This window comes from Peromyscus leucopus, chromosome 14 (assembly GCF_004664715.2).
Source record: "Peromyscus leucopus breed LL Stock chromosome 14, UCI_PerLeu_2.1, whole genome shotgun sequence".
Classification (NCBI taxonomy): Eukaryota; Metazoa; Chordata; class Mammalia; order Rodentia; family Cricetidae; genus Peromyscus; species Peromyscus leucopus.
The window spans coordinates 17745511-17889689 of NC_051075.1; positions in this window are offsets into that span (position 1 = coordinate 17745511).

Here is a 144179-nt window from a genome sequence, read left to right on the forward strand (position 1 = left end):
ATTCTACATAAGAAAGTGATCTTTAAAAAGTAATGTCTAAATTCTACAACAGCTTCCATATTTTCTGAACAAAACAATTAATTATTTTAGTCATTGGCCAAACATTCAAATGTTTTACACTAGGTACAAAAGCATGAAAAATGTATTTTCTATACTAATATTATAAATGTTAGGCATGTAATGAATGGGAAATCATGTGCTTTGGCAGAAAAGAATGTTTCTATCAAAAGTCAAAGGATTTAGGTAATATATATTGTGACTATTAGACTTTCACATTCTTGCTCCACTGGTATAAAATTTCCTAACAAGAAGATGTTACCTGGTACAGTTTCCTTTCCAAACATTACTGTTAAAAGGAAAATATTTAGAGAACATCCATCCAAATTTGATCCTGATAAAAGAATGATGCCTAACAAATTCAGAACCTTTGCATTTCCCTGTTGTTCATCTAGCAGATACACTGAAATATGCAATGAAAAAGAATTGTAATGCTGGGGGATGTCTTTCTGTATGCTGTGAATATATGTTGTTCCCATTGGTTCATAAAGAAGCTGCTTTGGCCTATGGTGAGTCAGGTTATAACCAAGCAGGAAATCCAAGAGAGAGAGAGAGGAGGTAGAAAAAGAGAGACATGAGAGATATCAGCCTACTGCCCCAAGGAGCAACATGCAGCAGACTGGTAAGCCACAGAACCCATAGCAAAACATAGATTAATAGAAATGGGTTAATTTAAGATATAAGAGCTAACTAACAAGAGGCCTGACATAGGCCATACATTTTGTAAATAAAATAAACCTCTTTGTGTTTACTTTGGACTAAGTGGCTGTGGAACTCAGGAAGGAGAGATTCATCTGGACTGCAGGGCCGGACAGGACCAGAGAAATCTTCTAGCTATAAAGTTTGTTTGTGCTGGGCAGTGGTGGTGCACATCTTTAATCCCAGCACTTAGGAGGCAGAGCCAGGCAGATCTCTGTGAGTTCGAGGCCAGCCTGGTCTACAGAGTGAGTTCCAGGACAGGCTCCAAAGCTACAGAGAAACCCTGTCTCGAAAAACAAAACCAACAAACAAACAAAGAAAAGTTTGTTTGTGAAAGAATTTTACCCATCCTTTATCTATGATGAAATAACCACCCCTTACTCTCCAGAGGCAGTGCCATTTGCACATTGCTTTAAAAATAATAGGATGAATTTTGAGTCAAAAACATAGAAGCTAAAATTTGTTGCCATTATTAAGCATTCTAGAAAAAGACTAAGAACCATCTCAAAGCTCATCAGTAAAGAGCTAATTGAATGAATTATGAAATTCCACACATATTTTGTAACTGTCAGAAGATATTAGATATATTTCTAGTTAACTGAAATAGATTCTCCCAAGACATTAAAGTGAAAAAATTCAACACAGAAGCAAATGTGTGTAGTACACTAGGACTATGCTATCCTTCAATTAAGAAACTGGGGAGTCTGAAGGCAAGGGGATCAGGAGTTCAAGGCCAATCTACCTGGGCTACATTAGACTTAGTCAGAAAGTAATCAAATTATGTAGCTCAATATATTAAACATTGAAAGTGAGTCTGACACAGAGAGGAAAGAATAAGAACAAGTATTTCGAGATAATTATGAAGGTGAAGTGATTCCTCCTTCTCATCTTCTTCCCCACCACCTCTTCTACCTGCTCCTTCTTTTCCTTAAAGAGAAAATATCTTAGTATATAACTAGAGCCCAGGCTACCGTAGAACTCACAGTCCTTCTGAATGAGTCTCACAACTATTGGGATTGCAAGCATCACCAAACTCTGTGACTGTTTTAGTTTTAGTAAGATTTCATTGACATACATGCTAAATTTGAATTTGAAATTTACAAATGTTTTGACATTTGTAAAATAATTACATATATTTAAAATGTTTGAGGTCTAGAAATATCTACATACATGCCCAAAATGAAACACATGAAATGAATTAATGAATTTATTATGTGTTGTAGCCAGGTCAGAAAAGGGGAGATGGTGGTATAATGGTAAAAATTTTAGAGGTTAAAACCACTTCAAGTCCTTTCTTCTTTTAATAATTGTAATTTAGTGCTGATATTTATATTATACCAGAGCTGTGAATAACAATGCCATGAGGAAAAGAGCTTTAGATATAAGAAAAATAATACTGAAAATATTCAAAGAATGCAATCAAACATATAATACAAGTCTAAACTAAAAGTAGGTACAAAACGTGACATCTTTTAAGTTTACCTAATTTCTAATCAACTAAAACAAATGAATAAAAAATGACTACTGGAGACAGTATGGTAGCATATACTTCCAATCCTACTACTTGGAAAGTAGAGTTAGGAGAATCATTTCAAAACCATGTTTGAAACAAAGTAAGTTTTCAACAAATTGGATACATGAGGCCCTCCGACAAAACAGAAGAAAGAGAGGGAGGAGACAGGAGGAAGAAGGGAAGGAATAATGTGACAAAGAGATGCGGGAAGTAAGGAACTGTGACAACTGATATCAGAGATGATACCACTTTTCCAGTTCGTTTTCCAATTCCAGGCCCACTCAGGGGATCCAGCACTTCCTAGAGGAAATGGATGCTTTCCTGTCAGTAGCAGGAATCTTCAGATGAACTTGACCTCTTTCTACACCAGATACCAAGCCCCTTATCAAAGTTTAGTGTGTTTGTGAAGTGGGTGCCTTCAATAAAACTTGCCAAGGCATAATTAGAGCAATGTAGGAATGGCAAAGACAGGACAATCATGCACTTTAATCTATGAATGGGTATGATTGAGTCTATGAGTTTACAAAAATACTTTCATACTTTAATTAAACAATTCCTTGTTTTAAAATTGATAAACTGTTAAATGGGAACAAACGATATTATAATATATTTATAACTCCCGAAATTTTCATCAAAAACAAGTAGAGAAAATTGCTGCTCATAGAAGAAACATGTCACAATATCATATCAGTTGACGTTTCAATAGATTATGTTCAATTTCTAAGACTTGATAGATCTGTCTAGGTAATGGATATTCAGCTATATATACTGTTCCCTATAGTAAACAGTAGGGACAGATAGAGAAAATAGTTCCCTTCTTATTATTTACCACACTTTCCTTCAGTGAGTAGAGGAAAAGAACTTGAGTTAATTCTAAGGAAGTTGGGAAAAAATGTTAAAACTTTTTATAGTATAATATTATATTTATATTAAAATTCAATCATTGAAGCTGACAAAATGGCTCAGCCCATCAAGAACTTTCCACACATGCATGACAACCTGGGACTTGAAGAAAGATGAAAAGAGACTACATAAAGTCACCCTCTGACACCCAAGATGGGGTGTGGCATAAGTGGCCACATATACACATCATGCGCACGCATGCGTGCACACACACACACACACACACACACACACACACACACACACACTAATAATAAAAATAATTTGAAATTTGAGGTGTCATTTTAATGTACTATGTTCTGATACTACAAATTATAGTGAAATATTTTTCTTTCTCCTTTTATATTTTGAGAATTTCATACATGAGTATTGTGTTTACATCATTTTTACAACTTCCTCTCCTCGTCCAACTCCTCCCTTCCTCCCTCAGTCCCTCTCATACTTATGAACTCTTTCTCTCTCTGCATGAATATATATTCAGTAATACATACATGTATACACTCAGTAATATTTATATATGTATACATATATCTCCTACAAAGTCTACCAAATGTTGTTCATATGACCACAAATTTATGGATAATCCCTTTTTGAAATGGCTGAGATCTACATGAACAACCTGGACATGAGTGGGAGTAATGAAGGGCAAGGGTCGAGGGAAAGAGAGCCTGTGGGAGCGTGAGATTCCCAGCTGGATCAAGAACAGAGAGGGAGAACAGGGAATGGGAGACCATGGTAAATGAAGACCATATGAGAAGGGGAAGAAACAGTGCTAGAGAGGACAACAGAAATTCACAAAGATACCCCCATAATAGACTGCTGGCAATGGTCGAGAGACAGCTGGAACTGACCTACTCTGGTGAAGGGATGGCTAAACACCCTGGTAGTCGTGCCAGAAACCCCATCCAAGGACTGATGAATCTGGATGCAGAGATCCACGGATAGGCCCCTGGTGGAGCACTGGGAGTCCAGTTAGCGAGAAAGAGGAGGGTTTATATGAGCAAGAATTGTTGAAACCAAGGTTGGATGAAGCACAGAGACAAATAGCCAAATGAGTGGAAACACATGAACTATGAACCAAAGGCTGAGGGGCCCCCAACTAGATTAGGCCCTCTGAATAGGTGAGACAGTTGATTGGCTTGATCTGTTTGGGAGGCATCTAGGCAATGGTACCAGGTCCTGGGCTCATTGCATGAGTTAGCTGTTTGAAACCTGGGACTTATACAGGGACGCTTGGCTCAATCTGGGAGGAGGGGACTGGACCTGCCTGGACTGAGTCTACCAGATTGATCTCAGTCCTCGGGGGAGGCTTTGTCCTGGAGGAGGTGAGAATGGGAGGTGGGGTGGGGGGAGTGGGAAAGGGGCAGGAGGGGGGAGAACAAGGGAATCTGTGGCTGATATGTAGAACTGAATGGTATTGTAAAATGAAATAAAAGGAAAAAAAGAAAATGAATAACCTATAAGGGTTATTTCTTTTTATCATGGACAACACTTACTCTTCTAGCTTAAGGGAAACTCTGTGAGTGTGAGTCCACCTCATCACTCTCTTATCCTGAGTGACAAATAATGGGTACAACTACAGTTATTATTACATGGTCCTGAAATAAATCCAATTCTGTCCAACTTGAGGCACAGAATATAATTTGGCTTATTTTTGTCTTATTGTTGCTGTAAAGTGAGAATAATAATTTCTGATATAAAGGAATTGTTTTTTTCTTTGCAATCGTTCTTAATGTTAGCATATGTTTATATTTTACTTTGGTGATGGATGCACAGTAAATGGCCGTTCATGAATTCTGTTACCCAGCTCAAGATCTGTCATCACTGTACACACACACACACACACACACACACACACACACACACACACACATGGAGATGTGAAGAATGAGAGGTGCAGCTTTTCAGATGATGCTTAAGTTTAAATAGGAAGAATTTATTCATCTAATGCTAACTATATTTCAGTCCTGCTGCATGCTTAAGCAGGGTGGGGGATAGAGAGCAGCATGTGCACAATAGCGCTGTTGTTTGAGACTGTTCCAACTCTTTATTGCTGTCTTTTCATTTGCACATTTGTGTTATTTGCACATCTGGTGCCATTGACATTTATGAAGTGACCTCCTTTTCCCTTCTTCCACATACATACACCCACTGCAGGAGTTGAACAATCATACATACAGTGAATGCAGACTTTTATAGTTAATGTACCATCCTTTATGAGAATATGCTTACATAATGATAGAGGGCTGAGGCATGTAATCTATAATTAATACAAAGTGACTGTCATGTAGGGGAAAATGGTTCTTTCTGCAAAAAAAAAAAAAAAGTATAAGTGCAGTCATGGAAACGGCTATAGCTCTTTGATTGTAATTTTTCAACCTCACTAGGGGTCTGCAGCTAGCTATTAAAGTGCTAGTGGTCTCTAGTGGAGTAGTCTCCGATCCAATTAAACTTTCACAAGTCTATCCAGGAGACACACTTCAGGTTGTCAATGACGTTGTGGGATACCACTGTGCTCCATTAAATAGTGTCAAACACCTGCATTTCTAATAGAACATAATGCTGTGGGATGCATTTTGCATATATAATTTGATCAGAGAATATCTTCTTTGCCTGATTTGAAGAATTACAATCACCAAATATACAAACATATTTGTAAATAAATTATATAAGATTATTTAATTTCTGGTGTTTTTCAGAACTCTATCACTTGAAAGATTTTTCTCCCATGGAAAAGAAAGGCTTGTGCATAAGTCAGTAACAAACAAATGATAAATATATGGAACCATAAATAAAGTAAATACATAGAAGTTAATTTCAATGAACAAAGTGTTTGACTTTATATTCCAATATTTTGGAAAAGTTTTTAAATCTAGGAAAGAAACACAATGTTGGTATCCAAATTCATAGTGATTTTGTGTATTATAGCCCTCTTTCATTATGTGACAACCTACAAAAGTGGGCCAAGTTATGAGTGTGTAAAATAAAATGATTCTGAAATACCCAAATATTGTGTGATCTTTTTCTGAGCTATTAACTATATATTTCTTGTATAAAAGTTTTACGTTCCATTACTCTCACTGTGATAGTTTTAGTTACCATCTTGAAATAATCTACAACTACCTGGTCTAGATCTGATTAGCCTGTGGGAAGATTAGTGAGGGTTTTGGTTTTTTGTTTGTTTGTTTGTTTGTTTGTTTGTTTTTTGGTTGCATTAACTGATGTGGGAATATCCAGTACACTAGAGATGACACCATTGTCATTGTGTAAGAGTAGAGTGAGTTCTTCACAAAGGAACAATCCACATCAGACTCACACTTTTAGAACAGCATCCTTTTCCTAATAATCGCAACTGGCTCCATCATAAAGATTATTGTACTGTAATGCAACCCAGCTTCTGGAACCACAGACATTCTCACTAGTGAGAAAACAGAATCAGTAGGACAATTCTAAGAGAAAAAACTCTTTTGTTCAGACTTAGCCTTACTCTATTACACAGCCTTTAGTGTCTTCAAGCAAAAATTATCTTTTTTTATTTAATTTTTTTCCTTTTACATACCAACCACTATTCCCACTTCCTCCCCTTCTCCCAACTCCCACCTCCTCTCCACACATATGCCCCATTCACTTCTCTTAGAGGGTAAGGCCTCCCTTGGGTAGTCAACACAGGATGGCATTCCAAGTTGGGATAGGACTAACCCCCCACCCCGGTCCCTACATCAAGCCTGAGTGAGTAAGCCATCCCACTATAGGGAATGGGCTCTAAAAAACCAGTTCATGCACCCAGGATAGGTCCTGATCCCATTGCTAAAGCCCCACAAAGAGATTAAGCCACACAACTGTCACCCACATTCAGCTGGGGAGCCTGCATGAATGTCAGTATAAAAGGCAATAAAGAAATCACAAACTGAGGGAATTCTAGAAGACAAAAGCTCTCTTTGAGGAACCAAAAAAAGAATGCTCAAATGCAGGGAAACTATATATCATGTCTGTATAACTATAAAGCACAAAAATGAAAATTACAAATCTATCTCCCTATTAAACAAGGTGAATAAATTATCAAAAAGTACTTACAAACAAATTCAAGATCATAAAAATATCTCATTTTTCATGGCCAAGATAGCTATATTCCAGTGATGTAGGGATGGTTCAACACGTGCTAATCAATAAATGTAATTAATCACATAAATGAACTCAAAGACAGAAATCACGTCAATAAACCTAAAAAAATAAAAAAGACAGAACAGACACAACAAAAACACCTTTGACAAAAATTCAACAGTCTTTCATGATAAAATTCATTGAGTGTTTAGAGATGAAGATATCACACCTCAAAGTATATAAAAGTCATCTACAATAAAACTATAACCAACACCTTTTTAAATGGAGAAAAATATCAAGTTTCCCACAAAGTTCAAGAAAAAGATGAGTGTGACACTCACTCATTCCATTTCTATTCAATATAAAGTGTGAAGTCCTAGCTAGAACAATGTGAGAGAAAGAAATACAAGGAATGTGTTGAGGGAAATAAGAAGTCAAAATATCACTTTTTGCATATAATATGATCCTGTACATAACAGACCCCAAAGATTCTATTTGAAAAGTTCTGATAAATGCTTTCAGCAAAGTGAAAGTACACCAAATCAACACACCAAAACCAATAGAATTTCTACACTGACAATAAACATACTGAAAAATAAATTAAGAAAACAAAATTCCACTCACCCTAGTCACAAAAATAAAATGCCTGAGAATGCACTTACCAAGGAATAATGCTGTTCATAGTGTAGAGCTTGCCAAGGAAATGAGCAAACTCTTAAAACTTTCAGATATTCTAGAGAAAATCTGAGGAAAACACTGCGATACGGAAAGAACAACTTTATCCATGAGTTAGAAAATTTAATCTTGTATCACTGGCCATACTACAAAAAGCAATCTGCAGATTCAATGTAATAAAAATAAAAATTCCAGGGTCATTCTTCTCAAACAAAGAAAAAAATAATCCAAAGTTTTATACAGAGACACAAAAGATCAAGAACATATAAATAATTCGGAACAATAAGAGTACTGCATGAGGTATCAACATACCTAATTTCTAAATATGCTATATAACCATATCAATAAAAACAGCAAGTTACTGACTCAGGAAAATGGGTAATTATAGTTGTATGGACTTGTATCTGGAATCAACTGAGAGGCAGAAACAGATAATGGATAAGACAACTGTTATATAGAATATATATATATATATATATATATATAATATTGTATATATGTATATATATATAGTATATATGTATATATATAGAATGTTACTTAGATGTAGAAAATTGAAATAATAAATCTACATGTAAATAAAAGGAACTAGAGAAATGTGTCGAGTGTAGTAACACACAGTTAGAACCCAATTATTTTTATGGCTGTTTCTATATTCTGTGACTGGATTATAAATATCACACCATCCTATTTCATTAGTTATGAACTTGATACTCCTGTTAACCTTGTTGGTCCATGTTAACCTAGTATTGTTATTAACATATTTATCATAGTAGTAGTTTGAATATAAGAATTTTCTTCTGGGCTTATGCTTAGAACACAAAGTCTTCAGCTACTGGTCCTATTTAAGGAAACATTAGGATATAGGATATAGCTAGAAAAAGTTGGTCACTATCCTCATAAGACAGACCCTTGAATAACTTTTCCCTGGGTCCTTTTCCCCTCTGTTTTCTCTGATTATTATTTACAGTGAGATGAATCAGCCTCTCTGTCACATGCTCCCACCTCCATTATATTCTGACCAAGTGTGTACAAAAAAGCAAGATAGGCCAGGCAGTGGTGGTACACACCTTTAATCCCAGCACTCAGGAGGCAGAGCCAGGCAGATCTCTGTGAATTCGAGGCCAGCCTGGTCTATAGAATAAGATCAAACTACACAGAGAAACCCTGTCTTGAAAAAAACCAACAAAACAAAACAAAAAAAACCAAGATAGACTAGAACTGTGAGCTAAAATAGTTGCTTATGCTAGACATTTCATCATAACAAGCAGAAAACTAACATGTTCCATCTGTAAAGAAGGATTCAGAATCCCAGATGCCTGGATGCAGCACACTTTTCTGGGATGTCTATGTACCACAAGAGGTATCAGTCTTATAGAATCAAGTATTCACTATAAGATTCTGTAAGATAGTTGCTTAAAGATCCTCTGTGATGACTATACTTAGACATCAACTTGACTACATCTGGAATAAACTAAAATCCAAGCGTTGGGTACACCTGTGAAGAATTTTTCTTGATTATATTATTAGAAGTGGGAATACTTCTAATCCCAAATCTGGATCTCTTGAAGCGGGAAGATCCACTTTAATCTATGTCACATTATCCAGAGACAGCATATATAAAGGAAATGGAAGAAGGTAGTGCTCTCTTTTTTGCCTGCTTGTCCTCACTCTAAGTGGCATGTTCTTTCCTCCACAGACATTAGAGCCTACTTCTTTGGGATTGCAATGTGTACTGAAGACCAGCAGAAACATCCAGTCTCATGGGTGAAATAATTGCTATATTCTTGACTGTTCTATCAGGAGATAGTCATTGTTGGTATAGTCTGACCATAACCTGGAAGCCACCCTAATAAATCTTGTGTGTGTGTGTATGCATATATATGTGCATATATGCATATAGATGATTGATATGCACTTGAAAAGAGTTAGTATCTCTTGGGTATATGCCCAGGAGTGGTATAGCTGGATCTTGGGGGAGATTCATTCCCAATTTTCTAAGAAAGCGCCATATTGATTTCCAAAGTGGTTGTACAAGCTTGCATTCCCACCAGCAGTGGAGGAGAAATGCTCAGTCATACCACAAGAGCACTTGCTCATCTATGTTCATATCAGCATTGTTTGTAATAGCCAAAACCTGGAAACAACCTAGATGCCCTTCAACTGAAGAATGGATAAATAAATTGTGGCACATATACACAATGGAATACTACTCAGCAGAGAAAAAACAATGACATCATGAGGTTTGCAGGCAAATGGATGGATCTAGAAAAAATCATCCTGAGTGAGGTAACCCAGACTCAGAAAGACAAATATGGTATGTACTCACTCATAGGAAGATGCTAGATGTGGAACAAGGATGACTGGACTGCTACTCACATCACATCACCAGTGAGGCTACCTGGAAAACGGGACCCCAAGAAAGACACGGAGAAATGGATGAGATCTACATGAACAGCCTGGACATGAGTGGGACCAATGAAGGGCAAGGGTCGAGGGAAAGAGAGCGGGAGATCCTAGCTGGATCAAGAAAAGAGAGAGAGAACAAGGAATTGGAGACCATGGTAAATGAAGACCACATGAGAAGGGGAGGAAGCAGAGAGCTAGGGAGGCCCACGGAGATCCACAAAGATACCCCCACAAAAGACTGCTGGCAATGGTCGAGAGATGGCCAGGACTGACCTACTCTGGTGATGGGATGGCCAAACACCCTGATAGTTGTGCCATAAACCCCATCCAAGGACTGAGGAACCTGGATGCAGACATCCATGACTGGGCCCCTGGTGGAGCGCTGGGAGTCTAATTAGTGAGAAAGAGGAGGGTTTATATGAGCGAGAATTGTTGAAGCCAAGGTTGGATAAAGCACAGGGACAAATAGCCAAATGAGTGGAAACACATGAACTATGAACCAAAGGCTGAGGAGCCCCCAACTGGATCAGGCCCTCTGAATAGGTGAGACAGTTGATTGGCTTGATCTGTTTGGGAGGCAGCTGTGCATTGGTGCCGGGTCCTGGCTCATTGCATGAGTTGGCTGTTTGAATCCTGGGACTTATGCAGGGACACTTGGCTTGGTCTGGGAGGGGGGACTGGACCTGCCTGGACTGAGTCTATCAGGTCGATCCGGTCCTCGGGGAGACCTTGATCTGGAGGAGGTGGGAATGGGGGTTGGGCTGGGGGGAGGGGGAGGGGGCGGGGGGGGAGCATGGGAATCTGTGGCTATTATGTGGAACTGAATGGTGTTGTAAAATAATAAATAAATAAATAAATAAATAAATAAATAAATAAATAAATAAATAGAAAAGAGATAGTATCTTCATCAAATTGTGCTGCTCAAACTGAATGGCATCATTTAAAAGAATCCAAATAGTTTCTTACTAATCACCCTGCATAAAACTCAAGTCCAAGTGCATCAAAGACCTCAACATAAAACCAGATAAACTGAACCTGATAGAATAGAAAATAGGAAATAGCCTTGAACTTACTGGCACAGGAAAAGATCTTCTGTATAGAACCCCATTATCATAGATACTAAGATCAACAATTAATAAATGTCACCTCATGAAACTGAGAAGTCTCTAAAGGGCAAAGGACACTGTATTTTTGACAAAGCATCAGCCTACAGAATGAGAAAAGAGTTTTGTCAACTACACATCTAATAGGAGACTAATATTTAAAGTACTTAAAAAACTCAACAAACTAGATATCAAGAAAACAAACAACCCAATTATAAAGGGGAGCACGGATCTGAACTGAATTCTCAATAGATGAAAGTTAAATGTCTGAGAAACCCTTAAAGAAATGTAGAATGTTCCCTAGCCACCATGGAAATACAAATCAAAGCTACTTTAAGATTTCATCTTACACCTGTCAGAAAGACAAAGATCAACAAAATAAGTGATAGACCATGCTTGTGAGGATGTGAAGTAAGAGGAACTCTCCTTCACTGCTGGTGGGAGTGCAAACCTGTATAGCCACTATGGAAATCAGTGTGGTGGTGTAGTGGGTAGCTGTTCCAGGTTTGACCTGGAAATACTACCCCCATTGAGGCTTCTGGTAATTGTCATGTCTATGAGGCTGGCCCGAGACAGGAACTCTTAAGATCTGAGATCCAGATGTGCTGGCTCTATTGGTTCTTGGATCCTGGACACTGGAGGTAGACCGAGGAGAGTTCTCCAGAGAACACATCTGAACTGCACTACACCTTTTCTGGACCGTGTAACCTATCCCTTTACTTGTAAGTTACTCCACAAAATAAACCTCCCTTTTAACTACATAGAGTTGCCTTAATACTTCCACCAACAGTGCACCAACACAACCCTGCTCCATTTCTCTTTTAAATGGGTTCAATCTTGTGTAGCCCAGGGTGGCCTTGAACTCCTGGTCTTCCTGCTTCCTCCCAAGTGCTGGGATTAAAGGTGTATGCCACCACTGCCTGGCCTCTATGGTTAACTAGTGGCTAGCTCCACCCTCTGATCTCCTGGCAAATCTCTTTGTCAGAACACAAACAGAATATCACACAACACCTGGGCCCAAAAGTTACAAAATATTCCATAATTTCTCCTCTATCAGATGCAGAGCATAAGGAAATATGCTAATGTCTTTGATCATCTTAAAGCTGAGTATTGTGCAGTGTGAGAGCTGATGATTGAATATCATAATATTTTTTTGTTATTGCTTTTTGTTTGTTTGTTTGTTTGTTTTTTAAGACAGGGTTTCTCTCTGTAGCTTTGTCCTAGCACTCACTCTGTAGCTCAGGCTCGCTCAAACTCAAAGAGATCCACCTGCCTCTGCCTCCTGAGTGCTGTGAAAAAATGTGTGCACCACCACCACCGGCTGAATATCATTTTTTTTTTTAAATGTAGCTCTACACTATGACTAGCACCATTTCTTGAAATACTATAATTTCTCTAATGTAAATTGCTGGTCTCATTGTCCATAGTCAGGTGAGTTTAAGAGTTTGAGCTTATAAGTGCATCCTCAGTTCTACTACAATAATCCATGCCTCAGTTTTCATGGGAGCCCTATTCTGCTTTTATTACTGTAATGCTGTACTATAATTTGAAATCCAGGATAGTGATATGCCAAAAAGATTTTTTTGCTTTGTTTTTTTTGTTTTTCAAGACAGGGTTTCTCTATGTAGCTTTGCGCCTTTCCTGGAACTTGCTTTGTAGACCAGACTGGCCTCGAACTCATAGAGATCCGCCTGACTCTGCCTCCCGAGTGCTGGGATTAAAGACCTGCACCACCACCGCCCGGCTTCACCAAAAAGATTTTTATTGCTCAATATTGTTTGAGTTATCCTAGGTCTTTTGTGTTTCCAAATTAAATTTATTTTATTTTATTTTTTTTAGTTCATGTAAAGAATTAGGTTTGGAGTTTTTAATGGGAATTACATTGATTCTTTTGATTGCTTTTGGTTGGATCACCATTTTCACAATATTAATCCTACCAATCCATGAGCATGGGAGATATTTCCATCTTCTGATGTACCTGCATTTTCATTTCTTTTTTTAAATGTATTGATATTTATATTGCACAAGTCCTTGACTTTTTTCTTTAGATATATCCAAGACTTTTCTAAAGGGATTATGGATAGCTGTTTATTTCTTCATTTATTTCTCATACCTCTGTCATTTGTATGAGAGATAGATGCTAATTTGATTTGTCAATTTTATATGCATTTTAGCTTTATTTTATCTATGTATTTTAGCTTTACTTTGCTAAATGTGTTTATTAGCTACAAGAATTTTCTTGTAGAATTTTTAGGAACTCTTATTTAAAGATTCATATCATGTGGAAACAAGGATCCTTTGACTCCTTCTTTTCACATATGTATTCCCTTCATCTCATGCATTAATTGTATTGTTTTGTCTAAAGCATTAAGTATTCAATTTGAAGCATGTTGAAGAGTGAGCAACCTTGTCTTCTTCCTGATTTTAATTGGAATTGCTTTAATGGAGTTTTTCTCAGTTTATCAAGATGTTGGTACTGAGATTTTTGTTTATTTCCCTTAGAGTTTGAGATATGCCCCTGAATTCTGTGATTCTCCAGAACTTTTATCATAAAGTGATGTTGAATTTTGTCACAGATTTGTTCCCCATTTAATGATATGGTCCTATAGTTTCTTTCCTTGAAAACATTTATGTGGGGACCTGGGAGGGACACTTAAGGACAGAGAAAACAGTTGTATAACGTGTGAATTAGGATTATGTGGAGGAATAACTACACTAAATATTTGCAAAATGGTATATAGAAATTTATTGCTGTATAACATTCCCAAAATATGTAATGTGTGTTTGTAAAAATAGCTTAGTGGATTTACCCTATAATTGAAGGACAATAGCCTTACTAGACATCACAAGCTAACAAATAGTATGTACCTGCTCTATGAAGTATGAATTACTCCAGGTACTATTGATAGGGCCAAGGACCTAGATAGTATTATATATTCATTAGGGCTTAAGACCTATTCTTGTTCCCGATTTTAGTGTAAAGGCTTAGAGTTTTTCTCAGTTTAACAAGATGTTGGTTCTGCTAGAAGTATATAGCATTAAGTGACTCCTGATGACTTATTACTATGCCTATAAATCATTGCATTTCTCTTAACCCTAACTAGAGAAGCTTCTTCTTGCAGTAGTTGGTAATTATCACAAATGCCCTCAGCTAGTCAACTGGCAGAGAAGAAGAGACTGTAGAGTTCTCTGCACTTGATGGGACATACATATCACTTTCAAATTTCAGTCAGCTTCTCTGAAGATGGGGGAATGGGGAGGGTTATAAGAGCCGTAGGTAGAGAATGGTTTTAAGAAAACATTGTTTTCAAGACACAACAGGAAAATTATGCATATGAATTAACAGAAATTGTCACATAGTGCACAAGACTTGCTCAAGCTCAAGCTAAATGAAATCCCAGCAAGGAGCAAGAAAGGTGGGCAAGGTTTATAGCCCATACCTGAGAAGTTATCAACATTTGATAGCTTCTGGGAGAGAAATGTGTCCTTTTGTAAAGATATGGAAGAAAACTCAAAGTTGAGTGTATGGATAGTCGAAGGCCGAGAAGTTAGGCATGAAGGAGTTGAGAAGTTGGTGAATATGATAAAAATACATTGTATGAAAATTTCAGAAATTAAATAAAAATATTATTTTAATGTATCACAGGCAGGAATGTCTTACTTCTATTGGTGTTATTAGCCTGTGAAGTCTCATAGACGCCAAATATTATACACTGTTGCCAATGCTCATTTTTACCCTCCATAACTTTGTTATAAGTTCATATTTCTGAAGACACCACATACTTTCATCATCGAACATCGAGAAATCAAGCTAATACTGACCTAGACAATTCATCCTTATTGGCTAGCTTCTGTTGTATTAAAGGTGCTATGGATGCTACCAGATGAGAAAAACAATCACTACTTTTCTCCCTGATGAAAAAGTGTGAGCTACAATAAAGACTGATCAGGCAAGACATGCCCATAATGACAGGAATATTATGGTATCAAACAGTCATTTTCTGATTGGATTTAAGGCCTGATCCACAGGATGAAATCCGTACCCAGTACCTTATCAGGGCCAAGAATCTTTGGCTAGTTAGGTGATAGGCCAGTGGGGCAACCTTATATTATTGTTCTGATAAATAACATAATATTAAACTAACTCCTAATGGTTTATCATTATACCCATGGGTTATCACATCTCTCAATTCTCATCAGAAAAGCTTCTTTTTGATTAACAAAAAGATGGAGATTAACACAGAAGCCAAAATTGGTAAAGGTGCAGAAAATAAAAGACTGGGAAATGTTTAGTTCTAAATGAAACATTGTATTATACTCCTCTTCCTAAGGCTCAAGGATCAGAGTCAAAGCTATTCAATAATTAAAGCAAAATAGTGTTTTCTGGATGCATTAGGTAAGTTTCACCTCATGAACTCAGCAGTTAGTATGTACAAAACATGTGCAAGCTCAAGCCAGACAAATTCTCAGCATGAAAAAATAGTATATAAAAAAAGACAGCTATGGAGCAAAGCTTCTGGGAAAGGAAAAGTCAGTTTCCTTTAAGAGTACGGTCGATGATAAGTCAATTGTGAATGAGTGTAGGACTTTGCATCCAATAGTATTGTGTTCAACACAAATTGTATTTTATGAGGAGAGACAGGAAGAGGAAGAGAAAGAAAGAGAGATTAGACACATAATTGGGTGGGGAGAGAAACAGGTGTGGATTTGGGAAGGAGTTAAAATAAGAGGAGAGGGGTTAAATATGATCAAAATACACTGTATGAAATTTTCAAAGAATGAATAAAATAAATATTTAATGTTGCAATTTATTTCCCATATATATTAAGCATTCTTTCTATGTCCTAAAATAATCTTGCACACATGCTCATCCATTTGGCTTTATACACATGGCTAGGAGTCTCACTCTTCTTAAAGTAGATGCGAGACAGGCCCGGCAGCTGAGACAAGCAGACGCAGGTAGGCCTGTGGCGGCGGCCCGTGGAGGCGGCCCGTGGAGGCAGACGGGCCAGCAGCGACAGCCAACAGGGCTATTCAGGCCCGGCGGCAGCCGGCAGAGACATTCAGGCCCAGCGGCAGCCCACAGAGGTAGACGGGCCCAGCGGCGGCCCGCTGAGGTAAACGGGCCCGGCGGCAGCGGCCGACAGGGACATTCAGGCCCAGCGGCAGCCGGCAGAGACATTCAAGCCCAGTGGCGGCCCACAGAGGTAGACAGGCCCGGCGGCGGCGGCGGAGACAAACAGACGCAGGTAGGCCTGCGGCGGTGGCCCGCAGAGATAAACGGGCCCAGCAGCAGCCCGCTGAGGTAGACATGCCCAGCTGTGGCAGCCGACAGGGCTATTCAGGCCCGTTCAGGCCCAGCGGGGGCCCACAGGGGTAGACAGGCCTGGCGGTTGAGACAAGCAGACGCAGGTAGGCCTGTGGCAGCGGCCCGTGGAGGTAGACGGGCCCAGCGGCGGCAGCCGACAGGGATATTCAGACCTGGCAGCAGCCAGCAGAGACATTCAGGCCCAGCGGCAGCCCACAGAGGTAGACAGGCCCAGCGGCGGCCCGCTGAGGTAAACGGGCCCGGCAGCAGCGGCCGACAGGGACATTCAGTCCCGGCGGCAGCGGCCGACAGGGACATTCAATCCCGGCTGCAGCCGGCAGAGACATTCAGGCCCGGTGGCAGCCCCAAGAGGCAGACAGACCCAGCGGCAGCTGACAGGGACATACAGGCCCGGCAGCGGACCGCAGAGGTAGACAGGCCCAGGGATGGAGACAAGCAGACGCAGCTGGGAACAGGGACGCCCCTATCCCCAGCATCTGGGGAAGAAGCTATCTCCGTGGGTCAGAACCAGAACGAATCTGAACACTCCTTCTGAGGACAACCCAGGGCCCAGCTGCTGATCCTGTGAAACCCAACAACTTGGAGGTGTTGGTGAGACTACCCTGCTCAGCTGAAACCCATCTGGGAGAGGATTCAGATGCCTACAGTTTAAAGTCTGAAGAAACAAGATCAGCTGAGGAGTTGACAAATGAACAAAACGTGACCTGGGAACACAGAAGAAGGCGCTACCCAGACACCAAACCAGATCACCAGAATCATAAGTATATAATTCACCAATCAAAATCAGCTGCCCTGAAGAAATAGCCAATAGCACCAATTTAACCAAGAACCACTACTAAACCAAGACTAAAAATTAGAACAAGAGAGGCACTCTCAGACACAGATACCACCTGCACCGCACAGAGGAAGAGATGAGTAGACGCCAGTGCAAAAATACAGGCAACAACATACAGACCTATATGGCAACATCAGAACCTAGTGATTCTACACCTGCAAGACCTAAACATACCATGACAGAAGAAACAGAAGAGATCAACCCTAAAAATGACTTTAAGAAGATGATAGAGGCCCTTAAAGAAGAAATAAAACATTCCCTCAATGAGGAAATAAAAACTTTCCTTAAAGAGGAAATGAAAAACTACCTTAAAGAGGAAATAAAAACTTTCCTTAAAGAGGAAATAAAAAACTCCCTTAAAGAGGAAATAAAAACTTCAATTAAAGAGGAAATGAAAAACTCCATTACAGAGGAAATAAAAAACTCCCTTAAAGAAATGGAAGAAAAAATGAACAAAAAATGGGAAGAAATCAAATCAAGCCAAGAAAAAGCAATTAAACAGATGAAAGAAACATTCCAAGATCTGAAAAATGAATTTGAGACAATAAAGAAAACACATGCTGAGGGAATGCTGGAAATAGAAATCCTGACTAAACGAACAGGAACTACAGAAACAAGCATAACCAACCGATTGCAAGAGATGGAACAGAGAATCTCTGATGCTGAAGACACGATAGAGAAAATAGATTCTTCAGTCAAAGAAAACAATAAAGACAAAAAAGTCCTAACACAAAACGTCCAGGAAATTTGGGACACCATGAAAAGACCAAACCTAAGAATAATAGGGATAGAAGAAGGAGAAGAATACCAACTCAAAGGCACAGAAAATATATTCAACAAAATCATAGAAGAAAACTTTCCTAACCTAAAGAAAGAAATACCTATGAAGATACAAGAAGCTTACAGAACACCAAATAGGCTGGATCCAAAAAAAAAAGTCCCCTCGCCACATAATAATCAAAACACTAAAAACACAGAATAAAGAAAAAATATTAAGAGCTGCAAAAGAAAAGGACCAAGTAACATATAAAGGCAAACCCATCAGAATAACACCAGACTACTCAATAGAGACTATGAAAGCTAGAAGATCATGGACAAATCTCATGCAGACACTAAGAGACCACGGATGTCAACCCAGACTATTATACCCAGCAAAACTCTCAATCACCATAGGCGGAGTAAACAAAATATTCCAGGATAAAACCAGATTTAATCAATACCTGTCTACAAACCCAGCCCTACAGAAAGCACTAGAAGGGAAAATTCAACCCAAAGAAGTTAAACACATCCATGAAAAATCAAGCAATAGATAATCCTACACCAACATACACCACAGAAGGACAACACAACATAACCAAAAAAATAACAGGAATTAACAATCACTGGTCATTAATATCCATCAATATCAATGGTCTCAACTCACCTATAAAAAGACACAGGCTAACAGAATGGATAAGAAAACAGGACCCATCCATATGCTGCATACAAGAAACACACCTTAACTCCAAAGACAGACACTACCTCCGAGTAAAGGGCTGGGAAAAGGTTTTCCAAGCAAATGGACCTAAGAAACAAGCTGGTGTAGCTATCCTAATATCTAATAAAATAGACTTCAAACTAAAATCAATCAAAAGAGACCAGGATGGACATTACATATTCATCACAGGGAAAAATCCACCAAGATGAAGTCTCGATTCTAAACATTTATGCTCCAAATACAAAAGCACCCACATTCATAAAAGAAACACTACTAAAATTTAAAACGCACATCAAACCCCACACATTAGTACTGGGAGATTTAAACACACCACTCTCACCAAAAGATAGATCTACCAGACTGAAACTTAACAAAGAAATAAAGGACCTAACAGATGTTATGACTCAAATGGACCTAATAGATATTTACAGAATATTCCATCCTAACACAAAAGAATATACCTTCTTCTCAGCACCCCATGGAACCTTCTCAAAAATTGACCACATGCTTGGACACAAAACAAATCTCAACAGATACAAAAAAATTTGGAATAACCTCCTGTATCTTATCAGACCACCATGCCTTAAAGTTAGAACTCAATAACAACAAAAATTATAGAAAACCCACAAACTCATGGAAACTGAATAATGCCCACCTGAAACATCAATGGGTCAAGGAAGAAATAAAAACAGAAATTAAAGAGTTCCTAGAATTCAATGAAAATGAAAGTACAACATACCCAAACTTATGGGACACTATGAAAGCAGTGCTAAGAGGAAAATTCATAGCTCTAAATGCACACATAAAGAAGATGGAGCAATCCCATACCAATGAATTAACAGCACAACTGAAAGCTCTAGAACAAAAAGAAACAAACTCACCCAGGAGAAATAGACGCCAGGAAATAATCAAATTGAGGGCTGAAATCAACGAAATAGAAAACAAGAGAACAATACAAAAAAATCAATGAAACAAAGAGTTGGTTCTTTGAAAAAATCAACAAGATAGACAAACCACTAGCCAAATTAACCAAAAGGCAAAGAGAGAGCACCCAAATTCACAAAATCAGAAATGAAAAGGGAGACATAACAACAGACAATGAGGAAATCCAGAGAATCATCAGATCATACTTCAAAAACCTGTACTCCACAAAAATGGAAAACCAGGAAGAAATGGACAATTTTCTGGATAAATACCACATACCAAAATTAAATCAAGACCAGATAAACCATTTAAATAGACCAATAACCCCTAAAGAAATAGAAACAGTCATCAAAAGTCTCCCAACCAAAAAAAAGCCCAGGACCAGATGGTTTCAGTGCAGAATTCTACCAGACTTTCAAAGAAGAACTAATACCAATCCTCTTCAAAGTGTTCCACACAATAGAAACAGAAGGAACACTACCAAACTCTTTTTATGAGGCTACAATTACCCTGATACCCAAACCACACAAAGATGCAACAAAGAAAGAGAACTACAGACCAATCTCCCTCATGAACATTGATGCAAAAATACTCAACAAAATATTGGCAAACCGAATCCAAGAATACATCAAAACAATCATCCATCACGACCAAGTAGGATTCATCCCAGGGATGCAAGGGTGGTTCAACATACGGAAATCAGTCAATGTAATACACCATATAAACAAACTGAAAGAAAAAAACCACATGATCATCTCCTTAGATGCTGAAAAAGCCTTTGACAAAATCCAACACCCCTTCATGATAAAGGTCTTAGAAAGATTAGGAATACAAGGAACATTTTTAAACATAGTAAAAGCAATTTATAGCAAGCCAACAGCAAACATCAAATTAAATGGAGAGAAACTCAAAGCGATACCACTAAATTCAGGAACAAGACAAGGCTGTCCACTCTCCCCATATTTATTCAATATAGTACTAGAAGTTCTAGCTAGAGCAATAAGACAACAAAAGGAGATCAAAGGGATACAAATTGGCAAGGAAGAAGTCAAACTTTCACTATTTGCAGATGATATGATAGTATACATAAGTGACCCAAAAAACTCTACCAGGGAACTTCTACAGCTGATAAACTCCTTCAGTAAAGTGGCAGGATACAAGATCAACTCAAAAAAATCAGTAGCCCTCCTATACACAAATGATAAAAGGGCTGAGAAAGAAGTCAGAGAAACATCACCCTTTACAATAGCCACAAATAATATAAAATACCTTGGGATAACACTAACTAAACAAGTGAAAGACCTTTTTGACAAGAACTTTAAATCTCTAAAGAAAGAAATTGAAGAAGATATCAGAAAATGGAAGGATCTCCCATGCTCATGGATAGGTAGGATTAACATAGTAAAAATGGCAATCTTACCAAAAGCAATCTACAGATTCAATGCAATCCCCATCAAAATCCCAACACAATTCTTCACAGACTTGGAAAGAAAAATACTCAACTTTATATGGAAAAACAAAAGACCCAGGATAGCTAAAAGAATCCTATATGATAAAGCAACCCTTGGAGGCATCACCATCCTTGACTCAAACTCTACTATAGAGCTATAGTAATAAAAACAGCTTGGTACTGGTATAAAAACCGACATACAGACCAATGGAATCGAATTGAAGACCCTGACATTAATCCATGCACATATGAACACCTGGTTTTTGACAAAGGAGCCAAAACTATACAATGGAACAAAGAAAGTATCTTCAACAAATGGTGCTGGCATAACTGGATGTCAATATGTAAAAGATTACAAATAGATCCATATCTGTCACCATGCACAAAACTCAAGTCCAAGTGGATCAAAGACCTAAACATAAATCCAGTTACACTAAACTTAATAGAAAAGAAAATAGGAAGCACTCTTGAACGCATTGGCACCGGAGACCATTTCCTAAATAAAACACCGACAGCACAGACCCTGAGCACAACCATTAATAAATGGGACCTCTCGAAACTGAGAAGCTTTTGCAGGGCAAAAGACACAGTCAATAAGACAAAAAGACAGCCAACAGATTGGGAAAAGATCTTCACCAACCCCACATCTGACAGAGGATTGATCTCCACAATATATAAAGAACTCAAGAAACTAGACATCAAAGCACTGAACAGTCCAATTAAAAAATGGGCTAAAGAGCTAAACAGAGAATTCACAAAACAAGAACTACAAATGGCTGAAAGACATTTAAAGAAATGCTCAACATCCTTAATCATCAGAGAAATGCAAATCAAAACGACTCTGAGATACCACCTTACACCTGTTAGAATGGCTACGATCAAAAACACCAATGACAACCAATGTTGGAGAGGATGTGGAGCAAAGGGAACACTCCTCCACTGTTGGTGGGAATGTAAACTTGTACAACCACTGTGGAAATCAGTATGGTGGTTTCTCAGAAAATTAGGAATCGAACTACCTCAAGACCCAGCCATCCCACTCTTGGGCATCTACCCAAGGAATGCTGATTTATACCATAAAGATACATGCTCAGCTATGTTCATAGCAGCACTATTTGTAATAGCCAGAACCTGGAAACAACCTAGATGCCCATCAACGGAAGAATGGATGAAAAAAATGTGGTACATATACACAATGGAGTACTACTCAGCAGAGAAAAACAATGAAAGCATGAAATTTGCAGGCAAATGGATGGAACTAGAAAAAATCATCCTGAGTGAGGTAACCCAAACCCAGAAAGACAGTTATGGTATGTACTCACTCATTGGTGGATTCTAGATATAAAATAAAGAACAATCAGACCACAACCCATAGAACCATAGAGGCTATATATATATAGCATGGAGGTCCCTAGGACGACTGTGGCATATAATAAATTTCAGTTTTACTCAATTATTGAAAAAAAATAGCCAAATGAATGGAAACACATGAACTATGAACCAAAGGCTGAGGGGCCCCCAGCTGGATCAGGCCCTCTGAATAGGTGAGACAGTTGATTGGCTTGATCAGTTTGGGAGGCATCTAGGCAGTGGGACCAAGTCCTGTGCTCATTGCATGAGTTGGCTGTCTGAAACCTGGAACTTATGCAGGGACACTTGGCTTAGTCTGGGAGGAAGGGACTGGACCTCCCTGGACTGAGTCTACCAAGTTGATCACAGTCCTCGGGGGAGGACTTGTCCTGGAGGAGGTGGGAATGGAGGGTGGGCTGGGGGTAAGGGGAGGGCGTGGGAGGGGGAGAATAGGGGAACCCATGGCTGATATGTAAAACTGAATGATATTGTAAAATAAAAAATATATATCACACACACACACAAAAAAGTAGATGCTGAAGAACTAGCCACTCACCATTGATAAGTATCCTGTTGATGTTTATGTTGGTTCTGCCAGAGAAGTATCTATTTATCCACTACATTTTATTATTTTTATGTAAAGTGTCCCGTTCTACCTTCTGTCAATTATCTTTACTTAAATAGCTATATTTATTCATTAAACAGAAATGTGGAAATCTTTCAAAGATTTCTTGAAAGCCTCTATCAATCATTTGATACAGCTATCTCTTTACATGAAAAATTTCATCTAGTAAAAAAAATATCATTAACTCTGCTATTCTTTTCTGATTGTATCCTTGTTCCTTACAGGAAGATAGAATTCCCATCTGTCATAATTCTTAATATAGAATCTACTAACAAGAATGCACTGGATTTAGGTGGTAATTTAATTTGTTTTTCAAGCAACTCCATGATGAAGTATGTGATGATAAGAGAAAAGGAACCCCTCTTCAAAGCTTGTAAATGTCACTGTATCAGGAAATAAAACAGGGCCTGACCAATCAGACTGCAGCAAACTAAAGGACTTCTGTACAGCAAAGAAAACAATAAGAGTGGAAGTACGACCTTCACATTGTGAGAAAACCTTTGCCAGCTGTTTGCCTGCCCAAGTACTGTATGAAGAATATATAAAAAATCAAGAAATTAATAGAAAATGCACAAATAATTCAACCAATACTTATTTAAACTGAACAGGCACATCTCATAAAGTAAGTACAAATGGCCTAGCAATCCATGAACCCAGGTCAATCCTAAAGGAAAACCTAAACTACACTGAGATTCTTTTCACCGTAGCCATAATGTGTATCATCAGGAAAAAGAAACAAACAAATGGTAGGGCAAGGATGATGATGGGTTGAGCCGTGACCCTATTTACTCTTGTTGGAGTGCTGTTCAATACAGTAGCCATAGACATGGTTGTCGATTTTCTGTAAGTATTATGTGATACAGTTATGCTATTCCTGTATAGACTCAGAAGAATCTAAGTCAGTATACAATATAGATTTCTAAATATTCATATTTATTACGACACAAGGGTTCACAAAAAGAAGGTTGGCAATCAGCCTATATTTCCATCAATGAACTGATGGATAATCCAACAATGAATATACACACAATGAAAAATTATTCAGACATAAAGAACAAAGTAAAGTTGTTTTCAAGAAAATGTCTGGAGCCAATTGGGCAAGCAGATTATGTTATGCAAATCAGTATTCTTTCAAAATAATGACAACATATTTTCCTTTCACATGCAGAATATATTTAAATATATATATTTGTGACATGAAAGTAAAAATGGGACTATGGGTTGGAAGGAAGGGATTGAGAAACAAAGAGGATAAGGAAAAAAGAGAACAAAGATAAAGACAAATTCTGCTTCTTTTCTCTCATAGGCAAAATATAGACTTAGCTACATGTGTGTACATGTACATTATATATACTTAATATATATGAGTTTGTGCATGTGCGTATATATGTGTGTGGATCTGTAACATTTATGTGCTCATATATATATTCATATAATTATGCGTATATGTGTGTGTATGTGTATGTGTATGTGTGTGTGTTGTTTATAGTTAAAACAAAAAAGATTAAGGGTCTATTTGGAAACACTGAAAGTTGGAAGTGGAAAAGGGTGATGGTGTAAGTCAGATGTAACTAAAGTGCAATGATATATGTGCATCAAATGTCACAATGTCACAGAAAACTTTATTACATTTTCTGCTAATTAAAACATTAATAAAATATAGAAGTGGGATGGGAAGTGAATAATAAGCAATGGAGAGTCATGGATGGGTATCTAAGTATTTTTGATATGTTCATGCAATTCCAAAATGACACCTATCACTTTGTGTAATCAGTATATAGTCATGTTCACAAATACATCCCATCTCATCCTGCTTAGAACTAATATAATAAAAAGAGAATGAAGAACCTATATCCAGTGTAAGTAGGCTATAAGTCAGTGCATCCAGTATGGAAATCAGATAGAAGTTCACATAAGACATAAGTATACATCCACATGACCCACCTGTACATCTCCTGGATATACATACACTCAAAAGAAATGAAGTAAGTACACAAAGGGATACATGCAAACCATGTTTATTATAAGTCTTTTTATGATAAATAAAATATAAAAATAGCACACATGTCTAACAACTCATGAATGGACATGGAATGTTGTTTAGCCACATATGAACAAAATTGTGACACTTAAAGAAAACAATGGAAGCTAGACAATGGTGGCACATGCCTTTAATCCCAGCACGCGGGAGGCAGAGCCAGGTGGATCTCTATGAGTTCGAGGCCAGCCTGGTCTACAGAGTGAGATCCAGGACAGGCACCAAAACTACATGGAGAAATCTTGCCTCAAACAAACCAACAAAAAATGGAAAGAAAAAGAAAGTTAAAGAAAAATAAAAAGAAAATGATGGGGCCTGGAAGACATATTTATGACAAATTATGAAGTTTGTCCAAGCTTGAAATTGAAGAAAAAAAAACTTCTGTGCCTTGTGTACCAGCTGTACAGATTGGTGTGCTATAGCCTGATGTACATCTTGCTGCTTAAATAAATTATTGACATTGAGCACAGCACTTAAAACTTTTAATAGTGTTGTTAATTAGGCCACATAAGATGTAGTAACCTAGTTATCTAGTCAGTAGCACCCTGTCTAATACAGCAACTGTTTTAAAGGTTACTTGTGTACAACTAGGATTCTTCCTTACCAGATTATTTACTAATAAATAAGTCAAGACTTTAGTATATTATTATAGTAATGTGTTTCCCTGAGTATAAGTTTACTCTACTTTTTAAAATCACTATAGGACTTGTGTATGGCATTTGGAGTCAAAGCAGAAGTCTGCCCTAGTAGGAGAGCTCCCTGAATTTTTACCTCTCTGTGATCTGGCTTGTAGGCTATTACTATATTAAAATAATATTTCACATCACCAGTATGGTGTATAAGACAACTCATTTCAGTGTGTGCTGCCTCTGTCTCTTTGCCCATCTAACCAGTAGAGTACAAATGCGGTGTGGCTCCTAATCCAGTGAGCTTTTGTCTTGGAATAACCATTTTAGCAATGAGATGGCTGTCACTGCTCACTTTTAGTGTTTTAAACATTAATGTTTTCTGTGATTTAACAAATAATATTTAAAGGTGAAGTTAACAGAAAACTTCCAGCTCTGCTCAGCAAAATTTATTTCAAAGTGATTTTAAATTTTATAAGAGGAAAAAATGAATGTTTTTCTAAATTAACTTGAAAAAACTCATATTCCCATTTTCTTTTTTGTCTTTACTATTGTATGTATATTTATTATTATATTTCTATTATTTAAAATAATTTTTAAATTTAAATATATTTTATTATATTCTACCCCTTCTCCAATTTTTCCTGATCCTCGCCTCCTCCCTACCACCCAACTTTAAGTTCTTTCTCAAAAACAAACCAAAAATCCAACACAACAACAAATCCCCCAAAACCTAGAAAACAAAATACAACAACACGAAAAAGAAAAACAAAACAAACAAACTGAAAGCAAATAAAAGTAGGCAAAATCTGTGGCATTGATTGTTTATTGATCAACTACTCCAGAGCATGAGACCTGACGTAGAGTCTCATTCCATTGGAGAAACTGATTGTCCCTCTCCCAGACGTACAAACGGCACTTTAGATGGTAACCTTTAAACTAGAGGCTAAGTTTCCTTTCTTTCTTTCTTTCTTTCTTCCTTCCTTCCTTCCTTTCTTTCTTTCTTTCTTTCTTTCTTTCTTTCTTTCTTTCTTCCTTTCTTTCTTTCTTTCATTCATTCTTCTCTTAAAAATATAAAAAAAAAAATAAAATATGAGAAAATAAAATAACAGAAACAAAAACTATCACGTTAGACAAGACAAACCAACAGAAGGAAAAGAGAAGGCACAAGAATCAGACCTGTTAGGTCACACACTCAGTAGTCATATAAAACCACTAAACTGGAATCCATAACATGAACACAAAAGACCTGGTACAGCCCTGTGCAGGCCCTCTGCAGGCTGCTTTAGTCTATAAATACGCATGAATATTCCTAATGTTGATTTAGAGAACCTTATTTTTTGATGCCCTCCATTTTTCTCTGGCTCTAATAGCTTTTCTGTCTCTCTGACACAGGATTCCATGTTGGAGGGATTTGATAGAGACTTCCCATTTAGGATTGAGTGTTCCAAGGTCTCTCACTCTCTATATAATATGTGCCTGTGGGTTTCTATATTTGTTCCCATCTGCTGCAGGAGGAAGCTTTCTCTAATGATGGTTGAACAAAACAGTTGTCTATAAATATAGCAGAATTTCATTAACAGTCACTTCATCTCTACATTTTTTTTTCACATCAGTATTATTTGGTTTTGCCCCAGGTCCCTGAGCTATCTAATCTCAGGTCCTTAGTCACAAAGTTGTGTTGCATATGGGTTCCATCTCATGGAGAGGGCCTTAAGTCAGATCAATTGTTGGTTGATTACTCTCACACCTTTGTGCCACCTTTGCCCAAGCATAACTTGCAGGTGGGTCACCATTGTAGATCAAAGATTTGTGGCTGGCTTGGTGTTTACATTTATCTTTTGACAGGAGGCAGAGTATCTTCCTCTACTAGGACACTGGAACACTGAGGTGAAGACTCTGTAGGGAACAGCCTGACACTTCCATGTACAATGAGTTGTATAGGTATTGTCTTCAGCAATACAACAATGTCATTTTGTGGGGAGACACCTATTTTTATTGTCTTGTCAACCACCTGGTTTCTTTAGGGATTCCCATGGTGCTCTTTTGGCTAACAACTCAATTAGATGTAACCCAAGCCTAGTATGGACATTTCATTTGGTGAAAGGAGATGGCCAGTTTGGACTGTGTCTCCACCATTATTTGGTGATTTTATTTAGATCACCTTTATATGTATATATTTTAGGAAGTTTCTACTGCATTAGGTTCCCATACTACTCTTCAAATTCCCATTAATTTTAGCTGTCTCTCACCATATTTCTTCCTATAACCCCATCTCCTCTCTTTCCCCCTTGATCTTCTCATTCCAGACCCTCTTCATCTGCCAATAAATATTTATTCTATTTCTTTTTCCTAATGAGATCTCTGTTCCCTCCAGGCCCTTACTCAAATCCCACCTTTTGTGATTCTATGGACTGTAGCTGTATTGTCACTGATTGACCAGTTAATATTCACATATAAGAATATACACACCTTATTTGTCTTTCTGGGTTTGGGATAACTCACCAAGGATGATTTATGCTACCTATTATTCATCCTACCACAAAGATACTCGCTCAACCATTACTGCTCTTTTCATAATAGCCATAAATTGGAAACAATTTAAGTGTCCTTCAATAAAAGAATGAAGAAAATATGGCATAATGGAGTTTACACAATGGAGTATTACTCAGCCATTAAAGAAAATGACATCCCATGTTTGTCTTTCTGAGTCTGGGTTACCTCACTCAGAATGATATTTTCTAGTTCCATCCATTTGCCTGCAAATTTTGTAATGTCATTGTTTTTTACAGTTGAGTAATATTCCATTGTGTATATGTACCACATTTTCTTTATCCATTCTTCAGTTAAGGGGCATCTAGGTTGTTTCCAAGTTCTGCCTATTAGGAATAATGCTGCTATGAACATAGTTGAGCATGTGTCCTTGTGGTATGATTGAGCATCCCTTGGGTTTATGCCCAACAGTGGTATCATTGGGTCTTAAGGTAGATTGACTCCCAATTTACTGAGAAGTCACTGTACTGATTTCCAAAGTGGCTGTACAAGTTTTTACTCCCACCAACAGTTAAGGAGTGTTCCCCTTGCTCCTCTCCAACAAAAGCTGTCAGCAGTGTTTTTGATCTTAGCCATTATGACAGGTTTAAGATGATATCTCAGAGTCATTTTGATTTGCATTTACCCAATAACTAAGGATGTTGAGCAAGTCCTTAAATGCTTTTCGGCACTAGATGTAAAGCAAAAGATAATCAGACTACAACCCACAGCTCCAGAGAAGCTAAAAAATAAGGAGGACCCTAAGAGGGATGCATGGATTGCCTTGGAAAAGAGAAGCAGATGAGATCCCATGAGTAAACTGGGGATGACAAGGGGGCAATAGAGAGGAAGGGATGGGAGATGAGAACATGAGGCAATGAAATAGTCAGGTTGGGGGAGGGACAGAGTGGGAGAGCAGTGAAAGACATATATTGATAGAGGGAGATGTTATGGGGTTAGGGAGAAACCTAGTGCTAAGGAAAGTCTCAGGAATCCACAAAGGTGGCCCTAGATTAGACTACTAACAATAGTGGAGAGGGTGCCTGAACTGGCTGACTCCAGTAATCAGATTGGTGAATATCCTGTCATTATAGAGCCTTCATCCAATAATGGATGGAAGCAGATGTAGAGATCCACAGCCAAGCACCTGTCTGAGCTCTGGTAGCCCTGTCAAAGAGAGGGAAGAGGTATTATGTGAGCAAGAGGCATCAAGATAATAATGAGGAAATCTACAGAGACAACTGAAACAAGCTCGTAAGAACTCACAAACTTTAGACCAACAGCTATGAAACCTGCATATGACCAGACTTGGCCCTCTGCATACAGAAGACAGTTGTTTAGCTTGGTCTATTTGAGGGACCATTGGTAGTGGGATCAGAATCTATCCCTGGTGCTTGAGTTGGCTTTCCGGAGCCCATTCACTGTGATTGGATGCGTTGCTCAACCTTGATGCAGTGGGGAGGGCTTGGTCCTGCCTCAACTGAATGTGCCAGGATTTGCTGAATTCCCATGGGAGGCCCTACCCTTTTGGAGGAGGGGATGGGAGATGGGCCTTGTAGGGGGAAGGCTGGGGGGCAGTGGGAGGAAGAATGAGAAGGGGATGTGTTGTTGGTATGTAAAGTGAATAAAAAAATTTTTTTAAATAAATTTAAAAAAATAGAAAAAAGAAAATGACATCATGAAATTTGTGGATAAATGGATGAACTAGAAAAAAATCATACATTTTTTCTTTAATGTTATCTTTATAATTTTCAAATCAACAGACTTTAATTTAACAATATTTTTACACAGTAATGTATAAGGGACTAAAAGATTGGCCATATGTAGATGAATTTCTAAATGGTCTTATTAAATAAAAAACATGGAGCCACATATAGGGGTGAAAGCCTTAGCAGATCAGGGAAATAGCGAAAGCCACCAGCCAATCTTACCTCACCAACTCTGAAGCTTCCAAATGCAGCAACTATCTTATAATGTCTTTCAAACTTATATACTTAACACCTCTTAGTGAGTTTCTTTTTTGAATTTCTTGTCAAGGAAAACTGTAACTACAACTATCTAATCTTCAACTCCCTCAGAGACCCAAGAAGGAAATAATATTACCTATTAAAACAGGAAGTGCAAACAAGCAACTTCCAAAAAATGTGAGTTATGACAGAAACAGCCAGCTGCCTGGACAGTCACCTGAGGTTTCTCTGCAACATTGGGACATCGTCTTCAGCCTACAGGCTTAGTGTATCTGACAGACTCATTTGTGAAAACAAATGTACACAAGGCCTACAGCTTGACCCCACATTCGGTGCAAAGATTCCATTTACCAGATAAACTTGAATTCTGCCAGTGCCTGTCATGATTTAGGATTTTAAATTCTGGAAATTGCTGGTATTTTTGGAATTCAGCTTCCCATTTTTCTCTGCTTGTGGATGGCTTCATCTCCTTTATTAAATGCCAGTCTACCATTGAGAGGTCAGACTCTGTCAGCCTAGTTACTCTTTCAAGAATAACTGTTTCAATTGCTGTTCCACTGCACACCAGAAGCCATCAGTCCACTGCCTGCTTAGCTGCCTTCAAGGAAAGGGCATTGTACCTTTTCCAGATTGCAAAGCCACTTCAGCGATGGTGTCATATTGTCCTGGCCTCAGACCCCTGTTGCCAAAGCTGCAACCACACTTGTCTTGGCAAGGATTGGCAGTCCCCCTTTGTTGTTGTTTTGTGTATTGTGTCCTGCTTGTCCATTTTGACAGCATACTGTCAGCCGTCGCTGTGAGGGCACTTTTTTTACCCAGTGGCTAACTTTTGCCACAGCCATACCCTCTCTCTTGCCCACACACAATTCTGCTACCATCCTTTATTAGTGCAATATGCTTGCCATGGTAAGGAACCTTACCAGACAGTGCCATATCTCTATAATCCTTAGCTGGCACTAGGATGTACTTTATGTGTTTCATGTTCTCCAGAGCTCTGGCATAGAAAGTCTCTAAATCCCAGTACTCAAGTGCAGCACCAAACCAAGTTCCTTTGGATGCACTTCTCTTACTTCTCTCAATTTGTCTCTGTGGAACTGTAACCAGCAAAGCTGACTGTTCTAGTGTCAGAGATTCGGCCTTTGTATAAAATGTCATAGAGTTGAAGTCAAACAGCACATAGTCCCTCAGGATAGCCCATTTCACTGGAAGGCATCATTTCATATAAAGACAGTTTATTTTTTCTACTCACAGAAAAAAAGTTCTTGTCTAATCATGCACCATGAACTCTTACTCTTCATCCATTAAGAAACATATTGGTGGCTTACAAGTTCTAGAGTTTACCATTAAATTTGCTACAAGTGTTTGTGTGTAGGTTTTTGTGTGGCTATTAATTAATTTCTGATCACTGGTTTGGATTTGTCTTTATAAAAATATTCAACTCAGACAAGTGCTGATTGCTATCATAATATTTATTAAATAAACATGGTCAGCTCCCCCAACAGAGTATAATTCAAAAAACTAAGTAAATAATTCATATTGCTCCATAATTTGTGTGATGGCTTAGTTGATGACTTTAGGTCTTATGATATAATTTCATTTCTCTCTCCAGCTATTATCATGACAGAATAAAAACTGGATTTCTTTTTGGGGGTAGGGGCAAGATGTGATGAGATGTTTTGGATAGAGTCTAATTTGAAATGAACCATCGCTCAAAGCCCCTTTAATACCATCCTTCTTTCTGTTGGTAAATCATTACTGAAACAAGGTATAAATGCATGATCGAGTGTGCTTTCAAGTATCTTATTTCATAGATAAGGATCTATTCATTGAAGCCACTCATTCTGGATTCATACATTTTATAAAGTAGCATATCAGGAAAATTAAGTCAGCCTCAGACAACTGTTGAAGTAGTAGACTATTCAAATGTTAGAATTATTCCTGATAAAGAGCTTAAAATATGAGATCATCTTCATTTTTCATATTAAGATAATTATATACTGCATTTGTGGCTTTGGTAAACATAGCTGTAATTACCCCTGGCATTGTGTTGCTTACTGTCTCTCCCCCCCCACTTATTAAAGCTATTTATTTACAACAAATGCTTGGTATGCAAACATTAGTCTGCTGTTAACAAAAGTGAAGCCCAAATTTGTAATTAGCTCCAGCTGTACATGCTGCTTCCTTTATTCTAAAGTCTTCTATCATCATGAAGCTGTTTAGTTCATTTTATTCTTTGTGAGAACCAATCTCAGATATCCAATAAAGGCCTCATTCTCCATATGCTGAATTTAAGCCAACTATTACATGTCCTAATTGGAATGAAAAGTGCAGTAGTAGGAATAGCTGTGTTAAAGGGTGTGGAGGGAGGGAGAGCCACTGGGAGAGTTGGCATGCTTTGGATTGGATATGTGTAAAATACATCTGTTAATAATTTAATCACAAATTGAAAGTGTTTTGCCTGAATTATATATCATTAAATGCTAGTAAATAGAAATCAAGGACATCTCTTACATCATAAAATTAAAACACAGCACAGCCTCATGATTTTCAGTGTCTGGTAACTTTTGTTTTCTAACCCAATGTCGAGTAAAATGTAAAATGGCTTGTGCCCTGTGACTTTGGATAGTTTGTTTACCTCCTATATCTTGTGTTTAGCATTTGTACAAAGGAGCTAATGTTGGCAGTTCTTTCCATGAATTCTAGTGAGGGTGACATGAGTTGAAGAACCATCCGCTCTAAGTGCTCTGTGAGGGAGAGCCATTATTATCAAGTCAGAACACGTTAGTAGGTGGAAATCTATCCTACCCATTGATATTCTGGTTATAGGATAAAGAAGTGATGAAGTATGCTTGAAAACCATCAAAAAGATGAGAAAAATGAGAAATATTGGGCAACAGATAAAGACACTTGATACTTTGTCAGATTATCTTTTTTTATATGGATAAATCATTTAGAAAGAAAAATGTTCTGTTACTGTTCTTTATAATTTTAATAGAGTACTAGACTTAAAAAATGTAACTGGGGGCCTGGATACATGTCTCAGTGATTTAGGGTACTTACTATTCTTCCAAAGGACCAAATAGTTCAATTCCCAGAACTCACAACATACAGTTCAAAAGCACCTGTAACTCCAGCTCTGGGAAAATGAATATACTCTTCTGGCCTCTGTGAACACTGCTTTTCCAAAATATAAAAATAAATAAATAAATAAATAATAACATAAATCTTTTAAGTATACACTTTTTAATTCCAAAAAAGTGTTTTTTTGTCTTATGGATAAAAATTATGTAACTTGAAATACTGTAAAAAAAAAACCATATATTTGGTGAGAACACTCTTTTCCAATATACAAAAATAAATAAATAATAAAATAAATCTTTTAAATATACACTTTTTAATTCCAAAAAAGTATTTTTTTGTCTTATGGATAAGAATTATGTAACTTGAAATACTGTAAAAAACATATATTTGGTGAGAACACTCTTTTCCAATATACAAAATTAATAAATAATAAAATAAATCTTTTAAATATACACTTTTTAATTCCAAAAAAGTTTTTTTGTTTTATTGATAAGAATTATGTAACTTGAAATACTGTAAAATAACATATATTTGTTGAGAACAAAACAATCAAAAATTGTAATGTTTGGTTTTTTGCTTGTTTTTTTGTGACAGAATTTCTATGTATAACAGGTCTAGCTGTACTGGAACTTACTCTGTAGAACAGGCTGGCCTTGGAATCATGGATATCTGCCTGCCTCTCTCTGCCTCCTAAGAGCTGGGACTAAAGACATGAGCCATGTGTAGCAGAGAATAAAAAGATAGACACACAGCCACCCTGTTAGTCAGTCCTCTTCAATAGTACTACACACACACACACACACACACACACACACACACACACACACACACCACACCACACAGTATATATATACTGCCTTAGGGTTTCTATTGCTGTGAAGAGACCCCATGACCGCAGCAATTCTTATAAGAAAAATATTTAGTTGAGATGGCTAGCTTACTGTTCAGAAGTTCAGTGGTTCAGCCAATTATCATGGTGGGGAGCATGGTGGCACACAGGCAGATATGGTGATGGAGAAGTAGCCTTGTGTCCTATGTCTAGCAGGCAACAGGAAGTCAAATGAAGCACAGGGCAGTATCCTGAGCATAAGAAATTACAAAGCATGCCCCAACAGTGACACACTTCTTTTAAGATGCCATACCTCCTCCAACAAAGCCAAACCTCCTAATAGTACCACTTTCTATGAGCTTAGTGGGGTCAATTACATTCAAACTACTACATTCCACACTCTGGCCCTCATAAGCTTCTAACAATATCATAATGCAAAATGCATTTAGTCCAACTTCAAAAGTCCCCATAGTCTACCACAGTCTCAACAATGTTTTAAAGTTCAAAGTAGCTTCTGAGATTCACACAATCTTGGAACTGTAATTACCTATAAAATCAAAGCAAAAAAGATCACATATTTTCAACATATAATGGCACAGAATTTTCATTACCACTCCAAATGTAGGGAAGAGCGCATAGTAAAGAAATACTGGACCAAAGCAAAACTAAAAACCAGCTGGGTAACTTCTGAAGTCTGCATCTCCATATCTGATGTCAAAAAGTTCTTCAGATCTCCAATTCTGCTCAGCTTTGTTGACTGCAAGACAGCTCATTCTTTTGGGCTGGTTCCACTCACTATTAGCAGCTCTCATGCAGATATCCTATGGCTCTGGCAGCTCTAACATCTTGGGGTCTCCAAGGCAATAGAGGCTTCAACTTCACAGCTTCATGAAATGGTCTCTCTTGCCTTCAAGAGAGGGCACTCCTGACACATGCCTGGCCTCAGCAGCTTTCCTTAGGCATAGAGGCAAATTCCATAAACTGTTTCTTCTGTCCTTAACTCTAAAGCCACAACTACATGGCCAAAGCTTCCAAGTTCTATTGCTTGCCAGGGCTGAAACATGGTCCCCATTACTCAATTACATCTTCACCAACTTTTTTTTATCATTATCTTTACTGCCTAGGCTTGGCTGTCTTTGAACTTGCTCTGTATTGTTTTCTGTGTTTCTATTTTATTGATGGAAGCCCCCAGTTTTATTATTCCCTGCATCTACTCCTCTTGGTTTCGTTTGCTTCATTTTGTTCTAGAGCTCTCAAGTGTGTTGTTAAGTTGCTAATATGGGATGTCTCCAAATTTTTTATGTAGGTGCTAAGTGCTTTCTATTGTTGGTATCCAGCTTTAATTCATAGTGTTTTGATAGAATGCAGGAACTCATTTCAATTTTCTTGTATCTACTGAGATTTGCTTTGTGTCCAATTATGTATTCAATTTTGCGAAGTTTCATGAAGAGCAAAAGAAGAAGGTATATTCTTTTGTGTATGAGTAAAATGTTCTGTAAATATTGGTTAGGTCCATTTAATTTATAACATCTGTTAGTTCCAGCATTTCTCTGCTTAATTTTTGTCTGGATGATCTGCCCCTTGGTAAGAGTGAGATATTATAGTCTCCCACTATCAGTGTGAGGATCGATATATGATTTACCCTTGCAGAAGTATTTCTCTTGCAAACTTAAATATCCTTGTGTTAGGAACATACATGTTAACGATTGCAATGTCATCTTGGTGGATATTTCCTTTCTTGATTATTTAGTGTCCTTCTCTATCTCTTTTGGTTAGTTTTGTTGTGAACTCTATTTTCTTAGATATTAAAATTGCTACACCAGCTTGCTTTTTAGGTCTACTTGCTCAGAACATCTTTTTCCAACTTTTTGCCCTAAGGTAATGTCTACCCTTGATATTCAGGTATGTTTCTTAGATGCAGCAGAAGGATGGATTCTGTTTTTGCAATCATTCTATAACTCTGTGTCTTTTTATTGGAGAATTTAAACCATTGATAATAAGAGCTATAAATGAGCAATGATTGTTGATTCTGGTCTTTTGTTGCTGTTGGTAGTAGTGTTTGTGTGTCAGTGTGTGTGTGTGTGTGTGTGTGTGTGTGTGTGTGTGTGTGTGTGTGTGTGTGTATTTCCCTTCTTTTGATTTTACTGATGTGAGATTATCTATTTCCTGTGTTTTCTTTGATGTCATTAATCTCCTTAGGTTGGAGTTTTCCTTCTAGCACCTTCATAAAGCTGGATTTGTAGATATAGTTTAAATTTTACTTTATCATGAAATAACTTATTTTCTCCCTCTATGATGATTGAAAGTTTTGCTGGGTTTAGTATTCTGTATTGGAATCCATGGTCCTGTGCAGTCTGCAACACATTTGTTTGGGCACTTCTAGCTTTCAGAGTCTCCATTGAGAAGGCAAGTGTAATTCTAATTAGGTCTGCTTTTATACAATACTTGGCCATTTTCCCTTTCAGCTTTTAATGTTCTTTCTTTGTTCTATAGGTTTATTATTTTCTGGTTCATTGTATTTGGTGTTCTGTGTATTTTTTAAATATTTTTAAAGGTCTCTCCTTCTTAAGGTTAGGCAAATTTTCTTCTGACTTTGTTGAAAATATTTTTTTTTGTTCCTTTGATCTGGGTTTCTTCTCCTTCCTCTATACCTATTATTCTTATTCATTTTTCTATACATTGATCTGCTTCAAAACCTCAGAAAACTCAAAAATAGCTGATATTATTAATTTCACAAGTACTAATCCATATAAGCTCAGAAAATTCTGAGCATAAGTAAAATTGAGCTACTCTATATGGGAACTGCTGTTTCTGAGATAAATCCATTTGGCATTTGATAGATGAATTCAATGCAATACTCAACATTCAGAAGAATGACAGAATGACAAATATATATTTAAGAAAATCACCCCAAAAGATTAACCTAAAAAGATCAGTAGCTAGAATCTCAACTTCATGATGGCATTTGTTGTAGATTAAAAGACATATTACAGAAATGAACTTCACACTAAATTAATATTCTTGATTTTTGGTTTTATGAGACAGGGTTTCTCTATGTAGCCTTGGCTGTCCTGAAACTTGCTCTATAGACCAAGTTCCACTACCTTCACAAATTGTGCCACTTGCTGGACCCAAGTGTTCAAGCACAGGAACTTAACAGAGATTAGCTTGCCTCTGTCTCCTGAGTACTGGGATTAAAAGTGTATGCCACCACCATAGCACAAATATTTCTGAAGCAAATGTATATATAAATATAAAAAAATTACATAGTTTACAGGCCAAAACCTATAGTATATCATGTCAAGACAAATAATTTGAGGAAATTATGCCATTATTTTCTTTGTCTCCAAATTACAAATTTACCCAGACAGCAAAAAAAAAAAAAAAAAAAAAAAAAATGAAATCTACAGTTTCAATCACATTAGTAAATATTAAAATTAAATAGTATATGTATTTTCAAAAACATTTATAAAAGAATTTTAAGAATTAAGTAATTAGAATATGTGATGTGCATTGATTAGCCTCTAGCTAGTACTATTTTGAGATGGTGGTGCATGTTTATAGGGAGGGTTGTAGTGAGTAGAACAAAAGATGGACAATAATTAGAAAGGAGTGTAGCTTTGAATCCTTCTTACAACAAATAATTTCCAATTGTACAAAAAACACACATAATAGTAAATCTTATGTGGTTATGAAATGTATTTCAGAGATTTGTAGCTTCATTGTACAATATCCTTCCTAAGTTCCTGTGCTTGAATACTTGGGTCCAGCTAGTGGCACAATTTGTGAAGGTAGTGGAACATTTAAAAGGTGGAGCCTGGGGACTGGAGAGATGGTTCAGCAGTTAAAATGTGTTTTGATCTTACAAGTACCTAGGTTCAGTTCCCAGCACACAGGTCTTCTCACCGTCATCTGTAACTCAGGACCCAATAGCACGCTGTGTGAGCACACATTCATGCAACCAGGCTCACATGCATAAATAAATAAATAGATAGATAGATAGATAGATAGATAGATAGATAGATAAGTAAATAAATAAATAAGTAAATAAATAAGTAAATAAATAAATAAATAAAGTTAAATATTAAAACTAATAAAAGAAATGAAGCATCACCAGAATAGGCCACTGAGGCCAGGTCTTGAGAGCTTCTAATTGGCCGTACTTTCTGTTCAGGGCACCATACTTTTTCTGTCTGATCCCGTGTCTTCCCTACCACAATGGAATGATCTTCTTCGACGCACGTAGGACCAAACTATCCTCTCCTAGCTTGCTTCTCATTTATTTGGCAAAACAACAATGAAAGTAACTAATGCACAGGCTATTAATAATGTGTTCAACCCAAACTTAAACCAGCCATCATAAAGGCAAAGGTAGATTGAGTCAGTTATTCAAATATAAGAATTTTTTAAGTGTCAAAATCTGAGAGTTTCATTGCCTTCTGGGGTCTTCTTTGATATTCTGAATTCAGATAGCAGTTGGCCATTGAAATTGAAGTCTCTGTGGTGACAGTGAATCCATTAGCTTGCTGACAATGTTAAGAAGTGACAAACATGGTTCCTTAAGGTGAAATTACTTTCAACCTTACTCTATGCTTTTGCAAACAACACTTTGACACCCACATCTGAAAGAAAGGTCATTGCTTTCCATTGGAAATGATTAGCCTTTGAATCAAAGAAAAGGAACAGTTGCATTTATAATGCGTTTAACCCTATAAAATCCTAGACTTTACTTTCCTCAAAATAAGTGTGGACTGTCCACTTACAGGGGCATTTTCAGACAACTTGCAAGATTCCAGGGCTTCTACATCTTGACAGTTATCTGACAGTTTCTAACTTATTTCTCTGAGTGCACCTCTTTAAAAATCACACTTTGCTTCTATCTTGAACCACATATGAGCTCACTCTTTATTGTAGGGCTTGGACCAACCTCCTACTTTGGTAATACCCTGGCCAATTGGGCAACATTCTTCCTAGCTACATTCTTCGCTCTCTCTGTGCCCTTGACACCCTCAAACTTGTTTTGCGCCCTTGTCCCTGCCACTTAAGGAAGCCATTACTTTCTCTGATGTAAAAGTTATATAAGGGCTTGAAGGATGAATACTGATCTTTCTTTATTGCTATCCATAATTTTATTCATATTCTGGAATACTGGGTTTAAATTTTCTTCGGCATTTATCTTAACAAATTAGTTTTCCTTTGTATGAGATTACTCATTTTTAACCCTACCGTTTGTCAGCAGTTTTGCTTTTACATTCACTAATTATTAGGAAATATTTTAAATAGTAGCATTCACGTTTTGTGTGTGTGTGTGTGTGTGTGTGTGTGTGTGTGTGTTTGCATGTATGTGTTGTCATAAATAATTGTTTCTGTGTTGCCACCACAGAGCTATTATCTTTGTATAAAACAGCCACAAGTAATTAAATAATAATGAAATATCATTAAAATGTCTTGTGGAGTAGAAAGATATAAACTTGAAGCATTCTTTTCGACTCTCACATAGGACTTAGAAAAAATATTCTTTCTCTGACTAATAAAAGGGAGAATGCTGATTTCTGTGATAGTAACTTAAGGAAACTGTAGAGATGACTCAGTCAGTTAAGTGTTTGCTACTCAAGCTTGAGGACCTGAGTTGGGAATCCTAGCATCAATGGGAAAAAAAAAAAAAAATATATAGGCATACATCTGCAATCTCAGTGCTGAGGGCACACCGGAAAGAGCAGGATCCCTGGAACTCATGGTCCAGACATTCTAAACAAATTGGTGAGCTACAGGTTCAATAAGAGATGCTGTCTCAAAAAAAATAAGGTGGAGAGTGATTGATAAAGATGTTCAACATCAACCTCTGTTCTCCACATGCAAACACACATGTGCACACATGAAAGCACACACATATGAGAGAGAGAGAGAGAGAGAGAGAGAGAGAGAGAGAGAGAGAGAGAGAGACTGAGATGTTGCTGAATAATAGTAGAGCTATTTTCATTCTGAAAAGTCTCTCACACAGCCTGCCCATGTATTTTGCTCACCAGGAAGAACCGAGACATTATGTATCTAACAAGGATGCATTTAAGCAAAAATGCAGAAGAACTGAATTAGAGCCAGTTGCAACTACAAAAGGATCAAGGTAAGAACCTTAAACATGAGTCAGAAGCATGAATCACAAGCCAGAGAGAGAGAACATATGTAGAGGAAGTTGTGGCACATCTTGAGGGATATAAACAAGTCACAGTGAGTATAAAATAGAATAATATCAGCTGTTTTCCACTGTTAATCTAAGGATTAACAAGTGAAGTCACTCAAAGTTGCTTGTAAAACCTATTATATAATATGCAGTTTCTACAATACTGCCTGAAATGTTAAGCCATATATATATATATATATATATATATATATATATATATATGACACAACAGATGTTTGGTAGTTCACATCTTTACACAAAAGTACTCATAGTACCTTTACTTTTCTCCTTGACTCTTAAACCTATAATTCAACTCACCCTTCAGTTTCTGCATCACTGGTCATTCTCTGTTTATCTAAGACCAAATTCAGGTTGAAAGGAAATGCTGTCTGTATGATTCTAAAATCAGGGCCACCATTGTTTTAATTTGGTGTCTGTATTGTTTATTCATGTGATTTTGTAATGCCTCATAGTTCCCATCTCAAGGCTTACCAGTCTTTACCGTGTTCTCCTCTAAATATTAACATATAACCTAACTCTAACGCACTTTGAAGGAAAATGTAAGGTAGTGGGTGAGAAAATCTCAGGCAGTGGATGAGAAGGTCTCAGTGTTGTAGTCCTCAACTCCTAAATATAATTGGAACTACTCTGATTTATTTATCTTTATAATTTTCAAGTTATAAAGACAATGAATTCCTCCTGTCCTGTGAATTCATTTTTTTAATCTTCTCTCTAATCAATTCTTAACATATTATTCTCTCCATAAGTAAATCTCAAATTTACCTCTGTAATATACTTACCTGAAAACCTTTCAAAACATTTTTTTCTGCATTTTCTTTTGTAGTCCTTCATATGGTATTGGTAAGGCTTGGGCATTTTGGGGTCTAAATTTGTTCAGGTGGGTTGATGTTTGGCCCAGAACATCAGCCACTGAACTTCCACACGACTTGCCAAAAACAAAAACATTCAAAAATATCTTCATATGTTTAATTTAAAGAACATTCAATGTTCTAACTTGCTGTGGGATGGTCTGTATGTCAAATTGCTCTGATTGGTCAATAAATAAAACACTGGTTGGCCAGTGGCCAGGCAGGAAGTAGGTGGGACAAGGAGAGAGGAGAATTCTGGGAAGCAGAAGGCTGAGGCGGAGAGACACTGCAGCCGCCACCATGACCAGCAGCATGTGAAGATGCCGGTAAGCCACCAGCCACGTGGCAAGGTATAGATTTATGGAAATGGATTAATTTAAGCTATAAGCACAGTTAGCAAGAAGCCTGCCACGGCCATACAGTTTGTAAGCAATATAAGTCTCTGTGTTTACTTGGTTGGGTCTGAGCGACTGTGGGACTGGCGGGTGACAAAGATTTGTCCTGACTGTGGGCAAGGCAGGAAAACTCTAGCTACACTAACTTGTGAGTATTTAAGTATCAAATTAAATATTGATGGTAAATAGTTTGTAGCAAAATAAATGAAATAGCAAGTCACATGTTTACATATTGGAAAGAGAGGGGAAATTAAAAGACAGAGAGTTAGAGGCAGAGGATGAACCAAAGAGATTAATTAAAGAGCCTTTTATAGTAGAAGATTGGCTAACAACTGGTAGAAGGAATGAAAAATTAGAAAATCTTCATTTGAACCAGGTGTGGTGGCTCACCTTCATAATCTCAGCACTTACTCAAGGGATTACCAGGAGATACAAGCCATGTTAGGCTACACAGTGAGGTTCAGGCAATCCTAAGCTATAGAATGACACCTTTTGACAAGAAAATGGCAATACAGAAATTTAAAAGAAAAGAGAAGCATAATTTAGCATCATGAAAATAACGATAATTAGTTTGCTTATTCAAGAAATAAACTTCAGTACATGCTAAAAATGAAAAGAAATCAGGACAATCACAGAATTTTACATAGAACTTCAAAGTTCCTGCTTACCAAAAAGCCAAGTTAAGCCAGGCGGTGGTGGCGCACACCTTTAATCCCAGCACTCGGGAGGCAGAGCCAGGCGGATCTCTGTGAGTTCGAGGCCAGCCTGGGCTACCAAGTGAGCTCCAGGAAAGGCGCAAAGCTACACAGAGAAACCCTGTCTCGAAAAAAACAAACAAACAAACAAACAAAAAAAAAGCCAAGTTAAAACAAAACAGAAGCAGGTAGAGTGTTTTTTTCATAGTATAGAATCAAATTACCCAAAGTAAAACCCCAAGTAAATGAACAAGTCAATATCATACATTACACCGTAGAAGGAAACCCTGGCATTGGTTCTGCTAGTCTAGTCCAGAATGTTCCTTGTGTCTCTTGAGCAAGAAAACCGTGACCGTGCTATCAGATGAGCATCTTATAAAATCACAATTTTGAACTTTCAGAACAATGGGGTAAATTCACGAAATGACTGATGAACTCCTTCATATTGAAGACATCTGGCATGACAGGGCATGGAGCAGATTGCATTTAAATATAGAAAAATACACAACAAGGGGTCAGGAGGTGAGCAAGGAAGATCCTGTGAAGAAATGTCAAATATTAGTTGATGCCAAAACATAGCCTGAGAGAGACTAGAGTAAGGGAAGTATGTAGTAGAATTTACTTTAAAGATGGAAGGCAGAATGCCATTTTCAGGAAGGCCTATTTGAAGGGAGCAATGCTCATGGAAGTTTGGCTGCAGATACTCTGGCAATGAAAAAATAGTAGCTCAAATGCAGTAAGTGTTGAGTTAGTTTTGAAATGTCCAAATTAGTGAGGGGAAGGTAGTATGAAAATGCACTCACATGAATTTGGACCACATGCCAATTGCATTTGTAATATTGGCATTGGTGCACCAAAATACCTAAGAAAAGCAGCATAGGAGAAGAATTACATATTTGGGCTCAGAGACTGCAAGAATCTCTATTAATCATGGTAAGGGAGGCAAACATGGCCAGCAGAGACCATGGTGATAGAAATGTGTGGCACATACAATCTACTTCGTGACTTATAAAGAGGCTCAGGTATAAGGGCTAGCTATAAACATTTATATTTATTAGGGATTCTAGGGGAATAGAAGCTGTAGAATGAATATACATTAAAAGGGGATTTATTAGATTGGTTAATATGATACAGTCTGCATAGTTCAACAGCAGCTGTCTTCATAATGAGGAGGCTGAGAACCTACATTCAAGAAAATGTTAACAAAACACGGGATGACGTGACATGGAGCATGTGAGCTAATATAACAGAGGAAGGAACTGATAGCTTAGGACCCTAGTAAATATTTCAAAAAGTGAATGAATAAATGAGGTAGTCATCATCAATTACTACCCTCTTTCAATTCAGTCTGCGTCTTTCTTGTAAGCACAGTTGTCTTAAAAAAAAAAAAAAAGACATGAAATTTGGGAAGTATTCATGGGGGAAAAAACCTTCAGTGGAAGAGGGAATGAGAGAGACTAATGGTATTTAAATGATTAAACCATACTTCATACCTGTATGAAACTGTCAGGAAAGAAATAAATGGAAAATGTTATGTATCATAGTATAGGATTTTGATAAAGAAAGAGGCAGATGAAAAGGAAAGAGGCAGAGAGACAGAGAGAGGGATGTCCCTGAGCTAGCCAGTTCTTTGGGTTCTTCTAGCTTGCCGACATTCAATGAAAAGCAGAAAAATATATGCAGTGTTTTGACAAATAGAAATATTAGAGTTCAACTAGTAATCTTTACCTGTAAAGGGACGGAGGGAGAGATGAAGCAGGGAGGAGAACTGTGCAGAAAGGTAGTGAGTCTTTTTGGAATGAAGTATTCCAACAAGAATATAGGTGCTAGAAAAAGATTCAAGTCTCTTCTGATTCTAGCAAAAGACAAGTTTATACATTTAAGGAAGGTGAATATTTGGAAAGCTCTTTACTCATCCAAATGTACCAGCCTGGAAAATAAAATGCTATTTACAAATTTTTGCTGGTTTGTTATATAAAATGTGTTGTGCATGTGATATCTAAATTTAAAGTAACATGATTTAAACTGCAGTATGAGATGAAGAGTCCTCTGAGGTCACTAAAGCTTTGATTTTCCAGTTAGCTTATTTTATAGCTAGTGCTCTGGAAGCCATCAAGTCCATAACGAGACAGATCAATCAGATTGTTTTTATTGGTCTACTGCGAAACATACACTACACACAGCAGCATTCATTGAATCAGATGCTTGGGGACAGCAGCTTTAACCTTGAGACTTGAGCATAGAAAATAACAGCTCCCAAATTAAATCTCCATGAATTATATATATTCTTATATAAAACTGAATTTTTAAGCAGTGTCAATTGAAATTGTTTGGTAATGAACCAAATGCAGTGGCATCGAAGAGAAATCGTGGTCAAGACATCATATTTCCTGATTTAAAATAGCTTGGTAAACTCTACTCAGACAACAAACCTTGCAGTGATTTTTCAGTGGACACTGTTTTTGAATGGCATCTGTGATACTGTAAAAGCAAAAATGGGAAATGACTTTCAGATTTGCTTCCAGCATCTATGATGACTTTATTGTTTTTCATTTGACTGCCTGCCTTTCAGCTAACTGGCCAGACAGCAAAGGCTGGGGTAAATAAAAGATGTAATAAGGGTTCATTTCTCCCCAGATTTTGCAGTTTTGCCAAGGCTCTCATGGCAACTTCTTGAAACACTGATTTCATATATCCAAGTGTCCTCAGTTCTGTCTATGTTCAGAGCCCTCCACAAAAACGCAACCTCATGATGAGCTTTTATTGATAATCAAGAAAAAATTGGGGGAATTGATGCTAGAAATGATGAACAAGGAAGAGTGTTTGATCAAGAATAGAGACAGCACAGTAGCCTAAGTAAGTCAAGTATATATCTGGAGGTAGAACTGTGTGTATCATGTCTGATGTTTACAGGGAGCATGAAAGGATAAGCTCTGTGAAGTGGAGATTAATATTCTTTTTGTTTGTTGGTTGGTTGGTTGGTTTTTTGAGACAGGATTTCTTTGTTTTGCTTTGTGCCTTTCCTGGAACTCACTCTGTAGACCAGGCTGGCCTTGAACTCACAGAGATCCACCTGCCTCTGCCTCCTGAGTGCTGGGATTAAAGGCATGCACCACTGCCATCACCGCCCCATGAAGCCTTTCTATACCCCAAACTCCATTTTAACAAACAAAAACTTTTCCATAAGTTATATGGCAACAGTATCCTTGATGGTCAGTGTCTTAGCAATGTCAGTAGTGTGCATGGTCATTTTACCATCCTAGCAGACTCCATACTAATCTATAACAGAAAAAGCAGTTCTTGAATCCAAGAAGCCTGCCTGGAATTCATTGATATGGTTAAGGAAAATAAATTATCAAATGAATATAAAGCAAATAATTTTGTATAAAATACTAAATATAGTGCAAGTTTGGTTTATAATAACAGAGTAATTAACTGGGCTAAGATTTCATGAGGCAAGTTTTACCAACTGAGCAATACCAGGGTAAACAAAGGATACACAGATCATTGTAAGTGTCAAGTAATATTTTGCTGCCTCTGTGGCATGCAGAAGCCATCACCTCCAGGTTTCACCATTTTTTTATGATGACATTAAGAGTCCCACAAAGCTTACTTATTAACTTCTTTCAGAGAGAATTTAGATAATAAATATTTTGTAATATTGCATGGTCCTAAAATAAGCTGTTTCTTCTAGCATCTTGTTAATAGATTTACAAAGGAATAGTATTCAACAAGTCCTTTTTGATGACCAATATATATTCATTACCTATTAAATAATCAATGGTTATAGAATGAGGAGCACATTAAGGGATTTATAAATTTTGCTTCTTGTACATTTCAGAGGAACTATGTTCTGTTCTACTTAAATTTTCCAGAACAACTTTGATCCATTCCCTACAATGATTTCTTAGAATTGTGTTTTGTAACTTGGCACTGACTTGACTTTGCAGTGTTGACTTTAGTGACAGTACTTTATTTATACTTACTTCTTGGCAATTGCTAAGAATATTCCGTGAGTATTTCATGCTTTTCCCACCTTAAACCTTGAAATAAACAAATACTTTTTTTGATAAAATTGCATGTGTGATATTTCTGATGCAAAGCAAAATGTAAAAACCACCACTAGCTATAGACTGATTGTGTGGGACCAGGAATGTAGTTTTAAATAAGCTTGAGAATTGGAGGTATTCCAACATAGTCTCAGATCAAAACAAATAAACAAAAATATCAAGGTCATTAGATATTAGTGTAGAAAAATCAAAGTAATTAATAGGTTCATCAAATATAAGTCTGTGGTTTTCATCAAAACATTAGGGAATTCAAAGAAGAATCCAGTAGATGGAGGCAGGACATTCAAGAGTAAATGGAAGCAAGGTCAATCTACCATCTTATTTAAGAAATAGCTCCCAAACTGCACAGAAGGCACTGTTGGGTCATACTAAGTTTCATAACACACACTTCACAAAAATTGATGTAGAGATCATAATGGAAGAAAATGGTTCATAGATTTCCTTCAAGTCAGACATCACTCCTTTCTGCCCTCTTGCCCCTCATTCACAAGGTTATACATTTCATGACAGACAATGCAACTGCAAAAGAGTTACTGCTCATCAGAGCAAGACACTCTAATGGGAAGAGTGTCCTCCATTATGTTCATGCCGTATGAAAGGGTGCTTCAGTGGAATGATTCATTCAGCTGACATTTTGGTAACTCCTGAACTTAATCCAACTCAAGAAATAGTAATATTGGTCTAAGAAACTTTGTAGATTCAAACTTTGACTTCAATCCATGACCCAAGCCTCATTTGTTGCATGAGACCTGCTGGTAATAAACAATTCTCTAAACAAAAAGCATTTACTGATAGTTTATCTATAATAAGACATGCAAAGGATGATGTTATTTCCTTCCATGCTAATGAATGAAATCAATGCCATGGTTATGATTCTCTTGCAAAAATGAGGAAATTACTCTCCAAACAACTAAAATCAATTTCTAACGTGAACAACTAATATACACCAAAACTTACAAATCTAAGACATTTGAGCTTAGAGTTAAGATTTAATCACTCTTCATTTATAATTTCTTTGAACATTTTCTCATATAGAAAGTGCAGTTTACAAAACTCATTTCTACAACACAAAGGGAATAAACACAGTGTAGCTTTACTTACAGGAATAAATCATGAGGATAGTACACATTCATTCCCTCATTTCCATTATCAGTGAGCATTTTTAAATTTCGCATTGGATACCCCTTCCTTAATGTTCACATATTGCATGGTTTATACATTCCAAGTTTTACTCAAACACTGTTTATTTGCTGATGACTTTTTGCACATGTTTGTCTTTCTTTCCTAAAGAGTTAATTAGCACTTTTAAGGGCAAAGATTATACCTCACATTCATAGTTCATACACCACTTAATTTATACACATAGAACTGGATTCACCATTTTTTCCTTTGCTCTTTATTTACCAATGGGATCCACAGTTCCTCTTGCTTTGTTAGTGCCTATCTAACCAACTATACCAATTAAGCTTTTCAGTCTGAATCTTAGTGATCTTCATTGCTGTCTTCTACATTTAAAATAGTAAAATGTAAAACTGAAGTTGCCAAGTTTGCAGATATTTATATTAAGATGTTAGGTACCATCCAAATTGTGGTATTTATAAGCGAATGTTCAGGGAAATGTGTGGAAGTGATGTTGGAAAAATTTTAAGATATAAAACGCCAGGAAGTCTGCTATGAGATTGTCTTTCCTAGAAATGGCTTAATGTGGAAGGAGAAGGAGGAAAGAAATATCATATAAAGTATTCAGACATGACATGTCAGACACAAATAGCAAAAACATACTTGTGTGTGTATGTGAGTGTAAAACAATGATAAGGAAAAGGAAGCTATAAATTTGAGAGTGAAACAGACAGGAGACATATGATTGGTTGGAAAGAGGAATGGGAGAGGATATTTATGTAATTATATTTTAAGAACATATTAAAATAATAAGAAACAGTAAATAAAAAATAAAGTTGAGTACTCCTAATAAAATGATGAGGCAATAATTATTTATTATTAATTCATCTTTTAGGATGAGCTGAAGAAATTTCTGATTCCAAGGATGGGACTGCCTTCAAGGGTCTGAAATGCCTTTCCCAGGACATGTGAAAACTGGGAACACAAAATGTAAAGTTTGTAACATTTCTATTTATTTCTTAAATTGCTAACTCCCTGAATCCTAGTATCTTGCATATGCTAATTTCTTTAAAAATTGTGTTTATTTTCATCATTCCATGTATCATATACTATAAATAAAGACCGAGAAAGCTTCTGTCCCTCAACTTATCCAGTCCAAATGGAGGTTTGAGGAAGGTGTTTGGAGGGTGACATGCTTTATCACTGCTTTCTATTTGTGGGGATAATGACCATTTCACTGGAAACTCTGCCTCTTCTCTGTAGCTCCAGAAGAGTATGGACCCTGAATAAACATGTATACTTTAAATAAATAAGCTGTCAATTTTCTATTTGGGTAGCAACTTTAAGATGGATACTTTTGAGATATAAAGGACCATGGCTATAATATGGATCTCTGATTTAGAGCAAAGTATCAGCGACCTTTGAGAAAGAGGGACAAAATTCTTGTAAGAGACAGAGGAGGCAGATAACTGCAAGGAAACGGTGTTTTCCAGATGTAACTGGGAAGATATACATATGAACCCACAGTGGCTGTGGCAGCATAGAAAAGACCCACACAAACTCAAGCCACACAGAATCCTAGCGTGGATAGGGAAAGATGGACATATATTCCCACCACTAGATGAGTAGCTATTAGCATTAGATAGGTGCTGGGAAAGGGAGAATCCTGGATAGTTCCATACCAACTTGACACAAGCTAAAGTTATTTAGGAGAAGGGAAACTCGACTGAAGACATGGCCCTAGAATATGGGGCTATAGCCAGGCAAGGTGGTAAGACATTTTCTTAATTAGTGATTTCCAGGAGAGGAGGGCCCATCCCATGGTAGGTAGATGGATACACTGCTTGGTTGGTGATCCAGGGTTCAGTATGTAAGCAGGCAGAGTAAGATATGAGGATCAAGCCACTAAACAGCAGTCATCCATAGCCTCTCCATCAGCTCCTATCTCTGGGTTCCCATCCAGTTTGAGTTCCAGTCTTATCTACCCTAAGTAATTCATTATATGTAAGCCAAATAAATCCTTTCCTCTCCAAGTTGCTTTGGTTCAGAGTTTTTAATCACAATAATAGTAACCATAAGGGAGAATCACTTTCTTTGAAATGATGTGATTCCTAATAGGTTGACTACATACCAGAGCAGGCACTCATCCCAAGGCTAGCTGGGCAACAAAACCTGAACTCAATGGGGTAAGAAAAAAATACATAATCTCAACATTCAATGTGAAGAATGATTAAGAAGGTGCCACAGGGAAGAGTTGATATGGTAAATATGTTCAAAATACATTGCATGAAATTCTCAAAAAATTCATAAGAATACACAGCTCTAAACAAGATGTTTCCATCAAATCCCTTTACTTTCAAGGTCAGGGAACCCTGCAGAAGAGAAGGCAGAAAGAGTGCAAGACCCAGAGCAGATGGAGGACACCAGGAAAACTAGGGCCTCTAAATCACCTGAGCAAAGCTCATTTGAGCTCACAGAGAATGAAGCAGCAAGCACAGAACCTACAAGGGTCTGCAGCAGGTCCTCTGTGTACACATCATACCTTTCAGTTTAGAATTCTTATGGGACTCCTGAATGTGTGATTGAGTGAATCTCTGATCCTTGTGTCTTCTCTTGGGACTCTTTTCTTTCTGTTGTTGTGCAGGGTCCAACTTCAATGTGATACTTTTTAATTTATCCTACTATATTTTATCTTATCAAAAACTTTACTCATTAATTTAACAAAAATAAAATAAAAAAGAATGTTTTTCAAAATTAAAATTACAAGGACCAAGGTACTGATTTGGTTCTCACACTTGTATCATATTGAGAGGATGACAGGATTACAGCTATCTTAGAGAAAGATCAGATTGGGGCCAGCAGACCCTGGGAAACTCACCAGAGGATGTGCTGTCCCTAGACCCAGACAATTAAGAGCCACATATAAAATGAGTTCCAGATATTTCATGCCATAACCTAAAGGATATGATAGATTATATACCATAGCTGTCAGAGGGAACAAGGTTCCTACAGACAAAAATGGGATGTCTAATTGTCAGAGAAAACGGGTCTGCCAATGATATAGATGCAATGACTTACACTCCTAGAGCATACGACAATATCCTTGCAGCTGCAACTCTTCAGTCAGTTCAAACCAAGCATCTCCAACCTGAAGTAAGCACCAATCCTAAACTTGTAACTATATAGAGTTGGAATTCCCCCAGACCCCCGACCCTAACCACTATAAAAATTCTATCCTGTTATTGCTTGGGGTCCTTCTCACTCCACCACTGTGATGGATGGATGAGGAACATTGGTTTGAAGTCGTTAATTAAATGACTCTTTGCTTTTGCATTCAGATTGGTCTCTTGGTGGTCTTTGGGGACATCAGACTTTAGGTGCAATAGTTGGAGGTCTCACTGAGACTCCCAAAAGCCTGCTTGATTGCTTCTCAGTGTCTCTCCTGTTCAACTGCTGCATCAGATGGACTGAGAGACCCAGGTTAACTTACAACAATAAAAAGACTTATGGCGATATTTTATTTTGCTGAAATGTGATTTTATTTGTATGTTAATAAATAAAGTTACCTGGAGATCAGAGGTAAAAGCAGCCATTAAGCAGAAGTCCAGCGGTGGTGGAACATGCCCTTAATCTAATCACATGGCCAGAGTCTCTGTGTGGTCAAGTGTGGTGACACAAACCTTTAATCCCAGTACCAACCATAGAAACCAGGACGTGTGTCTGTATAGACAGGCCACGAGGAAGTCATGTGGCTAGGCTTAGAGCCAATGAGAAGGCAGAACAGGAAAGCAATAAAAAGACAAGTCACATAGGGAGAAACTCTCTCAGGGGAAGTAATGGCAGCAAGTGGTAAGCTAAAGGTAGTCTTGGCTCTTCGCTAGTGCTCTGATCTCTTGGGCTTTAACTCTGTATTTGGCTCTGTGCTTCTTATTTACTAAGATTGTTTAGAATTTTATTTACAAACACTCTTTTCTTTTGCATTAGATTTGGTCTCTTGGTGGCATTTGGGGGGCTCTGGGTACAACAATATGGTCACCAAAAATAGTTTTGATAATGAAATTATATTTGGTCTCTATATGCTTGACTCCTATTTATGTCACTTTGTTCTAAATTTTAGATAGGTGGTGCATTAGTTAGGGTCCTGAAAAGGAATTTGACGAATCTGATTGCCTTAAATGCTGTGTACTTAGCAGCCCAACATTGGCTGATGCACATTGAAAGGACTGAGAACCTAGTGGCTGCTTAGTTCCTAAGTTTGTATTCCTCAGTGGATCTAAGCTGGAAATGATATTCCAGAGAATTCCTGGGGAGCTGTTGGCCTTCTGTCTTTGTTAGAAACCTGAGCAAGCTGGGGTCCAACATGAGCAAAGAATGGCAGCAATCACAGCAGCAACTGAGTAGATGAACTCCCCATCCAGGACCAAAGATAGTAAGGCCCAAAGCAATGGGTTTTCCCTCAGACCCTCTTACGTCTGGGCCACTGATGAAAAGTGTTGCCCACTAAGGGGAAACATCCTGTCCTCTCAGTTAATCCTTCTGGAAAATACCCTTACAGACCCTCTCAGGAGCATGTCTTAGTTGATTATCCAAGATTAATCATCTAATGTAGAAATGGGTTTATATATTTGATCCATCACTATCTTCCCTAATCCTGATTTAGCCAGAATTCTTATTCTCACACTTTTGATTTCAAAAAACAATTTATTATAAATCTTTGTATTTCATAATTAATAACCACCAAATTGTAATGTACTCAAAATTCAGCCTGTTTGGGTTTATTTAGAAACTACTGTCTCTCTGTACCAAAAGCGACTTAGTAAAAGGATTTCCTAAAGTTTCTAACATATCAATGGTATAAAGTACATTGAGTTTACTCTGTTTCATTCAGTTTTAAAACAAAATGTTTTAGTTAAGGGGGAAAAAATCTGTTTTACAGATCTAATTAATGAAATTGTGCTTGACAAGGTTTTTGTGGTGATTTGGAAAAGAATGCCCTCATAGGTTTATGTTTCAATGCTTGGTCCCCAGTTCATGGGACTGGGGAGAATTAGGAGATGTGGCCTTGTTGGAGGAGATGTGTCACTGGGATGGACTTTTAGCCTTTAAAAGTCTTGGTCCTGTCCCCCCCCATCCCCTCCCCACCTCATGGTTGTTGTCTTAATTGATAATCTCTTATCGCCTACTTCAGTGCCATGTCTGCCTGCTTGATGCCATGTTCTCTGCTGTTTTGGTCATGAAAAAACTCTCATAAACTATAAGCAAGTTCCTAATAAACATTTTCTTATATAAATTACCTTGTACATAATTTCTCCTCACTGCAATAGAAAAGTAACTAAGACAGAAGTTGGTACTGAGGGGTGGAATACTCTGACAGGCCTGATTGTGATTCTTATCTTTTTTTTTTTTTTTTTCATTTTTTATTATTTTGGAAAATGTTAAAAACATTGACACTTTGAACAAGTAAAGCAGTTGAACACTGTAAGTTTGGCTTAATAGGCCACCCTAGTATGAACTTTGAAGACTGCTGTGCCAAAAGCAATGTGAAATATGAAGGCCCAGTTCAAGAGGTTTTATAGGGACACAACACCAGCAACTTTTATAGAGACCAATCTTCGGATAATTTTGGATAAGAATGAGGCTATTTCTTTTTTGTCTTTGTAATTTATCTGAGACTAAATTGAAGACCTTGAGGCTAATTTCATCATCAGCGGTCATTTTAAAACAACCCAGTGTTGACTGTCATACGGTTATTACTAATCACTCTTATGCAGATCTATGGTGAAAAAGAGAAATCAGGGAATAAAGAAACCCAAAATAATGTACAATTTGAGGAAAAGCAGTACACGGAGAAATGAAACTTTGAAGCAAAGCCTTGCACTCAGAACTTTAAAGGCCTGGTGTGAAGGGGAATGAAAAGAATGTTGCCCTCAGGGCAAGATCCAAATAGGTTTCCAACTTGTAAGAAGGAAATGTCTAAGAAATCTTCTGTGCTCAATGCATGAATTGGCTGTTTGAAACCAGGAACTTATGCAGGGACACTTGGCTTAGTCTGGGAGGAAGGGACTGGACCTCCCTGGACTGAGTCTACCAAGTTGATCACAGTCCTCGGGGGAGGACTTGTCCTGGAGGAGGTGGGAATGGAGGGTGGGCTGGGGGTAAGGGGAGGGCGTGGGAGGGGGGAGAATAGGGGAACCCATGGCTGATATGTAGAACTGAATGGTATTGTAAAATAAAAAATATATATCACAAAAAAAAAAAAAAAAAAAAAAAAAAAAAAAAAAAAAGAAATCTTTTGTTCCTAATGCAAAGAAGGGCTTACTAAACAAAAGAAATGATCAGCAAGTCAAAGATAATGCAAATGTCATTCAAAACAGGACTCAGCTTCCATCCCAAGCAGTAAACAGTACTTGGCAACATATTCTTGGCTTTGGATTTAAGAAGGACACAGGAGTAAAAGGATTGTGAGATTTTTTCACTACATTTAAGAAAAGCCACTGAGGACAGGCACATGACAAGGGAGTCCCTGTTTTGTGGAGAGACCATTGTGTGAAGCTGTGAAAATGAGGCCTGGAATGTGTTGGGAACTCCAATATTTGGAGATGCCAGAGATATGGAATATCTGTCAAGGAAAGCTGCACAGTCAGTGGAATAATCCCAAAGTTGAGAAGTGTTTTATAGTCAGCAAATCTGAAAGGGTAGGGAGAATATCTTTGACATCACATATGGAGATTGCCCTGCTGAGTTTCAGTCATGCCTTGGTCTATTATTTCCTCACCAAGACTCAGTTTCTCCCTTTTGGAATGGTAATGTATATTCTGTGCCATTGTAGTTTAGAAGCACGTAATTTGCATTTTGAGTTTGAGTTTGAGTTTACAGCTTATAATTAAGAAATTGCCTTGTGTCTCAGAAGAGACTTTGGACTTTGAAATAGTGTTGAGATTCTAAAAGACTATGAAGACTTTTGAAGTTAGACTATATTAATTTTGCATTATGATATCACCAGAAGCCTATGGGTTCCAGGGTGTAGAATTTAGGCTCATATGTTTGAATGCTTGGTCCCTAGTTCGTGCAAATATTGTGAAAGACTAAGATATGTGACCTTGTTGGAGGAGATATGACCTTGTTGGAGGAGGGGGAGTCACTGAGGATGGACTTTGAGGTTTCAAAAGTTCATGCTACTTTCCAGCAATTCTCTTTCTGTCTCTCTGTCTCTGTCTCTCTCTGCCTCCTGAATGTCATCTCAACTTGTGAGCTCTCAGTTCCAGCTCCAGCACCATGTCTTCTTTTTTGTTGCCATGCTCCCTTCCTTGACGGTCGTGGACTAACTTTCTGAAACTCTAATTAGGGCCCCCATAAATGTTCTTTCTTAAGTCACCTTTGTCAGTGTGTTGAGGAACCTGCCTGACTCCATTTTAAAGGCAGGAGCCAATATGCTGTATTTTTAAAAATGTTTCTATTTACTGTGAGAGTTGGGTAGCTCTGTTTCCTGGAACCTGACCCTCTCCAACCCATGACTTTGATTTGTTTTTGAGAATACCCTGACCCTGACTTTTCCTGAACCCTCCTAATGACAAGGTGGGTGATCATATGATGTTTTTATAAAGGTTTTTTTTTTTTTTTTTTTTTTTTTTTTTTTTTTTTTTTTTTTGCCCCATTGTCTGCCTTCTATGAATGTACCATGATTTTACACCTCAAAAGGGGTCGAAGAGGTGAATTCGGGGCTGCTCTATTTAATCTGCTGTAGGAAGTAGTCAGTGGCCAGCTCTTGGATGCACCCCAAAAAAATCAAGTGTGCCCCAATTTTCGCTCATATTGTGGAAATGGTTTTATTCTAGCTGTTGAGATTTAAAGTGTCTCTTGTTAACAATAGAAAAACAATGAAGACATTCATAATTATTTTATTTCCATGCTACTTATGTAGCATCAAAAGTCTTTTAATCCACTGATTTTTAGCCAGAAATGTGTATGAGTGGATCATAGCTATAAGATATAGTTAAAAGTAAATAATCGATGTCAATTGTACAGCAATTAGGTCTACTGTGAAATTATCTTGCTCAAATTTCAGAACCATGCTAGATTTTGGGAAATATTCATTCTGTTTCTTCTCATATGAATTTGTGAGTTCATAGAAATTAGAAAAGTTAGAACTATAATTCAGAGTTTCTTCTGAAACCAGGTTACTAGATTTGGAAAGGCATAAATAAGTTGAAGAACCAACATTTTGTGCTTCATCTATTGTGCTTTCTGATCAGGTCCTCACACTGTACAAAATATTGATAGAAAATATATTTATAAAGAGATACTTAAAGCTGTTCACATTTAACACATATTCAGGGAGGTATGTCTTTAATGAAGTTTTCCAGCCCTCAGATCTATAAATAATGAAAGGTAACTAACTACATTGGCACCAAGGACAGAGTCAGCTCCTCATTCCCATCAAAACCATTCCTGCCTCTTAATGCTTGTGCTCTAGCTGGAATTTTGTTGCAGTCATTCATCTGACACTGACCTCAGAGTGTAGCTTTCTGGGGGAGAAGCAGCACACAACTCTGAGTGTTCAGTCTTCTTGGAAGACCAATGTAGAGAGAGCATTCAATCTGTCCTCAAGTTACTTCAGAAGCCATCCAGTTTGTATTGATGTCTTTTTATTTAAATGCAGCAGTGCTTCCTTTCCAAGTTCAATCCTTGTGTCTGCACTCATTTTACTGAATTAAAGAGTCATTTTCAAGGTACTTTTGCTTGTTGGAGCCCAGTGCCTAGGGTGTGACATCTTGCACAGCCTTGGTACAGAGGGAAGGGGCTTGGACCTGCCTCAGCTGAGTGTGCCAGGCTCTGCTGACTCCCCATGGAAGACCTAGACTTGGAAAATGTGGGGATGTGGAGTGGTTTGGGGGGGAAGGATTGTAGGTGGGATGGGGGGAGGGGGGATCTGTGGTTGGTATGTAAAGTCAATAGAAAATTTCTTAGTAATAAAAAAAAATCTTACAAAATTTGAAGTCAAATATTATTGAATTTTATACCTGTGAATGATTTAACAGACACTCAATATGAAATGAGCAATTTTTAAAAGAATTTTTGTATTAAATATTAAAACATTAAACATTTTTGTAATAAGTTTACACTTTGATAATGTTCTTTAATTGGTCTAGAAACTTGGCTCATTCTTTTAGTGCTAGAACTTAATTCAAATGAGACTGGTGGAAAGGTTACTTAGCTTTGGTAGGATCAGTGTCTAACATTTACAAAGGAGAGAAAATGCTCCTATATTCTTTTCCTAGCAGATATGTTTTCTGAACCATTTCCAGATGCACTGACAACACCAGATGTCAGCTGCAAGAAAATCAAGCCAAAAGAATGGATTTTGTTCTACAAATCAGAGCAAAAAGCAAAATAAAGCAAAGAAAATGAACATAATATCAGTTCAACAGCACAATATTCACTGGGTAGGAAAGAAATGCTGTCATTGATGGACAAAACAACTCTTTTTGAATGAAATGTGTTAAAATATATACTTTTGATTAATTTTATAAAATTGTAATTTGTATGTAAATCAGTATCCCCTTAAAAATGGTAAAGACAGTGTAAATTACACAATTTTTTGATTTAAAATATTAAGGAAGCTGATATCAGCCCCCAAACATGCATAAAAGTAACACTATATATACTCAACAGGTTATATTTGGAAATATATATCTATATAAAAATATATATGATTGATAAAAAAAAGAAGAAGAAGAAGTCACTGATATGAAGGATTGTGGCAAGCAGTATATGGGAGGTTTTAAAGGGAGGGAATGGAATGGAGAAATGTTGTAATTAAAATACAATGTCAAAAATAAACAGAAAGATTTTAAAATTGCTATTGAATACATTTGAATGTGCATAAAGTAAAATTGGAGCTCTAATGGATGAAAAAAAAAAAAAAAAAAAAAGACCAGAGCTATCCAATCACCTTGTCATTCCTCAAAGACATTTTTTTACTTAATGGCTATTACTGTCCACAATAGTATCTACTTTTCAAGTATGGGCTTCAGTAAAGAATTAGAATTGATATTAGCCTTAAATGAGAAGAAAAAATAAGATAATGGACAGCACATCCAGTAGACTTGATGTCTTGATTTGACTATTTTGTATGAAATATAGACTACTTTAGTCTAGGGTCTCTGTTAGTTCCCTAGGCTACTTAAATATTATCATAAAACTTGAACTGAACTTCATCAATTTAGAATATTGACATCGATTTAAAAGAAGAACTAAACCCATAGAAATGCTCTCTTTACAGGGGGAACATCCTGGGATACATATTGACTTTAAGGTGATTTAATTCTAGAGTTCTAGTGTATGGTTCCTATTGACTATAGAAATGCCAAATGAGCAACAGCCTAACATATTCACAGAATACTGTAGCAGAGCTTGACTGAGTTGTACTTGCATTCTACTCTCTAATGTCTTTTTATTTTTTCCTGAAAAGGACAACCCCCTTATACATATTTATACTTTCAGGCAAAAGCAAGGTGTTTTCTTTAATTCAGGATTCAAAAAGTATAAAAGATCCGATTATGAATAAACTATATGTTTCTCTTCCATTAAAGATAAATGAAATGGGAGCTGGGGAAATGGCTCAGCAGTCAACAGCACGGGCTGCTCCTCCAGAGGATCCAGGTTCGATTCCCTGCACTCACATGGCAGATCATACCTGTCTGTAACTCTAGTTCCAGGGTATCTGAGATCTCACAAAGACATACTTGTGGGCAAAACAACAATGGTCATAAAATAAAAATAAATTATATATCAAAAATAAATAAAACATACATTGTTGTCTCCTGTCACCCAAATCACATCATGGAAATCCTTTCAGAAAATCAAATGCTAAGCATAAGCATCTTAGAGCCCATGGTATGCCAGAATCCATGCAACAGGGTGGATCACTTGAGTCAGAGCTGAAGTCAGATACATACTGTCCTACCCTAAAGTATTAATTACATACAAATTTCACTAATAAAGTGTATACACAAATCTCAGCATGTCATCACAAAGAAGGGACAAGCTTTCTAGCCTTGATGGATACCATATTATTATGAAAATATTCTATTGAATGTCTGCTTGGCATTCTGTTTATTGCCTATTTAGAAAGTCATACCGTTTTCTACTACTAAGCATGATAAGAAAAAATAATAGAAACTATTTAAAAACAATGATTGATCCTTGCTAAAATAAGAGTATATCTGTGGACCATCTTGCCTTAGGTATGCTTTAATAAGATTTCAGAATTAATTTTAACTTTGATTTAAAGTTATCTATGACACATTTATCTCTATCACACAATATCAGCCAGGTTCACTTTATTCCAGTTCCTTTCACTAGTAAGAATAAATAAAATAATTTTCTGTAATGGAGCATAAGTCTTTCTATAAACATAAACAAAATTTGGAAACATTTTTTCACATGTTGTTTTTCCTAACTTCAATTACACCTGCATTTTAATTTTTAATATAGATTTCTACCCTCATTTTAACTCATTATTTGCTTTCTTATAATTTATGTTATTTAATACATTTTACTTATAGGACTAGCAAATCAGAGAAATCAGTTTTTAATCCTATAATAAAAAAAATTTGTCTATGCCCAATTTTCAAGCTGCAGTTAAGATATAATTCAAGAGAAATAATTATAGAGAAATTTTTCTAAAATATTTGTTTGTAGCGGCAATCTTAAGGGTATTTATTAATAAAATCAAACCTGAGGCCAGTTATTGGGGTGAATGCTGGAAGATCAGAGAAGCAGAACAAGCCACAGCTTCCTCACCTCGCCATTTCCTCAACTGATGCTGTTTCCTCAGACTGGAAGCCTCTCAGTCCTCATCCCAAATGAATCTCAGCTGAACTGTTGCTCAAAACCTAAAAGCTTAACCAGCCAAATACTTCTAATTTCTGGTCTTCATGCCTTATATACCTTTCTGCTTTCTGCCATCACTCCCTGGGATTAAAGGCTCACTTTTTGAGATTAAAGGTGTGAGTCACCATGTCTGGCTGTTTCCAATGTGGCCCTGAACTCACAGAGATCCAGAGGGATTTCTGCCTCTGGAAAGCTAGGATTAAAGGTATGAGTGCCACCATTTTCTAGCCTCTGTATCTAGTGGCTCTTCTGTGCCCTGAACCCAGATAAGTATAATAGGATGCACAATATTTTGGGGAACACAATACCACCACATTTGTTAACTGTTTTAACTGTGTTAAATTTGTTGTCTGTTACATAAGTATTCTTTTCCTTACTTAAGGTTTTTGAAAATTCCCTATATACTCATTATATACAACACTTTTCCCTCCATCTCTCTCTCCAACTCCTTTCATGTCTCTCCCACACCCTCACAAATTCATGACTTCTTCTCTAATTAATACTGTTACACACAAAAGAAAAAAGAAAAAAAAAAACATTCCATGGAGTCCATTTAGTGTTGGCCATATACATATAAGCCTGACTATTTGCACTCAGATAACCTAACAGAGGGCTCACCCCATGAAAAAATTGATTTCTCCCTCTCAGCAACCATTATTGACCTGTAACTCCTCATCTGTGACTGGCCCCCCTGTGAGATTTTTCCTTAACTAAGTTAGCAACTGGTGGTGTCCTTATGCAGGTCTAGACCAGACAACCACATTTTTAACATTTCATGGGTATAGCTTCCAGTCATGTCTACATACTGCTATTTTGAAGCTGATCTCCTGTTTCTTTGGCTCTTACAACCTTTCAGATACTTTTTCTGCAACCGTCCCTAAGCTTTGTTGTATAGAAATTGCATTGTACATGAACAAATTAGATTGGGTATCCAGTGACTTGTTTTCTTCAATTTGTTCAGTTGTGGATTTCTGTGATAGTCACCATACAGTGTCATTAATGAGGGGTGATATTTATACTTTCCTATGGTTATAAGGATAAACTTTTAGAATAGAGTTAGCAATTATAAATACCTGAGTATTTCAGTACAAAAACACACATTGTATATACATACTCATATATATATATATATATATATATATATATATATATATATATATATATGGAAGTTTACCGTGAGATTATGTCAGAGGCTACACCTATGAACTCTCATGAACTTGGTCACCTAGACATGATCTGAAAAAGGTTGACACCAAGAACTTCTTCATCCTCTTTTTCTTGGCTCACAGTTTGATGTTTGTTTTCATGTTAGAGGCCTCTCTCAAATGTCTTACTATCAGTACTTTCTATTGTGATGAGTTTATGTGCTAAAAGACTAATTTGTATTCATAAGATCCTACTGTAGACAATGTTTTATCTTTTAGAAACTAATATTCAATTTCTCAATGCTATGATTTTAATTTTTAATAAATCAATGCATTTGCAAAACAATTTTAAGTTTCAAAGAAATCTTTGTATAACATGTTTGAATTTAAATGTGATTAAATTTGAAGTTTACGTTTCATTTACATATGTAATATTTTCAATTACCTTTTAAATTACTTCAATTATCTGACTCAAATAAAATTTTCCTGTGTATTTAAATGATTCATAAATTTAATAAAGTAAGCTTTGAATGTATTTTATATAATATTCTCTTAGATTCTGATATTGAATATAAATTTAATTAGATTATGTCTTTGAATCAGAACACCAAATCCAGTTATTTACCAGTAATTAGAAGACTGTCACTCTAATATGCCAAACTCTTCTAAGGATAGCAATTTCATAAACCATCCCAAATACAAATGCATGTACAGATAATCTACAAGCCACATTAGTTTTTCCCCTTTGCCTAAAATAAAACACAGAAGATTTTAGGCAACAAACTATCAGAACACACATCTTCTCAAAGACATTACCTTCTACATGGTTACTTCTTCCATATAAAAAACACTCACTGGGGAAATCTCACATGGTCCCACCCTCAGATTAAGAGCTATAGGCAATTAACAACTGTGTCTCAGGAAGAATTGGTCTTCCCACAGATAAGCCCTCTAATTAGTTTAGTTTTCCAATACTAAGTACTCGGTCATAAAAAAAAAATATACATACAAGCAACACAGATGAGCTCAACAAGCTGTACTTATATATTTATTCAAATATACCAATAAATATCTATTTACACATTTGTTCATATGTATTTTTTCATATGTGTATATAAAGAAAAAGAGGCTATGGATTTTGGAGGGAGAAGTGTTTGGGAGGGATTGGAGGAAGGAAGCAGCAGGGAAGTGATGTCATTGGATTTTAATTTTAAAAAAAACAATATATTTCACAGTGACCTATTCCATGTCTAAATGCAGCTCACTGAAACAAAAAGAATCAAGTTCTTACTATCTTAATGCCACTGCCTCCCACCCCAACTCAGCTGTCAAATGTAATCTCCAGTATAACAGTGCACCAGTGTGGGAAGGTAGCACCTAATGAGAGGGAATGGGTTAGTTAGTTCTTAAACACTCCCTAAGATAGGCTAAGGTGGTTATATTATCTTCACAGTAGGTGTGCTGTAGTTACAGTAAGCCTACTACAATGTGCATGCCTTTCTCTTTTTGGTGCTCTCATCTGCATACCTTCTTCTCAGCCTCCTTTATACCATGAAGTCATGTAGGAAGAGATTGCTCATCAGAACTTCAACCAGCTGGCCTCTAGACCCTAGACCTTCCAGCGTCCAGATCTGTAAGAAACGCATTTCTACTCTTTAGGAATTACTGAGAGTCTCATGCCTAGAAGCTACCTCCAAGAGACCTTTAGTGAGAATGTCTTTAAAATTTCCTTTTTAATACAAATGAGTCATTTCTGTGGTCTTACATAATGGAGACAGTTCCTTTTAGTTAATTGACCTTTCTTGTTTTCTTGTATTCTCAGCTGTTTGGCTGGTGAGTTTAAACTTCAGAATTGGTTGTTTTGGGGGAGGTTTGGAATCAGCATTCTTGATCTATTACACACAAGTGCCTGGACCAGTGGTGATTCAGGTTCCAAAAAGGATGTGTAGAGTGGACCATGGGTATGGAGACCAGAATAGAATCTGAGATTGAATTGGCTTGGCTGCCAGCAGCGTTTATGGAAAAAGAATACACCTTTTATATTCTGGAGTTGCACAGATGATTAAATGGGAGAAAGGGGGCATGTGAGCTGGATGTGGCTTGAGATCAGGCATTGAGAAATCAAGCATTTACCTTGACAATAGACACCAGCCATATGTTAATGGAATGGCCACAAGTTCTTCTTGCCAGAGATAAGAAGAATGGATGCCTTAAGCAGGAACTTTCCTCACGCCCTGGGAGAATGGAGTCCTTTATCCAAATGCCTGACCTTGGGAAAAGGACTTCTGGGCACCAGACAGTGCTTATCCCCTTAAGGAATGAAAATTGCTCCTAAATTGTAGTATAGTGCCTGGTCCCCAGAAGTCCTTCTTATCTGGATGCTGGAAGGTCTAGGGTGTAGAGGCCAGCTAGTTGAAGTTCTAATGAGGGATCTCTTCCTACGTGACCTATGGTATTATGGAGGCTGAGAAGAGGGCATGCAGGAAAGAGCACGAAAAAGAGAAAGAGAAAGGCAAGAGTGCTGTAGTAGGCTTACTCTAACTACAGCAGACCTACTATGAGGATAATATACCACCTTAATCTATCTTAGGGAGTGCTTAAGTACTAACCCATTCCCTCTCATTAGGTATCATCTCCCTACACCAGTGCACAAATGTATTGAATTCCCTAATTGTATCCTTTGTCTCTTAGTCTCACTATATGGTTCTGTTCCCCTCACAAAAGAGACGGTCCTGATGTCTTGCTCTTTTCCCATTATAATGTACCATTCTGAGTTCTCTATATTTATTAACAGAACTCTTGCCCTTAGTGGCCTCAGGCTCTGGACCTGAATTGTAGGCATTTTATCCTCAGGATCAGATGTGTCTAGTAAATCTCTAACATTCTTTTTCTTGGTGTAATTAGGAGGTTTTCTGGTTCCATGGTGGCAGGGTTTTTTTTTTTTTTTTCCCAAAGAGTTATTTTGTTTAAAGAAGCTGCTGCTGTACACATTTTCATCCTTTACCAAGGCCCACACAAAATTTCCCAAAGAGAAGGCATTAACAGTGAAAATCATGAAAGTTAAAAGGTGCTGGAGAGGTGAAGTCTGCAGTGTCAAAATGCTGAAACCATCAAGCAGCAACGGTCACCATGCTGGTCGATGCCACAGAATGACATTTACATGCACTTATTTCTTCTGTGTACCCACAGAAAGCAGATATTCTTAACTTGACTATTCAGCTATTTATGGGTGTAAAACTTGTTTTCAAGTGATACAAGCGAGTCTGAATATTATGACAACCTAAAATAAGTTCTTTAGTTTTCTACTCAACTTGGTAGAATCTTGTTCGTATATATTCCTTGATCTATATAATTTGTGGGAATATAAAATGATATGCATTTGAGTTTTTAATGTCTTTTGATAGCTTTGTATTTTTTAATCAGTAATCTTGAAGAAATTCTACCAATATATTTCAGAAGCAAAAAAGATGACAGAAAGATCTGAATAAATGGTAGGGCTGGACATTTCCTAAAATTTGTTGTAAAATTTTTTTAAAAAGTAATTTGCTAAACCTTGTTACATTGACTATGAATAACTTTTCTTTGAGGTAATTGCATTTGTGCCAAAATGACTATTCTGGCTAATCTCATGCCAACTTGACACAAACTAGAGTTACCTGAAAGTGGAGGACTTCAGTTGAGAGAATGCCTCCATAATATCCATCTGTGAAGCATTTTCTTTTCTTTTTTTTTATTTTTCTTTAATAAGAAATTTTCTACTCACTCCACATACCATCCACAGATCCCCCCTCCTCCCTCCTCCCACCCCCCAGTCCTCTCTCCCAAGCCACCCCACATCCCCACATCCCCCAAATCAAGGTCTCCCAAGGGGAGTCAGCAGAGGCCAGCACACTGAACCTAGGCAGGTCCAAGTCTCTCCCCACTGCACCAAGGTTGCACAAGGTGTCACACCTGTCTGGGTGCCCCCCAAACAGATCACCATAGTAGACCAGCCCAGGCACCCTCTAGACCACTGCCAGAACTCCCAGGTGGGGTCATCCTTGTGGATTCCTGAGAGCCTCCCTGGCACCCTGCCTCTTCCTATTCCTATGATGTCCTCATCTATCATGGTATCTTCCTCCCTGCCCTCCCACTCTGTCCCTGTTCTAGCTGGACCCTCCCATTTCCCTATGTTCTCATCCCCCACTCCTCACTCTCCGCTGTCCCCTTCCCCCCACTCCCAGTCCGCTCATGTAGATCTCATCCACTTCTCTTCTCCTTTGCTGGGCCATCCATGTGTCCCTCCTAGGGTCTTTCCCTATTAGCTAGGTGAGGCATTTTCTTAATTAGTGATTGATGGTGGAGGGCCCAGCTCATGGTGTTTGAGGCAGCACCTGGGCTTGTGGTCCTGGCTTCTGTAAGAGAGCAGGATGAGGAAACCAATAAGCAACAGATGACCATGGGCTCTGTATCAGCTCCTGCCTCCAGGTTCCTGCCCTGTTTGAGTTCCTGTTTTGATTTCCTTCAATGGTGGACTACAGTGCAGAAATGTAAGCCAAATAAACCTGTCCTCCAGAACTTGCTGTTGGATCATGGTGTTTCATTGCAGTAATAGAAAGCCTGACTGAAACAATGATTAAAACCAACAGTTCTATTGAATGTGTGAAAACTGAGGTGTGTGTTTGATAAGTGCAGTGGCTTTGGGAGGAGAAATAGATGTTTCCCATGATCATTCCATGGATTTTCACTTAAGGCTTCTCTTCTCACACCCATAAAATATGTCTGATCTTGCTGAAGCTGGCGAACTTCCAATGGATAAACAATAAATTGACTTCCATTAGATGAAAGGGATAAGTATGGAAATTGTTAATTGGGCCTCTTCAGTCAAGGTGATTTTGCTTCCCTATTTTCAGTCCTATTTGCCATTCTGTATATTCAGCAGAGTTCTGGGAATTGTGGTAGGATGGGAGTAGGAGTCTTCTGCTGTTCTTCAGAGCTCTTTCCAAACTCACTGCTCATGATGCACTTTTTAACTTTTATGGCAACAACTCCTCAAGTATATTATTTCTTTTCCTAAAGTGTTGTGAATATGTTCATGCAATCTTATATTCTATATAAGTCTTATATTCTTAGTCAGCCCTTTTCTCTTCTTACCAGAGTAGTACCTGCATTCTCTAATTTCAGTGAGATTTCTAAAGAAGAGAACTTCAAATGTGAACAATCTTGTTGTTTTAGGAGATAGTTAACTAAGATAATTCAAATTTTATAACTAAGATAATTCAAAATTGTATATGTATTTATAAAATCCATATATGTGTTTTTTGTAATTATTGTATATCATTTGTACTTAATACTATTATGGGTATAACATAATTGTATTATTATTATATTAGAATACTTGTATCAAATATTGATTAAACAAAATAGTGTCAGATTCAGATTTGTAAGCAAATGAAAGAGGGATGAATAATTTTTCTAAAGTAGGGAAAGTAAGAAGAGTTTAATGAGTAAACAATGTTCAAATTCATTCAGATATAAATTACAAGGTCTTGCTTAAAACCATGTCTAAGTATCATATCATCAGAAAGACTCTACTTTGAAGGAAAATTATAAGCTTTTCTTCTGAACATGTGAAAGAAGACCTTTCAAACTCCTTTAGAAACACATGACATTTCTTTAGAAGTTCTGAAATTCTCTAGTCAGACTTTAGAGATCCTAAAAAGGCCTTGTCACCACAGTGGAATACTATTTAAAATGGAAATGATGTGAATATAAAAGTAAATAAATACTCAGTTTCTCTCATGCTTGACTTTTATCCAGTCATACAGTTAGTATATTTGTTATATTGGACTAACATGTTAAATTCAGATATCACACATCCTAATTCATCTTCAAAGGAGAAATTACAGAGCATACAGCTTGAACTTTTTCACACTATTTTCAAAATGGCAGAAAATTTCTGTGGAAAATTACAATGAAAGTTTGATGGGAATCACATCAAATCTGTCCATTGCTGTTGGTAGGGTGGATCTTTTACAGCATTAATCTTACCAATCCATGGGCATGGAAGATCATTTCATTCTCTGGTATCTTCTTCACTTCTTTCTTCAGTGTTTTAATGTTTTCATTCTATAATATTTCATATATTTGGTTAGGTTTATTCCAATATATTTGTTATTCTATTGTAAATGGAATTACTTTCTTCTCAATGTATTTGATGTGGGTATACAAGAAGGCTATTCATTTTGTGTGTGTGTGTGTGTGTGTGTGTGTGTTCATTTTGAATTTTACTACTTTGATGAATGTGTTTACTTACTATAGGAGTTTTCTGGTAACATTTTTGGGTGTTTTTTATGTATAAAATATTGTGTGCCGATAAGAATACTTTGACTTATTTTTTTTTTCTTGTTTGTGTTCCCTTTGTCTCCTTCACTTATTTTATTGTCCTAGCTTACATCTTAATACTAGGTTTAACTGAAGGAGAGAATGAGCATCCCTGTTCTTGGTTATAGTGGAAATGCTTTGATTTTTTTTTTTTTTCTGTTTAGCATTGGGTTGGCTTTGGACTTACTGTATGCTACCTTTATTATATTGAGATATATTCTTTTATCTCTAGATTCTCAGGAATTTTATTCTGAAGAACAGATATTATATTTTGCCAAAAGTCTTTTCTGCATCTAATAAATGATCATGTGATTCTGTTCTTTTCTCCCATTTCTAGATGCTATATTTGAACCTTGAGATGTATGTGTTTAAATTGAAATTTCTGTAGACATATACTGAACTAGAAAGCAATATCATGCAGAAGATGTTTCAATAAAGTGGGGATGGTACACGGGTGGTATAAAGGGAAGATAAATAATGGGACAGAATGAGTTAAAACAGATAAATGATAGGACAGCAGGATAGTGGAGTGAGTATGGGGATGGAAAAATAGCCCCAAAGACCTTTGAAAATATCATATGGAAACATACTACGGTAGAAGCTTTTTAAAATGCCTATACATATAAATGCAATTTACCCTATAACTCTTGGCAATAGGTTGGGAGGACCAGACCCTCCAAGTCACCAGATGCTATCAAATATAAACTCCACTAAGAGGTATGAGTTACTTTTTGTGAAGCTATTGGTTCAGTGGAGACTCACAATCACCCTACAAACTACATAACTAATACTTTTGCTGTTTCTTGCTCTCTGTAACATGATGGTAAGACCTTACAGCTAAGGACACCACATATTTGAGTCACAGGACATGGAAAACCATACTAGAACTGACTTATATTCTTTGTTCATGTTGACTAGCTTCCATATTGGTAGATGTTTCTATTCATAATAATGGAGAAGAAAAATTATAAGCAGTCTTATCCAGATGTGAATTCTGTGAGCTGTTATTATCAATGGCTAGTTAACCTCACTGGTGCAATATTGGCATGAATGCAATGGAGATAACCAACTTCTTTCTAATTAAATCATGCTCAACAAAATGAAATGCATGTCTGCTCTACTGAACCGGGCCTAAAACCTCTGGTTGGCTATGCAATGGCCCCAGGAATGAATATAATACTACTCATTCTATTAAATTGACATATTATTAAACTGTCCCCTAAGTTCTTGTCTTTACATCCATAGATTAATGCATCTCTCAACCCTGTCAAAGAAGTGTCTTTTTTTGCAATAGATCTTGATTAACACAGACTTACAACTGGTCCACATAGAATTTATTTGAAAGGTTCTGTATGTGTTGAAGCCAGATAGTAAGCTACTATAAAGGAAATCTATCCTTATATTGTATGTAAGTTCTTCAGCAGTTAACAAGAGATATGACCCATGATCAGTGCCAAGTAAACTTTAATAGAAATAACATTGTCCTTTGCATTGAGAAAAGCCATGGTCAGTTAGGGAACATTAAGATGGTCTTGCCTTCTAGGAATGAGAGTGTGAAGTAAGAATTGTGTGAAATAATACCATATTGCTCTATATTTTGGTAATTTTTAAGAGAAAGAAATGGATAATTAAATGGTGAAAAGATCAGAAAACAAAATTAGCTGGTACAAATATTTCTGTGACTATTTTAACAATAGTCTCATTTCCAAATACTGTGACTGTAGCAATATGGAAAGAAAATTACACAGTTCAAAATAATAGTTTTATTATAGTAAATACTTCTATATTAATAGTAATTAACCATCTGCAGATTTCATATCAGAAACAGAAACTCATGATAATTCTTTGCTCACTAAGGCATGCAAAAGCTGTTATTTACTCATTAACACATTAGTTTAATGTTGTTCCTTTAATTACCAAATTCTAACATATAAATTATCTGAAGCTTCCTTTCAATCTATCAAATATCTATTTGCTCCAAGATTGATTAATTTAAATTCTTCTAGAGAGAAATAAATCTTTGGAAACCACCTTACCTTTCATATTTTCTTGACAGAAAAAAGGAAATTTGCCACCATTGATTGAGTGACACCACACTCTCCAGAAGACAGTAAAAAATGTATTTACTTAATATCTTAGAAATCTAGCTCAGATTCTTCTGAAAGACAGAAAGCCTATAAAACCTAAAAACTTCTAGAAACATGCTAAACACAATAATATAACCTGTCATAACTGTATTGCTGTTTAAAGATATTGCCTCAAAAGAACATTTATAAAACTCTTAAGTTGATAAATCAAAATGCTTCACTTTTCTCCATGAGTAATGAAATTGATATAATTTCAGTTCTAAGTATAGAGCTATGTGTATGGAAGTTGAGTGTGAGAGATGAATTTTTCTAGATTTATTTATCTTTGTTTCTTCCTCTGAAAATTTTGCTTCTCTATTTTATAAAGAGGAAAAGGAAGATATATTTCAAGGACCTGCTGCTGACTTATTCATGAAAGTCAATTATTTCCTTACAGAATCAATCATAAAATTTTAAAACCCACAATGAAAAAAATAAAAGAACACGCAGATTGTTAAAATTTCAAGATTGGGGCTGGAGAAATGGCTCCACTATTAAGAATACTTGTTCTTACCCTTTACTTTACAGCTAATATCCACTTATGATCCACTTATGAGTGAGTACATATGTTTGTCTGTCTGGGTTACTTCACTCAGGGTGTCATCAGAGAACCTTCATTCAGTAACTCATGGAAGCAGATGCAGATTCACAGCCAAGCACTGGGCTAAGCTCTGTGAGTCCAGTTGAAGAAAGGGAAGAAGGATTGGATAAAAAAGAGTGGTCAAGATCATGACAGGGTAAACCACAGAGACAGTTGACCTGAGCTAGTGAGAGCTCATGGGCTCTGGACCAACAGTTGGGAGCCTACATGGGACCAACCTAGGCCTTCTGATTGAGGATGACAGTTGTGCAGCCAAGTCTGTTTGTGGAGCTAGAGCAATGGGATCAAGACTTGTCCCTGACACCTGAGCTGACTTTTGGGAACCTGTTCCCCATGCTGGGATGCCTCACCCAGCCTTGATGCATGGAGAAGAGCTTGGTCCTGCCTCAACTTGATATGCCATGCTTTGTTGATACCCATGGAAGGCCTGCTACATTCTAAATGGAGGAGGAATAGATGGGGTGGGGGATAAATGAGAGGTGAGGAGAGGGAACAAGAGGAGAGGAGGAAGTGGAAACTATGGTTGGTATGTAAAATATGTGTATCAGGCATGGTATGTAAAATATGTGTACCAGACATGTGCATGGTATGCATACATATTGGCTTCTATACTGAAAGTAATATAATCCCATTATAAATAAGACTAGAGAATATGAGGCAGTATATGTCATATATATGTAAAGTGGTTAGTATTTCAAATATAAATTTGGAACTCCTATATATCAGTAACATAAACAAAGACTAGGCAAAGGATTTGAATAGGTATTACTCTAAAGAAGACATAGAAATAGCCAAGGTAATAGCAAAATATAATCCTGAATCACACCTATACAAATATATATTATTTCAAACAAGATAAGTGTCAGTAAGTTCATGGGACAATTTTATTATCTTGATTGTAGTGATACAATGTTAATCCCACTGTTCAGGAATAAGGCCCCTACCACAGTTTAAAGCCAATTTTGAAGAAAACTTTAATTAAATAGTGGCCAGGTGGATGGATTCTCTGTGCAGGTCCATCTCTGGTTTCCCAGAAAATGGCCCTGAGTCATGGTTTCCAGGGACTTAAGTATTCCCCATCAGGTCTAATCAGGAACAAGCATACATCCAGACATATTTCCTGCCCATGTACCTCCCACTCACACGTGATCAAGCTCATTTGGTGTAGGGTTAAACAAACTTGTTTGGCAGAGTGAAAACATGTGTCTTCTTACCTCCCATAAACAATAGCTTTCAGGATTTCAGGAACTATCTGCTGAGCAAGGGACCTGCAGATCAGAGGCATTATTGTGTCTTAGGCATATTAGTTAAAATTTAAAATGTAACTTTGGCTCTCACAATAATAATAGACGTGTCTAAATATATGTGGTTGCATATATTAATCAAACACCAGTTTTTATACATATAAGGTGTACATATGGAATAGAAACAAAGCAAATTTTCTTTGTTGGAGTATTAAGTTTGTGGAGAATAACCCATAGTCTTGGCAATAGCCTGGGTTATTTGGCGGTTCCCATGAGATCACTTTGGACATACTTGCAGCTTCATTTCATGCAAAAAAGAAAAAAAAAAAACATGGCCAGTGGGAATTCTGTCTCCTCCATTATTGCCAACTTCACTTAGATATATATGTGTATATTTAAAGAAGCTTGTACTTCATTAGGTTTCCAAGCTACTTTTCAAATGGCCTTTAATTTTATCTGTCTCTCACCATATTTCCCCATTTGTCACCATCTTCCCTCCCTCCCTGTGCTTGATCTTCCAATTACAACATCTCCCTCACATCTATCCATAAATATCTATGCTAGTTCTGTGTCCTAGGGAGATCTAGTTCCCCTCTACTACATTATTCCATACATATCCTCTGTGGTTATATGGTTTGTAGCTTGGTTTTCACTGACTTAACAACTAATGTCCACATATAAGCAAATGCATACCATATTTTCCTTTCTGGGTATGGATTACCTCACCCTACAGAATTCTCTCTAGTTTCATCCATTTGACTCCCAAAGTTATGATTTCATTTTTTATTGGCTATGTAATATTCTGTTGTATAAATGTACCACAGTTTCTTTATTCATTCCTCTGTTGACATATATCTAAGAAATTTTCCATTCCTGGATATTATGAATGAAGAGTAATGAACATAATTGAGCAGATGTCTCTATGGTAAAATGAAGCATCTTTTTGGTATATGCTCAAGAATAATATACCTGGATCTTGAGGTAGGTTAATTCTCATCTTCCTGAGGAACCACCACAATAATTTCTATAATGGCTATACAAGTTAATAGTCCCACTAGCAATGGATGAATGTTCCCTTTGTTCAAGGCACAGGTCATGTCTTTCTGATAGGAGTTGCATCAATCCCACAGATGTACCCCTACCCTGGAAATATTAGATTAATGATGAACATCAGTCACCCGGCAGGGAGGCCCAAGGAAAAAGATTATTTACCTCCTGGTTGGCCTCCAAAAGGTGTTCTATATGACTGTAAATTTTGACATACTGAGAGGAGTCATTTAGAGGCCAGATGAAAATCCTGCTGAGTTCCTGGCCTGACACAGAGGTGCTCCTTCAGTATATCAAGCTGGATGCTAATTCTAAAGGGGGCATGATTGTCCTCAATTCTCACTGGCTTTTCCAGTCAGCCCTAGATAAGAAAAAAAAAAAAAAAAAAAAAAAAACTTTAAAAGACTTGATAACATAACGGACCTCAACCTCCTCATACTAAGCGGCTAAACTTGGCCTTTATGGTGTTTAATGGAAGGGAAGAGTGAGGAGGGACTGTTTAAGGCTTCCTGTGGTCTATAGAAATAGCACCTCTGGCAGCGGACTTGAAGCCATCCCTGAAGAAAAAGGAGCAACAATGGACTCCACCTGCAGTCTTAATCAACTGTGGAGACACCAGCCACTGATGAAGACTGCCTTCATCTCACCTGCTGGGACACTGGAGGGTCAACTGCCTTTCTTCACCTTGCCAAGCAAGTCAGCCCCCCAAGTTCCACCTCCACAGGAATGCTGTTTAGATTTTCTGGGACTGGTACTGAAGACTGATGCAGACCTGAGACATTGGCACCTACAAAACCATCAATATTACCACAGAGGAGCCTAGGGTGATTGCTCAGGTAGCAGGTAAGTCTCTTTCATTTTTAATTTAGATAGAGGCTACTTGGTCCATACTTGCTGCTTACTTTAGTAAGTTTATCTTTGTCTAATCTCTGTGATAGACATTGATGGTAGGCTCTCCAGCCCAGGACTGGTTCTCTTCTCTGATCCCTCTAGGGTAGGCTGATCCTGTACTTCTTCCTCATTACACCTAGCTGTCCAACCTTGTTATGCTTTTCCTTTTCTTGCATCCCACTCCTTCTGGAACTTTTGTCAGTATCCTACCCTTTAAGGACCAACACTTATTCAGCTTTGTTTAAATACAACCTGAGTGTATTTTCTTATTTTATATCATGTAATTAAATTTTGACAGTCATGTGAAAGAAAACACAGCGTTTTTGACAGATACAATTTTTTTGATTCTTCATCTGGGTAAAATTTAAAAGTTGATATTCTTTTCGAAGAGGCAAACCTAATCATTGCTTTTGATTTCAGTAGACTAATAGTTTAATATTAGACAGTATGGTGGCTCACATATTTGGATATTTACTCACCAGGGGAAGGAACTGTTTGAAAAGACTTAGGAGATGTGGCCTTTTTGGAAGAAATATGTCATTTAACCTGGGCGGTGGTGGCACACGCCTTTAATCCCAGCACTTGGGAGGCAGAGCCAGGCGGATCTCTGTGAGTTCAAGGCCAGCCTGGACTACCAAGTGAGTTCCAGGAAAAGGCGCAAAGCTACACAGAGAAACCCTGTCTTGAAAGAAAAAAAAAAAAAAGAGAGAAATATGTCATTTGGAGGTGGGCATTGAGGTTTCAAAGGCCCATGCTAGACCAGGTCTATCTCTTTCTCTTTGCTTGTGGATGAGGATGTAGCTCTCAACTACTTCTCCAGCACCATGCCTGCCTGAATGGTACCATGCTCCCTGCCATAATGATAATGGACTAAGCCTATGAAACTACAAGCAAGGTCCCAATTAAATGCTTTCATTTATGATGGTTGCCTTGGTCATGGTGTTTCATCACAGCAATAGAACACCAATTAAGAGAAACATTGACTTTTTGCTTGGATAAACAAGAGATGAAATATTAGTATTGCCTGGTAAGAGGCACCCACCACCCACTAAACAGAATTGTAATCTCAACATACCTGGAGCCTGGCCTACGAGTAGTTTTGTTTTGATTTTTATTTGAGATTAAGAGTACACTTTATTCTCAGTGTTTCAAACAAATGAATGAAATGTAATTCTAGTAAGTCCAAAGTAGACATAGTTGATCAAAGATACTATGAATGGAAATTATTTTAAATGTAAAATATTCTTCTTTCTGAATGTATAAGAATAGTATTGATTTCTTTCATCCCATTTATTCACTTCCTTTAAAAAATAAAAAAAAACATAGTTTGTAATTAGTAGATCTGTCTATACATAAATATATATTAAAGATTATATATTACCTTATATGTAGGAAGATTACCATATACATATATGGCAATCTAAAGGAAAATGCTTGTACTGCTGAATATATATTAGCCTCAGCCTATATAAATATTTCTTTGAAGTAAATACTTTATCTAAAACAGAACAATAGAACTGACAGATTTGTCTACTTGCTAATTCCCTTAACTGCTTGGTTTCAAAAAGAGATTGCCTTTTTCCCTTCTAAAAATGTGTGTGTGTGTGTGTGTGTGTGTGTGTGTGTGTGTTTGTGTGTGCGCGCGCGCGCTTATGTGTGCATGTGTGTGTAGTTAGTAGTAAGGTATACTACTGGATACTTCCATTTTTTAAGCAAATTCTTTTTCTGACACTACAACTTCAGGAAGTACATAAATATCTTAGAACTTTTGATTACCTTCATAAAGGTGACTTCTAATTTTGTCTGGAAGTCTAGCAGAATAATGTCATACATTCAGGAAAGTTTTTTCTTTTGTAATCTATATGCTAAATGAAATATTTCTAAAGTTTTTAATTTTCATGAAGAGGAAGAACATCCTCTTCCATATTTCACATTGGTAATTTCCATGTCATATTAATTAGTTCTTAGGGTTTTTCTAGATAGTTAATTCCAGTTAGCCCCCTGCTTCTCCACTCTACTGATTCTTTAACTCACCCTATACAACAAGGGAGAATTTTATTCTCTCCTCCAAGTCACATACAGAAATCAGCAGGCAGTGGCTTTCCCAATCTTGATTGTAGCTAGCCAGGTGACCTCAGTGGCTGCTGAGTTTAGCTATGAGCAAATTTGGTCATATTGTGTATCTGTCTCAGCAGATCTCTACCCAGCTGGCTGATACCATCCAGTAATCAACCTTGACCTTGAAACTACTCCAAAACCAGTTCACCTCCCTAGCCTTGCTGGTCCTACAAAACTAGAGGGCCCAGGACTTGTTGACCACTGAAAACAGAGACATTTGTTTCTTCTTCAATGAAGAATTTGCTACTATATAAATCAGTTTGGCCAAGTGGAAGACAGGACAAAAAACTTACATAAACTGGCTTACAAACTATAGACTCCAGAGGCTGACTCCAATGTGGGTTCCCTTGTGCTCCCTCTTGGGCCCCTGGCTCCTCCATATCCTTGGTCCACTAATACCCATTCTTCTTATAATTATAGTTGTTGCCTGTCTCTTCAGGTTATTTCAGGAGAGAATTAATTACATAACCCAAGCTCAGTAAACCAGATGCTTCTGACAGAATTTCCTAAGGTGTGCTACCATTTCTTGTCAGCTTGAGCCCCTGTTTGGATCAATACTCCAGACCCCTCCCCACCTTTTTTCCTGACACCTCCACTTAGCAGGAAGTAGCCAGAGGAGGACTGCCATCACACTTGATTGCCAACAAAAGGCTGGAATGTTAGGTCACAAAGCTAGCTGCAAAACGCTGGTGCTGTAACTCAATGTCCTAAGATGGTGGACCAGGCCCAATAGAGGCTGGATTCTTACCAGGTGAGCAGAAGAATTCTTACTGAGTGAACAGAAACCTGAACTCAGCACTCCACATAAGCCCTGTAGTGTGGGTTTCGATTTTCCAGGAAAGTCACTACTTCCCTTCTCCACCCATGATAGCCAACTGCCATGGGTAAAGTGCATCATCTAGTAAACTCAAAAAGCCAGAATCACCTCCAAATCCCTGTCTAACTCTCATGTAAGATCCACCTGCTTTCCCAATGAACTGCTGCTCTTTCTTCCTGTGAGATAGCCCAGAAGTTAGCATCCCAATAAACAAGGCTTCACCTATGGAGTAGTCTAGTTTGGTGGTTTCTCTGTACTTGCTTACCCGAGTATGCGCTGTTTTCAATAAATAGGTTCCCTATAGGCTCCAACATTTGAATACTGGATCTCTAGTTGATGGTGTTTGGGAAAGTTCAGGCTTTGTAGAAGGTGTATCATTGGCGTGGGATCTGAGAGTTTAATGTTATCCCCCTACTCCTCAGTTCGCTCTCTTTACTTAGCACTTGCAGACATCTCAGTTTCCCCTTCCTGTGCTCAGGCCTGCTGATTGCTTCTGTACCACCCACTTATTTTGACTCTTATCCTCTGGTACCCTAAGTGCAAATCAGCTCTGAGTTACATTATTTGCTTCTTGTCTTGATATTTCATAACAGCTACAGGAAAGTAACCGATATATTATGTTTACCTAGACAGTCCAGAATTCATTAGATAATCTGTTATTCAGAGTCTACCTTCTAAGAATAGTTAAATGAGCACAACTTTGCTTTTCTTTAAAAAATGGGTCCTGAACAGAGCAATTCCAGAATAGCTATAGACTCAAGAATATGTTGTCATTAACTTGTATTATTAAAGAAATCAACATTAAAACAACCTATACCTTTCTTAAACTTCTTAAATTTAAATGAAAAGCTGAGTATGAATGCGATCACAAGAAACATATTATTACTCAGTCAATGTCTATGAAGTGCTACCGCTTATGTTTATACATATGTGCACAGAGAGGAACATGAGTATGTGAAGTATATATTGGCAATGATGCAGTTTCAACTCTGTGTGTTGATCTACATTAATAACCAACAATTCAAACTCCAAATAATGATCTTCAACCTACATGTTCTAAACATGGTTCCCAAACTCATTATCATGTTGAAATGTGCAATTACCTTTGCATGGTATCTTACTCTTTACTCTAATCCTAGAACTTGGGAAGAGGTGGCAGGAGTATTAGAAGTTCAAGGCCAGCACCAGATATGTGAAACTCTGATTCCACAACCTTCACCCAAGATAATGTAAAAAAAAAAAAAAAAAAAAAAGAAGAAGAAGAAGAAGAAGAAGAAGAAGAAGAAGAAGAAGAAGAAGAAGAAGAAAAGAAATGATCTATCAATTCTTCCTAATTTGCTAAGCAACAGGTACTCCTATAATCTAGACAGGAAAGAACCATTACTTTTTTATTATAAATCAATCAGGATGGGGTTACAAACTTTGTAAAGATTACAGGTAAGAATTTTACTTTAAAAGGCTTGCAAATTTTCATCAAATCTAATTGGCTTTTCATTTTGGGAGCCTCATCTTTCAAAGCTTTCTGCAACTTCTTCCACAGCCTCTGCTTCTATCTATTATATTCCATATAATCTTGTGTCTACAATACTCCTCATTATTAAAGAGAAACCTATGTACCATCACTGTATAGTTTTTTTCTATCCAATATAATATTTGATGTTTTCTTGTTTTATTTGTTTGTTTGTCTTGTTGGTTGTGTTTTTAAGTTTTAGATGTGCTTTTTTGTTTTGGTTTTACATCATAACAAAAGTTTCTGCTCTTCTCTTCCCAGTTCCTCCCCCAGCCACCTCCCCTCTACCTATCCCACCCTCTCTTGCTCTACTGTTTCTCTTCAGATACAGAGAGGCCTCCTATGGATATCAGCCAGGCAAGGAATATCAAGTTGTGGTGAGACAAGGCTCCTCCTCTTCTATTAAGGCTGGGTGTGGCAATCCAGTAGAAGGAATGGGGCCCAAAAGCGGGCATCAGAGTCAGAGACAGTCCCTGCTCTCACTGTTAGGAATTTCACAAGAAGACCATGTTACACAGCTGCAACATACGTGCTGGGGTTCTGAGGTCAGTCCCATGCAGGTTCCCTGGTTGTTGGTTCAGCCTCTGTGAGCCACTAGGAGCCCAGTTCGGTTGGCTCTGTGGGTTTTCTTGTGGTCCTTGATTCCTCTGTTTCTACAATCTTTCCTCCCACTCTTCCATAGGATTCTCTGAGCTCTGCCTAATGCTTGGGTGTGGGTCTTTGCATCTGTTCCCACCAATTGCTGGGTGAAGCCTCTCTCATGACAGTTGGGATAGATAGCAAGCTATGACAATAACAGGATATCATTATCAGTCATTTCATTTACTTTATTTTGCCAGTCATATTTGGTTCTATTCTAGGTCTGTGTGGTATCCCGCCTCTGGATCTTGGCACTCAGGGGAGGGCTGCCTTGCATGGTATGAGTCTCAAGCTGGGCCAGTCATTTGTTGGTTGCTCCAACACTTTCTGTGCTATCTTTACTCCAGCACATCTTGAGGCAGGACACATTGTGGGTTGAAGGGATTGTGGCTGCACTGGTGTCCCAATCCCTCCACTGGAAGTTTTGCCTTGTCACAGGAGATGGTCAGTTCAGGCTCCATATCCCCCATTGCTAGGAGTCTAAATTATACTGAGATTCCATCTTACACCTGTCAGAATGCCTAAAATCAAAAACACAAGTGACAGCTCATGCTGGAAAGGATGTGGAACAGTAGGAACACTCTTCCACTGCTAAGGGGAGTGTAAACTTGTACAGCCACTTTGGAAATCAAGATGACAGTTTCTCAAAAAAATTGGAAACAAATACCTCAAGACACAGCTATACAACTCTTGGACATATACCCAGAAGAATCACCACCATACCACAAGGACACTTGTTTAACTATGTTCAAAGCACCTTTATTCATAATAGCCAGAAACTGGAAACAACCTAGATGTCCCTCAACAAATGGAATGGATGAAGAAAATGTGCACATTATACAATGTAATACTACTCAGCTGTTAAAAACAATGACATTAGGAAATTTGCAAGCAAATGGTTGGAACTAGAACAGATCATCCAGAGTGAGGTAACCCAGACCCAGAAAGATAAACATGGTATGTACTTACTCATATGTGGATATTAGCTGTAAAGCAAAGGAGAATCATTCTACAACCCACAGACCCAAAGAAATTAAGTGACAAGGAGGGGTCAAGGTGAGGGGAGATGGGTAATGCATGAATCTCAGAGTGAAATAGAATGGACATTGCCAGTGGACATGGGGAGGGGCCTGGAAAGGGGAATGGGGATATAAACAGGAGGGATCCAGTGGGATAGGATGGAAGGAGACAGTACTAGGAGAGACAACTGGAATCTGGGAGCATCTCTAGGATAAACTAGAAATATAGAGCAATGGAAACTCTCAGGAATCTACAAGGGTGACCATTTGGTTGATTTTTAATGAATCCTTTTTGACTGCATATGAAAAACCTAGAATATGCCAATATTGAAATATTTTAATTGGGAGTATGGGGGCAGGATGAAAATCAACTTCTTGTTGAAGTATCTAGTTTGTGGATTTAGGGTCTAGTTTGTGGATTTAAGGAATGATTTTTACTGCATCTAGTCTTTTGAACACTGAGCCATGGAGCAACAATTTTCTAAAGCTTTCTCCAAATACCATAGTTACTCGGTGGCAAGTTTTCACCATTTGTTGCTTAAGTATTTTAGCATAAATTTGTCCATCCCACATTAGCTAATAATTTGTAATTATCAAAAGCCCAACTTTAACACTTACATAGGACACAAACGAATCTGGATTTTAATTTATTTGTGTATGTGATAGAGGGAGTGTGATGTATGCCCAGTTGAGATAGCAACTGTAACCAACAAAGGAGATAGCACTAGCAACCAGTAATCTATTATTCTGTTCCACTGAGAAGATAACCTCTTCTTCTATTAAGAAAATCCAGCATTCCATTATAATTTTAGGATGATGAAAATTGTTGCCCCAATAATAAGAGCCAGGACAGAGTGACTACAAACCAACTTCCTCACTAGTACATCAATATTATTTTCCTCACAGCATTTCAATCATACAGTGCATCATTGTCAGCCACTAGAGGCTCATGAAAATGCAAAAGCTTAAATTATTCTGCTCTAAATCTTAATATGATATGACCCAGTCAATATTTTCGAAGAAATTTATATTCTTGGGGATTTTTCAACAGAAATTTCAGTTTTCAGAAGGATGAATGGTAACTCACTGCAGAGCTCTGCAAGGGTGCCACAAACATAGAACTACTCTGTTGATTATGCTTAATTCCACAGTGTTCTACTGGAGACACTTCATCTGTGACTTACTGCAACCTTTGAGGCTCCTTGCAGAACATGATTAGCCATGAAAGCAGTGTACCATCATCTCATCACTGAAAAGCAATTTTTATTATCTCCAAACTTTAAGCTACCTTTGAGGCTTTGTAGTAATATATGATTTGCAAATGACTTCTACAATGTAAGTTCCAAATATGATGTAATTAGTATGAAATCTAAATATTTTGTGCAAACCCAATCTTATCCTTGATGCTAATTACATCCAAAGCTGTCATAATGAGTTTAGAATATGCAGACTCAGGATGTACTGCAATTCAGTCTTGGACGATGAGATTATTTAGCTCTCTGTGCTTTGAATGGGAATGCTGTGACAGAATTCTTAAATCTATCATATTTGTCAAGTGGACTTCACACCAGTTTTCAACCTAAATAAAGATATTTGCATCAAATTGTTGAGACAACGTTTGAAATACTGAAATGTTCTAATTTCTTGTGTAATTGGGAGGAATAACAAAATAAAATCATTAAATTCTGATATAAGAGTCTGGAGAGCTACATATTAATGTGTATTTGATTGATATGTGCATATGTCACACGTGTGTGATGCTCACAGAGCCCAAAACTTGATATTAGATCTGATAACACTGGAGTTACAGGTTATAAGCTACCTGATATGGCTGTTGAGAACCAAACTCAGTGACTCTGATGGAGCAGAGAGCACTTTCAACTCCTGAGCCATCTTCATGTGCCCCTCATTTAATATATATGGACATTTTTCTGTGTCAACAGATTTTACTTGAAAAAACAAAAAGATTTCCAATTCAAGTAAAGAGCATTACTATGAGTAGAAAACTATTGCCAATGTTTTATAAATATAAAGCATTTTGGACTTATGGATCAATCTGTACAGTTTAGGGTAAATCCATATGATTTACTTACAAAGATTTTCTAAGATAAACACACATTCTGAGATATACTTCTTAGAAATATTAATGAATATTTTATTTTTATTAAATAATATGCAATCCCTGCCTAAATTCACAATTGATAGTGAATTTATAAGTGTATGAAGATATGTAATTTTATACAAAAGTTATACATACTAATACTTGGCAAATTTTCCACAAGTTACCACAGATCAGATAGATATGTTGAATGCTGATTTGTAGCATGTGTATGAGTCTGTTCGTGTGGATGGTATGCACTGTGAACCTGCATATATGTGATGTTATATTTTAGAATTTGCACTTATATTACTTTCTCCTGTGCAAAGATTTCTTATTGAGTTATCTTTTACTCCAAATGCCAGTTCAACAAGCTCACAACTTTTAATCTTAAAAGTTGACAGTATTATTTTTCATGTTGGATATTACCAGGAGCTACAATCTGAAACCTGTCACAATAAACATATATCATAGAAATTTGTTTTTGGGTACTAAAGGAATGAAGCTGAGACTTAGTATATTTTTAGGTAAAACTGAAAGAAATTTAAAATAATTGTCTGCCTTAGAATGCAAAAATTGAAGATCATTATAGAAATAATAAAAGAAGGGGAATGTGTTTTGTCCTGAAGACAATAAATAATTGATGAATACACATGCTATCAACTACTCTGTGAACAACTCTTAAAATACAATATTTAGTTGAGTCTTCATTTTTTTAAAATAAAAGTACCATAGAATTATTAATAACTTATAATGCATTTTTGCATAAAATTAAAACTCAAAGTATAAATTGATTGATATGAGTTGGAATTTTGAAGCAGTGCTCATGAATCATAGGTAATATAGACTCAAAACTAGAAAAAAAACATCTGTATAACTAAGAAAACCACCATTCGAGAAGAAACCCAAAGAATGAAAGAGAATCTTTGTCAGTTTCCCATCTAACAGAAGATTAGCACCCAGAATTAACAAGGAACTCAAAAAACAATGGATCAAAGAAACAAATGACCCAATCGAAAGATGGACTGTGGGTCTAAATAGAGTTCTCAATAAAAAAAAAATGGCTAAGAAATACCTAAAAAAATTGGTCATCATCCTTAGCAATTAGGGAAATACAAAACAATACAACTCTCAGACTTCATCTCATCCAACTCAACGTCTAAGATCACAAAACAAGGGAAAATAAATAGTGGTGATTTTGTGGAGAAAGCAGAGTCTAAAGTCACTGTTGGTGGGGTTGAAAAGTGGTACAGCCACTCTGGAAATCAGTGTGGAGAATCCTCAAAAAAATAAAAATAAGTCTACCATGTGATCCACCTATAATCCTCCTTAGTGTATGCTCAAATGAATAAATGCCCCACTCCATAGATACTTACTCAACAATGTTCATTGCCATCCTATTCATATTGGCCAGGAAATGGAAACAACCCAATATCCTTCAACTGATCAATAGATAATGAAAATGTGCTAATATAGAGTATTGAATATTATTCAGATATAAATGAAAATGAAATTTTCAGATAAATGGATTGACTTAGAAAAGGTAATATTATGTGGCATAACCCAGACCCAGAAACACATATGCTCCACGCTCTTTCTCATCTGCAATTCTTAGTTCCAAATCTTCAGACATGAATAACAATAGAATAACAATGTATAACATTGTAGTAATAATGAATAACATGGAGTAACAATAGAAATTAGGAAAGCATAAAGGGTCCATGGGACAGGGGGGTGCTTTAGAGGGGAATAGCAGAATAAAGGTGATATGAAGAGGAAAAGAAAAATGGAAAGGGGGAATGGGGAGGGATAACAATACAGAAGAAGACGATGGTGGAGGGACAAATAAAGCAAGACTGTTTAATAAAGCCTCAGGGAATAATGCTATTTTATAATTATCTGAAATTATACACAATTCATTTAGATATTTGCACATACACAAAAACAACTACATATAATAAAATTATGCCACATAAGCTGGCAACACTCTCCACAAAAAGATCATAAATTAACAAAACCCCAGTTCCATATATGAGAAACCTTTTGAACAGTCCGTCAGGGCTGTCCAAGGGATTCACAAGACAATATGTAGGCTATGGCTTGTGCCCTTGGTTGCCTCTCAGAGGTTGAAGGAAAGCCTCTGTTGCTGAAGACACCTCATGCTCAAGATGTAGGATTTAGATTGTCCAACATAGTCAAAAACTGAAGCCTCCTTCCTCTGTACCTTCCATAGCAGCATTTTTAGTTGTTTGTTTTGTAATTAAAACTGTTCACTTTTTAAAGCTCATCTTTTGCTATTTTAATTGTGGGTAGTTTATATTGCTTTAGCTTCAAATTCACTAATATTATTTTCTTCTATGCTATATAATCTGCTCTTATTCGTCAACCATATTTTTCATCATAGGGGTTTCAAGTTTGGCTTTATATAACTTTATCCCTTGATTACCTTTGAAGCAAAAAAAATGATATATTGCTAATAAATATGTTGAAACATGATTTGCAAGTTCTGACATAAATTTCCATTCTCATTAATTTTGGTAAGTTGATATTACATCTTTCATCCTTTTGTGAGATTCTTCTGTGAAGCTGAGCAGCTTCCTAAGCATGTATCAATCAAACTGTACTTTATTAACTAGTTGAAGAGGACAATTGACATTTTTTCATAATTTCTATTGTGCCTCTTTGAAAATTGAACTTGCTTTTACCTTCTGAGACACATTAGTCTTCTCAGTTGAGAAAGAAGCCTGTTTCTCTCTATATGCCCAGAACCGTGCCTAGGCTAAAAACACCCCAAGGGCAATAAACTGAAGAAAAATGAGGAATTATGCCACTCCCCACCATTGAGTCTAGGATCACTGACAAACCACTGTCATTGTCCAGTATCTTAAAAACTATTGCTTATTTGTGATTTCTTTGATTTTATTGAGATAGTCCATCTACTTATTGTTACTCCATGTCAGTCAGAATCAGAGACAAGAAACTTGTACTATATTAATTAGTCAGTACTAGCAAAAAAGGCATTATATTTTATTACAAAGCACACAATTAATAAATGTGAGATTATGCATACGCAAAAGGTAGAAAAGTTAATATAAGGAGATGTTCCACTTGAGATAAAGCAGAGCTCCAGTGTCATGCTTACTCAACAGTTCCCATTCCTTTTATTTTCCAAACTGCTTCTATGAGGTATTAATACACATACACACACCACACACAGACACACAGACACAGACACACAGACACAGACACAGAGAGAGAGAGAGAGAGAGAGAGAGAGAGAGAGAGAGAGAGAGAAGAGAGAGAGAGAAGAGACAGAGAGACAGAGAGACAGAGAGACAGAGAGACTTTTGACTGGTAGAAAACTTTTAATATCACCTACTGTCAGAGTTCTTTACTTGGGGACACATAATGTTCATACAACATAAGTACTGTAAGAGTTACCCCAGTGGCCCTTTCCAAACTCCCAGTAAATTATGATCTCTAGTTACCATTTTAGATTATATAGTCCTACATATATCACTACATATCTCTCATACTTATTAAATTATAAAATGTGAAATAAGATACAAAATGTCATCTCTTATCTTATTTTTTGTCATTTTTAATAAGAGAGAAAAGACTGGTTATGGGAATAACAGAAAATAAAATGCATCATGAAAGAAAAAAACCACTGCATTCTATAACAGCACAATTGAGGGTCATGCCAACTGGATTTCATATTTACTGTAATTTACATATGAAATTATCTTTAAATATTGTTTTATAAATGAAAAAACTATATTGTCTATTATAAGTTTTATGAGTCTTACATTTAAGAATATGTATAAAAATTATATCCTCATGCTTCCACATTCGTAAATTTTAATTATGTTCACATAAAATATGTATATACCATGAAAATATCTCTGAAAAAAGGGATTAAGAATATAACAGTTATTGTATACTTTTGGCTTCTTTATAAAGTGTCTATAGGTACATGAATTTACATCTGTTTCTTTGATTTGATTCCATTAATCCACTTGTCTGCTTTTATGCCAATACTATGCAGTTTTATTACTATAGCCCTGTAGTAGAGCTTGAAAGGTGGGGTGGTGATACCTCTGGAAGTTCTTTTATTGTAAAGGATAGTTTCAGTTCTTCTGGGATTATTGTTTTTTCATATAATATTGAATATTGTTTCAAGGTCTGTAAAAAATTGTGTTGGAATTTTGATGGGAATTGCATTGAATTTGTAGATTGCTTTTGATAAAATAGCCGTTTTTACTATGTTAATTCTACCAATCCATGAGCATGGGTGATTTTTCCATCTTCTGATACCTTCTCCAATTTTTTTCTTCAAAGATTTGAAGTTCATGTTATACAGGCCTTTCAATTACTTTGTTAGAGACACACCAAGATATTTTATATTATTTGTAACTATTGTGGAGAGCGTTGTTTCCATGATTTCTTTCTCTGCCTGTTTATAATTTATATATCGGAAAGCTACTGATTTTTTGAGTTAATCTTGTATTCAGCCACTTCACTAAAGGTGTTTATCAGCTGTAGGAGTTCCCTGGTAGAATTTTGGGATTGCATATGAATATTATCATCTGATTTGTGAATACTGGTACTTTGGTTTCTTCTTTAAATTTGATTTCACTTGATCTCCTTAAGTTGTCTTATCACTCTAGCTGGAACTTCAAGTGCTATATTGAATAGATATGGGGAGTGGACAGCCTTGTCTTGTTCCTGATTTGAGTGGACTTGCTTTGTGTTTCTCTCCATTTAATTTGATGCTGGCTATCAGCTTGCTGTACATTACTTTTATTATGTTTAGTTATGACCCTTGGATCCCTGATCTATTTAAAACCTTTTCCATAAAAGGGTATTGGATTTTTGTCAAAGGCTTTTTCACTATCTAATAAGATGATCATGTGGTTTATGATGCTGATATAACTGCATGTCTGCCTGTTGAAGAATGCAAATAGATCTATTACTCTGCACAAAACTCAAGTCCAAGTGGATCAAATAACTCAATAAAAATTCAGATACATTGAACCTGATAGAAGAGAGAGTGGGGAATAGTCTTGAACACATTGGAACAGGAGACAATTTCCTCAATAAAACACCAGAAGCAAAGACACTAAGATTGATAGTTGACCTCATGAAACTGAAAAGCTTCTGTAAGGCAAAAGACACTGTCAATAGGACAAAAGAGCAGCCTAGAGAATGGAAAAATATCTTCACCATCTCCATATCTGACAGATGGCTGATTTCCAAAATATATCAAGACCTCAAGAAACTAAATATCAAACCAAATAATCCAGTTAAAAAAATGGGGTACAGATCTAAGATGAAAATTTTCAATAGAAGAATTTCAAATGGCAGAAAAACACTTAAAGAAATGTTCAACATCCTTAGCCATCAGGGAAAGGTAAATCAAAATGACTCTGAGATACCACCTTAACCTATAAGAATGGCTAAAATTAAAAAGGAAGTGACAGCTCATTCTGGAGAGGATGTGGAGAACAGGAAACACTTCTCCATAGCTGGTGGGAGTGTAAACTTATACAGCTACTTTGGAAGTTAAGAAAATCAAGAATTGATCTATCTTAAGACCCAATTATACTACTCTTGGGTATATACCCAAAGGATGTTCAATCATACCACAAGGATACTTACTCAACTATGTTCATATCAGCTTTATTCATAATAGCCAGAACATGTAAACAAACTTGGCATCTCTCAATTGAAGAGTAGATAAAGAAAATGTGGTGCATTTACACAATGGAATATTGCTCAGCTGTTTAAAATTGACATCATGAAATCCAAAGGCAAATGGATGGAACTAGGAAAAAATCAGCCCGAGTGAAGTAACCCAGACCCAGAAAGACAAACTTGCTATGTACACACTTATAACTGGTTATTAGTTGTAAACTAAGGGATAAGCATGTTAAAATTAAATAGACTCAAAGGACTGGGTAACAAGGAAAGCCTGAAGTGAGTATGCATGGATCTCCCTGGAAAAGAAAAAAATAGAAGAAATCTCATGGGTAGACAAGGGGTGGATGGAGATGGGAACATGAGGGATCTGGCTGTGTGTGTGGGATGAATGGAGTGGAACAGTATTGAAAGAGATGACTGGAAAGTAGGGCATTTTGGGGTCAGGTAGAAACCTGGGGCAAGAGAAACTCCCAAGAATCCACAAGGATGACACCAGCTAAAACTCCTAGGAATAGTGAATACTTAGCATAAACTGGCTATCTCCTGTAGACTGATTTGGATACCAACTCAGCCATACAACCTTTGTGGCTACAGTCTATCATCTATGGGATGTGCTGGGATAAGGGTAGCACAGAAACTGTAGAAGTGGCCAAGCAATGACTGCTCCAGCTAAAGACCATTCCACAAGAGTGAGCCTTCCCCTGACACTGCCTGGAGTGCCAGGACCCAGAGTCTGGATGGCCCAGAGACCCAGGACTGAACCAACAAGATTGGAGAAATAAAAATGTCAGTGTAATGATGCCTAACGATACTCAGCTATATTCATAGATTGGTGACTACCAGACAGCCTTTATCCAGTAACTGATGGAAACAAATGCAGAGACCCACAACCAGACATCAGGCCAAGCTCAGCAAATTCTGTTTAAGAGGTAGAGGAAGGATTGTAGAAGCCAGATGGTTTAAAGACATCATAAGAAAACCTACAGAATCAACTGACCTGGGCTCATAGGAGCACACAGAGACCAAACCAACAACCAGGGAGTCTGCATGGGACTTACCTAGACCCTCTGCATATATGTGACAATTGCTTATTGTCTTCTTGTAGGGCTTCTAATAGTGGGAGCAGGGTCTTTCTCTCACTTTTTTGCTGGCTTTGGGCACCCTATTTGTCATACGCTCTCCAGCCTTAATACAAGGCAAGGAAGGGGCTTAGTCTTACCACAACTTGATAGGTCATGTGTCAATATTCATAGGAGGGAGGCCTGCCTTTTTTTTTTTTTTTTTTTTGTAGAAATGGAGGAGGAGTGGGTATGGGGAAGGAGGCTGAGAGGAGGGAGTAGAAGGACAAAAGGAAGTGAAACTTCAGTCAGAATGCAAAATTTAAAAAAAAAAGTATTAATTGATTAAAAAAAAAAACAATGTAATGGGCAAATTCTATACATTTTCCGTGATGTTGATTTAAGCAATGTCTGCTATGAGGCCCATGAATATCAATTTTATTTTTCATTCCATATCTACCAGTGCTTTAATTCAATAAAGGTATTTACTTTTATATATAATAAATATAATGAAAATAATGTATAACTTTGTGTTTGAATTATTCAATCAGTAGAACTTATTCAGGGTGCAATTTGTGTGAGGTCCTCTGCTTGGTAATGCATACACATCAAGTTGAACAAATTATGCATAAACATTGTACCACAATGTGCTGCTGATACAATCAGAGAACCCAAAAACTGATCTATGTTTTCCAGTTATCTATCTAGTTATCCCCCGATACTGTCCTTGTCTCTCAGGAAGTGTGTTCTGCTGTAGGCCTGCTGATAACCATCTGTACTTACTTGGTGTTTCCTGTCACATCATCAGCAGAACTCAGATTGTTTTCTATGATCAGCTGCATAAGTCTGTCGAAGAGTTAAGAGCAGTTCTGAGATTAAAACACTTGGAAATTCACTGTTAATCTCTTTCCTTGGCCCTCTAAGGGCAAAGCATTCCAGAAGTTCCTCAACAATGTCAGGGCTCAGAAGTATGCACGTATTCCAGCAATGTTTGCTCAGTTTTCTGTAAAGACCTACTTGCATTTCCTTGATCTCTCTCAGATCTTGAAACAATGAAATATTTAACATAAGTCATGAATGAACACACTTAAAATTTAAAATTTGGCCTGTGTCAGTCTTTGCTTTCTTATTGTTAAATCATTTTAAAATGAATTTCTTTCAATATTCTTTAAAGAGAAAATATAAGGGATGCTTTTGTTGTTAGTTTTTGGTCATTCAGAATATTCATTCTGAATTTTACTTGTTTCTAGACACATAAAACAGAGTACTCTGTTTCATATTCTTAGATGTCATTTTAAGCTATCTCTATTTATCTATTATGAGTCTCTCCAGTTTGCTGACTTCATGTATACTTTGATTTATAAAAAAATTCTTTCCACTTTAAGTGGGGAGAGAGATGTGAGGGTACAGAACAGGAGGGTTTGAGATGATTAACACTAAGGATGTTTGAAAAAGCTATATTGCTGTAGAATAATCCTGTACAATGTGAAAATGTGTTCCTCTCTTTGTTAATGAAAAGCTGATTGGCTGGTAGCCCGGCAAGAAGTATAGATGGGCCCCCAAACTAAGGATGCTGGATGAAGAAGGGTGTAGTCAAAAGAGTCACCAGAGATGCAGAGAGAAGCAAGATGGGCATGCTGTACTGAGAAACAGTACTAAGCCATGTGGCAAAGCATAGATAAGAAATATGGATAAATTCAAATGTAAGAGTTAGGTAGTAACAAGTCTGGGCTATAGGCTGAGCATTTGTAATTAACATAAACCTCAGTTTTATTTATATTTTACTTTATTTATATTTATTTTTATTTATAAATTACATATCTAATAGGCTACATGGGGCTGCCACACTAGGTAGCTGCTTTGACACCTGCTTGGGCTTCTACTGTTCTATGGATCAGCAATCAGCCTCATACTTCAACATTATCTGAATTGTCACCATCAGCAGATTTAGTGAGACAATTGGGAATTCTTAAAGGGAGGAATTAGTTAAAAGGGAGACAGTTTTCCCAATTAAAAAGTGGGAAACACTATTATAATGGAGGAAAATAGGTCTCTGTATGATAGTATGTTGGACAGTTTGAAAATGGAACAATTAGATGAGAAGATAATTAATTTAGATGGGATTTATGTAATGTCAATTATAAACATCAATTTTATCATTTTTTGTTTTATCACTAAAAAGATGGTTATATGAGTGCCAAGATACAAGCTTTAGAAAAACTTATTAAAACAGATCATAGAGATATTCAGATCCAGATAGAATAAGTTAAAGGAGAATCACAGCATTACATTATAAGGTTAGAAAGGAACAGCCTAAGATTTTCAAACAACCAACTTTAATTTATCCAGTAACCTTACAGGAATTGCCAAATTGTAGATATCCCCAAGGCTATATAAGAGCTGAATGAACTCCTCTGGAAATATTAGATTTAAGGAGATTCAAGAAAGTGAAAGTCTCAAATGGCATGCATTCACCTTTTTGTGAAGCAGATGTTAAACTTGTGGTCAGCTTATAATAGAATTATCCCTCAAAACAGGAGAGATTTGGTTACAGTAGTCTTGGAGCCTGGTCCTCAATTATAGTGGAGGACCTGTTAGAGAGATAAGGCTATGACTATTGAACAAAGGAGTAGGGTTAGATGTATGGAAATCTCCCAAGACCAACATTTTGGAAAGGGAGATTGTGCTAGTGTAAAAGACAATCTCTGTATGATGACCACACCCTGGATTTATGACATGTAGCAGCCTTGAATGTTTGGGACAGAATTGAAGAAGTAGTAAAGAAAATTAATCATTTACTAAAATTATACAGGGGTCAAAAGAAACCTTCACTGATTTCTTATAAAGGTTGACTTCAGCAGTAAATAGAATGATACATAATTCAGAAGCTAGACAAATAATAATTGAATCTCTGGCTTTTGAAAAATACCAATGCACAATGCAAAAGGGTAATTAGGCCATTAAAGGCAAGATCAACACCCTTGGAGGAGTGCATCTGACATAATCAATATTGAATCTCATAACCATGATGATGCTTGGATAGGAGAAGTGATTTCTAAGTTTGAAGAAAAATCAAAATGTCAAGTGTTTCAGTTGCAAAAAACAAAGTCACTTTAAAAGGGACTGTAAACAAGGCATTCCTAGAAACAATATTTTTCTAAAAATAATCCCAACAGAAGGCCCCTTCCCTTTGAAGTATGCAGAAGATGTCGCAAATGTAGACACTGGACTAATAAATATATATCAACAATGGACAGTCAAGATAACCCTTTGCCATGAAACATATTAAGGGGACTCTCACAGGCCCCTATGTCAAATTCTGTTTAGTTGTTTTCTGTAATCGTGGAGGAAACTCTTTCTCAGAGCAATTAAAGAACCTAGTGCCTATTGTAAAAACCATACTGCTCTTGATGATAGAACAGCTTTAGAAAATAAAACAAAAATTTCAGGAGAAACCATAAATTAAATTAAAATTGATAAAGATTAGACTAGAATAAGAGAGCTCTCTTGATTAGAAGAGGTGATAGTTCATCAAACAGCATGGCCATTCAATCTAAATGAACCTATAAAACTATCAAATGCCTATAGTGGAAATTAATGAGACAGTTCCACATAGTTTATCTGATAGTCAAAAGAGGTTTATTTTGGGTAAACTTACAGAAAGCAAGGGTATCAGTTATGGGATTCAGGAGAGGTGAGGTACAGTCCAATGCGGTTCTCAGTTGAACTCTGACTTGGTCTGCAGTTCAGCATCCAGCATCCAAGATTACAAGGTAGCCAAGAGACAGTGAGCATGTATGGATCTCAAGGTCTTAAGGGGTTCCTGTCTCATCCATGCCCCGGGTGGGGGCAGGTACCTAGCTGTTACCTGCTGCCTATTAGGGGCGGTGCCTACAAATGCCTACAAATGCCTTTCCATTTGATTAGATATAACTTGCCAAAAGGGAACCTTTCGAAAATTAGGGTTGGGGCAGGGTTTTGTTTTTGTCTCTTCAGGAGAATGAAGGCATTCAGCTAAGGAATCTGAACACCACTGAACAAATGAGACATGTGAAGAAAATAGACAAATCATCCAGAAAAAATTTCCCAAGAAAAAGAATAAATTGGTTTATTAGTATATCACATCTCCAAAAGGATACAATTTCATAAATCTTCCCCAATGTTTGTTTCTGCTGCTCTCTATAAACATATAAAGCAAATGGTCTTATGATAGTACCAGATCAGTTGAAAATTAAAGCTTCCTTTGGACTTGGAGTATGGCTCTCTCCTTCTCCAAACCCAACTGTGGCGGTATTGTGTTCCCCAAAATATTGTGTACCTTAATAAACTTACCTGGGGTCAGAGAACAGACAAGCCACTAGTTAGGCAGTGATAGCACACGCCTTTAATCCTAGCATTCCAGAGATAGAAATCCCTCTGGATCTCTGTGAGTTCAAGGCCACATTGGAAATAGCCAAGCATGGTGACACGCCTTTAATCCCAGAAAGCCAGCCTTTAATCCCAGGGAGTGGTGGTAGAAACCAAAAAGATATATAAGGCGTGAGGACCAGAAACTAGAGGCTTTTGGCTGGTGAAGATTTTGGCTGGTTAAGCATTCAGGCTTTTGAGCAGTAATTCAACTGAGACCCATTCCGGATGAGGACTCAGAGGCCTCCAGTCTGAGGAGACAAGACCAGCTGAGGATCCTGTGAGGTGAGATAGCTGTGGTTTGTTCTGTCTCTCTGATCTACCAGCATGGACCCCAATAACTGGCCTCGGGTTTGATTTTATTAATAAGAACCTTTAAGATTCATGCTACACCCAACCATGCTTGTTAAAAGGAAAATCCAAAGTCTGTATCTTATGTCAAAAGAGCCACCTGGAATGAGACAGAAGAAAAACCGAAACTTAGAGACTATTGTATTGCCACTAATCTCATAATCCTTTGGTTTTATTTGACTCTCTAACACTTTTCTTAAGGTATAAATATTATCTCAAAATGTATAAGATCTCTCTATATATTAAATATGTATATATTAAAATTTTGTCATGATATTACTAGTCATATAGAATACTAACTAATTCTAGAAAAAGGCTTCATCTAGGTTCCTGTAGATGATTTTGGGTTTGCGTCTTTATCGGATCAAAAGGAATTAAGTTTTGTACTCTGGATGTACATAACAAATATTGATCCTTTAACCTCTTTGAGATCTGCCACATACAACCTTTAAAATGTTTAAGTTTTTTTGCAGTAAGCCATGACCATGCCTAACAGTGACCTTTGAAGTATCCCAAAAGAGGACAAGGCCCCACAATGATGATTCCAACAGGACTATAACACCACTAAGCTAAAAAACACCACCTAAAGATCATCTTTGGAATACAAATTACTCAAGACAATTTGAAGTTGGGTAGCTGAGATGATTCAGCCTCACAGACTACTCTAGCCAGGACTTGAGACAAACCCTGTACTTTCTCATTACACAGAGACTGGACAAAAAATGATACAGCTATCTCTGCAAGGACTTGACAATTAACCCAATTATTTTCTTTTCCCTAAAGATGCCTTTGCCCCCAGATGGCAGGAAGAAAATGTAAGAATATGACACCCACATTCCCAAGAGTTGGGGTAGGTGGTTTTTGGTTGTTCAATGGGTAATGGATATTTGTCATTGTTTAGGGTGGCTGGATACAAGTTGTTATTGGTAGTGGTTTTAAAAAAAAAGCTGAACAAAGGAGATTAGCTTCAAGGTTCTTTTTTTTTGAAAAGAAAAACAAGAAAAAATGGGAATATAGAAATGATAGGACAAAAGGGTAGATTATTGAATCTAATCTGAAAAGAAAAAGGGACATAAATATAACAAGGCAAAGGGGCAGATTATCGAATCTACTTTTAAAAAGCAACTGCTTGTTTTAAATATTTTACATTGATATAGATCTTTGTATATTGTTACAAATTTAAGATTATTTTTGTTAGAACATACTGTATGTAAGTTTCTACTCTTGTTGAAGTTATTGTACCTATACAATTCATTTAAGAATGTAATCAAATTTTCAGTCCTTGAGAGTTATTATTACCAACTATTTAGTGATAATAAAGAAATGCAGATTAGTAGTTAGTCACCTATTACAATTGAAATTGTAGTCATGTTAGGTATGTTTTCAAGGTCAAAGAGATATATTTTAGATAGACAAGTAGTTTTCAAACAATTCAGAGATCTGCACAATACGGCATTTAAGATGTTTTAATAACATAGGTTCTTTTTTTATGACAATGAGACATGTCTGTTCCTGGCAGCACCAATCTATTTTGGAGAAGATGATGGGCACTGAAGAAACTCCACATGAAGGTTACTTTCTTTGTGACAAAAGTTAGTCACTGAGTAAGAAAGTGCTCTTGCCTTGACTGCTGACAGTATGCTGTTCAAATTGGACAAGTAAGACAAACAAAAAAAAAGTGACTGCCAAACTTTTCCAAGACAAGATAGGAAAGCCCTTCAGAATATCCTGCTTCACAGATAAGTCTGTCAGATATACTAGACCTGTAGGCTGAAGATGTAACCCCAATATTACAGAGGAACCTTGGGTGACAGTCCAGGAAGCTGGCTGTTTTTGTCATGTCTCACATTTTTTTTTCCACAAATTGCTTATTTGCACTTCCTGCTTACTCAGGTAAAATTATTTCCGTCTTGGGTTTCTGATGGAGTTGAAGACTATACAGCTATAGTTATAGGTTTCCTTGCTACTAGATTCAGAAAAGAAGTTTACTAAAGAGGTGTAGAGAGAGACATTAAAAGATAGTTTTGGTAATGCAAGTTAGAATAGAAAGTGAACTAGGTACAACCTTTTGGACTCACCAAGAGAGGAAAACGCAGTATTTTTCTCTGATTTTTGTCAAATGTTTATGATGTATTTATTGCCTATATGTATTGTATATAGTTACTGTACTTACCATATATAGCTTTTTATATTCATTATAACCTTTTTTATTTTAGACAAAAAGGGGAAAATTTGATGATATTTTGTTTGTACTCTAACAAATAAAGCTTGCCTGAAGATCAGAATGTGGAGCTAGCCATTATTTAACCATAGAAGTCTGGAAGTTTGTACAGACAGGAGACAGGTAATGGTATGGCTGAGTGGAGAGAAGAATATAAGGCAGGTGGACACAGAAGCTCCACCATTTTTCAGTCTGAGTAGTTGTGGAGGTAAGAGGTGACTTTGGCTGCTCCTTTACTTCTCTGATCTTTCAGCATTTACTCTGATATCTGACTCCAGGATTTTATTATTAAGATCAATTAGAATTTGTGCTACACCTAGTGTTTTAAATCTGGCCAAGAACCCATTTTGGGGGTGATTAAAGCTCTCAGAGTTGAATCTACAATTATTTTCTCAAGTGGATATAATATCAAACCACTCTCTAAATTTGTATCTCTATGTGCATAGATTAGTGCAATTTTCAGACTTCATCGAGAAACTTCTTTGTGCAGTCCACAGTTAGTAAATGCAAAACAAGTATAAATGGTCAAAGTGAGGGAACAAGTCTCTGCAGTGCTGAGTCACAATTGGGGCATCTATATCATGTCCCTTGGTGCCAAGGCTCAGAATCCCCAGTGGAAGGCAGAGAAAAAGGAAAGACTATGAGAGCCAGAGGTCAGGGGAGAAAAGAAGGATGCAGTGTCTTCTCTACATGAGAGGACTGTTTCACTTAAGAACCCACAGAGGCTGTGTTTATCTGTTTCATATCTGCCCAAGATCAAACCAGTCAAGCATGGAGTTGGGAGGAACTGTAGTAGGATTTTCTTTGGGCCACAAGCTCACAAATAACAACAGGGAGACTTATTATTAATTCTGAAGGCTTGGCCTTAGCTTAGGTTATTTCCCAACTACCGCTTATAATTTAAATTAACTTCTCTCTATTAATCTACATTCTGTCATATAGCTCAGTTACCTCTCCTTTGTACCATATGTCTGACTTCTGCAATATCTAGCTTGTATTTCTACCTCTCTTTTTCTCAGAGTCCTCTCTCTCCCCCAGAAATCCTGCCTATTCTCCTCTGCCTAGCTATTGGTCATTCAGCTCTTTATTGAGCCAATCAGAAGGCACCTTAAGCAGAGACCCATCTTTACAGTATATAAAAAGATTATTTCACAACAAGTAACCTATCAGCCTCCACCCCTAGTTAATGAGCAACTGATGACTTCTTGATGTGGGAGAGTATATCTTCTTCAAGGATATGGACCCTTGTATGTGGATCATTATTCAGTATATAGCCAATATGAAGTAGAGAGTGAGGTAGCTGGAATGGATCTAAGAGAGGTTAGAGGAAGCAGGATGAATATCATCAAAATACACTATACATGTATGAACTTTGAAAAGAATTAATACAAATACATTTAAATTTTTGTTCCAGAGTTTTGACATTAATATATTGAAGAAAGGTAAAAGTAGCTCTGGATTAAAATTCCGTTTGAGTTATAAGATTAGACTGGCCATGATAAAAAGTTTCATTAGGTTATATTCTTCTAAATATTACTCAATTTTGACATTGAGTAAAGCTTTTTTTGTGAATGAAATTCTATACTTTATATGCAATCTGGCAGAAATAAACTGCCTTTTTATCTCTACCTTACATATTTTTTAAATACTCATATATTGAGAAACTGGTATGAAACCAAATCTTTCTAGAGTCCTGATAGGCATATTTAAAGAGACAGTATGGAAGTGGGGATCTTTCATCATACAATTCATAGTTGAGGAGGTGGATTAGAAATAGATGTGCAAATATTGTATTTGTTTAAATCAAAAACTACAATATGAGATATAGGCTGCTAAAAAGAAGAACCAAGAATGAGATGGTTATATATATAATTAGTCTGAAAAAATTTTCTTTACAAGAGGATGGATCATAAATATCATTGTCACCTTGACTAGACTTGGAATCACCTAGGAAACACAACTCTGTGGGAGTAGGTCCTTTGTGAGAGTGTGACTGAGGAAGAGAGATCTCTGCTGAATGCGAGAGATCATCTATTGGGTAGGGTCCCAGAGAGAATAATCAGGATTAGGAGAATGTGGTCTGGGTACCAGTATCCATTTTTTTCCTTTTCTTAACGACAAACAGAATATGAATAGTCATTTCCTGATGCTGCCACCATCCCCTCCTTACCATGATGTACTTTTCTTTCAACCTGTGAGCCAAAACAAATCTTTCCTTCCTCAAGTTATTTTTGTCATGTATTAAGTCACAGAAAGAGTAACACGATTAATAACAGAAATGAAGAATGAGATGCCAAGACACGGAGATTAAATTTTTCCTTCAATTAATTGACTTTTAATCAGTAATGTTTGCAAAATTATGTTCCGGGAGAAACATAAGACTGAAGACAGCCCATTAATTACTATTTCCATAGACATATGTATTTTAACTTAGCAGAAAATGATCAATAAAAATTCAAATGCATTATTTTAATTATAGATTGTGTCTTCAGATTGCTTCTATAGTCTAAAAGATGCTGTTCTGTCAGGCAGCAACCTGAAAACTTTTAGGCATATCTTGGCACTTTTCAAAAGTCACTAATGAGTCTGAGCATCACAAAAATGCATGTCTTTTTTGATTTCCCTAAGTCCCAGGTAGGTGGTAACCTACTCACTCAATGTGTTTATGAACTTGCCATATGGTATTTAAGAGCTCACATCAGAGCAGTGTTAGAAATTATACAGACAGAACCAGAGCACTCTAGTTAATGTTGCTCTCTATTCAGGGACCATGGAGGTATCTCTGTGTGCCAAAACCTGAAGGCAAAGTATCCTAGCATTTGACTTTCACTCCATGGTTTTAATCACCTGAACAAACCAAGGATTATATTAAAAGCCTGAAAGCTTGTTACAATTTTTTATGACATGAAAGTTGCACTTAAAAATATAGCTTTTCTAAAACCTCTTCCATACTATGTTTCGAAATTAATTTATGTAGAGCAATGTCTGTTCATGTGCCTCATTATCACCACTGATTATTTGCAGGTGTCAATGAATGAGAAGCCAGGGAATGGGTCCACTGGCTCCTTATAAATATTCAAATGGCTTAAAAATGTGTTGTGATGAACAATACGATTTTCTGAAATGAAAGTATAAATATTTCTACAATTCTTCTAAAATGTTTTTATGCAGGCAAGAGATTATAAATACAAAAATGTCAGAAATTCTTCAGTTCATTGGAAAGAAGAAATCTGTGATGGAAGATGGTCTGAGATTGTGTGCTCTCACTTCCCTCATGAATAGGAAATACATTTACATTATGTCATGTGAAAATATTGAACAGCTGCTTGGAAAAAAAGAGGAAAGCAGGAACACCAGCCTGCCAAGGGGCTGCAATGCCAACATGAGATCAGATGCACAGAGTAAACAGAAACGGCATTCAGGAAAGGTGATAAGCAATCAAGGAAAGACCAAAGTGAGATGCTCTGACCTTATCGCTAGCATCCGTGCCAAATTAGCATAGATGTGCAGTGTACTAGAAAATTAAGAGGAAAGGGGATAAAGTAAGTGGAAAAATCAAAGCAGAAGTTGTACATATTTGGAATATCTAAAATAATGATTCTTTATTCCGTATCCACAGGGCTACACTGTGGTCAGCACAGCATTTTCTCCCACTGGGAGTCACAAGTTCAAAAGAAAATATTATGAGCTTGACCTGCACTGATTAAACCGAAGCAGTTTCTTGTCTCTGGGTCTTGGCCTAGATCAGTCTGCATGGTCTCAGGATAGAGGGGCGACTCAGAGAGGAACAAAGACCCTCTGCTTCCATCATTATGCCGCTCTCCTTTTCCTCCCCTCTCAGCCACAGTTCATTAATTCTGCACATTTTTTTCCTTCTCACTGAAAGAGGCCAGTGCACCCAGCTTAGTACACACGAACTACTCAGATTGCTGCACAGATAGGAAAATGATGGTCCCAAGCAGTCTTTAGGCTGTTATTCTACTAGCATGCTAATCATTTCTTAATAATCTAGTATGAGTTTATTGCCTGCCCATCTCCATGAAGTATTTGAGCAGAGGTAATTGATTCCAAGTTTGGGAAGCATGATTCCTTGAATGTGTCTTTTGGTTTCAACATTAAATCAAACCTATTAAGACAAATGAAAAAAAAATCAAGATTATTTTCTATCCTAACAGTGGACACCAAGGACAGTCTAATCAGAGACAATGGCCTAGCATACACAATGTCTTAAAAGAACAGGAGTCTATCTTCTAACAAACAATTGTGTGAATTCCCTCAGCACACTGTCACCTTTTTTCTTGCAACTAGCTCCTAGGAAAAAAGAAAATGTCCTATAATGAGTTTAATTGGTTCTCTTTCCTTGAGTCTGTATTGGGCCACCATCACAACATAAGCTTGTTTTCTACACCCAGATATTTCATTTTAAAAGGATCAGCAAATTACCACCAGCTTTTCTCAGCTACAATCTTAGAAATAACTTACACTTGGAAAGAAAAAGAGACTAAAAATATGAAGCCAAAGTTTTCCAGGAATCCACATTCTGGGATTCCTCCTGGGCAGATACAGCCTTCAAGAACATGTAGCTCTTCACAGGTCACAGATTTATTTTATTTTTCATGCTGGAGCTTCTTCATCTGAATCCAGGTGAAGTAAAAATTTGCAAAGAAGCACAGAAAGATGCATGTAGTGCCTGTGTGTTCTTTTTATTTTTCGTAGATCTTTTCTAAGATTGTGATATGTCTTTTCAAACAATTTCTCATTTATTAGATAAAGAGTTTATTTTTCATCCTCCATGCAAGATAAACTACTGTTGGGCATGTTGTAGCAAGTCTGTGTTCAACATCCATTTCTAGTAGATGTGGCAAGGTGTGTACTTCTATTCATGGTTAGTGTGCTGGGCTGCTCCTTATGCTGATGTGAACACACAACGGGTGAACAAGCCTCACAAACCCACTCCTTATGTGGTGTCAAAGAAAGTCCTGATTATCCTCTTTCTCTGGCATTTGGACTCGAAAATACAAAAACATGAAAAACTGGTAGAGAGATGAACAGAAAAACAAAACAAACCAAAAAAACAGGGAACACTGATTTGGAAGGAGGGATGCAAAAGGAAGAGAAAGTAGGGGATAAATGAGTGACGTAGTTTTTGTGGCTGCCGTGAATTTCAGTATTTCCTACTCTAATGTATATGGGTAATAATGTTTTCCAGTAGTCCTTCATGTTCCAATAAACTAAGTAGTTGTGTTTTTCTCTTTCCTTTTGTGAACAAAAACATTAACACAGAAAACTGATGAATAATGCTTATAAATTATAAATTGAAAATAACACCATTTTATTTTGAAGACTCTTGATTACTTCTTTAATTCTTTTTCTAGAAAGAGCTCCTATAAAAACCCTTTAACCAGTGGTTTTAAATCATTGCTTTTGGAACAACCACCTAAACTTCATCTGGCATGTTGACTTAATGGTTCCACACCCATCAAGCTAACAATCATCATTAATTATCATGCTTATTCAAAAAAATTATTAAAGAATACCTAGTTTAACACAGTGGACTCAGGAAAAGTACTGGTTCTCATCCATAAATTAGCAATATTACCATCCAGATTCTGTTTTATTAACATTGTTTTGGGATTTTTTTTTTCTGAAAGAGAGGATGTGTACTTAGGGCCTTGCACTTGCCAGGAAAGCTCTCAGCCAGTGACCTAAATCCCAAACTCCTCATCAAGTTTCTTATAGAGATTACATGAGTTAGTAGAAAGAAAATGATTCAGCAAACTCCAAATTCTATTAACTTCAAAGAACTCAGTAGGTAAGGCAGTGGTAGGTAACAGGTCATAATACAAGGGTCTTGCTGTATTGTCCGAGCTGTAAACCATCAAATATAATGTAAAATTGTTACTGTCATTGTTTACTAATTATGAAATTTACTGTAGGATTTTTTTAACAGTCTTTAGAACTTTGAGTTCCCTCCTCTTCCTATAACGAAGGTTTCTCTAACTAATGTGCAGTTAGTCCCCTCGAAGGCCTTATCCTACATTCACTGAAATACTATGATTTCTCTCTTGTTCTTGCTAATAAGGTGAACACATTGATTGCTCTTCAAGTCCTGAAGCAATTTTGTTTAATGAAACTTTGTAGCTCCTAGAATTATGTACAGAGTTGTCCTATTCTTCTCAGTGTGGATATGGATCTTATGACCTTCCTTTCTCAATAACTTTGTTATCAGGTTCTTTAGTAACTTACATATTTTCTAATTTTTTTATTGTTTGTATTTTTATGATGTTGGCAGCAGCATGATTTAATCTCCAGTTCATATAATCACTACTAGAATTAAATTACTACTTGCAGGTTATTTTATTCCATAATATATTTAAGTAATAAGTATTTAATAACTATTTTATTGAATCTAGGAGGTTTTATAAGCAGTATTTCAACATTATACATAGCTATCTAGTAATCAGTCATTTGATGATGTTCTATATTCTATATTTTATTTCTTCAGTATGAAAGTATAGTTATGTAGTAGGCAGAAAAATGTTAGGTGGATTACTAAATATTCAAGTATATTCTCATTATAATTGTTATTATTTTGACAATTCTTTTACGAGAAGAATACTTCTTCCAAATTTCTATTTTTGAAATGTTGATTTATTTTGTTGCCTATCTATGAGCTAATCTTCTAAATATTCTGAGTACGCATTAAAAAACTTTTCTAACATAGGAATTTTGAAAATGATATAGTTACTCAGGATATGAATCACTGTGTAAGTTTTAGAAACATACATCATTTAAAATATGTGATTTTAGTGTTTAAGGGAAAAATTTATATGTTGAAGCAATGCATTAATATTTTAAATTATTAAGCAGAAATGCTCTTATTCTTGATGAAGTTTTGCATTATGAATTAAAAAGTGTGAGAGAAATAAAAGACCTTCCACTATGGTTTGAATAGCTCCCCTAATTTACTGAGATTTTGTTATGCTGATGTATTGCTTTTATACTCATGAAGTTTCTCCCTTTTCTGTAGATTATGGATTTTGCCTTCTAAACTACATGGGTTTCTTATTAGTTCTGTTTATATTTTCTTTCCACTAGGATTTGAAAGGTATTCTTTTCATTTCTTTTGTTATAATTTTTCTACTTCCTTATGTCTTAATTAAATATAGATTTCAGCATATAGCATATGAGTACACATAACTTCAGCTACTTAATATTGGACAAAGATGCCAAAAAACAAGCTGAAGGAAAAAAAAAGAATCTTCAACAAATGGTACTGGGAAAACTTGATGTTCACAAATGAAGAATGAAAGTAGACCCATATCTATCACCTTACTCAAAAACTAACTCCAAATGTAGTAAAGACCTATTCTACAGTGTGAGACACTTCAACTGTGAGAATAAAACGTAGGCAGTGTCATACATGATACAATTGTAGGAAAGGACTCTCTGAATAGGACTCCAATGGCCCCACAATTAAGTGGCAAAACACAAGTGGCACTTCATAAGACTACAGAGCTTCTGTAAAGCTTAAGAAAGAATCAGTCAAGTGAGGAGGAAGCCCACAGAGAAGGAAAGGGAGGTAAAAGGACACAGGTGATGTGAAGGGAAAGCATGAGGGCTGTCTTTATCTAAAGAGGTCTGAGAGAGGACAATATGGAGAGAGGAAAAGCAATACTAATTAACACTAAAGATAATTGAAAAAGCCATAGGAAAAATTGTATTATGTTTACTTAAAATACATGTAAAATATGAGCCAGGTGGTGGTGGCACACACCTTTAATCCCAGCACTTGGGAGGCAGAGGCAAGTGGATTTCTGTGAGTTCGAGGCCAGCCTGGTCTATAGAGTGAGTTCCAGGAAAGACACAAAGCTACACAGAGAAACCCTGTCTCAAAAAAAAAAAATACATGTAAAATATGTATGTGTGCATATAGAAATAATTCAAATGAAGTAATGTTATTAGGATTGATAATGCTTCTCTTAAGAGCATTAGATTATCTAATAAATCCCTGGTGTCAGGCATGGCAAGCATCCCTTGTGACTTATTGGTTAGAGTCCAAGAGATACCCCAAACAAGTTATTCAATTGCCACTGCTATGTGTTGCCCACCAGATATTGAAGGGAAGACCTAGAAGCTTTGAAACCTCTTCCCTGGAAACTAGCTCTAACAGCATCCAAATTTTCTATAAAAGCTTCAAAAAAATTAAAAGTTTTACTCAGGAAGAAAGTGCTAAAAGCATATGAACCACAAAAATGATCATCATGGCAAGATATCCCTAAAGGTGCAATAATGACACAGAGTTAAGACCCACTCAATTGGAAGTAAATTATGGCTGGCACTATAAAACTAACTGTATTTGGTTGTGAAGTTCATGGACTGCTGTGGATATCACTCTATATAAATAAAACACTGATGGCCAGTGACCAGGCAGGAAGTATAGGTGGGACAGAGAGAGGAGAACTGGGGAAACAGGAAGAAACAGGGGAGACATTGCAGCCACCGCCAGGAGAAGCAGCATGTAAAGATGCCGGTAAGCCACCAGCCACATGGCAAGGTATAGATTTATAAAAATGGGTTAATTTAAGATATAAGAACAGTTAGCAAGAAGCCTGCCACTGCCATACAGTTTATAAATATTATAAGCGTCTGAGTGATTATTTTATACTTGGATTGTGGGACTGCGGGGTTTGGTGGAACCTGGAGAAAAGCCCTCCAGCAACAAATGGTGCCCAATGGCTCAAGTTTCCACCTTAAACCCGAGAATATTTAATAACCAATTCTAAACAGAGCCAAAACCAGGTTCCTGCTTCATGTCTCATACAGGCAGCTAGATGCCGCAAAACGCAGGTTTGAACACTGGCGGATTCCTGGCATGTGCGTTTGATCGGCAGTATGGCGGTAATGAGGTTTCTGGGCTACACGCTGCTTTGATAAAAGCGTAGACCCACTATTTCTGAGACTTGATGACTCCCAGAGCTGGAGAAAATGTACCACCATGTTGAAAAGCTGAAAGGGGCGAAGCCAGCAGCCACAGTGCCTTTTCAGGCTTAGAAGGCTACAGTCAATAAGACAGATAAAATAGTTTATAATACATGTAAAAATATACGTAGGCTTAAAAGACTATATATATATATATATATATTATATATATATATATTATATATATATATTATATCATTATATAAACAAATAGTATCTAAAAATAAATTGTTTAAAAAAAACAGTAAAGGTAATAAGCCACATAAAGATGGCTATCACACAGGAAATCTGGATTATGTTGTCTATGATATGTGTAACTAAAGAAAAACATTTGATTGTAAAAGCTGTTCAGTTATGCCAAAATGTAAATTTTAAAGGTACCTTGACTTCAAAATTTGGATATAAGAATATGTTACTTTGGAAAAGAGGTTCTGCTTTTGTTTCCACAGAAAGCCAGAGGCTATGGATTTGTTCCAGATTAAGATACATCAGGTTTCACCAGCTAAGACCCCCTGAAATATCTCCGATGACACCATGGCCCAGATGATCCAACATCCAGAATGGTTTCAAGGCAACTGGCTCCCACAATACAGCCTCAAGGACTACCCCATAGGCATAAAATTTTCTTTGTGTCCCCATAAGATACAGCGCCCCCCTCCAGCAGGAAGTAGTAAGAGATGCTATGCCCAAATTCCCAAATATACCAAGCTGGCTTTAGAGGTGGAATTGGCTCACTCCCCCTCTAAACCCAGACATACTGGTTTAAAAAAAAAAATGGTTAAGAGATTCTTGTGTCCCAAATCAGAAGAGCCCTCTGGTGTGGGAGAGAGAAAAACCAATATTTTTATTTAAAACAGGTTGATTATAAATGTGACCTCTTTCTAAAAAAGAAAAGGGGATATGCTATAGATTTATAGGAAGATATAGAGATGATAAGATACAAGGGTAGATTAATGAACCTACTTTTAAAGAACAACTCATTTAAAATGTTTTACATTGGTATAAATTTTAGTTTATGTTTAAAATGTTTTACATTGGACTGGAGAGATGGCTCAGTGGTTAAGAGCACAAACTGTTCTTCCAAAGGTCCTGAGTTCAATTCCCAGCAACCACATGGTGGCTCACAACCATCTGTAATGGTACCTGGTGCCCTCTTCTGGTCTGCAGGGACACATGCAGACAGAACACTGTATACATAATAAAAAATATTAAAAAAAAAAAAAAACCAAAGTATAAAAAAATAAATAAATAAAATGTTTTACATTGGTATAAATTTTAGTTTATTGATACAAACTTGAAGTTAATTTTGTTATACTATATATATATATCATATTTAATTCCATTGAACATTTTTAGCAAATTATTCTTAAAAACCTGTTTTAAGAGCAATTTTCTGCATAATTCTTGAGTTGTTTCAAATTACCTCTTATTTTTCTTTGTTTTCGCAATTATTGCTACCTTCTGGGCCTCTAACTAGTGGGTTTTCTTTAAGCGGTAAGATTGTAAGAACAAATGCAGTCTAACGGGATGTTCACCTCAGAGAGGATTATTTTGCCTCTGAAGGGAGCACCACACAAAAGCGGGAACAGTGCAGTGGTTAATCGGGACTGTTCATTTGACAAGATCTAGAAATGTCCTGGAAAAATAAGCCCAGGCACATCTATGATAAATTTTCTAGATTAAGTTATCTGACATGCAGAAGGCCACTCTGAACATGGATGGTATTATTCCTTAGTCTGGGAAATTTGATTGAAAATAGAGGAGAAAGAGTAGCGTTCATTGCTCTCAGCTTCCAGACTGGGGACATAATGTGACAGCTGCTTCTGTTCCTATGCCACACATTCCCTGTGCTATAAATTCAAATAAAGAACCCCGTCCTTCCTCAAACTGCATTTGTCCCAGCAGCTAGAAAAGTATCTAACATGACAGGACATCTTAATCTAACCATACAGATCATGGTGTTCTTCACAGAATTCCCATTCCTATATATGAGTCCAAACAATTGTTCATTTGGTTTCATTATCAGGGTTTTTCTCTTTAGATTATCCACTTTGACAAGTTCATCAAAGTTGCCTTGTCCTGCTGTTTCTTCAAATTAACTCTAGTTATATTTCTTGAAATTATATTGTTGCATCAAGTTTAAAATCTGCTCTGTTCAAACTCTTTGGCACTTCGGCACATAGTGGTTATCAGGCAAAGTTCTCAAGGCAAGAACATTTAGTCCCCAAAACTGAATTACTGCTGTGGACTTCATTTTCCATCTTAGATATTTGAGCTAGTGGGCACTCAATTGTCAGATTGTAGTTTATCTAGCTACTGTCACCAAGACTATTAAAACACTGTAACCAGTCTTATGTTGACAGAAATAGAAATTCCAAATTACTTCTAAATCAATATAAATTTAAATAATTCTTGAGTAATGAATTCTTCATGACAAGCATTGATGATTCAGTATTTGAGAATATTTCATTCTTAGCTTCAACAAAGTGTGTCTGGATGCAGAGCAGTGATCATTAATGGTTAGCAAGGTAGAGAGAGGAAGGCTGTACATGCTGTATAGCTGTGCTGAAATATCACCATGAATACCATTAATATTCATTCTGTGCATGTCAATCAAAATAAAATTAAATGTGATAAACAAAAACTCAGCCTTGCTTTTGTGTTTATTTCATTCAAGATGTTAACATTTATCCTGCAAGTTTTGATGAGATGCATTCTTGTTTTAGTATTTTATTTAAATATGTATTTCTGGATATTGAGCAAGTACTAATCTAAATAATATGATGATGACAGACATATCTCATACGTGAATTAGATAAAGCTTCATCTGGATTTGAAATTTCTCTCTATTACAGGCAATGTCATCAACCTCTGTTTATGACAATATTTGTAATTGTACAAACAATGTGCAAGTGATGAATAAATTAATAGTTAGAATGAATTTACATATTAACCTGTAAATACAAGACTACTAGATCCACAAAACTGTCTGTTGTGATTGATGGAGGAAGGAAACATAAATATTAGAAGATATTGTTCTAATGAGTGGTCACCAGCCATACATATTATACAAGAACAGGGCACAATAACTGATGATCTTCCAAAGACACCAACAGCTCTACCTTTAAAATACAAGACTACTAGATCCACAAAACTGTCTGTTGTGATTGATGGAGGAAGGAAACATAAATATTAGAAGATATTGTTCTAATGAGTGGTCACCAGCCATACATATTATACAAGAACAGGGCACAATAACTGATGATCTTCCAAAGACACCAACAGCTCTACCTTTAAAATGGTTAACAGACAAGCCTGTATGGGTCCAGCAATGGTGCCCAACGAGTTGGCAAGAGTTTCCACCTAAAACCTGAGTAAAAAGATTCTAAAACGGAGCTAAAAACAGTTCCTAGTTGTCTCTTTCAAGTTAGCGGCAGAGTGCGTGTTTGAGCTACTATGGCGGATTTCTGGTGTAAGCACTCGACCTGCAGTATGGCGGGAATGAGGCCTCTGCAAGTGGCACATTAAGCTGTGTGGTGGATTTAGCCTTTGCTAATACAAAACAAAAAGAGGTTTCTGGGCTACACGCTGCTTTGATAAGAAGCATAGACCCACTATTTCTGAGAATTGATGGCTTCCAAAGCTGGCGGAAAAACGTACCACCGCCATGTTGGGAAGCTGAAGTGGGCAGAGCCAGCAGCCACAGCGCCGTTTCAGGCTTAGAAGGCTGCAGTTTAAAGCAATAGGCTCAAGGTAATATAAAACATAAGCCACATAAAGATGGCTACCACACAGAGAATCTGGATTATGTTCTCTTTGATATTCGTAACTGAAGAGAAACATTTGATTGCAAAAGCTGTTCAGTTATGCCAAAATGTGTGTTTTAAAGGTACCTTAACTTCAAAATTTGGATGTAAGGATATGTTGCTTTGGAAAAGAGGCTCTGCTTTTGTTTCTACAGAAAGCCAGAGGCTATGGATTTGTTCCAGATTAAGATACATCAGGTTTGACCAGCCAAGACCACCTGAAAGGTCTCTGATGACACCATGGCCCAGATGATCCAACATCTAGAATCGTTTTAAGGCAACTAGCTCTGACGATACAGTCTCACGGACTACTCCATGATCCTAAAATTTTCTTTGTGTCCCCATAAGATACAGCACCCCCCTCCAGCAGGAAGTAGTAAGAGAAGCTACGCCCAAATTCCCAAATATACCATCTGACTTTGGAGATGTGTAAAAGTTAAAACCTTCCTTTTTTAAAAAAAGAAAAGGGGAAGTGCTGTGGGATGGTCTGTATGTCAAATTGTTCTGATTGGTCAATAAATAAAACACTGATTGGTCAGTGGCCAGGCAGGAAGTAGGTGGGACAAGGAGAGAGGAGAATTATGGGAAGCAGAAGGCTGAGGCAGAGAGACACTGCCAGCTGTCGCCATGACCAGCAGTATGTGAAGACGCCAGTAAGCCACCAGCCACGTGGCAAGGTATACTTTTATGGAAATGGATTATTTTAAGCTATAAGAACAGTTAGCAAGAAGCTTGCCACAGCCATACAGTTTGTATGCAATATAAGTCTATGTGTTTACTTGGTTGGGTCTGAGCGGCTGTGGGACTGGCGGGTGACAAAGATTTGTCCTGACTGTGGGCAAGGCAGGAAAACTCTAGCTACACAAGTATCACATTTCTAATATAGGAAAAAGTAAACTTCAACCCAAATATAGGCATAGTACAAAAAGAAAATCACTGCATCCCCAGAAAAGAGATTAAAAATATTTTGAATTCCATAGAGCTAGGACAAAAATGAAAGTCCACCGAAAAGGAAAAGATTTTCACCAACCCCACTTCTGACTGAGGACTGATCTCTAAAATACATAAAGAATTCAGGAACTAGGCATTCAATAAAACAAATAATCCAGTTAAAAAATGGGGTAGTGTCTTAAACAGAGAATTCTCAACAGAAGAATCTCAAATGGCAGAGAAACAGTCACAGATATGTTCAACATCCTTAGCCACCAAAGTGACTCAGATTCCATCTTATACCATTTAGAATGGCTAAGGTCAAAACCACAAATGACAGCTTATGTTGGAGAAGATGTGGAGCAAGGGGAACACTCCTCCATTGATGGTGGGAGTATAAACTTCTACACGAACTTTGGAAATCAATATGGCAGTTTCTCAGGAAATTAAAAATCAATTTACCTTAAGACCTAGCAGTATCACTCTTGGGCATATACCCAAAGGATACTCAATCATACCACAAGGACACTTGCTCAACTATGTTTATAGCAACTTTATTTGTAATAGCCAGAACCTGGAAACAATCTAGATGTCTCTCAACTGAAGAATGCATAAAGAAAATGTGGTACATTTAGACAATGGAATATTACTCAGCTTTTAAAACAATGACAGCAGGAAATTTGAAGGCAAATGGAAAGAACTAAAAAAAAAAAAAAAAAAAAAATCCTAAGTGAGATAACCCAGATCCAGAAAAACAAACACACTATGTACTCACTCATAAGTGGATATTAACTGTAAATTAAAGGATGAATGTGCTACAATCCACAGACACAGAGAGGTTAGGTAACAAGAAAATCCCAAGGGGCACGCATGGATTTCCCTGGGAAGATCTCCTGGTTGGACTGGGGACAGGTGGGCATGGGAACTTGAGGGATCTTGTTAAAGGGTGGATGGAGGGGAAGAATGCTGAGAGGTGACTGGAAAGGGGGGCTTTATGGAGTCAGGCAAAAGCCTGATGCAAGGGAAAATTCCACAAATCTACAAGGATGGTCCCAGCTAAGACCACTTCAGCCACACCCCTCCTGTCTAGTTCTGCCTACAGTTTCCATATCATTCTCCTGAGCTTCCCTCCATAGCTTAGATTTATCCAAGTGGTTAAGCTTCACCCCAACCTCTAACCACACCAGCAAGTACAATGAGGAAGACCCTTCCCGGGAAACTGTGGAGGAGCTGCAGGGGGAGCCTCATCAGAAAGTCTCCCCTTAAGGAAGTCATGTGATTTCATTATTATTATGCCATTCTCCTCTTCTCTAACTGGTAATATATCACACCCAATGACATGTTGACTATTGCCTAAGGTATCAATATTAAACACATTAATAAAAATTACAGATATTAAATTAAATTTTGAAAAGTGTATTTTAGAAACAATTTCTTTTTGCTTATTTCTAAATGACTAGTTATTCATTCATTTTTGATAAAATGTATTTTATGTATTTTATGAGCTAAAGAGAAGAATAATAACATGGGAATGCTGGAAAGGGCAACTCGAGCTAAGCAATTTTTGAATGTTCAAAGGCTTCTTTTTCTTATAAGGTAATGTGTTGTAAGATACTTGACTTATTTTGGCAAGCAAAAATGTACAAGGAATGTTATAAAACTGCACATCTTAGTAACAAATAAAACTATTAAACCCAGTCAAGTATTACAAGACTACTCAATATTATGAGGTACAGCTAAAGAAAGAATTTAGAAAACAGTGCTAATATTATATAGCATTTGATGGGGCTGTTAGTTTACATATGGAAAGACTGAAGATTTAGAAAATCACACTGATGAACATAGTGGGATCAAAAATGTTGAAAACTTATTCTATTATTAGCAAAGAAAAGGCTCACTTTGGCCTAATTTTGGTTTAATCTTCATGGTTTCAGCATAGCTGCCCAAAGGACTGTCTCTGTGCCTATCCTACACTTGCTAATCCTCTTATGGTATCCTTTGGGCACTGAATACATTATAACTAATCTACAAACACCAGGAGGATCTATGAATTTCAGCTTTCCAATGAGAAGACAAACCTTTCCTCTTTCTAGGAAGATCATGAGTAAAGAATAATAAACAGCTGCTCAGAATATTTATTTAAAAATAAAAGTGAAAAATAGAGAATGAACATGTTCATTCTATAGAAATGTGCTTTAAAGGAGGAGGATGTCTAAGAAAATACTGTCCACTCTGGTCAGTAATGTTCCATATTTGTTACTTAAAATATCGAGGTAGAGAAGCAGTCCATAAGAAAAAAAGTATTTAAATGGACACATACAGTTATTGTTAATAGGGATAGAATCAAAATTATGATATGGCAAAGATACTGTTTCTTCAAGAAGAATTAGTATTAGACTTTTTAAAATAAATATTAAAGTGAAAAATATTGCACAATCTTTTCCAAGCCCAGAGAATAGGCTCCAGAGGCAAGAATTATCGAATAATTGGAATTATCTAGGACCCTTGATGATTCTCACTACTGGATCTGATTGGTTATTGCTTTTCTCCTCTAGTGGTGTACACAGAATCTTCCAGCACCAAGGGACATAACCAACAGGGATGAAGGTTCCAAGTCAGTACTGGCTTGATATGTCCATTTCTATTAGAGTCATAGAACTGGATCAAAGAATAGAGCCTACAATAGGATCTTACATTCGAGTTTTGTACAATAGTTAACAGCATCGGGAATAGCATATAATGAGGAGAGAATTCTAAGGGACTTCAAAGGCCAGCAACTCCAGAAAAAGTTATCCAGTGCTAGCACCGGGCTCTTCAATTGTTAATTGGCAGGGCCAAGTGGTGGCATTGTCTCTACATCATGTGATCGCTACATTTTAATTCTTTTTATATATAGGTTTTTATATATTACATTTCCATATGACAGTTTTGAAAGGTCTTCAATATTACTTATCCCTGTTCTACTCAGCTCCCCCATCACCCACCCCAATTTAACCACTTCAGTTCTTACTCTCCTTAAGCCGTCTATGCCATTCTGTTCTCTCTCTCTCATGCATTGAGAGCCACTTCTTGTGGCTGCTTACTAATTTTCTGAACTCTACAGTTATTTCAAATAAAATACATATGTCTAAACGTTCAAAGCTATTATCCACAAATGAGAGAAAAAATTTCAATGTTTGTCTTTGTTTCTAGGTTACCTAACTTAGGATTATGGTATAGGTCCATTCCATCCATTTACTTGTTAATTTCATAGTTTTGCTTTTCTTAGCAGCTGAGTAATATAGTAATATTATACTATGTAAATATAGCACATTTTCCATATACATTCTTTGGTTCCTGGGCATTTCACCTATATCTACATCTATGCTATTGTGAATGGAGCAATAATGAATATGGAGGATCAGGCATCACTTCAGATAAACTTTTAGTTTTCCTTGGTGGCTGTACCCCTCAGTGACTCTCATAGCAATAAATGAGTGTCCCTCTCTTCCAGTACCCATGGCATCCTTTATCATTCTTTGTTTCATTTATTTGTTTGTGGTCATTTTTTTGTCTGTTTGGGGAATTTTTTGTGTGTGTGTATTTTAACTGTCTTGGACTTTATTACGGTGGTAAGATATAATCTCAAAATAGTTTTAATTTTCATTTTTATGATGGCTAAAGGTGTTGAACATTTTTTATAAATGTTTCTCAACTATTTGTATTTCATCTTTTGAAAACTCTTTAATTCCATGTTCTGTTTTTCAATTATATTTTTGTTATCTTTTTGTTTAATTTTCAGAGTTCTTTGTCTATTCTAAATATTATCATGCTGTCACATGCGTAGGTGGTAAAGGCATTTTCCCATTCTGCCAGCTATTTTATCACTAAAATTATGGTTCCTTTGCTAAACAGAAAAATACTTTTAATTTCATAGCATCCTATTCTTTGGATTTTGGCCTTATTGTCTGCATTATTAAGAGACCAGAAAGTTCTTTGGTGTGTCTTTAAATTCAGATGTATTCCTTGTTCTCTCTTCTATCTGATGCATAGTATTTTGTCTTCTTTAAGTCAAGGTTCTTAATACATTTGGAGTTGGGTTTTCTGGAGAGTAAGAAATGAAGATTCAAGTTCATTCTTTTACACATAGCTAGCCAGTTTGATTAGTGGTATCTATTGAAGTTGTCTTTTTTACAATGTGTATTGTTGTTCTCTTTGTCAAAAGTCAGGCAGCTATAGAAATGTGGTCTTATATATGGGCTCTCAAATATATTCCATTGATCATTGAGTTCTTTTTTATGAGAATAATATATTGATTAATTTTTTCACTGTATCTCTGTAGTATAACTTTAAGTCTGGAATGGTGACATCTTTAATAGTTTCTTTTTTCATTTTTCATGCTTACTTCAGATATTCAATGTCTTTTGTGGTTCCATATAAAATTGAAGGTATTTTTCTTTTAATTTTTGAGAGGAGATACACTGGAATTTTGTGGGGGTTTCATTGAGTCTCCAGATTGTTTCTGATAGTATGGCAAATTACATTAATTTTATAAATCTGTGGATCTGGGAAGTCTTTCTATTTTGAGAAATCTTCTTTAATTTCTTCTTTGCAAGCCTTTAAATTTTCACCATGGAAGTCTTTCAGTTCAAGAGTTAGATTTATTCATATATAGAGATGGAGATTAGCCAGAGATAGAAATCTATAAACATTTGAGGCTATGGAGAACAGCATGGTTTACCCTATTTTTTTTAGTATGTCTGTCTTTTGTCTATTTTTGCCTTTCTTTTACCATAGAAATTTTAGTCTCTGATCTTACATTAGCTCCTTTGCTTCATTTTGATTTTTGGATATATATTTCTACACAAAGATAGCCATTTTTCTCAGGACCATTTGTAAGAGAGGCATTTTTGCCAAAGTAAGCTTGTTACACAGTTGCCAAAAATTATGTAGCCATAGGCATATGGGTCGATTTAGAGAGCCTTCCACTCTGTTTCTTTGATCTTCATGTTTATTTTGTATGGATGGCTTGTGTTTTGGTCAATTCATAATACAGTTTGAGATCAAAGATCACGATGTATAAAACATTTTTCCTTTTGTTAAGAATTGTCTTGGATATTTTGGGGCTATTTTGCTTGCATTTAATCTGAAAGCTTATTTTTCTTAGTCTTGCAAAGAAAGTAAGGGGGAATTTGATGTAGATCCTTTCGAATCTACCATTTTCAGTAAGAGCATCACGTTTTGTGATACAGATTCTGTCATTACATAAACATAGGATGTCTTTCCATTTTCTGATGTTTTCTCCCATTCCTTTCACCAATGTCTTAAACATTTAATTTTAGAGGTCTTTATCTCCTTGGTCATGTTTACTTGTATGTATTTTTTGTGGATATTATGAATGGAATTATTTTTGTGATTACATTTTCAGCAAGTTCATTATAATTATATAACAATTCTACTGGTTTGTATGTTGATTTCATATCTGCTACTTTGTTGAAATATTTATCAGATCTAGAAGCTTATCTGGCAGAATCATTACAGTCTCTTAAAGTATTATAACATCTGAAGAAAGGGATAATATAACTTATTCCCTTTTTACATATTTTGCTTTTTGTTTCTTTCTGTTTTCCTATGAATCTAGCTAATCTAGTATTCCTTGAATAATGTATTGGATACCAGTGATAAGCATGAGCATACTTAATTATTTACTGGTTTTGTGGATATGCTTTCATTTTTTCCAAATTTAGTGTGATATTCTTCATAGGTTTACTGTGTAAAGCCTTTATGATGTTGACATATATTTTCTTTTAGTGGTAGGTCCTTCCTTCAGAAAGTTTTTTTTCATGAAAGAGTGTTGAACATTTGTTGTGTCTGTTTATACAAGTTATTATTTTATTTTTGTCTTAAATCTATTATATGCTCTGTTATACTTATGGATTTATACATGTTGAAGGAAACTTACATTATATGGATGAGGCATATTTGATCATGGTGTATGATTATCATAAGGAATTTTTTAATATGATGTACACAAATTATTTTGAGAAATTTTGGGTCTAGGTTCATAAGCAAAATATTCCTATGGATTATTTTTGTTGTAACTTTATCCAAATTGAGTATCAAAGTAATAAAAGTTTTGAAGGGAATTTTTGATGTTGTTCCTTCCCTTTTTATTTTCTGGAGCAGTTTGAAGAGTACTACTGTTAGCTCTTCCACTCAGAAGAACCTGTGAATGCTAAGGTTCAATCTCTTGAAAGTGCCACATAATTCTTGTGTAATGTGGGTCATGCTCTTGTTTTTAATGCTTATTGATGGTGGAATGTAGTACTTCCTAAATCTTGACCTCCATTCTTGACATTTTTTCTCCCATGTAGTAAGATTTCCCTCTACTGTGTATTTTGTTTGTTTTTTCTTTGTTTTTGTCTATTGACTATTCATTTTCAGAAGCTTTATTTAGTATTTTCTTTCAAAATGCCAATTTAATTCTGAAAATTTCTTCCATTTTAGTGACTTTCTATCTGCACTCTTGACTTTTCATGAACTTTGACAACTTTTCTCTGTTGACTTCTTTTCTGGATCCTATATTGAATTTCTATTCATTGCTATCCTTTTAGAGGTCATCAATCACTATCATTAGTAAACATTTTAAGTCACTACTATTAAACAGTATAAGTCATTATTGACATTTTCAGTATCTTTGAATTCAGTACTTAAATTTATGATAATTTAAAGGAATTACGTTGCTCCCCCACTTCTTTGTGTGTGTGTGAAGCAATTTATACTTTCTTTGGTTTGAATCTTTCAGTTTTATTTGAAGACTTGTTGTTGAGCATGTTATTCTTAAAAGTTCAATTCCTGGTAATACTCAATAAAGTAAAACAATTATAACAGCAATTACCTCAATGAATTCAAGGTGTAGTAGTAAACTTAAATTGACTAGGGCTAATAATAGAATACCAATCACCATATATCTGGCAAGTGGGAAAATTGATGAAGTTAAGAAATCATTTAGAAGAAAAAGAAATTATTTAGAGTAAACATGGATACAAGAAATAAATAAAATACTAGATGATGACTGGGTAAAAAGAGAAGCAAAGTTAAACAAAGGAAAAGTTCTCATGTCATGTACCCACCTATCTTTCTGCCAGACCCTTGAGGTCATTTGTCAGATAACAGAGTCTGCTGCCATATCTTCCTGAATATTTGCCCCACTAGCGCAATCATCATATACCTAATCTTGTACCCTATAAACTGTTCAGGACTTTAAGATTATCATCCATCTGCATGATAAAGCCTGCATTTCTCCACCCACTGGCCAACTGCTTCATTGTGTCCTGGCTGAACATACCACAGTCATCCTACCTATGGGTCATCACCAGTTAGTTTCATAAACAAACAGCATAAAGCACCTACTCAAAACGAGGCAAGTTACACCAAGGCAATACAAAGAACCAAACCAAATATTCACTCAATACAGATACACAAGAAATCTATTTAAAATGGTAAGAAAAATTTATAGACATCAAGCTATAGTTGAAGACAGATACAGAGCCTAATTCATAGCCAGAGTCAGAAAAGGAAATACAGCCACTCCTAGAGTAGGAACCATGGCTGTAACAAGATTTAAAATCTCATCCAGAGCCACAGATCAACCAAGAGTCAGACCCAAAGCCAGATTCTGGTCCAAAATAGTCATTAAGTATAGAGAACACACAAAGGAGACCACTCATCATAGAGAGAACACCCAGCAGAATGACAAGCTTATATGGAATGGGGAAGAAACAAGATTAAGGCTAGAAGCAATCCAGCAATCAATTTGGTCTATATATGGACAGTGATGACTGCTGTAGAAACTGTTCTACTCTCAGGTTATGACTATAGATGCATCATTGTATCTTTTTTTTTTTTTTTTTTTTTTTGGTTTTTCGAGACAGGGTTTCTCTGTGTAGCTTTGCGCCTTTCCTGGAGCTCACTTGGTAGCCCAGGCTGGCCTCGAACTCACAGAGATCCGCCTGCCTCTGCCTCCCGAGTGCTGGGATTAAAGGCGTGCGCCACCACCGCCCGGCGCATCATTGTATCTTGAATAACATTCTTACAAATGGAATTAGAAAACAACATCCCAATGCTACTGCAATGGAACCGCTTCAGAAAAGTGAAAAGACCATGCATGATCCTTTGGGCACAATGAAAAGACTAAATATATGAATTCTGCATATCAAAGGTAGAAAAGAATTCCACTCCAAAGGCAAAGTAATTATTTTCAATACAATTACAGTAGGAAATTTCCCAACTGTAGGAAAGAAAGCTCATCCAGGTAGAAGAGAAACACAGAATACCAAAGAGATAGGACCAGAAAAGAAAAATCTCCACCATCAAAGCAGATTTCAAGCACAGAACAAAAAAAAAAAAGCGTTAAAAAAAAAACAAACTGGAAGAAACACCTAGCCACATAAAAAGGTAGCAAAAACAAAATAGCATTTCATATCTCAACAGAAACTTTAAAAGCCAACGGTCTTGGATGACATGTTTTAAGACTTGATGTATTTTAAGATCACAACTGCTAACCCAGACTACTAGATCCAGAAAACTATCTTTTGTGATTGATGGAGAAAGAAAACAATCTGTGATAAAAGTGGACTGAAGAAATTTATGATCACTAGACAGGTTCTTCACAGGATACTGGAGCTTCAGAGCCAAAAGAACAATAAACACATCTAAGAGAATACGAGGGAAAAAAAATAAGATAAAACAGTACTTAAGAAAACAATCATTAAGACAAAAGAGTAAAAAATTTACAAAATTATAAGAATTAACAAACATCTATGAGTAATAACTCTGATTATTAATAATCACCATTCCCCAGTCAAAAGGCACAGACTATCAGATTAATTTAAAAAACAGGATCTATTTGCTATCCCCTGTAGATGTATCCAATCGTCTTTTTAAAATAAAAAACACAGAGCCAATGTAAAAGAGAGAAAGCCGAGAGGTCAGAGCTCAGAGATAAAATCTTACCTCCTGCAGTGCTCCTAACTTCCCCGAGAGAGAGCTACTTCCTGTTTGTCTGTGTTTAAATAGTCTTTCTGTTCTGCCTTCTCATTGGTTGTAAACCCAACCACATGACTGCCTCATCACTGCCTGTAAGTACCGCCCTCCAGGTCTTAAAGGCATATGTCTCCAATACTGGCTGTATCCCTGAACACACATTAATCTACCTAGCTCTTCTAACCATCACGCTCTTGCTATGGCTCTAATAGCTCTGACCCCAGGGCAACTTTATTAACATAAAATTAAAATTACATTTCAGTACAAATAAAATATCACCATATTTCCCCTTTTCTATTTTAATAAAAAGAAAAAAGGCAAAAGGTTATAACTAACAAAAGAAAAACTATATACAAAAGTACAATAACTATATACAATATATACAAGTAACAAATACCTAAACAATGTCTAGTCCATTTGTATTTGACAAATCAGAGAAAATAATTCCCTTATCTATCCTATTTTAGTAAGTCCAAAATGTATCTAATTCACTTTCTATCCTAATTAATCTTCAACTATAACTAACTAATCTTCAACTCCCTCAGAGACCCAAGAAGGAAATAATATTAGCTAACAAAAATAAAAACAGGAAGTGCACAAAAGCAACTTCCAAAAATTTTGTGAGTGACACAAACAGCCAGCTGCCTGGACAGTCACCTGAGGTTTCTCTGCAGTGTTGGGGCATCATCTTCAGCCTATAGGCTTAGCATATCTGACAGACTCATTTGTGAAGTAGGTTGTACACAAGGTCAACAGTTCAACCTCACATTGGGTGAGAGCAGTCCATGTACCAGAAACACCTGAATTCCACTAGTGTCATGTCATGATTCAGGATTTTAAATTCTGGAAATTGTTGATGGTTTTTGAATTCAGCTGTCCATTCTTCTTGGCTGTGTATATATGGCTTCATCTCAGCATCCCCTTTTTCTCCACATCCCTCTATTAAATGTCAGTCTACTATTGAGAGGCATGAGCTTTCAGTTGTTGTTCCATTGCACACCAGAAGCCATCGGCCCACTGCCTGTTCAGCTGTCTTCGAAGAAAAGGACACTGTACCTTTTCCAGATTGTGAAGGCCACTTCAGGGATGGTGCCATATTGTCCTGACCTCAGAAGATGCCTTTTGATAAAGCCATAACCACACTTGTTTTGACAGGAATTGGTAGTCCTTTGTTTCGTGTTCTGTCTGTCCATTTTTTCCTGTTGATTCGAGGATACTTTGTTGTCCAGTGGCTAACTTTTGCCACAATGAAAATTAACTCCATATGCAGTTTCTTCAATGCCCATATTTTCTCTGAAGTAGATTGGTACTGCCAGGAGCCGACATGTCTCAAAAAAGAAAAATTTCTAAGTTATTAAAACATTTTAAATGCCATATTCGGTAGATCTCTGAAGGGTTTGAAGATGACCTGTCTAAAATATATCTGCTCAATTTTTAAAACATATCTAATATGACTGTAATTTCTATTGTAATGTCTAACTACTATCTTTCATTTCTTTATGTCCTAATAGTTGGTAATAAAGTATTTAAAACTAGTAATTGTCTTTTTCTTTACTTTTTTTTTTTTTAAACAAGAACCTTAAATCTAATCTCCTTTGCTTAGCCTTTTTCCTAACCCTTGACAACAAGATATAACCAACCCCCCTAAACAATGAAAATTATCCCAGACCCAAAACCCATTAAAAAGAACCAAAAAAACTACCCGCCCCACATCACCTCTTTGGGAATGTGGGCGTCGTATTCTTAAAATTGCTTGCTGCTGGGTATGGGCGAAGTTATCTTTATCCTGAAAGAAAAATTTTAGGTTAATTGTCAAATTCTAGGAAAGGTAACTATATCCTTCATTATTATCCAGTCTGTGTATAATGCCAAAGTTCAGAGTTTATCTCAAGTCCTTATTCAAGTAGTCTTTGAGACTGGATCATTTCAGCTAGTCATCTCAAAATTGCTCTGAGCACCTTGTAGTTCAAAGCTGATCTATAGATGATGTTTGTCAGTTCAGTGATATTATTATTGTCCATGTGGAATTGTTGTTGTTGTGTTTGTTGTTGTGGGGCCCCATCTTCTTCCTGGAGACTTCAGTTGATGTTAGGCCTGGCCGTGATTTCCTGCAGAAAACTGATAAGAGACTCGAACGCAAAGACATATATATGCAGCTAATTGAAGCCTTTTTTCTAGAATTAGTTAGTACTCTATATGACCATTCATATCTTAACAAAGTTTAAAATGTATATGTATATATTAATCTTGTAAATTTTGATATAAAATTTATACTTTAAGAAAAGTTTAAAGAATCAGAATAGAATCAAAGAGTTGAGATTAGTAATAGAATAGTCCCTTAATTAATTTGGCTTTTGTCCTGTCCCATAGCAGAAAATGGCTCTTTCTGGCATGATACAGGGAGTTTGCATTTTCCTTTTAACAACATGCTTGAGTTTAAAGAAGGAGAGAGCCATTCTCCAACTCCAAAGTCAGCTTTAAATTTTAATTGAACTGGGACTATTAGAAGACCAATAGTGTTAAATCTTTAGAGAAAAGCAGAAACAAACATTTAGGAAGACATAAAATTTTTTTAGATTATATATACCCATACGCCATTTCACTTTGTTTCCTGGGATAGATGATTTGTCCCTTTTCTTCAGTTGTCTCATTTGTCTTGTGTTCTTCAGATTCCTTAACCATCATTCTCCTAAAAGACAAAAACAAAAACCTTTCCCCAAGACTAATTTTGGGGATGTTCATTTTTGGCAAATTATTATCTGATTAAATGAAAAGACGTGTTACTGGTACAAGTTAGTTTAAATTGGATGTTCATGCTGGTTGATGAACTATCATCTCCTCTAATTAAGAGGTTTCTCTTGTTCAAATCGAACCTTTATCAATTTTGATGGTATCCACAGCTTATCTTCTCCTGTAGAAACAAAAGCAAAACCTCGTCCCCAACGTAATACATACCCTGGTTTCCATTCTGAGGTCAGCACATCCTTAAAGTATATAGGCTGATTTAATTCTGTAGTTTTTTCTATTACCCAATGTCTCTCTGCAGCTGTTGTTCCTTTCTCATTGGCATTCAGAAAATTCAAAGTTAATAGAGCATTATGCAGTCTATTTCTGGGGGGTTTTGTTACTCCTTTCTGTTTATTTAGCATATCCTTTAGAGTTCTGTTTGATCTTTCTATAACTGCTTGACCTGTAGGATTATGTGGTATACCTGTAATATGCTTTATTTTGTAATAATCAAAAAACTGTTTCATTTTAACAGAGACATATGATGGAGCATTGTCAGTTTTGATTTGTGCAGGTATACCCATGATGGCCATAACTTCTAGCAAATGAGTGATTACAGAATCAGCTTTTTCAGAACTCAAAGCAGTTGCCCATTGAAATCCTGAAAAAGTATCGATGCTGTGGTGTACATATTTCAATTTTCCAAATTCTGCAAAGTGAAACACATCCATCTGCCAGATTTCATTCCTCTGAGTACCCTTTGGGTTACATCCTGCTGGTAATGGTGTTTGATTATAGAAGGAACAAGTAGGACATTTCTTTACTACTTCTTTGGCTTGTTGCCAGGTTATGGAAAAATCCTTTTTTAAACCTTTACTATTGACATGATGTTTTTTATGAAATTCTGAGGCCTCCAGCACATTTCCTATCAATAATTTATCAATCTCATCATTGCCTTGTGCTAAAGGGCCTGGCAGACCAGTATGAGATCGGATGTGAGTTATATATAAAGGATGACTCCTTTTCCTGATTGTATCTTGTAATTGAATAAATAGTGAAGTTAATTCTGAAGCATCAGGGATAAATTCTGCAGTCTCAATATGTAATACCACTCTTTCAGCATACTGAGAGTCAGTTACTATGTTGAGAGGTTCTGAAAAATCCATTAATACCAGCATAATAGCATACAATTCTGATTTTTGCACTGAATTATAAGGACTTTGTACCACTTTACTTAAATTTGTAACCTGCCTTTCCTTGTTTGTTGGCATCTGTATAAAATGTACGAACTCCAGATATGGGTTTTTGCCGTACAATTCGAGGCAAGATCCAATCAGCTCTCTTTATAAAATCAGTTCTGTTGCTATTGGGATATTTGCTGTTAATTTCTCCCAAAAAATTACTGCAAGCTCTTTGCCAAGATTCACTTTCTGTCCATAATTTTTCAATGTCCTCCTTAGTTAAAGGTACGACAATTTCTGCTGGGTCTATGCCTGCTAATTGACGAAGTCTCAATTTTCCTTTCCAAATCAAGTCAGAGATTTTTTTCCCCATAAGTTTTTAATTTTGTATTTGGTTTATTTGGTAAAAATATCCATTCCAATATAATATCTTCCCTCTGCATTAATATTCCAGTAGGAGAATGCCTAGAAGGTAAAATAACCAAAATGCAATCCAGCTTTGGATCAATACGATCCACGTGCCCTTCATGTACTTTCTTTTCTACCAAGGCCAATTCTTTCTCAGCTTCAGGTGATAATTCTCTTGGACTATTTAAGTCCTTGTCACCTTCTAAGGTTTTGAACAAATTAGTGAGTTCATCATTTTTTACCCCAACAATAGTTCGTAGATGAGAAATATCTCCAAATAATCTTTGAAAGTCATTAAGAGTCTGTAGTCTATCTCTCCTAATTTGCACCTTTTGGGGTCTAATTTTTTGCAGCTCTATTTTATAACCTAAATAATTAATAGAATCTCCTCTTTGTATTTTTTCAGGAGCAATTTGTAATCCCCAGCAAGGCAAAATTTTCTTTACTTCTTCAAACATTCTTTCTAAAGTATCTGCATTTGAGTCAGCTAGTAAAATATCATCCATATAATGATAAATTATAGATTTAGGAAATTTTTTACATATCACTTCCAATGGCTGTTGTACAAAATATTGGCACAGAGTTGGACTATTTAACATTCCCTGTGGGAGGACCCTCCATTGAAATCTTTTAACCGGTTGAGAATTATTATAAGTAGGCACTGTGAAAGCAAATCTTTCTTTGTCTTTTTCTTGTAAGGGTATTGAAAAGAAACAGTCTTTTAAATCAATAACTATGAGAGGCCATCCTTTTGGTAACAGAGTAGGCAAAGGAATTCCAGATTGTAGAGAGCCCATTGGCTGAATTACTTTGTTAATTGCTCTAAGGTCTGTTACCATTCTCCATTTACCAGATTTCTTTTTAATAACAAACACAGGAGAATTCCAAGGGCTGGTTGACTGTTCAATATGGTGAACATTTAACTGTTCTTCTACCAGCTCTTCTAAAGCCTGGAGTTTCTCTGTTGTTAAAGGCCATTGCTGAACCCATACAGGCTTGTCTGTTAACCATTTTAAAGGTAGAGCTCTTGGTATTTTTGGAAGATTATCAGTTGTTGTGCCCTGTTCTTGTATAATATGGATGGCTGGTGACCACTCAAGATAATGCCTTCTAATATTTCTCTCAGAAACATGTGCTAGTTTATGATTTGTTTCTGAGATTGGAGGGATGTTAATCTGAGTATTCCATTGTTGCAACAAGTCTTGACCCCACAGGTTCATAGTTATGTTAGCCACATATGGTTTTAATTTTCCTCTCTGTCCTTCTGGACTTATACATTCAAGCCATCTTGCACTCTGTTTCACCTGAGATAATGTCCCAATTCCTAACAGTTGAACGTTTACCTCCTGAAGAGGCCAAGTTGGATGCCAAAATTCTGGTGCAATTATGGTAACATCCACACCTGTGTCTACCAGACCAGACAACAAAACACCATTTATTTTTATCGTTAATTTTGGTCTTTGTTCATTAATAGAAGTTTGCCAAAAAATTTTCTTTATGTTTTCTCCTGAATTTTCTATTCTCTCTTTTTCATCATCCTGACCAGCATGATTTATTCCAATAGTCATTTGGTTATTTAATCGCTCTCCAGAGCAGGCATTTCCTCTACAGCTGCAGGAAAGGTTTGAACTGGTTTTGCTATGGGGGCCTGCATGAGGCCCCTCCGGGAGTTTCCCGAAAACTGAGGCAAAGGATTACCCTGTCTGTCCTTTGTTGATCTACATTCATTGGTCCAGTGTTTTCCCTTACCACACCTTCTGCATACTCCAGAAGGAAGGGGCATTCTGTTGCCATTGTTCCTTGAAGAAACCTTGCCTCTAGGAATGACCTGTTTACAGTCCCTTTTCAAATGTCCTTGCTTTCCACACCCAAAACATCTAACACTCCTCAAACCTTTTGAAATTACTTCTCCTACCCACGTATCATCATGCTCATCAACCTCAACATTAATTGTTTCTCTAATCCAATCTTCCAAAGGTGCAGATCTTGCCCTTAACGGCCTGATTATTCTTTTGCATGCTGCATTCGCATTCTCAAATGCCAAAGCTTCAATTATTGCCTTACTAGCTTCTGATCCTGAGACCATTCTCTTTACTGCTGAAGCCAGTCTTTCTAAAAAATCTGTGAAAGATTCTTTTGGGCCTTGCATAACCTTTGTGAATGACTCAGGTTTTTTTCCTGGTTCCTAAACTCTGTCCCATGCATTCAAGGCTGCCATTCGACATAAAATTAGGGTTTGAACATCATATAAACATTGTGTTTGTATTGAAGCATATTGGCCTTCTCCAATAAGCTGATCCTGACAAACTTGTATTCCTTTATCCCTCCATTGTGTTTCTACGTTTCTAGCTTCCTCCTTAAACCACGTTAGAAACTGAAGTCTCTGGCTGGGTTCCAGAACAGCTTGTGCAAGGTCCCGCCAGTCCTGTGGTATAATCCTATTATATGTTGACCAAGAGTTTAACATTTGTTTTACATATGGGGAATGCATGCCATAAGATACTATTGCCTCCTTAAACCTTTTAAAATCCATCAGTTCAATTGGAGCCCAGGTATTTTGTGTAGCCATTTGATCAGGCATCTGCTGTACGGTTACAGGATAAATTAAGGGTGACTGTGTGAAAACAGGCTTTCTTTCTGTAACCTTATGATCCAGACTTGAACCAACTTCACTGTTAAAATTAACAGGTTTTTCTAAAGCTGTTATCCTGGCACTTAAATCGACTATCTTTTTAAATAGTAAAATGAGAATAAGCATGGTGATAAACTGCATAATTCGATCAACATTAATCTTCTCATATAGTTGTTCCATTGTCAGACTGCCTAAAATTTCAAAAACCCAATTTTCTTCCAATGTACACAGAAAACCCATTTTTTTAAATGTGGAAAAAAATTGTCTTTTAAATAGTTTCCTTTATGACTTACCAAATCTGCGTAGAACAGTAGAAATCCGAGCGAATTTCAAAAGAGCCACCTAGTGTCCTAGGTGTGAATCCAGAGAAAGAGAGAGAGAGAGAGAGAGAGAGAGAGAGAGAGAGAGAGAGAGAAACAGAGAGACAGAGAGAAAGCAAAAGCGAAAGTGAAAGTGAAAGTGAAAGTGAAGGGGTAGCCGGCTAAAGCTTAAAGCCAGCCACTTGTTCCCTCTTGAGCCGAGTCAAGGCTTGGCTCTACAGGCAGGGGCCCTGTTTAGCAGGGCAGGCCTGAGCTGTTTGTAGCACTGGCCTTAAGCAAGCAGCTCACAGTCTGGCCTGAGGCCAAGCAGACCTGGGCCGGGGCTAGGGAGCCGGCTGCTCCGGCTAGGGAGCCGGCCCCAAGCAGTTTTTAATGGATTCTTGTCACATTGCGCGCCAGATGTAGATGTATCCAATCGTCTTTTTAAAATAAAAAACACAGAGCCAATGTAAAAGAGAGAAAGCCGAGAGGTCAGAGCTCAGAGATAAAATCTTACCTCCTGCAGTGCTCCTAACTTCCCCGAGAGAGAGCTACTTCCTGTTTGTCTGTGTTTAAATAGTCTTTCTGTTCTGCCTTCTCATTGGTTGTAAACCCAACCACATGACTGCCTCATCACTGCCTGTAAGTACCGCCCTCCAGGTCTTAAAGGCATATGTCTCCAATACTGGCTGTATCCCTGAACACACATTAATCTACCTAGCTCTTCTAACCATCACACTCTTGCTATGGCTCTAATAGCTCTGACCCCAGGGCAACTTTATTAACATAAAATTAAAATTACATTTCAGTACAAATAAAATATCACCATAATCCCCAAGAAATACATCTCACTCTGAAAGATAATCACTACATGAGGATTAAAAGATGGGAGAAAGTATATAAGGAAATGAGACAAGAAAACAAGCAATTATAACAATTCCAATATAGGGAGAAGTAAACTTCAACCCAGATGCAGGCATAACAAAAAGAAAAACACTTATTTCTAATTAAATAATCAATCAATGAAGAAAGCATTAAAATTCAAAGGTCATATGGGGTAAAATTTTGTCCCCCAATATATTGTGCACCCTAATAAACTTACCTGGGGTCAGAGAACAGAACAGCCGCTAGATAGACATAGAGGCCAGAAAATGGTGGCACACACCCCTTTAATGCTATTACTTGGGAGGCAGAGATCCATTTGGATCTCTGGGACTTCAAGGCCACACTGGAAACAGTGCCAGGCTTGGTGGTATACATCTTTAATCCCAGGACTTGAGATTTCATGTCTTGCTTGGGAAAGATACATGCCTTTAATCCCAGGAAGTGATGGCAGGAAGCAGAAAGGTGTATATAAGCTGTGAGGACCAGATACTAGAGGCTTTTAAGCTTTTAGGCTCTTAGCAGCAGTTCTGCTGAGTTCTGTTTGGGTGAGGACTCAGAAGCTTTCATTTTGAAGATTCATGGAAACAGAATCCAATGAGGAGTTGTTGAGGTGAGGTTGGCTGAGGCTTGTTCTGTCTCTCTGATCCTTTAGAATTCACCCCAATATCTGGCTCCTGTTTGTTTTTGTTTTTTTTTATTAATAAGACTGTTTAGTAATTCATGTTACAGTCATATGTCCTGAGCACAGATATATGCAATTTAATAAAACTAAATCTACTAGATATAATGTCTACAATTAACAGAAACACAATAAGAATGGATGACTTCTATATTCTACCCTATTAAAAGTCATCCTGACAAAAAAATAGAAACTTTTCAGTGAAATGATATCATACATCAAATGGACCTATCATTCATTTACAGATCATTCATCTAAACACTATGGAATACTCATTCTTTTTAAAATCTATTGGAACTAATTCTAAAATAGATTGTATATTAGAGTAAAACTCATGTCTCAAAACTTGGAATAACTTATCTTTTATCTAACTACGTTGGAATCTAGGTAAAAATAAAACGCAGGAGAAGCTACATAAAACACATAAACTCCCACAGAATAAACAAGATGATATTTAGTAAACAGGTCATTGAAAGCAATAAACATATTGCCAATCTTGAATTGAAATGAAAACACAACATAAAGTCTATGCAGTCGTTAAAATATAGCTATAAGGAGGGTGCAAGTGATCTGATCAGAGAAATGTGAAAGCAGATGGGCTTTCATTAGGGACAAAGGAGAGAGAGAAGCAGAAGATACAGGGAAGAGAGTAAAATAACAATAAGAATGTTTGAAAAAAGCTGAAAGGGAACTACCTAAAATAAAGAAGTAATACAAGTAAATCTGTGTATATCTGTACACATATTGCTTAAGTGAAATTTTCTCATCTTTTCTGACAATGTTCCCTCCAAGAGCCAAAGACAACAGTAAAAAAATAAACCAAAAAAAAACTACAGCAGGCCTGAGAATCCTCTTTTGAGTTTGTCAGCGTTGCCAACTAGACCTTGATACATTTTGAGCTATTGCTTTTGGCCTTGGTCGCCCACTTCCCCAGAGGTGGAATATAAGTCCCTTGCTGAGCCATTATGCACTTCAGACACAGGGCCCAGAGACTCCTGAGCTGTAACTGACTTGAAAACCTCCTCCCTGAGAACTAGTTTTCACGGTACCAGAAGGTGCATAGAACTTTCTGTTATGTAATTTACTAGCATGTTTGTCAAATCATTCCTGAGCTTCTAGGACAAAGTAGACCTAACTGTGGTGGATGAGTGTTTAATATATATCTGCATTTGGTTTGCATTTTATTGAGGATTTTAGCATCTGTGTTCATTGGGTGTGTTGGCCTGAAGTTTTGTTGTTGTTGTCTTTACCTTGTTTGAACTTTACAGTAATACTGGCTTCATAGAAGAAATTTGGAGGAGAGCCATCTTTTGCTTCCCCCCCCTAAATAATTTAAGAAATATTTATTATAAATCTTTTTTGGAAGTCTTCTAGAATTCTGCTCTGAGTCCATCTAGGTCTAGGCTAATTTAATCAGACTTTATAAATCACCATTTTGAACTTTTCCCATTATGGGCTTGTTTTAGTTATTGATCTGTTAATTTAAATGTAAATATAGATGACTATAGAACATGCATCCACTCCCTTTAGCCTTGACAGGTTAATGGATTAGGGGTATTTAAAGAATTCCCTTACAATATTCTGAATTTCTTTGATGACTGTTGTAATGTTCCCAGTTAAGTTGTGATTTTGTAAATTTTTGTCATCTCTTTTATTCTTTGGGTTAACTGGATCAGACATTAGCCAGGTTTGCTTATCTTCTCAAAGAACTACCTCTTAGAGGTATTCATTCTTGATGTCTTCTTTGTTTCAATTTTACTGATTTTCTTTTCTCTGATTTTTGTTATTTGGTCCCATCTACTCGGGTTGGCTTTGATTTATTTTGGTTTTCCAGTTCTTGGGTTGTATCTTTAAGTTAGTTATGTATGCTCCCCAACTTGATAATGCAGGTATGTAGAGCTATAAATTTCCCTCATAACATGCTTTTAACATACACCATAAGTTTTCTTTTTGCTTTGTCATTTTCCCCTAATTCCAGTTATTGAATCTACATGAGTTTGTATAATTTCATATTTGTTTGCTGTAATTTTAGTTTTATTACACTGTGGTGTACTAACAGTTTGTTCTCTGGAGTGAGATTATGTGGAAATGTTGGAGCCTTTTGAAGTCAGGGCCTACTGAGAGGATCTCAGGTCACAATTAATAAAATGTAATAAAATGACTAACAGAGAGAATTTAAGGGAGTAAGTGTTTTTTTTTTATTATTTTTTTATTTTATTTGTGGTTTCGGGAATTCTAATCTACCATTCACAGCTCAGTTGATTCTGGGCTCTGAGTGAGCCAGAACATGATGGAGAACATGAAGCAAAAGAGGAAGGAAACATCAGACATGACCCAGTATCCTCCCCTAGTGATGTAGTTACCTAGTAGGCTGCACTGTCTTCTACCAACAGCATCTCCCAACATAGCGTGACAAGCCTGATGTTCAGCACACAAGCTTGTCCGGGGATTCCCACAACCAAACCCTAACACTGGGAATGTCCTTGAAGGGCACTGCAGGGCTGCAGACCCTCCTGCTTTCTTCCTTGCAGGCCTTACGGTGACCGCGTTTGTTTCTCTACACACTCATACTGTGATGTGCTGCCTTGTCACAGGCTTCAAAGAAACAGCAAGGACAATGAACTGCAAACTCCAAAAGGGTCAAGCAAAATAATATTTTCTTTTTAGAACTTGGCTATCTACTGCATTTTGTTACAGCAATGGAAGCTAAATAGCTCATTGACAAACTACTTTAAATATTAATTAACTATAAATTTCCACGGATGGGACAGAATTGCTCTACAGGTTACATTTACCATCAGTGTTCCTACTCCATATATAACCTAATGATAAGGACTCTCCATTTGGTGGAACAAACATAAATGCTAGATATAAACTTATCTGAGGGTAACTTGAGATAAGGACATAGATGTTTCCTGTTGCAGCACAAGATTCTACATTAGCTGGTTGTAATTGCAAATGCACAGCAGTGGTTTTGTTTAGTATGTGAAGAGTTTGCACACTTGCAATATGTCAATTATGATAATCAAGAATCAGAACTCAAACTTCCATTTAAATACTATCATATGAGTAAATGTTTGTAGTTATTTAAGTAAAATATATAAAGTAAAATATGTAAGCTAGACATTATGGTTGTGCATATAGACATTTGATACTCCTCTGCTTATAGTTATTTATGAATGCCACACAGCTATCAAAATGTTTATTCATATCTCAACCTGAAACTAAACCAAAGTAAATCAAAGACTTAAAGAAATTTTTATTTCATCATGAACAAATTGCTGCTGGCATGTCTTAAGCAAAGAAAGCTAATCCTTTATAATCATTAAGCACTCATGAAATTAATAAGTAAAAGATATCCAATTTCTTCCCCTCCTCCACAATAAAGTACTTGTTCTCAGACAAAATAGAACATCTCTGCTGAGATTTTTTCATTCTGCATCATTCTACCGAAAGGACATCACAAAAAGTATTGCTTTAGAAATCAATTTAAATTTAAGGAAGTTTCATGCATTCCTTTGTCATATTATTTTTCCCTATTCATAACCAAAATTTATTCTCCCTGCTTTCACTTTTACCGACTCAGGGTATCCAGTCTTATGTTAAAGTCCTTGATACGTTGGTGTTGAGCTTTATAAAGCATCGCATAAGAGGAAAGAAACAATGTATATTCTTTAAATGCTGATCAGCATGAAAGAGAATCATTGGAAAATAGGGTGAATCTGAACAGTGTAAAAAGGTATTGAATACAGCACATGGCTAGCCCAGCCACCTCCCTCTTCATATTCTTGTTATTGTCTCTGTAGTGAAAGAAGGATAGACAATCCTATTTCTTCTATTCTACCCTCTGCTCTGTATTTCTAATCTCTTGTTTTTAATCTACCATGTAGTTCAAATCAGATAACCAAACTTCTTCAAACAGCATCTTGAGCTATTGGAGTCACAATGATAGATTTGTTTCTAAAATTCATATGGGGAGAGGCAATATGAGTTTTTCTATAGAGTCTTTCTTGGTTCACATATGTAATGTTTATCTTTAACATAAGACAGAAGTTTCTATATTGTTTAATAAATGTATTTTTGGTGCAAGAAGTTGTTATTACTAACTTTTGTTAGTAATTCTCTGTTGGTAAAACAATTTTAGATATATAACTTCTGTGTGTGATTCTCCAATTAAAAGCAATAAACTTCATATAGTTTATTTTAAAATCATTTGACACAAGTATTGGACAATAAATTAAGCAATATTGCCCATAGTATATTGTTAAATGGAAATAAAATATACACAAAAAATGAGATGTGAAAGAAGCTACATTAGACTAGGGATTGGAGCCATCATTTGCTAAAACTGAATCTAAAAGGAAATGGCCTAGTGTTTGGATAATGTTCACTTTTACTCTGGTGCAAGTTACTCATGCAAAGGCCCTCAAAACTGAAACCTATGCCACATGGCAGGGACTTGACCAGTTTGAGCAGGCAATTGGCCAGCCCAACAGATGGACAAGTGAGGACCCTGCTAAGGAAGGGCTTACTCCATGCCAAGCAGCTGTGTGGTACATATTAGGATCATTATTCCCTGATGAGAAATCCAAAAGCTCTGTCTACTTGGGACTGCTGTTTTGCCAGTTGGAAACTTGTTATAGTTAGGAAAGCAACTGATGCTTAGTGGCTTCCCAGGTTATCACATTCTATCTTTTAGAGGTAACTACTTTATTAGGGATGAGCCATATTATTCTGGACTTTTTCCCTAAATGTTTCTAATGCTAACACTGAATGCAATTTGAGATTAATTTAGCCACTTGCATTACTATAATATTATATTTAATATTGGTATAAGGAATGAATGCATTCCAGTATAGATACCCATTACACTTAGAAGTAAATACCTCAAAAAATCCACATAAAAATAGATAACTGAATGCAGAAACCTGTTATAGTGTCTTAACAGGTCAAGATTATCCAGAAGTTAGGATGCACCAAATAACTCATCAAATGTACTGAGCACATCAGGAGATAATGACTCTAACCAACTTTCAGTGGCTATCTTCATAATCTAAAGTTATGAAAACTAAACTAAAGGCAAGGATATGTGAGGCTAGGAATATGTTAACTTCCCCTTTTGTGAAGGACTATATTCAATTCCTCAGTCCTCTGCAACATTGAGGTCAGTGTTAATATATTACATCCCTTGCAATTTTTAATATTTAATGAAATGCAAAACTATGAAACACTTTACAATATTTAACTGATAAAGCAAAACAAGTTCAGCATTTTCTCACCAATATTCAGATATAATTAAATGTAGATGTAACCAACCGTCTTATTAAATAAGAAACACAGAGCCAATGTAAAATAGAAAGCCAAGAGGTCAGAGCTCAGAGCTAAAATCTCACCCTTCCTCCTGCGGTGGTCCCAGCTTCCAGAAAGAAAGCTACTTCCTGTGTGTATGTCTTTTCATAGTCTTTTTGTTCTGCCTTCTCATTGGTTGTAAACCCAAACACGTGACTACCTCATCACTGTCTGTATGTACAGCCCCCCAGGTCTTAAAGGCATATGTCTCCAATGCTGGCTGTATCCCTGAACACACAAAGATCTAAGGGATTAAAGGTGTGCACCACCACCGCCACACTCTGTCTATGACTCTAATAGCTCTGATCCCCGAGCAACTTTATTTATTAACATACAATCAAAATCACATTTCAGTAAAATTAGAATACCACCACAATTAACACATACCATTTATATGTAAGTAAAGAGTATATGTTTTGATATATGTGTGTGTGTGTAATAGCATATTTAAAACCATCAACATAAATAACATAGTCAACATCTCACACAGTTTTCATTATGTATTTATTTGTGGTAAGAATATTTAAAATCTATTTAGTGTACTTAGTACTATTAACTGTACTTTCCATGTGGTTCATTAGCTTTCTAGAGTCTATTGATCATATAACTGAAATTTCACAATAATCAAACATCATTTTCCCATTTCACAGCACCACCAAATCACTGTTAATCAGTTTGTTCCTTATCTACTAATAATTTGACTTGAGTAGATTTCAAATATGATAGAGATACTACAGTAATTACCACTGTCTTCCTTATCTCATTTAGCCCTAAGTCCTCTAGAATCATATATGTGGTGAATTTTCTTTGCCATTTTGACATTATCTTCACCTACTTATCAGTCAAGGAACACATATTCTATCTCTACTCCTAAGACTGTCAGAAGTATTTACAAAGAATTAGCATCTGTGGTTTTTGTTGTTCTATTTTGTATTTTTATGATTGAGAGACTGTACCAGTGAAACTGTCTGGACTTGGGCCATTTTCTTGTTTTGTTTTGTTTATTTTGTTCAGTCATCTTGCTAATGATCTGTAGAGATTTTTTTTTCCTTCCTAGTTTAAAGTTGGCTCATTTATTGATTTCTTATAGGTTATTACATAATGACTTGACTAGAAAAAAGAGAATACTCAATGCCCTTGAAATGGCCCTTTCCATTCTGAAGATACCTGTCAATCAGTGGGACAAGGAAAGCAGCTTTAAGAATGGAAGTCTTAGGATAGCACAGATTCCATGTCTGCACACTGAGAAGAGGATTACCTAGGTGTGACTAGAAGAGAGCTTGTTTTTTGCCTGCATGCTCAGCCAATGATTTCTCAAAATACTGACCCCTTATGCACACAAGAAGGTAAGCTAATTACAACACTGCTTATTTAGTACAACTTCTAAAATTCTTCTCCCTGGAGTAATTATGTTGATAAAGGAAGCCTATGCAGAACACTAATACTTTTTGTAATTAATTAATTTATTTATTTTACAACCTGGTCTCAGTTCCTCTCCCCTTTTCTCCCATACACTCCCCCAATCCTTGTCTATTCCCACTACCGAATCCACTTCTCCTCTGTTTTTGTTTAGGAAAGTGCAGTTATCCCACAAGTATCAACAAAATATGTGGACTAAGCCACATATTAAGGCTAGACAAGGAGACTCAGTATGAGGAGTAGGTACCCAAAATCCAGTAAAATATCAGAGACAGCCCACTGTTAGGAGTCCCACAAGAGAACCAAGGTAGACGATTGTAACGTGGCAGAATGCCTATGTCAGTCCCACGCAGGCTCCCTGGTCATCAGCTCAGTCTCTGTGAGTATCTATAATCCCAGGTTAGCTGATTCTGTGAGTTTCCTTGTGGTACCCTTGACCCATCTGGCTCCTACAATCCTTTCTCGCCTTCTTCTGCAGGATTCCCTGACTTTCTCCTAATGTTTGGCTGTAAGTCTGTATTTGTTTCCATCAGTTACTGGATGAAGCCTTTCTGATGACAATTGGTCTGGGCACCAATCTGGTTATAGGAGATGGCCAGTTCAGGCTACATATCCACTCTTGCTAGGAGTCTAATCTGGGGTCATCTGCTGTAGAATAATCCTCTATACACCATGAATATGTATTACTCATTGGTTAATAAAAAACTGACAGCCCATTAGCTGGGCAGAAATTTAGGTGGGAAAGCCAAACTTGGAACGATGGGAAGGAGGGGGTGGAGTCAGGAAAATACCAGCCATCTTCTGAGCAAATAGGACTTGTAGAAAATGAGGTAACAATCCATGAGCCATGTAGTAAAGCTTAGATTAAAATGTGCATTAATTTAAGTGTACGAGTTAGCTAACAGCAAGCCTGTGCTACTGGCTGAATATTTATATTTATATTCAGCCTGTGAGTCAGTTATTTTGGTAGTCTGGACAGAATATGATCATTTACATATGATGCCCAAATGTTCAGCTGGAATTTCCACAGAAAACCCTATGGTGATATTTTATTTGTACTAAAATGTGATTTGTATGTTAATAAATAAAGTTGCCCAGGGGTCAGAGCTATTAGAGCCATAGCAAAAGCTAGGTGGTGGTGGTGCACGCCTTTAATCCCAGCACTTGGTAGGCAGAGCTAGGTAGATCTCTGTGTGTTCTAGGATGCAGCCAGCATTGGAGACACATGCTTTTAATCTGAGTACAACCATAGAAGACCTGAAAGTCTGTACAGAGAGAAAGTGACAAGGCAGTCATGTGGTTGGGTTTACAACCAATGAGAAGGCAGAACAGAAAGTCTATATAAAGACAAAAACACGGGAAGTAGGTCTCTTGGCTGAAGAGGCTAGCTGCAGCAGACAAGTAAGGCTCTTAGCTCTGATCTCTTGGCTTTCTTCTTTGCATTGGTTCTGTTTCTTACTTAATAAGATGGTTGGTTACATCTACAAAACCCGACAAAGCTTAACAAAGGATTCTAAACAAACAAACAAAATTGAATCAAATGACTTCTTCGTAACTGCTTTTTTTCTGGTGGGATCTGTTTGCTAGTGGTGAACAAAGGTATGATTCCTTTAAGAGACGGCTTCCTGACTCAGTGTTAGCTTCAAAAACCATGCAGCTCTTTTATCAGGCCCTGCTACCAAAGTTTATGAGCAGTGGGCAACACTACTCAGTGGCAATGTGAACCCAGAAACTTCGCAGAGTTGGGGTGGTAAACATGGCTCCCAGATCTGGCAGTAAATGTGTCTCTACCACAAGAGTAGCCTCTCAAGGAACCAAGGAATAGGCCAGAGCCAGCCACTAAAGCCACCGGTTTGGTTCTAGCTTGCTGCTTAGCCATTTAAAGACTTGTGCAGTCAAAAAGAGATTGGGGATACACAATAGAGAAGGATTCAGACAAAAGAAACCTCTAAATAGGCTGCACTGTGTTTAAAAATATATATCAGCTTGAATGAGAAAAGAAAAAGAGTAAAGAAAGTACTTTAAAAAAAGAAATAGAGTTATAAAAACATAATAAGCCACATAAAGATGGATAATACATAGAGTCTGGATTATATATATTATTGTGTTGAATTTAAAATTTTTGGCTAAAAGAACTTGGATTATGAAAACTGCTATATTAAATCAACCTACATATTTTTAAGTTATCTTAACTTCAAAATTTAATTAAAACATATGTTAATTTGGGGGAGAGGTTATGCTTTTGTTTCCACAGGAAATGAGAGGCTATGGATTCATTCTCAGTTATGAAAAATCAGATTTGATCAAGGAAGCCCCTCTAAAAATCTCTGATGGGAGCAAATGGCCTAGATTATCCAACATTTCAGAGCACCTCTGTTACAATTTTCTATGACTCATGTGTGTAGAACAGTTTCAAGCTTGCTGGCTAACATAATCCAGCCTCACAGAATACTCCAGTCAGGACTTGACCATAATCTTAAATTTTCTCAGGGTTATCCAAAGATTACCAGCACCCTCAGTCAATAGGAAGTAGTCTAGAAAACAATGCCCATGTTCCCAAAAATGGGTTATGCATATTTATTATCATTTAATGGGGGTTGGTTACAAGTTGTTACTAGTAATAGTCAGGAAAAAAGCTGAACAAAAGAGATTAGATTCAAGGATCTTATTCTACAAAGAAAAAAAGGATATGGAAATGATAGGATAGAAGGGTAGATTATTGAATCTACGTTAATCCAAAAACAACTATTAATCTTACATATTTTACATTGGTATGGATTTTGGTATATTGATACAAATTTAAAGTTAATTTTGTTACATTGTATACATATATATATATACTCTTGTTTAGTGTATTATGTTTATCCAGCTCATTTAAAAATATAACATATAATTAAGAAATACAGATTAATAGTCATCTATAATAGCAAACTTACAGTCATGTAAGGTTTTCAAGGTCATACAGATATATTTCAGATAGACAAGCAATCTTCAAGCACTTCAAAGACTTAAAGAATACAGCAGCAATAATTGCTTCAAATAGGATGATGGGCATGGCCCCGGACTTCCCTTCTGGACAAGAGACTCCAGCCACTTCCTGAGACTTAGAGACCAGCCCCCAGCTCCCATCCTGCCCCAGACTTCCTGGACAAGAGGTGAGTGCCTGGTCTCAGCCTAGATCCCATCCCTCCGGGGAAGACCTGCCCAAATTGGCCCCAGGTTCTGGCCACGGGACAGGTCCCCTTCTACCCCTACCAGGAAGGCTCCCCTTTGCCAAGACCCCTGGCAGACCCTGCAATCTCCATGACCTGCCACCACGTCCATCATCGCCTGAGACCCCAGCCACTTCCTGAGACTTAGAGACCAGCCCCCATCTCCCATCATGCCTTGGACTTCCCTTCTGGACAAGAGGTGAGTGCCTGGGCTCAGCCTAGATCCCATCCCTGGGCATCAACCACTCCAGGGAAGACCTGTACAACTTGGCCCCAGGTTCTGACCACCAGACAGGTCTCCTTTTACCCCTACCAGAAAGGCTCCTCTTCACCAAGACCCCTGGCAGACCCTGCAATCTCCACACCCTGCCCCCATGTCCATCATCGCCTGAGACCTCAGCCACTTCCTGAGAACTAGAGACCAGCCCCCAGCTCCCATCCTGCCCCAGACTTCTCATCTAGAAAAGAGCTCCCATCCTGCCCCGGGCTTCCCATTTGGACAAGAGAGCTCACATCTGAACAAGAGAGACTTCCTGAATCTTTCAGCTCTGTCTAGACCAAGTGTGCTGATAAGACCAAAAACGAAACACAAGGAGATGGGCAGACATCAAGGCATAAGTACATACAACAAAATGAAGAGTACTACAGCATCACCAGAACCTAACCCTCCTCCAACATCTAGACCGGAACATCAAAAATTGGAAGAAGCAGAAGAAAACAGCCTTATAAATAACATCATGAAGAAGGTGGAGGATTATATAGAGGAAAAGACAAACAAAAAAATGGGAAGAACACTATAAAAAACTAGAGGAAAGGACAAATAAAGTAAAAGAAAACAATAAAGCCCTGGAAGAAAACAACAAAGCCCTGAAAGAAATTCATGAAAAAGCAATGAAACAGATGAAGGAAATACTCCAAGATATTAAAAGGGAAATAGAAAAAATGAAAAAGACACAAACGGAGGGAATGCTGGAAATAGAAAATCTGAGTAAATGAATGGGAACTTCAGATGCAAGTATAACCAACAGAATGCAAGAGATGGAAGAGAGGATCTCTGGCTTTGAATATACAGTAGAAGAAATAGATTCATCAGTCAAAGAAAACACTAAAGCCAACAAAGTCATGACCCAAAATGTTCAAGAAATTTGGGACACCATGAAAAGACCAAACCTACGAATAATAGGGATAGAAGAAGGAGAATAATACCAACTCAAAGGCACAGAAAATATATTCAACAAAATTATAGAAGAAAACTTTCCCAACTTAAGAAGGAAATGCCTATGAAGATACAAGAAGCCTATAGAACACCAAACACTACATCCCCAAAAAAAGTTCTCTTGCCACATAATAATTAAACAACTAAACATACACAATAAAGAAAGAATTTTAAGAGAAGCTAAGGAAAAAGGCCAAGTGACTTATAAAGGCAAACCCGTCAGAATAACACCCAATTTCTCAATGGAGACTTTGAAAGCCAGAAGGACCTGGACAGATGTAATACAGACGCTAAGAGACCATGGATGCCAGCCTAGACTAATATACCCAGCAAAACTTTCAATCATCATAGATGGAATGAACAAGACATTCCAAGACAAAGCCAGATTTAAACAATACTTATCCACAAACCCAGCCCTACAGAAAGCACTAGAAGGAAAATTCCAACTTAAGGAAGTCAGATACACCCTCAAAAATACAGGCAATAGATAAAGCCACAGCAGTAAACCCCAAAGAAGAGAAGTACACACACACTACCACCAAAAAATAACAGGAATGGACAATCACTGGTCATTAATATCCCTTAATATCAATGGACTTAATTCACCTATAAAAAGACATAGACTTATACAATGGATATAAAAGCAGGATCCATCTTTCTGCTGCATACAAGAAACACACTTCAAATTCAAAGATAGACACTACCTAAAATAAAAGGCTGGAAAAAGACTTTCCAATCAAATGGTCTTAAGAAACAAGCAGGTGTACCCATCCTGATATCCAGCAAAATAGACTTCAAACTAAAATCAATCAAAAGAGATCAAGAAAGGCATTACAAACTCATCACAGGAAAGATCCACCAAGATGAAGTTTCAATTCTGAACATTTATGCCCCAAACACAAGGACACCCACATATGTAAAAGAAACATTACTAAAGCTTAATCCACATATAAAACTGCACACATTAATAGTGGGAGACTTCAACACCTCACTTTCACCACTGGACAAATCTCCCAAATCGAAACTTAACAGAGAAATAAAGGACTTAATTGATGCTATGACTCAAATGGACTTAATTGATATCTACAGAACATCCATCCTAACAAAAAAGAATATACCTTCTTCTGAGAACCCCATGGAACCTTCTCTAAAATCGACCACATACTTGGCCACAAAGCGAATCTCAACAGATACAAAACAATTGCAATAAGCTCCTGCATTCTATCAGACCACCATGGTTTAAAGTTACATTTAAACAACAACAAAAACTACAGAAAACATACAATCTCATGCTCAACTGAATCACCAATGGGTTAAGGAAGAAATAAAGAAAGAAATTAAAGACTTCCTAGAGATCAATGAAAATGAAGACACCACATACCCAAACTTATGGGACACTATGAAAGCAGTGCTAAGAGGGAAATTTATAGCACTAAATGCCCACATAAAGAAGTTGGAAAAATCTCACACTAGTGATTTAACAGCACACCTGAAAGCTCTAGAACAAGAAGAAGCAAAGTCTCCCAGGAGGAATAGACACCAGGAAATTATCAAAGTGAGAGGTGAAATCGATAAAATAGAAACAAAGAGAACAATACAAAAAATTAATGAAACAAAACGTTGGTTCTTTGAGAAAATCAACAATATAGACAAGCCCTTATCCAAACTAACTAAAAGGCAGAGAGAGAGAATCCAAATAAACAAAATCAGAAATGAAAAGGGGGACATAACAACAGACATTGTGGAAATCCAGAGAATCATCAGGTCATATTTCAAAAAAATCTAGTCCACAAAACTGGACAATCTAAAAGAAATGGATAATTTTCTGGATAGGTACCATATACCTAAGTTAAATCAAGACCAGATAAACTATTTAAACAGTGCAATAACCCCTAAGGAAATAGACACAGTCATTAAAAGACTCACAAAAAAAAAAAAAAAAAAAAAACAGGACCAGATGGTTTCAGCTCAGAATTCTACCAGATCTTCAAAGAAGAGTTAATACCAATACTCTCTAAATTCTTCCACACAATAGAAACAAAAGGAACATTACCAAGCTCCTTCTATGAAGCTACAATTACCCTGATTCCTAAACCAAACAAGGATACAGCAAAGAAAAAGAAATATAGACCAATCTCCCCCATGAACAATGATGCAAAAATGCTCAATAAAATACTGGCAAACAGACTCCAAGAACACATCAAAACAATTATCCACCATAATCAAGTAGGCTTCATCCCAGGGATACAAGGGTGGTTCAACATACAAAAATCACTCAATGTAATACATCATATAAATAAACTCAAAGAAAAAAAAAACACATGATCATCTCACTAGATGCAGAAAAGGCATTAGACAAAAGCCAACACCCCTTCATGATAAAGGTCTTGGAGCGATCAGGAAAACAGGGAACATACCTAAACATAATAAAGGCAATTTACAGCAAGCCAACAGCCAACACCAAATAAAATGGAGAGAAACTCAAAGCTATTCCACTAAAATCAGGAATGAGGCAAGGCTGTCTGCTCTCCCCGTACTTATTCAATATAGTACTTGAAATTCTAGCCAGAGCAATAAGACAACATAAGGAGGTTAAGAGGATACAAATTAGAAAGGATGAAGTCAAGCTTTCCCTATTTGCAGATGACATGATAGTATACTTGAGTGACTCCAAAGATTCAACCAATGAACTGATACAGCTTATAAACACCTTCAGCAACATAGCAGGATACAAAATCAACTCAAAAAATCAGTAGCCCTCCTATATACAATTGAAAAACAGGCTGAGAAGGAAATCAGAGATACATCACCCTTTATAATAGCCACAAATGATATAAAATACTTTGGGGTAACACTAACCAAGCAAGTGAAGGACCTATATGACAAGAACTTTAAGCCCCTGAAAAAAGAAATTGAAGAAGATGTCAGAAAATGGAATGATTTCCCATGCTCATGGATAGGCAGGACCAACATAGTAAAAATGGCAATTTTACCAAAAGCAATCTATAGATTCAATACAATCCCCATCAAAATACCAACACAATTCTTCACAGAGCTGGAAAGAATAATACTCAACTTCATATGGAAAAACAAAAACCCAGGATAGCCAAAAGAATCCTGTACAATAAAACAACCTCTGGAGGCATCACTATCCCTGACTTCAAGCTCTACTACAGAGCTACAGTAATAAAATCAGCTTGGTACTGGCATAAAATCCGACATGTGGACCAATGGAATCGAATTGAAGACCCTGACATTAATCCGAACACCTATGAACATATAATTTTTGACAAAGAAACCAAAAGTGTACAATGGAAAAGAGAAAGCCTCTTCAAGAAATGGTGCTGGCATAACTGGATGTCAATATGTAGAAGGCTGCAAATAGATCCATATCTATCACCGTGCACAAAACTTAAGTCCTGCTCTGAACCTGCTAGAAGAGAAAGTAGGAAGTAGTCTTAAAAGCATTGGCATAGGAGATCACTTCCTAAATATAACACCAGTAGCTCAGACACTGAGAGAAACAATCAATCAATGGGACCTCTTGAAAAGAGAAGCTTTTGTAGAGCACAGGATAGGGTCAACAAGGCAAAGCGACAGTCTAGAGAATGGAAAAAGGTCTTCACCTACCCCACATCTGACAGAGGACTGATATCCAGAATATAAAAGGAACTCAAGAAATTAGACATCAAAACGACCAACAGTCCAATTAAGAAATGGGCTATAGAACTAAATAAAGAATTCTCAACAGAGGAAACTCAAATGGCTGAAAGACATTTAAGGAATTGCTTAGCATCCCTAATTATCAGGAAAATGCAAATCAAAACAACTCTGAGATACCACCTTATGCCTGTCAGAATGGCTAAGATCAAAAACACTGAAGACACCTTATGCTGGAGAGGTTGTGGAGCTAAGGGAACTCTCCTCCACTGCTGATGGGAATACAAGCTTGTACAACCACTTTGGAAATCAATATGGAGCTTTCTTAGAAAATTGGGAATCAATCTCCCCCAAGATCCAGCTATACCACTCTTGGGCATATACCCAAGGAATGCTCAATCATACCACAAGGGCACTTGCTCAGCTATGTTCATATCAGCATTGTTTGTAATAGCCAGAACCTGGAAAAAACCTAGGCACCCTTCAACTGAAGAATGGACAAATAAATTGTGGTACATATACACAATGGAATACTACTCAGCAGAGAAAAACAATGACATCATGAGGTTTGCAGGCAAATGGATGGATCTAGAAACAATCATCCTGAGTGAGGTAACCCAGACTCAGAAAGACAAATATGGCATGTATTCACTCATAGGATGATACTAGATGTGGAACAAGGATGACTGAACTGCTACTCACAACACCAGGGAGGCTACCTGGAAAACAGGACCCCAAGAAAGACACAGGGATCACCCAATGATGGAGAAATGGATGAGATCTACATGAACAGCCTCAACGTGAGTGGGGGTAATGAAGGGTGAGGGTTGAGGGAAAGAGAGCTTGGGGGAGTGGGAGATCCCAGCTGGATCAAGAACAGAGAGGGAGAACAAGGAATAGGAGACCATGGTAAATGAAGACCAAATGAGAATAGGAAGAAGCAAAGTGCTAGAGAGGCCCACAGAAATCCACAAAGATGCTCCCACAATAGACTGCTGGCAATGGTCGAGAGACAGCCCGAACTGACCTACTCTGGTGATAGAATGGCCAAACACCCTAATTGTCGTGCTAGAAACCCCATCCAATGACTGAGGGAACTGGATGTAGTGATCCACCGCTAGGTCCTGGGTGGAGCTCTGGGAGTCCAATTAGCAAGAAAGAGGAGGGTTTATATGAGTGAGAATTGTTGAGACCAAGGTTGGATAAAGCACTGGGACCAATATCCAAACGAATGGAAACATATGAATTATGAACCAATGGCTGAGGGGCCCCCACCTGGATCAGGTCCTCTGAATAGGTGAGACAGTTGATTAGCTTGATCTGTTAGGGAGGCCTCCAGGCAGTGGGACCGGGTCCTATGCTCAGTGCATGAGTTGGCTGTTTGAAACATGGGGCTTATACAGTGATGCTTGGCTCAGCCTGGGAGGACGGGACTGGACCTTCCTGGACTGAGTCTACCAGGTTCCTCTCAATCCTCAGGGGAGTCTTTGCCTTGGAGGAGATGGTAATGTGGGGTGGACTGGGGGGGAAGGAAGAGGGGCAGGAGGGGGGAGAACAACAGAATTCGTGGCTCATATGTAGAATTAAATTATATTGTAAAATAAAATTAAATTAAATTAAAAAAATAGGAACCCCCCAAAATGATGATGGGCATCAAAGAAACTCCATATGGAGTTTGTTATCTTTATGTCAAAAACTAACCATGTGGGGAAAGAATTTGCCCTTACTTCAATTGTGACAGTTACTGTCCAAACTGGACCAGCAAGATGCAAGATAGGCAACTGCCTAACTTTGCCAAGACAAGGTCAGACGTTTTGTTAAATACAAATGAATTGGATATTGTAACTGCAATTCTTAATAACTCTTTTTGTTGTATATAATCTTACTATGATAAAGTTAAAACCTTTCTTTTTAATTAAACAAAAAGGGGGAAATGCTGTGAAATAATCTTTCTGTACACTATGAACATGTATCACTCTCACTTGGTTATAAAAATCTGACAGGCAGGTAGCCAGGAAGGAAGTTAGGGGAGAAAGCCAAATTAAGAATGATGGGAAGAAGGAGGGAGGACTCAAGGAACACCGGCCAGCCACTGAGCAAGCAGGATGAGTAGAAAATGAGGATACAAGCTGTGAGCCATTTGGCAAAGCATGGATAAAAATATGGGTTAATTTAAGTGTACAAATTAGCTAGTTACAAGCCAGAACTATCAGCTGAACATTTATATTTATATTCAGGCTCTGAGTCCAGTTATTTGGGACCAGGTGGTCTGTACAGAAAACATCAGTTTACGTAGTCATTTTTGTAGATTCCTGGGAGATTCTCTTGCACTGTTTTTACCTGACCTTGAAATACACCCCCCCTTTCCAGTAGTCTATTTCAGTACTTCCCCTTTCCCAACACCTCCCCACCTGTTCTGATCCCCACCACCATGGAGTAACACTCAGCAGATTAAAAACAAGGACACCAAGAAATTTGAAGACAAATGGATGGATCTAGAGAAAATCATCCTGAATGAGGTAACCCAGATCCAGAAAGACACACATGGTATGTATTCACTCATAAGTGGATATTAGCTGTAAAGTAAAGGATAACTATGATACAATCCACAGACACAGAGAGACAAGGTAACAAGCAGGGCTCATGGGGGGATGCACAAGTCCTCTTG